The sequence below is a fragment of the Amphiura filiformis genome, chromosome 11 (assembly GCF_039555335.1).
Source record: "Amphiura filiformis chromosome 11, Afil_fr2py, whole genome shotgun sequence".
NCBI classification, from domain to species: domain Eukaryota; kingdom Metazoa; phylum Echinodermata; class Ophiuroidea; order Amphilepidida; family Amphiuridae; genus Amphiura; species Amphiura filiformis.
This window is the reverse complement of record NC_092638.1, coordinates 56,139,413-56,269,099: the sequence shown is the minus strand read 5'-3', so window position 1 is coordinate 56,269,099 and position 129,687 is coordinate 56,139,413. Positions and strand designations below refer to the sequence as shown.

Below are 129,687 nucleotides of genomic sequence, written 5' to 3'. Positions count from 1 at the left end.
TCAACTAGGTCCTTCTTTTTTTCTGTATTTTGTTGCTTCATTTGTGGTAGACTGCGGTAAATTGGGAAAACAAGTGTGCATGGGTTCGATTCCTTTATTTGTTTTTTGATCACGAGATGTTGTGATAACTTTTATTTTCTTCTATAGCTGTAATGTAACATTTTAATTGGTGGAAACAATAATTTTCCATTTTAAAACCCAAGTTTTTGACAGTTAAAGTGACGAATAGTGAACTTAGACAGGGCCAAAATATCGTTTTAAGACATTTTAAGTGACCAGTCCCTAAATTTCAAATGTAGCCATCCAAAATTTTTTTGGTAAAGCCACATGATAAGATCTCTAACTGCTCCAAATTTGGTGTCAATATCATATTTACTTTTTGAGTTATAAGCAAAAAACTGAAATTAGATGATTTTTTTTCAACTTTTCAAATACAACCATGGCCAAAATGTGTTGGGACACTTATGTAAAACGTACTCTATAGTATGACCTTATTTCCGTTATTATTAACGTGATAAAGTGGAGGTTTCTTTGGTGTCAAGCCTAAACACTTTCCTAACACCCAACCCTCCCCCCTACCCCACCAATCAATGTTGGGTGCCACAAGGCTCGTGTGACCAAAAAAGTCGAATTCAACATTGATCGGGGGAGTGGGGGGCTTATTTACATTACCCTATCAAACCGTCCCAACACTTATGGCCAGCATTGTCTCTAAGGTACAAAAATCTAATTTTAAAATGTGTGTTTTGGCCCATATCTCCTCAACCATAGCTTGGATTTTCATCAAATTTTACATGAAAACGGAGAAACTATTTATCTTTTCACTTATATAAACATTATTGCATTTTCCTCATGTGATTTAGGGATACGGTCACGTTCTATTCGCAATATCATGTATTTTACAGTGCGTTCTGAACATTATTAGCCTATGCCAACTAGGTATTTTGCGTCAAATGACGTTTTATTTTGAAAGAGTAGTGATTTAATCACCAGAAATACATGATATTTGTTGACAGGAATTGATTGAAGTCTTTTAAAAGAGTGATTTTGGGAAAAAATACTTAAAATTAAAAAAAGCTAATTTTTAGAAGAAAAAAACAAAACTTTAATCATTTTCATCGTTTGCATCAAAAACGTATGTGGTATTTGCAACGAGTATATCGTGTAAATATAATCATAGTCGGCAGGAATAGGCTTAAATTACATTTTATGACTGAAATTTATTAAAGCGCTTTCAAAGAAACTTATAGTAAGTATAGAAAGTAAAATATAGGTAGACATACAGAAAAAAAAAAAGAAGGACGGACATTGGCAAAAATTAATAGAACGCATTTAATATAATATGATGAAGGATATTGTAAAATAATAACAAAAAGAAAAAAAAGAAAAAGAAATGTAAATAAATTCAGGGGCTCGAACCCGTGTCCACTGCGCCTGTGGCAGATGCAGTATCCATTGCGCCACAGAGCTGTGTAACTTCAACAGGCTTAAACTATAATATAATGCTATTCAACATGCTTCATTTGTGGTAGACTGCGGTAAATTGGGAAAACAAGTGTGCATGGGTTCGATTCCTTTATTTGTTTTTTGATCACGAGATGTTGTGATAACTTTTATTTTCTTCTATAGCTGTAATGTAACATTTTAATTGGTGGAAACAATAATTTTCCATTTTAAAACCCAAGTTTTTGACAGTTAAAGTGACGAATAGTGAACTTAGACAGGGCCAAAATATCGTTTTAAGACATTTTAAGTGACCAGTCCCTAAATTTCAAATGTAGCCATCCAAAATTTTTTTGGTAAAGCCACATGATAAGATCTCTAACTGCTCCAAATTTGGTGTCAATATCATATTTACTTTTTGAGTTATAAGCAAATTAGATGATTTTTTTTCAACTTTTCAAATACAACCATGGCCAAAATGTGTTGGGACACTTATGGAAAAGCGTACACTATAGTATGACCTTATTTCCGTTATTATTAACGTGATAAAGTGGAGGTTTCTTTGGTGTCAAGCCTAAACACTTTCCTAACACCCAACCCTCCCCTTCCCCACCAATCAATGTTGGGTGCCACAAGGCTCGTGTGACCAAAAAAGTCGAATTCAACATTGATCGGGGGAGTGGGGGGCTTATTTACATTACCCTATCAAACCGTCCCAACACTTATGGCCAGCATTGTAGTTCCAGGGACACTCCAAAACTGAAACAAAAACTTAAAAAAATAAATAAATAAAAAACTATTCTCGAACATGGGACTATACTCGGACGAATACAGTAGTATAAAACTACAGTCACCTTTTCAGCGCAGTAAGCTTCTACATTTTCTGATATCTTTGGATCATCTGGGTTTAATTCTGACTCTCTGAGTACAACATCTTCTATGTAGAATGGTCTGACAGTCTCCAATTCAATTTCATCAAATTTCATCCTTTTTTCCTTGATCTGTAGTAGGCATACATGTCTGTAGCAACAAGAAAAAAGGGTCATATTCAATTATGAAGCAAACAAGACAGGATTCCGATGGTTTAGAAACTTCTAGATGGTGGACATAATGTTGAATACAAAAGACACTATTGACATATGATACTAGATTTCGCGGTTCTCAGGTTGGGTAGTTCTTGTGACTATCTCTAATTACCCAACACCCGTTACCCATATAGGCCTACTTGCCCTGGCCTTTTAAACTACTAATAGGCCTCTGCACGTGTGCCGTTTTGGAATCCGATAAGATACACCTGCACCATTATCCACACTGTAATGCTTTCCAATGCTCGCACTGCGCCCGTCGGTATACTTTGCGCACTATGTGATAGCGCGAACACGATCGCACCATGAGCACGCGATTAGCGAACCACGCGCACGCCGATAGCGCCATGGGACAGAGGGACAGACGGACGGACACGCCATGATTTATAGTATTATGATATTGCACAGTCTAATTTGTCATCAAATCAGGATTCATACTCTCTGTGCTATAATAGTTCTCAAGTATTTCATTTGTGACATTCATCTGCAGCCCTCGAATTAAGGATCTGAAGGGGCATGGCAACTTTTTAGGGCAAGTTGAAAATTGCCTTGGATTTTCACTGAAAAGTCAAGGCAGCACGGCAGTTTGTAATATTTCAAGAGGGCATAATGGCAACTGTTGAAAATTTGAGAAGGGCACCAAGGCAATTTCTCAAAAGTGAAAAAAAACACACACAAACATAGATAGATGATTTTATAGTGAAGGTGCAGGGCTGGGGCACAGACGGCAACTTCATTAGAGGGCACGTCAAATGACTGCCTTGGGTAAAGGACATATTTTGAGGGCATTTCGGCAGTGGGGATGGGCACCCACGGCAAAATGCCATGAGTGCCATGGGTTAATTCGAGGGCTGTTCATCTGTGATACTCACAAATAACATACAATTCAGTATAATCATTATTATTTAAAAAGCAACTTGATCCTGATTTATGGCCAAATTTCCGGAATTCCGGCAATTTCCGGAAGATTTACATCCCTGTCCAACCAACTTACTTTTTAACAGCTTCTCCTGGTGACAGTGATGTTGCTATACTGCTACCAGGTTGTGTGATATAGAAACTTCTTCTTTCATTCCAGACAGGCTTGACTAAGCATTCATGTTCATGCCCCCACACTACCACATCTATGAAATCAGGTAGAAACTCTTCTGGGATGTAATTGGTCTCTCCATGTTTCACTCTGTGTACAAAAAAGAAGAGAAAAAAAATGAAACTTTTTTTTTTTTCCAAACAAGAGTTTCAATAATTCAAAGACACTTGCTACAAGAAGATTGTCACCACATCACCATAATGCACTATGCTTTTGTTATGAGTTGCTGCAAACTCCTTCTAGTAGAACTCACTAAGAATATACTCTCTACTAGTGAAAGGCCTCAATAGCCTAATCAATGAACATGATATGAATTACCCTTATCAAATGTTACATATTATATCACTCATACATAAATTCTAGACAGTTCATTGGTTGATTACCATTTATCATTTTTACTATCACCCTCTCCGTGTGATAGTCTTTGACTCGCGGATTTAGTTATGGGGTGGACCCCAAAATGTGAAGTATATCACGGCAAAACATGGTGTTATGTTGATGAAAAAATGTATTTCCTACCTTAAATAGTATTTTAGTAATAGAATTTATGCATGAGTGATATAAAACAAATATTAACTGTCTTAAATTAGGTAATAATTGAAAAATAATCACTTTCGGTGAAAGATGTATTGTTCCATTCCACTACGCCGTTCCGGCTCGTGGAATGGAACAATCCATCTTTCACCTCGTGATTATATTTCACCATCACACTCATAGACAGTTAATATTTGTATACTAACCAATCATATCATTACCTTATAACTTGTTGCTACCCCAATTACTAATCAGAAGTCTATTGGAGACCCATTGAATACACTTTTTAAATAAACCATCATGTAGGCCTAACTATATTTGCCATGTCTACAACTTGTGTGTGATTCCATTGTATAACGCCTCATTTGGAATATTAGATCATAAAATAAGATTGTTATTGCTTTTGCAAAAGACCCTAAAACTTTTTATATACTTATCATCATTACGTTTAGAGATAATAAAACAAAAATTACTGCCTCAAGGAAAGCGTACAGCCAGAGATCAAAATACTGTCATATCCGACGCATACTACACATCATTGGTGATCAACACATACATGTATATCTTCCTTCAGTGTGATTGAGAGAGAGTCAGCATTGGCGAAATAAGCTAATAAGAGCGGACAAACCTAACCTGTTTTGATGTATGACAAATAAATTAAACCATGAGTCTTTCCCTTCTTTTGGTCTCAGTACTTTGAGTTTACTCTGCACGAACATCCGATGTAACCTCTCATCTCGTATTGAGCCTGAAACAGAACAAAATACACAAAATTCTTCAATTTCACTCAACCTAAATCTTCCACATAGGAGGGCGAGTTTAAAATAGAGTTGATTAAGGGATCTAGAATGAGCTTTTATGGCGTTTCGACAGTATTTTTTGTGGGACATGAGAACACCTCAGACGTATCGAATTGCATTCTGAATACGAAGCATGTCTTTCTGATATCAAATAATTTTCATTTTTTGAAATTCACGATATAATACAAATTTTATGACAAATTATTAAAATCTGATATTTTTCAAATTTTTGATATATAACAGTCCTCGAAATAAATTTTATAAATCTAATGATATATTCTTAAAGTGTATGTAGCTGGGAGGAAAAGCCAACGATCAATTGAAAATTTTGACCTTTCATATTGAAGATATGGATTTTTTTCCCAAAAAGACCTATTTTTTTTTTTGTTTTTTTTGGTAAAAAAATCCATATCTTCAATACAAAAAGTCAAAATTTTCAATTGATTGTCGGCTTTTCATCCCACCTAAATACACTTTAAGTATAAATCATCAGCATTATACAGTTTACTTAAAGTACTGGTAAATAACAAAAATATCAATTTTAAATCATTTACCATAAAATGTGTATTACATTGCCAATTTCAAAAAATCTAAATTATTTGATATCAGAAGGACATTCTTAGTATTCAGAATGCAATTCGATATGTCTGATGTGCTCTAAAGTCCCACAATAAATACTGTCCAAACATTCATACCCCTTCCCTTAAAATAGAGTTGATTAATGTGCTAATTCCAAGTAGTTCACAAGACCAGACACACAGCAGTGGTGAGATTTCAACTGCTTCCAATGTGTTTAACTTCCCAAAGTAGTTAACAAGACCAGACACACTAAACATGATGACTTACCTAAGCCATATAAAGCCAGTTTAGTTTTTCCTTTTTGCATCAGCAGTGGTGAGATTTCAACTGCTTCCAATGTGTTTGACTTCCCAGAGTAGTTAACAAGACCAGACACACTAAGCATGATGACTTACCTAAGCCATATAAAGCCAGTTTAGTTTTTCCTTTTTGCATCAGCAGTGGTGAGATTTCAACTACTTCCAATGAGTTTGACTTCCCAAAGTAGTTAACAAGACCAGACACACTAAACATGATGACTTACCTAAGCCATATAAAGCCAGTTTAGTTTTTCCTTTTTGCATCAGCAGTGGTGAGATTTCAACTACTTCCAATGAGTTTGACTTCCCAAAGTAGTTAACAAGACCAGACACACTAAACATGATGACTTACCTAAGCCATATAAAGCCAGTTTAGTTTTTCCTTTTTGCATCAGCAGTGGTGAGATTTCAACTACTTCCAATGAGTTTGACTTCCCAAAGTAGTTAACAAGACCAGACACACTAAACATGATGACTTACCTAAGCCATATAAAGCCAGTTAGTCCAGCCGAGCGGCGGCTGGACTTCTGTTTTTCAGCGGTTTCTTCTTCTTAGTCCAGCCGAGCAATGGCTGGACTCTTGCATCCCAGTGGTTTCTGCTTCTTTCTTTCTTTCTGTCAACATTTGACATGATTGGCTCTAGCTCCCTAATTATTTGACCGATTCTAACCATTATTATGCTTTGAGAATCTTCCATCCTATACTTTATACACATTTTTAAAAACCAATTATTCTGGATATTGGCGACCAATTTCACCTGAACACGGACGTCTCTGCATCAGCTTGCAGTCCACGATCACCATACATGTAGCGTATAGATATATCGTAACACCGTTTAGCGACCCCAATTTTAGGCGGTTACAAAATTTTGACCAAAAATCACATTTTTCACCAAAAATCACATTTTTCACCAAAAATCACATTTTTCACAAAAATCTTCATTTTTCACCAAAAATCACATTTTTCACCAAAAATCACATTTTTTACCAAAAATTTTTTACATTTTTTCACCAAAAATCACATTTTTCACCAAAAATCACATTTTTCACCAAAAATCACATTTTTCACCAAAAATCACATTTTTCACCAAAAATCACATTTTTCACCAAAAATCACATTTTCACCAAAAATCACATTTTTTACCAAAAAGCAAATTTTTTACCAAAAACAGATTCTCAAAGCATAATGATAAAATTGAATGGATCCTTTACATACGATACACAAAGATATTGGTCTCGCTGTGAGTTTAAAAGATATCGTGCTCGGCTATCGCCTCACACGATATCTTTTAAAACTCACAGCTCGACCAATATCTTTGTGTATCATGCTCAATCCATCCAATTTTATATCAAACTTGGGCAAAGGCTCCACTACCCCAGCCTTTACATTTGACATGACCCATTTGGGGTCAAATGTCACGCATGAGTAATTTTGGCTAAAAATGCGATTTTTACCAAAAATGCTTCTTCTTTTACAGATTACATGGTAGCCCAATGAGACTTGGTCATAGGCATGGACTATAGTTGGGGTCTATGGGGTAAACACAGATTTGGGGTCAAAGGTGATTAAGGGATTTTTCTGCACATAACCAAATACTTTCAAAATGCTTCCTTTCCTACAGATTACATAGTACAGAGATGAGATTGACACATATGCACTGACATTAGCTGGTGTCTAAAGGGTAAACACGGATTTTGAGTTCAAGGTCATGAAGGGGTAAAATAGGGTTGATTACTGAAAATCACCTTAAAGTTCACTTTTTCCTGCATATTAAGTGCTGTGATCATCAGAATAATGCCAAAATGACTATAGCATTGGGTGCATATAGGGTTATAATCAGATTTGGCTTAAACATGGGGAGGGTCTGTTTTGGGGTCAAAAGGGGTAAAATTTTGAAATTTGCCCAATTCAAATGATAATTAGTATATGTAATCAAGGTAGGATTCAAAATATGATGGAGGTCATTTCAAGGTCACCAGAGGTCAACCAAAGGTCAAAATGGGTCAAATTCTAAAATTCGTCCAATTTAAATCTAAATTAGAATATGTAATATTGATATGATTTAAAACAAAATGGAGGTCATTTCAAGGTCATCAGAGGTCAACAAAGGTCAAATTATTTTATTAGATAGATTGTTATCAAACGTAATGCCAACATTTTTTACGAAAATGCAATTGTGTTCCAAATCATTTCAAGGTCATAAGAGGTCACTTCAAGGTCACGGCTGGACTTCGCAGCCTTCTGAGGATGCAATATATCTAGTTTAGTTTTTCCTTTTTGCATCAGCAGTGGTGAGATTTCAACTGCTTCCAATGTGTTTAACTTCCCAAAGTAGTTAACAAGACCAGACACACTAAACATAGTGACTTACCTAAGCCATATAAAGCCAGCTTTGTTTGTCCTTTTTGCATCAGCAGTGGTGAGATTTCAACTGCTTCCAATGTGTTTGACTTCCCAAAGTAGTTAACAAGACCAGACACACTTAGGATGTCTAGAGCACAAAGATTGCCAAGCTGTTAAATTAAAAATAAAAACAAAAGTTTTATATAGTTATGCACAATGAATTATTCCAATTTTGTACACTATTCATGCTCTCCATCCAGTAATGATCTGTAGTAATTCTGTTGAACAAAGAGAAACATGGTTAAGTTATAGGCCCTTGCTGGAACACACTGGATCTTTTACAACTTTTTCACAAAATGGGGTCAAAATGAGTGACAGTTACAACAACTTTAAGGGCGTACTACACCCATATATTGGTTTGATTGGTCTAAATAAATATTTTTCATTTATAGCTAGGCGATATATGCACGGATCATGTGAAATAAAAAAAATACTGAAAAAAGAAGAAAAAAAGTGCTTTTAAACAATTGTAGTAAGTCATTTTAGCCCTATATATATTTTGTTTACTGTATCCTAGTTACTCAGATCGTGTTTCATAACAAACCATGATTTATTCTATTCAGCATGTTCAAGTAGGGTACATGAATAGAATACATTAAATCCTTTGTTATACTCTCTATAGAAAATCTAGTGGTGCATGCAAAATATATAAACACTTACACAATGGATGTATAGTCATTAGTCAATAATATTATAATGTGTTGTTAGGAGAAGAAAAGGCTATTAGGTCACCGTATGTCAGGTTATAGGTCAATTGGTTCAGGTCAAATTTAAGCATCAATTTTGAATACACATGTGAGAGTTTGTGATATCATAATGAGGAATAATTTTGATATTCTGTCTTTAACTGGATATATATCGAGAAGTGCAAGGTGGATATACTAATATACCTTGGGATGTAAATGGTGAGTACAATTTAGAATGCCTAGTTGCGATGGATTTCACAAATAAATATAAAATAGTTACCAAAATCACAAGCGTTAAGCTTACGGAAAACTACCCAATATGATGGTATAGGTGACAAGAAATACAATTTTTTTCAACATTGCTGTAGTATGGTTGTGGTAACCTGTTACCTGTGGCTTAATTAAGTTTCAGTGAAATAATGTCGCAAGTTAAAAATACAAAATATAGCTCAACATTGAAAATAGAAGCATTTTAACCAGTTCCTTTTTTAATAGTTGTGGAGCACCAAGTTCATGAAGTCATTAAAGAAATCAGGAACCACTTATTCCCATTTTACATATCAACTTTATTTCCCTAACGTGTTAGCAACACATATCAAAATTTTAACGAAATCCGTTGATAGTAAGCTTTCCAAAATGAAGTGAATTTAAATCATCAGTGATGTACCACCTTTTGGCTTCTACTTTTAAAAGCATGTAAGCTACGTTGATACCGATGCCACCAATAAAGCGAGAAGATTTGCCCCTTCATTTTGCATACCACTTTGTCCATTTTTTTTTGTAATTTCTTCACAAAATGCAAAAAAATGCAAAAAAAAAAATCAATGGGTGTAGTACCCCCTTAAGAATATTATGGATTCTGAATTTCACATCCCCCATTTTCTCAGTAACAGTTCTCTCGCCATGAAATGAAAATCCAACCTTGGCTTGGATACGAACCTGGAACCTCTCAGGGCTAATTTTATTGAAATTGTGTGAATCAATATTGGTGAGTATTTCACTATGGCCAAGCAAGCCAATATGCCATGCCTTGGCATTAAAAGTTTTTTTTTTTTATATTATGTGTATGGGCATGCTTGTGGCATCACAAGTATGTGTATGGGCCTGCTTGTGGCATCACAGCAGAAAACCAATACTCCTAATCCTATTTCTCCTTTTTCACCAGTATTGAGTATTTAGGGGCAAAAATCTGTTAAGGTGTTTTTTGTTTGTTTTTGTCTGTTAAGTTATTGTTCTCCCGCTCTGACAAAACCAGGAACAAGTCACATTTTTGACATTTCATGATTTGAATAAATATGTAAGCAAAATTATATAAATAGCATCAATACTTTTCAAGATATGGGTAATTTTGTAAATGATACCTTGATATTTTTGCCAACCTGCTATTCTGAGTAATGGGCCAAATAATTTCCTGCCTTACTCAGGATTGAATAGGGATAATCATAGTTCAACTGTTAATTATTGATTAAATAAACCTCTTTTTAATAAGTTCTTTCAAGGATTTGAAAGTCCACTTAGTCCTACAGTCAACTACCATTAAAATTATAAACAAAGAATTCAAAATGGGAATGTCATCTTTAAAGGCCTATAATAACTCAAAAACATGTCTGGCGACGACAACTTGTTCCAGGTTTTGTTGGAGCTGGTCACATGAATGCTAACACTGCTAGGTCATACAGCCCTCTGACCCACCTTAAATGAATTAAATCATTAGCAAATTAAGTCTAATCTTATTACATATTCCATACATTAACACCTAATGAAAACTTCCTATAGGATGGATCACTTTACAACACTTATAATACTACATGTGCCTTAACTGCTATAATACCCTATAATCAGAAAAGATATGTTACACTTCCAACAATGCATTTCTTTACTGTACCAATTTGCTATTAAAGGAGGATTTACGTGATCCTAGCATCCTCTTTTTATGACATTTTTCAGTAGATATCCACAAAAAAGCTTATTTCCAAAATTTCAGTTGATTCCGATTTTGCGTTTGCGAGTTATGCATGATTATGTGTATTACACTGCTCCATAGACAATGTGTTGTAATTTCGTTCTGGTGCACCAGAGCGAAATTCAAATTAGCGATATTTTTGCTAAACGAATTAATCTGCAAGAAATATTTGGTACATAAACATTATGTAGCCAGAGGTATCCAGTGGTGTAAAAATCTCAACTTTTTTTTGGGAAAAGTGGGGGATGAGGCTGTGGATCACGAAATGCCCTTTAAGTGTAACATATACTGGTCGATAGTGACATGGAATACCTCAACTGGTAAGATCTGGATGAGCTCAGTTAATTTAGGTATTTTTTGTCACTATCTACCCATGTTGCGCTAGATAGCAAATCAATACAGGGAAGAAATGCATTGTGGGAAGTGTAAGAAATCTTCTGCTATTATAGCTATTTCCTTTCAAATTTCAATATTAGGGTAATTAAAGCTATTGGATTGAAAATAGCCAAGTCCACAGTAATAACGATAATATGTAATTTGTATGCTTAATTTGATATCACAGTCACTTGATATCAGAATAATGCATTTCAATAATGATGATCATACTATGGCCTTTAATATCATTGTAAAGTTTTTTTAAAGTCAATTTGTTTGTAAATACCCTCATATTATGCAAATAAATAGTTTGCCTTCCCTCTATATCTTTGATGACTCAAGTTGAGGATACTTCCTTGTCACTGTCTCAGAAAGGAATAGAAAATAACTTTTGAGTTGCTTTACATGTTGCCAAAGGTTGTTGATATATAGCCCAATAGTTCTATAATGTAGTTTTGTTACCTCCAAGAAAGCTATGGTTTTGTAAAAGTTGTCTACTTTCTCAAACAGTATAATACTGTTGAGGTACTGGTAAGAAGTAAGATAATTGTAAGTAAGTATATATATCTGAAAGTATGAAATGTTCGTTTGTATTCATGAATAAGTCACAAATCGTTGTTGGGCAGGAAAAACCTCGTAAATGTACTTATGGCCCTTGAACATGTTTAAAACAAAACTGCCAAGAGGTTACATATAGGAGGTTTTGCTTTATACATGTTCAGGGGCCATAAATTTTACAAATGACATGGATTCATGAATTTGTCATACTCGCAAATATTTCCTCTTTTATGCCTTTTAAGAAAATCAATTTTGCAAAAATTCCATGCCGCAAAAATTTCAAATCATGAAAATTGTGCGCAATAAAAATATTGTGCCTTACAGTATTTTCAGAACAAGTATGTGTTTTGGGCTCTTCCTTTCTCACCCTTGTCCCCCTAATCTGGGTTGACATGTGATCGCAGGCAACACTGCACTTACTCACAAATCAACAACTCTTGCAGTAATCTATACAAACTTATCCACAGAAAAAAGTAAATAAATTGTGCGCTTCTGGATTAAGAGTTGTCCTATCTTTACTGCATATCATTGGCTACTTTTCTGCTATCTCTTAAGTTTATTATAACAGCAGCCGGATGGCCCTTACAAGTGCGTAAGAGGGTTAATTTGCAGTGAAGTTGTACAGGTATTGACAAAAGTTGCTCAAGTCTGCTGTATACAACTGTCACTTACATAGTCACCAAGTATGGCTACTACACTTAAGATACATCAACCACCGACTCTGGCAGAAGAAATTGACAAAACATTCCTTAACTGTGGAATATGTCTAGAACGTTTCACCGATCCCCGTGCTCTGCCATGCCTCCATGCATTCTGCTGTGGTTGTCTGGAAAAAATGAGCCGAGGAGCAGGCAAGAATCTGTTTTGTCCGACGTGTAGGAAGAGGACTAAGATACCGTTTGAAGGGGTCAAAGGATTTGCCCCGCATTTCTTGGTCAGCTATCTCAAGGATACTGTTGATAAACATGTAGGTATACACTTGTCTTATTCATTTATATACTTTACAAATTATGTATGCAGGGAATTATAATTGGAAGAACTTCATTATCATTGCTACAAACCCGAAACCACATAAACATGTAGGTATACACTTCAATGTGTCTTAAATTTGTAAATATGTACGCATGGAATTATCATTGGAGGAACTTCATTATCATTGCTGCAACTCAAAAACTTTTAAATCAAGGCTCCGCGACCTTTTTGATGACACCGACACTTCAAGTTTACTTCAGGTCACCTCCTTTGAAGTTGATGCGGGATCCCGCTTTATACTAACCAGAACCAGAACCACAATCCAAACCATAATCTCTTTCTGAAATATGCTCAAAATGGGCTGAAAATGAAAGAAAAAGCTAAAATTTTGCCTCAAAGAAATTTCCAAAAAAGAGAATTCAGTTTAAAAGAGGAGATTTCACACCCCTGTTAATAACAGACCCTATCCCAACCCAAACCTTACATTCCTAACCTTATTATACCCCTAACCTTATACTTATCCTAAACCCTATTCTCTTGATGCAGTAGCAGTGAGTGATAATTAACTTAGCCTTATAATGGTAGTACCCATCGAGAACTTCTTCGGGTGTTACTAGCTTTAAGGTTATATTTAATACTAAGTTTAGAGTGACAGTTACATGTACTCAAAGCATACTAACCAGTCGCAACAGATGCATCATATTTCTATGACATTCATTGTATCAACATCCATTGCTTGATGGGAAAGAAAATGTTGACTTATTGATCATAACTGACCAGCAGGCCCCGCGGGATATTCAACTTAAAATTTGGTAGGGGTCCCACCCAGTTGACTTCAAAGCATGGAACTGGCAGGTTTTGAAATAATATAGTTGACAGAGTGCAACACTATTGTACGTGTAAGTGCAGTAGAATGTAATAGCTGCCTTTTGTAAAACACCTTTTGTTTGCAGCACATTCCCCTCATCATGCTCATTGTAAAGTGTTGACGTTCTGTATTCTTTCCTGATAGCCACTAAGCTAACCCAAGATATCACCTTTACATGTAGTTGGGTGTTTTTTTCTAGTGTTATTGGTTAAAAGTAAGAACATTTATTGAAATGTTGCAAATGGCACCTATTGCATTCTACTGCACTTACGTGTTGCATTCTGCCGACGATATGAAGACCAAGCAAGAACAGCAAATGTGTTTACAAGCAGCATAGCAATTTCAGAATATATAATGGTCCTAATGATAATTTGTATCCTTATCTAAACACTAATCCTAACACCTGAGCCTAACCATAAGCATAATCCTAACTCTAAAACCTAACCCTAATCCAAGGTAAGTTTCTTGGGGTGTCTTGTCCTAGCCTCACTACCCCCTATGCAACTGATCATAATACTCAAACATGATCTTGTCTCTTCCAGATTATGCCTGTGCCCGATGATTCAATGCAACTGACAGTTCCATCCCAAGAATTCTGCAGCAGCCACGAAGGCGAATCCATCCGATATTTCTGCGAGACCTGCAAGATTACCATCTGCCCTGACTGCATCATACTAGACAACGGTCATCAAGACCACAAATACACCCGGCTGAAGGACATCGCCAACGAACAGGCAGACTCGTTACAAGAACTTGTTACTTATGGGAAAGATATCCAAGAACAATATCAGACATGTCTTGCTGAAACTAATCAAGTTGACAGCGACCTGGAGATATCCGCTCAGCTTACTTACAGCAGACTGAACAAGATAGAGTGGAACTACAAGAGCCATCTGGAGTTGATCTTAGGTGGATACAAAAGACGACTACACAAGCAAGAAGCAGGTAAAGCAGTCGTAATAAACCAAATCAAAGACGAGCTCAACACAAATTTATCGCAACTTCAAGGAGCTTGCGAGTTGGCTGAGAAAGTGGCCCAAGTCGGCACGGAATTTGAGATTTTTGCAAACTATGCTCACATATCCTCCCGCCTCCAAGATCTCATTTTGGTACATCCAAAAGCTGTAGACAAAGACTTTGGGGACATCATTATGGGAGGAGTAGAAGCAGATGCATCTGTTGCTATGGCAATTGTTGCTAAGGACTATGATGGTACATCACAAGATCATAAGACGATGACTGATTCATTTAAAGGAAATGTTCAGATTCAGATTAAGACACAAACTATTCTGAAGTACCTTCTAGTGGCTCTATTTTCAATTCTGATTTATAGATTGCTGTTCCCACACTAACAGATTCAAGCATAAGGTCTGTTCATACTACGCCGCAACTGCTTTGCGATGCGTTGCGTTGCCGCACTGCAGAATACTGCATGGCGGTATCGCAATAAAGTTAAATACATTTTAACTTGGAAATGAGTGGCGGCAAAAAGTAATCGATATATCGGTAACTAACGCACATACTTGGAAATTTTGACAAGTTGCATTGCTGCAAGAATACTGCATTGTGGTATCGCAATAAAGTTAAATACATTTTAACTTGGAAATGAGTTGCGGCAAAAAGTAATCGATATATCTACAACGCACATACTTGCATATGCGACAAGTTGCATTGAGTTGCGGCAAAAAGTAATCGATATATCAGCAACGCACCGCAAAGCAATTGCGGGGTAGTAACAGACCTTCAGATTGTGAATCATCTGCGGCAATTCACAATATTGAATTATAGTGTAAACAAACGTCACAGCCATTGCCCAGCAGCTTTTTTTTTCTGTGGTTTAACTATTTGTGTTTTAAAACCAAACTGGATGCTATAGTCCGTATACCTTCCTCGAGTCAGAAAAGTAATTTAAAATTGTTGAGATTTTACTCAAAAAATGTTAATTTTTGCAGTTATTCTAGTTGGTTACTTGCATCATTTTCTTTCTGGAAATGTATACTTTTATACTAGGCCTAATTTGCTTTATTACATTTAGAGATACAAGAAAAAACAATATCTAAATAAACATGATTACTGACTCGAGGAAGGTATACAGACTATTATTGTCTATACATCTACCTCAAGTCACCCGCACTAACTTTGAATTTCAGCGTGTTCTGCATTAGCATAGCATTACTTGGTGTGTGTACATACTTTTACGCACGCGATCACATATGTACATTCAAGAAAGCATGCTAAGCCAACGCAGCACACACCAAACTTCAAAGCTAGTGCCGGTGACTCGACGTAGATATATAGACTATATATAATAGTGCATAGCAATGTTCTGCTGAAACAGGTGACAGTTAAAATAGTCCATGTACAGGAGGTGCTAATTAGGGAAGAAGCAATAAATACATGTAGGTCCATTAGACGATAAAAAACACCTGTTCTACGCGTCGGACCGATCCAGGTGCTCTGTTTTTTTGTTTAGATTTGTGTTCTTCTTCTTTAAATTTGATGTATGTATGTAAAATCAGCCATTTTTGGCCAAAAGTGGGCTGAGTTTGATGGAAATTGTTGTATACATGTAAAGTTGGCTGTTGTGGGCAAAAAGTTGATATATTTTTACTGAACAAATATGTGTCAAAAACTGGGGGGTGCAGTAAAAAACATGGAAACATTCAAATCAATTAACAACAGTAAATTAATAGATATTTCATAATTAGGGATTGAAGAAATATCGACTGTCAAACCAACTTGGATATGGTAAATATGCAGGCCTGGAGAAAATGAGCAATTTGGCAATCTCCTTGATGGCAAATTTTGTCATTTGGAGGGAAATTTTGCTTTTCTGGATAAAGAACATAAGAAATGGTGGGAAATCCTGTTAGAGGGAAATTTAACTCTCTTGGTGGGAAATAAACATTTTTTCTACGCCTGTACATACGGAAGAGTAATTCTCATCAAGGACCAAAAAACACTATTTGTCAGATGCAAACCAAATCACTTCATTACTAGCAAGTATTGTATAAAGTCAGTTTAATTTGCAGTAGTTGACACAAACTTACCCCAGCTGGATCGTCATGGTTACCATGAATGGAGAAGACAGGGATTTGTACATTCAGGTTAGGATCTTCATAATTGACTACTGGGAATCTGCAAATGAAAAAATAAAGAGGAAAAATGAAAAACATTAAAAGTCATTATTCCTCATCTTGGTGATAATTGGGCTATTCCATTTAAAATCCACACTACCCCTGTGGAAAATTTAGATAAAGTTTTCCACAGAGGGAGTATGACTTTCAAATAGAATTGACAATTTGGGTAACTTCCATTTGAAATACTCACTCCAGTTGTGGAAGATATATATGATAGGTACCCATCAGTTTTCATTGCTAATGGATGAATCTGACACATTGAAATTCAACATAAGATCTAAATAATTTACAGAAATATTGTATAACAAGTCATGAACCAAACACTTCGGACACTTCATCAAGAGTATCTAATGCTCCATTTGGAAGAGGCAGGCTTTTCAATTAACATCAAAATTGATGGATACCAATCCAGGGTTGTTTGATTTAAATCATTGATTTAATTCATTTGATTTGTTTTTAAATCACTGATTTAAATCAACTTTTTCCATTTTTTACCATTTTTGATAAATGTAAGTTAATTTCTTGCTTAAATTGACTGTATTACTTCATTCTTAATGCTTATACAACTTTTGGATACAATTAAAATACCTCTATATGTCACTTTATCTATTGCTAAAAATTCATTTTCCACGTGCAGAATTCAACAGGTTTGTTCCCCATGATTTTACCAAATTTTTTCTTTGAAATTTTCAAATGTAAAAACATGTTTTGATTTTTTGTAAATACCTGGTAGGATTGTGCTTATGACTAGCATTACACTGGCACTCTCTTGACTTTATCATGGGGTATAGCAGTTCTTGGAATAAAAAAAAAAATGATTTAAATTTAAAAAAATCCGATTTAAATAAAAAAAAATTATTTTTAATTTTTTTTTTTTAATTTAAAAAAAATCCACAACCCTGTACCAATCATTTTGATATACATGTAGCTGTATATCTGCCTGATTAAAGGCTTACAGGTCTTTCCCCTGTGCAATACAACATGGTGATACTTACGGACTAGCAGCAAAATTGACTGCCTGATCACTAAGGAATTCAATCTGTACAGGTCTCTCCCCCATGCAATACTGTCTGATTAGAGCCATGCATCCGTGTAGAGACTTGCGGGATGGTTTATTCTCATGGAATAGATCACCTCCTAAGAGTACCATATCAACCTGTGAGGAGAGTCACAACAATGTCTTAGGAACATTATTAGGCCTACTTGCCCTTTATGTGCCAACACCTGGGTCGGTTGGTCAATTTAAGTTTTTTTTTTTTTTTTTTTCATAAAAATATGACATGATGTGTAATGCTGCAACTTGTTGTCCGTTTTCCTATACTAGCTGCACATGAACGTGACCTCATCAGTGCATGGCTCTGTGTTGTAGGTATAGGGCACTTGCTTTATAACATCGTGGTGGACTTATATTTTTCATTCAATGCCTTAGATATCCAGATCATCATTTGCAGAAATTTGTTGTTATAATATCTTTTCAAAAAATAAAATAGAGCATGTTTTCAACGTAGTCATATGGTTTATATGAAACACACACACAGAATTTGTTTATACCGCAGTTAAACATAAATAAAACAAATATTTTGACATTATAAACCAAAATATCAAAATCTGACATTCAAAAAAACAATAAAAAAAAGTGGCCCTGTTTTTTCAGATTTTTAGGTCGGTCGATAAGGGCAAGTCAACTTATTTTTTTTAAGCCTTATATGGACACAATCCTGCTTGTAGCTTATTTATAAGCTGTGTGGAGCAAAGAAATTCTATTTTTGTTTTTCCAAAATTGAGCTAAAAAGCTATATACTGTCAAGAGTTTTGCTTAAGGTTAGCCGAGAGTTTTTCATGCGCTGGATTTCAGAGGGGCGTAAGTTCATAACAGAAACAGCCATGCAGAAAATGAACAAGCGTACCGGGACGAAGGCCTACTTACAATAGAATATCGATCCAGACATGAAACTTGGCTTAGCTCGTGCCCGGAGCTCGTGAGTCGGGGGGCATGAGGGGCGGCATGCCGGGTCGGATGACGGGGGGCACAAGCGGTTTCGCAATTTTCATAAGGAATTTATAAATTTTAAAATTGATTGGGGGCACTTCGTCAAGCTACGCCCTGGAAAATGTGTTGATTTTGGATTTATAGCCTTGATATCTTTGATGAAATAAATCAATGCTGCTATTCCCTGGTTACAATGTAATAGGGTACAACAATAACATCAACAACAATATCAAAAAGCAATTAGGCCTATTTGCAAATCGAATTTGGGAAGAATATTCAACATGACAGACTTAGCAGGCCTACAAATTTCTGAATTATATAAAGTGAAAAACAATCAATCACGATTCACTGCAGTCAGCGAATCAATCAAATAAAACTAAAAAGAAAGGAGCAAGAAAGAATAAAGAAATAGTGAAAAGAGAAAGAAAGAGAGAGAAAGAAAGAAAGAAAGAAAATGAAAAAAGAAAAGGAGAAAGGAAAGAGGAAAGAAAGGAAGTAAAAATGAGAAAAAAGAATAAAAAGAAAATTCAGCCACACGGGGACTCGAACCCACAAAAATAGTTCATAACAGATTCCCAGTCCAACGCTCTATACACTCGGCCACACATCAGCTTACGCAATTGCTGATTCTCGAAGCGGATATATAACTATAATTGGATGCAATTACTTGATTACAATCGCGTCCGCACAATGGCTCTTAGAATAAACACGCATGTCGGCGCTGAAATTTTGAACGAACTGATGGAGGAAAACCTCGTTTTTTGCAATACCAGCTTCAATTTGGAGTGAAAATCAAATGGGATAGCAATTGGCAGAATGTTGAGAAATAATGTAGGTATTCAGATGTCTAAATTAACGTCCCGTAATCAGGATATCGATAATTTCACAAAACAGTTTTTTCTCGGGCAAGATTCTCGAAAATGTTCCCCAAAAACGGGCTTTTAAAATTTAATCGGTACTGTATTTGGTTCTTCCCCATGGCAACATTATTTCTTTAATCGATTTGTAGTACAATACAAAAAGAGGAAAACAATCACTTGGCGTGGTTTTATACGGGCGTATATTTGAAAAAAAGCGTCATGGAACGCGTTTTGATCTTGTGAACATGGTGCGTAAAAGCGGCTTTAAACGAAGGATTTTCAAAGTTATTATAAAAATTTGCATAAATCCACAAGAAAAATGTTAAGCTACATCCAATGCACCAACATTTCACTTGCTGCGATATTTGATTACTGAGAAAACTCTGTTTTAGAGAACAACTTTATACGTCTTTTATACGTCTTTTATACGTTTCTTCGTGTAACCTTAAGGTGAGACGACAGAACTCAGGCATGATCCCCAACTGTGGGTCTTTGGAACTGCTGAGGAGCCTGCAATAAGGGAACCTTGAGGGCTGCACAGACCCCTACCACCTTTACATGTGAGTGCTCCCTCAAGGTTGTATATATACCTTTTGTGTCTGTGCATGCTGTAAGATTTCCTCAAAGGTATTCAGTGAATCTTTACTCCTCACACCATCTTTCTCAGCATATCCAAGATGACAATCTGTAGCTGTAAGTGGCAATAATTGGATAAAATTAAACATAAAACTTAATAACAGATAGATTAAAATGAAATTTAGATGTGCAGGTTAAAGCTTTAACATTTGCTGAGGAGGATGCCCTCAATGCATTTTAAAATTCTGATTTTAACACAATTGTAATGTACTGTATAACCCTAACTCTGCCGAGGCTTTTTGGCAGAGGGGAAGGAAATGGAGATGATGAAGAGATTTTAATTTTGTCAGGTGCGGTTTTGAATCCCCAACCCTTCGGTGCTAGATATATGGACGGCTATATCTTGCCAAAGGGGATTACCTTGGGTGGCCAAGCTTTCTGTGCCCATATATGTGCCTTCGCATGATGATGCTAAAAAGAGCTCCTGTTCCCAAAGATGGCTCCTGGTCCTATAGTTTACAGTGTAAAATATTGGACAGACCAGGAGCCAAAACTGGGCAACCATGGGGTAAAAAAAGCCTGGGTGTCTGCTTAATATACATGTAAGCCTTGCAATGATGACAGGCCTCGAAATAAGATAGGCCCAAGAGCCCTCGACCCTGGAAATCAGTGAGGGCATGCAAAAGATGCATCCAGCAGGCCCAAATTTACCATTTTTCTCACTTTTTTGTGGGGTTCATAGGTTAAACCCAATGGCCCAGATTCGGCCCAAAATTTGTGAGGGCCCTCAAACATTTAAGATCGAGGGCCCAAATGGCCCTCAGAAATTCTAGCTAATTTTGAGGCCTGAATGATGATGATAGGAGGAGAAAGAAAAACATTAAAACAGAAGGAGTAAAGGAGTAGGATGATGATGATGATGATGATGACGATGATGCTGACGATGCTGTACATGCTATCAATCATATTGACTATCATATAACAACAATGACAATGAAAGGAGGAGAAGAAAGAGGAAGAGGAGGAGTAGGATCATCATCGTGATATTATTTCATCATCATTTTATGGGGACAAGTCTTGGATGGGGGAACATGGTGTATAACAATTAACAACCAGTGACTCACTTAGTCCACCCCCCCCCCCCCCAATAAAAACCACAAGGTCCCCCTGGCCAGATCGCAAAAAAAAAAACATGAAACATAATACTGTTGACTTACCTACAAGAATCCTGAGAGTATTTTCTGGATCACTGTCCTCTTTGTCTTTCTTTCCTGCCCTGCAAGCAGAACCAAGATATCATGAACAATTATACAAGATGGTTCCAACATGTACATCCCTGTTCCAATTGGGATGGTCCAATTTTTTAATGTTTCATGAATGCAATTTTATTGGGTCACCCTTAAGGTAGGACTGAGTCCCGGGAATTGAGTCCCGCCTGGTAGCAGTACCGGGCAGGAATTCCATGCCCGGATACCCAAATTCAAAAAAAAATATATATTTTTTTTTTTTTTTTTTTTTTTTTTTTTTTGTTTTGTAGTGTCCGGACATAGATCTAAATGCTAGGATCATTCATGGTTGACCTAAAAAAAAAAAAAAATTTCAAGATGTTTTGTATTTTTAATATGAAAATTGATATACAAGTATTCATGTCATACTCTATTAATGATTTCAAAATGCATTCAAATTCAATGCGTTTTGAAATCATTAATAGACTATGACATCAATTTTCACATTAAAATACAAAACATCTTGATTTTTTTTTTTTTTTTTTTTTTTAGGTCAACCATGAATGATCCTATAATCCAGGACACTACAAAACCAAAAAAAAAACTTAAAATTTTTTTTTTTTTTTTTTTTGAAAAATAAACGGGTACCGGGCACAAAATTACCCGAAAATCCCAACCCTAGTCACCCTCTATGCTTTCTTGTTACAACGCTTACAAGGTGTTGTAGTAGCCGGCGAGCACTTCCAGTGGGCGAAAGTCAGATCTGGGGTACCCCAGGGTACTGTGCTTGGCCTGCTGCTGTTTTTAGTCTAGATATAAATGACCTGCCGGAGAACATTACGTCCTCCGTCAGGTTATTTGCGACCGATTGTGTGTTATAGAACCATTAAAATACCAATGATGCTTTATCTCTTCAGGATGATCATGACAGGTTATCCGAATGGGAAAGCAAGTGGCTTAAATGAATTTTAATGCCCAGAAATATTTTCTCCTTAGAATTACTGGCTCTAGGTTACCCATCATGACAAAATATAGTTTGGGTAATTCCATTCTTGAAGAAACAACGTCTCACTCAATATCTTGAAGTGGAAATATCACAAGACCTCAAATGGGACACACACTGACACACATATCTAAAATCACTGCTTCTGGAAACAAAAAGCTTGGTTTCATAAAGAAAAACCTGAGCTCTTGTATAAGGAAACTAAAGCAACTGCATACACTGCTCTTGTCAGACCAACTGTGGAATATTGCGCTAGTGTGTCGGACCCCTTTACAAATGTACACAGTATACATGAGATTGGTAAAATCCAGAAAAGAGCGGCCCGCAAGGTTTGCAATGATTACCAGCAAACCATTAGTGCATCTGGTCTGATAAGATCTCTTGGCTGGGACATGTTAAGCACAAGGAGGAAGATCGCTAGGGTCAACATACTACATAAAGCCATAGGGGGTCACCTGGCCCTACCAGTGTCGGACTACCTGCGCCCGGCCAGCCGCTACACAAGACGCTCAACTACCAACACATGATACATACCGTACCACTCAAGAACCAACTGTTTCAAGAACTCATTTGTGCCTTGCACCATTGTTTGTTTTATTTCTTCTTTTGCCTGGGTTACTCATTCAGTGGATGTTTAAAGGTATCCTCTGTTCTTCCATAAGGCCTAACGTTGATCCTAGTTGTAGTAACTACAAATTTCGAACTTTTGAGGACTTGTTCTCAAGTTGTAGGTACTCCAGTGAGGTGCCTCCAGGGTTTTATTTTGGCAAGTTTGCATTAGTATATCTAGTAAAATACTCACTTTAGAAGCCTGTGTCACTGATGTATGTCATCTGTGATTGCTCAACTTATTCTATGAATCAGCTTTATTCCAAAAAAATATTCAAAAAGATGATTTTCAAGGGCCTCATGGAAGGTGACCCCCTATGGCTTTATGTAGTACGTTGACCCTAGCGATCTTCCTCCTTGTGCTTAACATGTCCCAGCCAACCATCAACCATCGTTGATTGGAATTCACTCCCACCCGATCTCCTAGTTGTAGTAACTACAAATTTCGAACTTTTGAGGACTTGTTCTCAAGTTGTAGGTACTCCAGTGAGGTGCCTCCAGGGTTTTATTTTGGCAAGTTTGCATTAGTATATCTAGTAAAATACTCACTTTAGAAGCCTGTGTCACTGATGTATGTCATCTGTGATTGCTCAACTTATTCTATGAATCAGCTTTATTCCAAAAAAATATTCAAAAGATGATTTTTGAGTGATTTTATGAGCAGCAAAAGTCCACTCCACGACTGTGTACATATGTGAATATGGTGATGAATGCACGCTAAATCACGGCAGCACATACACGTAGCTCCTTGGAACCCACGGTCGGAGCCGTGAGTTCCAATTATTGGAACTACCCGATCTCCACTCAATTGAAGGAATAACTCCAATTCAATACTAGCACATCAGAATTATTCAAGAACCAGGACACAATAAACAATATCAGAGACTAAATAGCAGCACAGCATTGCGCACTCACACATCCTCTTTGTGTGATTCCTTGTGGAATGTTGGAGAGTATCCCGAAAGAAGAACTTGTGGAAGTTGTGTGTTTTGTGATGTCGAGCCTAAAAAAGTTGCTTCCATGTGACGTAGCCCTAAAACTCTGGCCATAGTATCCGTTTTTACTTCCACTAGGGCCAGAGGCACTTACATTGAAAAATTTGTTGGACATACTTGAACGATCCAGTACAAAAAATGAAAGCATAATTTCAATGCTTGATCGAACCAATACAAATGTGTGTCAGGTCACTAATTAATATGATAAAACCCACTTGAGAACACACAATCGCCGGTCATTTCTAAAGATGCATAATTTATACTCGATCGCTTTTGCAGAAACCTGAATCGCACGCATGATCAGTGTACTAAATCGCCATCGTATTTGCCTGCTGAGCATCAGGCTTCCCGTTAGTGTGCGTCATTGCGTCCAGACGCGTATTTTACAAATTTGGACGCAAATTCACATGGCTAATCAAGTATTTTAAGCGTCCATGTCACATGCATTTGGACGCAGACAAAACTTCAAATTTTATCATTAATTGATGATAAAAATAAGAAATTTTATTCTTTTATATTTTTAAGATAATAAAAGCCCCAAAATTTTGACCCACCTGCTGAGAATTGAAGTAAATTCTGCAATATTTGTAAATGCAACGTCAGGAAATCGTGCACTTTTTGCATGCTTTCCGAATGATCGCTGTACAGCTGTTTTGTTTACAAGCAAGCACGTGCCGCTAACGTGCGGTGTTTATTTAATTATTTATCACAACCTGACAATATTCAATTTTTAATATTTTAGGTTTATTTTCTCATAAATAATCTAGGTTTCCTTTATTAGTATTATTGTTACGATGAATAAAAGCAATTTTAAAGACAAAATCCAAATGATAACCCTTTTTCGTATTATTTGTGGCAGCGCGTGTTTTAGTTTTTGTAGCATCAACAGCACGTTAATTTAAAAATAGAAACGCGAAGTGAAAGTACTGAACGAAAATTGCTCAAGATTGACAGACTTTGCTCATGTTTTTGCACCTGTTTTTGACCACGTTTGGACCAAAACTGACACAGAAATGAGAAAAATTATCATAGCGAATGGAGATGGAATATCACGCAGCGAAAATGCACTTTTATTTTTTTTTAACAATCAACATTTGATGAGGTGTAGACCGAGTGCGTGTGTATCGTCATAATCGTGAATTTCAGATGGGCGCACAAAATCTGTCTGGACGCAAGTTTTTGCAACCTCGTCAGCAAACTTGCGTCATTACGACGCACATTTTAAAACCTTAACGGAACCCTGCTGAGCATGCGCATAATTCACTGTTTTTCAAAAGCGACACGTAGGCCTATATTGACACCCTCTGTCGGTCAACGTTCTCTAGAATTGCACACATAACTTGTGCAGTTAACGACAATGATTCAGTCTGATGATGAGTAACTCATGGGTATAAACACAGCTTTACACAATGACTAATTTACATAGGCACAAAAGACCGTGTTCATGTACCGTTACTCAGCCAAACATGGCAGAGTAGGTCCCGGATGTTCGGTACATGTTCCTATCTCCTCAACGTTATACCTTTCCTACAAGGACAAGGTCATGAGGTCAAGGAAAGAGATATGAAAAGCGAACGTCTAATGTGACGTGACCCAGATCTGTATTACTTTTTTAATACTGACTATCACTATATCATTGTATAAGAGTTCTTGCCACGGCAAAAATCGACCCCTGGGTATAGGTCTTTGCCTTGGACATGATTCATTACATCGTTCAGTTGTCGAATTCTGCATAGTGTTCAGTGTTCACTAACTTAGTGTTTTAGTGCCAGAGCAAAAGTTAAATACGTGCCCCAAAATCACGGGAATAACGCAAAGACATCAAAAGCCACATGCATGATTAATAAGATTTTTATGTCTGTTTTACCGTTTCTTTGTATACAAATTCATATCTAGCTGTATAACACTTACATTTTCGTGATAATCCGGGACGAATTTCGCTCCAAATCAAGACGAAATTTTGATGTAACACGAGCTGTCTTTACGGGACAGCACGTATGCCTATATCCGGCGTCTGCTAAATTTTAAAACAGAATAACCCAGCAAACACTTAAAGACCTATTCAGTGATCCCAGCGCAAGTGTAGAAAAATTAAAATAGTTTATAAATTGCTTAAAAGTGAAGGATAAGTCATTCAAATTGTCATTTGGTATTTTTGAAATGACAAATTTGGCAAAACACGAAGAAAACAGCAGTAGGCCTACTGAAGAAGTTGAAGCCCCATTCAAATACACGTAGCTAATTTAGATACTGTCAGTATCTAAATTACAGATTCGTATAAAATGTCTTATTTTGTCTTAAATACACGGCTTTCGGCTGAACCACTAGCAGGCTATGTTAGCACATCTGTGACAATGACAAAGGTACCAATATCTGAATTTTGATGATTTTTACGATCGTCCGGATGAGCAAATCACTGAATGGGCCTTTAATGTCAGTACTACACCCCTGCCCAATTTTGTGGGTTTTTTTTTGCATTTTTCACAAAAATTATAGCATTGGTGACAAGTAACATATGTATATTATATAACTACCGCACTGAAAATTTTATTTCAGCACAGACAACAGTTGCGGAGTTACGGAGGGAAACCCAATATTTGATCAATAAATCAATAACTCATCCGGTACTTGTCTTGAGTCAGTAACTGGATTCCTTGACCTTATAATATAGGCCCTACATAACTTTTGTTAATAGTGTTTTATTAGTTTTTGAGAAAAATGCAAAAATAGTAACAAATTTATCAAGGGGTGTTGTACCACCTTAAAACGTTTATTCGAAACGTTCATGTAGGCCTATGCTTTTAAAACGTTATTGTAAAATATTTTGGGCAAACATTTTTACAAAATATTTTGTCAACACTGAAAAAAAAGTGTTAATGGAGGATTTCGTGATCCTAGCATCCTCTTTAAGTGACATTTTTGAGTAGATAGGCCTATGCCTATTATAGGAGCCTATAGGCATAGGCCTATCCATGAAAAAAGCTTATTCCCAACCTGAATCTCAGTTGATTCCGATTTTGCATTTGAGAGTTATGCATGATTTATATGTATACTTTTGAGGCTGCTCCATAGGCCAGTGTTGTAATTTCGTTGAAATTCAAATTTGACGATATTTTTGCTAAACGAATTAAGCCTAATCTGCAAGCAATTTTTGGTACATAAACATTATGTAGCCAGAGGTTTCCAGTGGTATAAAAATCCCAACTTTTGAGAACGGTTGGGGGATGAGGCTGTGGATCACGAAATGCCCTTTTAAGCACCAGACTCAGATTAGGTACAAAACCAGACGGTACGGGGACACCTTCTTTCCAGCAACCATACCTGAATGTACCAGCCTTGTTGAGGCACCAACACTTGCCAGTTTTAAGAAAGCGATTCAGCTCCAACTAAATTATTTTTTAGCCGCGTCCATCAATTTTTAAGTTGATGGACTTTAAAAAGCAGCATTAAGAAGTTCAGGGTGGTGTTGGTTTTATATGAGGTGCTCATACCGACATAAATATCCAGATCAGATCCAGAATCGGGGACCGATTAAAGTTTAATGCTTAGCATTTAAAGTGTTTTTTTTTTAACACTTTAATATTTAGATCCTAAACGTCCAAATAGATGATAATCACATGAAATGGAATGTGTTAATCTAAACATTAAAATGATAAATTCTAAACATTTTTAAAAGTTAAAACTTTCTAAACTACGGTAATCTATCCCCGATTTCTAACTGTTTTTTCAGTGTAGGCCTATAAATGTTATGTTGCTATAGGCCTAAATGTGACGTGTCATGTCGAAAGGAGACACTTTTGGGCAGGTTATCAATTTTGAGGTTTTTACATATCTTAAATATAGAGATACTTTGCTCCACAACGCCATTTTCCCCAATGAAATCGGACATTACTAAAGCGAAGATATTGAGTTCGTAAGTTATGGTATTATAAAATTGGAAATTGAGATATCGGTCTTTAAAAATATCTTTGACAATGTTGAGAATAGGAATTACCTTGAAAAATGTCTCAAAAAATACAAGATGCCAGTTATATTCCAGTCTGAAACTATCAGACAATATTTTAAACATTAATAACATTACAAATTCGCAACAAAACGAAATTGTGAAAAAAATCACCACCGGGCAGATTTTGGGCTTTTTCTCCATTTACGATCCTGCCCAAAAGTGTCTCCTTTTGACATGACACGTCACAAATGATCTTTCCCCGCAAAAATCCAAATTGATTTATTGATAGATTTATAGGATTGATTGATTTAGGATTGATTGATTAATTGATTGGTGGACGACTGATTGACAAACTGATTGATTGACTGACTTATTGATTGATTGATCGACCGGTTGATTGATCGATCGGTTGATTGATTAATTAATTAATAGATTGAGTGATTGGTTGATTGATTGATTGCTTAGTTGATTGATTGATTGATTGTTTGATTGATTGGCTGACCGATTGATTCATTGACATTGTTTATTTGATGTAGGCCTATAACCATTTGCTTCCTTGTTTATTTGTTTGATTGTTGTTTGATTTGTTTGTTTCTCTTTTAACCATAATTTATTTTGTGTAACTATTGGTGAAATCTGCAGGCCTATAAATAGAGCACATAAAAAGCATGAACATAGAAAACAATATCATTATTACGATTGTCATCAATTTAATTCATTATAAAACTTTATCTTATAATCTCATTATGATGCTATTACATTTATTATACTCAGCTCATCCTGCCGAGTTTAACCAAATACATTCATACAACACAATGCGATAGTTATCTTAATCTGTATGAAACATACTGCAGTTACTGTCCGTTTTCCTATACACAATACACAGTGCTCTCACCATTGACGCGTGACCCCTACAAATGATGTATGTTGGGAGAATGGACACTTGCCTAGTTAACATCACTGTGTGAAAAATAACCAGCCAATATTTTATTTATTCTCCAAAACTTCTAGCAAATATATTTCTCTAACATGACCTAAAATTACAGCTAGGTTAGATGTTCAGAAATGGTCGTACTTTTGTAAAATATGAGTGAGGGCAAGGCATAGCTAGCCAACTCCCCGTGTTATTTGAATGGAGATTTGACCGAAAATATTGGTATCGGACCGCTCACTTCTGAAGGATGCCACAAAAAACCGGTAAAAGCTACATTTAAATTATTCTAAATAGGTTCTAGAAAATAAAGTTTTGTAACATGTCCTAAATTTTTAGCTAATTTAGGTGTTTGGAGAGGGTCGTACTTTTGTGTTTTAGGAAGGACATGTAAACGACAGATAACACCAAAAATATGAAGAAATTATTTCTAAACCGTGTTAAGTCAAAAATCATTATGTTGCTCATTTTCAAGAATGCTGGTTTACAAAAAGCACGACATTGTCTGATTTCGTGAACAAAGCCACACATAACATTGTTTCCTTTCGTTTCCTTTGTAATCGGTTACCCAACTGAAGCTATGAATACCAGCTTTATTGCGATATCGCACATGAAAACAGTCACTTGTGCACAACCAGAGAAGATCCGATTTAATCAGTTGAGCTGTTTCAATGAGTGTTATCTTGGTTTAATAGCTTTTAATGGGGTTAAGTCCTGCAAAGGTCGAGATGAATTCTACTGTAGACATGACTGCATCATGAATAGTAAAATAATAATGACTAAATAAACCGTTACCATTTTCACAATTTCAGACACGTTACATATTATTGATTTATAACAATATTGCTATCTACCAAAGATAGCAATATTCACTAGATTCAGATAATAACGCGTATAGGCCTATACATGGTGTATATAATGATTGGTACTCAACAATACCCACACTGAGCATGGCCAAGACTGCCACATCAAAAATGCAGGATAACACCCACCCTACACTCTTAAAAATATTTTACTCAACTTGAGTAAAAAGGTCACAACTCAACAAATTATGAGTAAATAATAATAAATAATAGTACCCTCAATGTTGGGTACTATTTATCAATATGAGCTCAATGTTGGGTATAAAGTTCCACAATTTGAGTAATTTTTACTCATTTTGTTGAGTTGTGACCTTTTTACTCAATTTGAGTAAAATACGTTTAAAGTGTATAGATTTATATCATAAACGGTCATAAAACTATAGGCATTAAAGAGAACCACATGCAATCAACATTCGATTATAATATTGAATGTAAAATAATCAGACGTTTATAGACAACAGGGGCGATGGGTACCAATCATTTCGCTACACCCTGCAGTTCTTAATAATATAACACTCTAATTTCGTACTATTAATTTTTTGAATATAGAATCCCTATTCATTTATTTTCTTATCCCGTAACTATTCGTTTTGATGAGATATACTGTTCATTTTGATTAGGTATATTATTATCACTATGAACCGACAATCTTATATCAAAACGACCCGTTTCCGTTTTATTTTATCATTTTAAATTGACAAGACATTGGCTTAGGAAGATTTTCAACATGGGGGGGTGAAACTTGCACAATTTTGGTGGGCCACCGGGGGTGCCCGAGGGGTCGGAGTCAGAAAATTGTGCAAAATATAGGTCACAAACACCCATTTTCCCTCTATTTTATCACAATTTTTAACTTCATTAATGGGGGGGGGGGGGTGAAAGGTATTCCAGCCCACGCACCAAAATTATTGAGGGGTTGATGTAAGATCTCAAACTCATTATTTAACAAGATTTTCATTTTGACAAGATTCTGATCCTCGCAAGACAAACTACTCAAATTTGATGTTGGGTCATTTTTAACAACAATCGATCATCTTTTAAAATGACAAAGCAATCTTATCAAATTTGATGAGTTTCTTGTCATTTTGCTGAGAATATCTTATTCATTTTGAAGAGAAATCCGATTAATGTTGAACATGTTGAAGAGAAATCTGTTATGTCCCCATCTGAATAGTTTCCCTTGTCAAATTTGACAAGTTTCGTTTCCATTCAAAAAATGAGTAGATCGTTTTGAGAGTGTATCATCAGATCATAGAACGTCTTAATATTTACGTAATATATTTACGCATCTTACAAAACCTGTCGATTCTACATTGTAATAAAATTTAGATAAGAAGAGCAAAATTTCAAATTTTAAAATATATTATATAGTCCATCTGTTTTATAAACTCCATAATTCTTTTGCTGGTATAGATATTTTCTATCATTCTTCTTTAGTGTCTTTGATCTTGGTTCTCCTGCTGTTATTAGCACTCGATACCAGAGATATACGGCCAGACTCAGGGAGTGCAGGGAATCCGTTACTCTCGTTGTCTTGGTTACTGATGGCTGATTGCGGGTGCATGTTATTGGTGAGTTGCTTCTTGGCGAGTTTCTTCCACATTGAGGATCCTTTGTTACGTTTTTTACCTGAAAATGGTTCAAATTAAATACAAATAAAAAAGAGGTGTTAATTAATTTCAATAAAATATAAAGTGGTGATCAAGAAGTGAGGACATTTCTTTTTGTTAATACAAAATATTTTGAAAACGTTATTAAACATGTTTTGGTTTTGGTCGAAACGTTTTAATAACAATTAAATGACGGGTTAATATAAAGACCATGAAAATATTTCTAAAACATTTTATATGAATAACACTACATCAACATTTCAAAATTGCTGTTTATTGTAAAATACTTTTGGCAGACATTTTGGCAAAATATTTTGTCAACATTTTTAAGTGTAACATTATGTGAGAATGTGTTTCATCAAGTTTTCAAAAATTATTGGTTTGTGATTAAAAACGTTTGCACATTTTATAACCCAACATATTTATACGTTCTCTGTCAAATGTTTTGTGAAATTATCATGATTCTGAAAATCTAATAACGCGTATAATTTGTAAAAAAGTTTTGCAGCATGGCAACATTGTCAAAGCAAGGTTTTTTTTCTAAAATGAAATCATTAAATTTTCATTGACAGCTGTAATTGGTCTTTTCTATCGAGAATTAGTATTTATTTACGCTGTTTTGGACAAAAAAGGTCCAAATTTTAGGAAGAAAGTCATTTTTTCACAAAACTCCCCAGTTCTTGGAAAAACAAGTCCACTTTTTCAAAATCAGCACCCCCCCAATGAAATCCTGCGTACGGGCCTGAATGTAATACCTTTGTTCTGTGTCAAGAGGTTTTATGTCCAAAAGACCAGTTAGTCTATTTTTATCTTTTTTATCTATTTATCTTAACTTTGAAAAAGTATTTTTTCAAAATTATTTTCAACCAACATAATTTAGAGTGCCTTGGGTTACTCCAGTTGAAATTCATACATCCCTTGTGGAAGACATGTCCTTATAAAATCCTGCAGGGTGTATATTTCAAATGTAGTCACCCATTCAGGTAACCCCATTTGAAATTCACACTCCCTGGGTATAGGATAAATGTCACATCTTCCATAGAGGCATGGTTTTCAACCGGAATGGCCCATTGCATCTAAGTACAAAATGATATGGCTAACAGACTTATTAAGGTTAAACAAAGTGTTGAAGGGCTTTACCTCCAGAAAAAATATATTATTACCTTATACGTAAGAAAATATGTCTACTTATCATGTGAAATAAAAAAATCCGGAAAAAATTGTGTGAAAATGTGTTTTTAGCCTATTTTTTTAGCTGTTATCAAGCACTATTATTCGATTTGTTTACAAGCGCCAAGCAACTGTCGTCTGGGAGAGTGATTGACATCTTTATTATTAGAGAAGAATGGAATCTGTATAGTTCATGAATATTCATGTAGTATTTACACAACCTGTATCCCAGCCATTTTTGCCTAGTTATCGTAATCGTTCATATAAGACGCCCATATGATCCATGGTGTTAAACTGATATTCAACAACTTTATATCTCTCGATCTTTGCGATCCGAAATATTGAATTTCAACTTTAGGCACATCTCTAGCAAGGTAATAAATACCTGTCACAAATAGAGGTCTTGAAATGTTACTTGCAACGTTAAAAATGTGAATAGAGAACAAATCGGGTTCAAACATGCTTCAAAAATATGAAGGTAATTGTCAACGCCTACTACCAGAATAGCCGGAAGAGGGCAGACTTCATAAGGGAGTGTTCATATATTTTAGTGGGGGACAAAGAATTTGGAACTTATTTCGGGAAATTTCCTGGGTTTTTGGTTTTGTTTTTTTTTTTATCTTCCTGTTCGGGTGTTTCGGTTGGCACATTTTCGGGGCATTTTCATGCACTTTACAGGAGTTTTTTTTTTTTTTTTTTTAGCTGCCGTGTGTACTTTTCCCCACGTAGGCCTACAGGGTATAATCCCAGGGTATAAATAAATAAATGAATAATAAAATATAAAAAAAAGAATCTGGAACTTCAACGTCAAAAAACAAGACAAATTGTACCCTGCTAAAATATCAACCCATATCCTCTCTGAGAATAAAAATAATAAGACTCCAACCTCACCGGCAAAAAAATATTTTTTCGGGGGATAATTTATAAGGTGAAATGTGTCGTGGGGATGTGCAGCAGATTTGGGGTGCATTTTCAGCCATTTAGTTTAGACTCTGTTGTATTTTTAGCCATGATTTTATTGACCTCAGTGTCATGAAAATTAGGTTCAAGAAGGGTATTTTCAATAATTTTCTCGAAAAAGTAAATATTTGCGAAAACTTTCAGTCCAAAAGTTGATACAATTTTGGGTCTGTTTTCTTCAAATTTGGTTTAAAATCGTACCGTAGTTTTTCGGAGTCACAGCCTCACATCCTTACCCAAACCAGCTTGAGAAGGTTCCCCGGGTGTGTGCAAATTTGTAATTTATAGGCCTACACTCGTTATTTAAGCCTAAAATCAAAGTGTTAATACCATTAACACTGCCATGGCCCGTTTTGTCGTGATGACTGGCTTCCAAAATGTAGGCCTATTTTAAATTATAAATCTGGTCCCGCTAGAGGTGTGTTTTTACCCGCGGAGGTCTCTCCCTCGGGTTCGTGGATGTGCCACAGTTTTGGGGTAGGCCTACCTTTTCAACGACTATGATGGGTGGGTTTACAGCGAAGACCAACTTTTGGGCGCATTTTGGCAAAAGTGCCCTTAAAAAAAAGCGTCAAATTAGGCCAAATTTGGATGACTTTGATCCCCGCGGTACAAATGTTTTGAAGAGACCCGCCCGAGGTGTTTTTATTTTAAAAAATGGTCGGGCCTGCTAAAAAAACCCTCCCGGAATCAAGCATGGGTAGGCCTACCAAAATGCCTTGAGACCCCCCCCCCCCAACCCAGCGCCGGGACCTACATGACATGATATTCTCCGCGAGTCCACCAGAAAATATAAAAATACAACATTTTGATAGGCCTACTATATTTGTCTGTATAAAGAGCTAGGCGTACCGGGATTTGCCGACTCAATGTTCATTTTGAACCATTAATATTTGAGCCACGGCGCTCGGGAATGTGAAAAGCGGGGGGGTAGGAGCAACAAATTATTCAGGACGATGCGTGAGATTTTACTCATTTTCCAGCTTTTTGCGTGAGATTTATTACGTAGGCGTGAGATTATACTACCTTGGCGTGAGACCGTGAGAAAGTGACCCAATGCGTGAGACTCACGGCCAATGCGTGAGAGTTGACAGCCCTGCTTGTAGGCCTACCGTGATGACAGTAGCGTAGCTGTTGCCGGGGGGGGCAATTGCAAAAATTGCCTATGTGGGCCCCCGCCCCCTAGTGCAAGGAAAAAAGAGGGAAGGGGGGGGGAGAAAGAGGAAAAAGAGAGGAGAGGGTGAGAGGAGGGGCAGAGAGATGGGGAATCCAAACGATATGCAATACAGCTCAATAGGCCTACCATATAGGCCTACGATTATGATAAGCCTGGCAAAAATTGTCTATTTGGGCCCCCGCCCCCAGTGGGAAATTTGGTGGATATTTGGGCCCCTCCCCATAGGGCCTACAGTCTTGCCCTCCTGGAAAAAATCCCAGCTACGCCGCTGCGTGATGATGTTGCAAAGTTGCGGAAGTTCATTCATAAATTTCCCATTTCCACTCGACAACAACAGACCAGCACGCAGCGCGCAGTAGCTAATCCCCGAGCTAATCAGAGACATGTGCGTTTCTCTTTCAACAGAAAATAATGTGACCATGTGACTGACACGATGTACGCTTCAAATAATTATGCTCTCGGCGTCAAAAGTATGATAATGGAAAAAATTTATAATGAACACTCCCTTATTTAGCCACACCTTTCTCGTGTTGCCTGGTATATCAGCAAAATCCTACACTATCGCCTTCCCTTGGTAAAATCCTGATAAAAACTCGTGATATTGAAATTGAATTTCAGCGCCAGAACTTCCGTCATTCTAGCATCATGGATGGATAGGCTATGCAGTGGCGCCGCTAGGGGGGGGGGGCGGTATTCCCCCCAAATTTTTTTTTTCTTCTCCCAGTTTTTAGGCAAAATCCCCACAATTATGTAATTTTCCACTTTTTGCGGCAATTTCAAGTGCAATAAGTGCCCCGTCTCAAATTCACCTCCCCGGGCCCCATGCCCGGAAAAAAAATTCTGGTTCCGCCACTACGGGTATGGCCATAGCTAGGGGCGCCCCCCGTTGCCCTTGGTTATGCTGGACGTATGAGAAATTTAGAGCTTGTTCAATTCCGCCAATTTTAGAAATTTTAAAGGTAGGCCTATATACAGTGTAGGCATGTATATAGCCTATAGAAAAACGGATCACAGTCAAATAAAATATAAAAATCGTAGGCCCAATAATTTTACTAATGGCATTTATTGAGCTGCTCACTTCTTGAAAATCCTATGGTTTAATATTGATATTAGGGCCTATATAATTGAGCTCCTTGTCAAGCTCCTCAGTAGGCCTACACATAGGAGAGTGACTAACTGAGCTCCCGCTATTTTCAGAAATGAAGGCCTGGCCTATTAGTATTAAATGAATAATTAGGATTGAGGCAGCCTTTTGTTTCATTTTACAGAACTTTTTTAATCCCCCAAAATTAGTGGGTTTTTTTAATGGGGAGTAGGCTTTTAAAACGAAATTCAAATTTGGCAATATTTTCCATTGCTTAATGAATTGATCTGCGTGAAAATGCCTAAACATGTGGCCAGAGCGGGATGACTGGTATAAAAATCTTAACTTGTGAGAAAGGACGTAGGCCTATGGGGTTGTATGAGGCTGTGGATCACGAAATGCCCCTTTAATGTGTGCTAGGTAAAGTCATTCTTCCTTTCGACCTGCCAAAATCAGTAATTTTATTCCCTCCCCCGGCCCCGGCTTGCCAAAAAATTGCTTTCTCGAAAGGCTGTGCAATCAGTACCGGTATTAGCCTACTAATTATAAGCCAAAATTTCCAAGCGACTCGCTAAAATCGCTTGCCTCCCGTCTCGGCCAGCCGAAAATCGCTTGTCCGCACCCCCTGGACTGCCAAATTTTGTGGCCCCCTCCCCTTGGCCTGCCAAAATGCCCCATCCCTTTGCATATAGCCTATATATAGGCATATGCCAATTTTTTGGGATCCCCAATTTCCATACCCATACCCATACCTTAAATGGATTTCTAAATATCTACCTGTTGCAAGCGCAGCCAGAGGATGATTTAAGGAAGCCCCATCATGCACTGTAAAAGTTTTATCACTAGAGTTTCAACTGTCACTTTACTTTTCATATCCCATTGAACTCTGTGCAAAAGATGTTGTTTTAGAATTGCCCGTGTGTCATTATTACTTGGTCGATTTCAGATCTAAAGTGATGCATGCATGAAGGATAATTCACACCTCCTGTAGATAACATAACATGTGAAATCGACCAACCTTTTGAAGGTGTTTTTATTGTAAATATATCTGTCCAAATTCAAATTTAACCATGCAAGCTCATGCACGTGTGTATGCAGTGGGCGGGCAGTGGTGTCATGTTCACTCACACAGCTGTGCTAACCGCAAGACTTGCTGGGAAGTGCTTAAATCATCCTCTGAAGCGCAGCATTGGCGCTGGATTTTAAGCTAGAAAATACCTAAATATTTTAAAATCCAAACTCGGCAACACCACTTGCCCTCGGCAACACCACTTGGCAAATACAGCCCGTCGTAACAATGTCGTACGTAAACATGTGTTTTAAAAAGAAATGAGAGTGTCACTTCTGTCCAAAAAATTTCGAATTTTGGCCTTGAGCAGCGACAATCAGAGGTAAGAAAAACACAGTATGACGCAGCTTGAAATATAGAATCACTATATCAATTTTGAAGTGTGTACTTCAAAGCACAAGCCGAAACGAGGTGAAATGGTTCGAAAAAAATTGATTTCGCTGTATCTTTTATCGCGAAACTAGACAATTTGGCAGCAGCGAGTCGGAAAAATAGCAAATATCTCAATTTTCTGCTATCGAAATGAAAATTTAAATAGCACCTGCATGCAGAAGAGGGTTTATAGAAATAATGTAGGTCAGAATTTTGTCTATGAAATCTTGCACGGAATTATTATTACTGGTTACAAAACGACATACAAGTGGAGGCCATTTTACTTCAAATTCGGCCAACATTTTAAGCTTACATAAAAATCGAGACAACCAATATCAAGAATGAATATGCACATTCTTTTATTGACTTGTTTGTAATGTGCGTCGAAGTTCCCAACAAAATCGCCACTTCCAATGAGAAATTATGGCCGTGTTCCCAAAAATCTTGATGCTCCGGATATTGAAAAAAATTTGAAATGTTTGAAAAGTACATTTCATTTTGAGCCAAGTGGAAAATTCAAGCATAATAATGACCCTTACACTTTCAGCTTTTAGACGTAGTTTGCGTTTTCTCTCTCGATATTTATTTCCAGAAATAGATAAGTTTAAAGGGGCTACGTGCATCCCATTTTGCTTCTGAAAATGGCAAAATTGTGTATAACCTTAATCGGGGGGAGATATATGATTTAAAAAATGGGTTGGAAATTTCATTATTTTGTTAACATAATTCAACTTAATATTTGGAGACAAAAATAAGAAAATTCCAGTCTTACCTTGATTACTCTCTGCTGTGCTACTTCTTCTGTTAGTCGCTACCATACTTCTGATGCGTTCTTCAGGTACTCTTATTGCAGGCAAACTTCTGCATGAAGATGGAGCCGGTGATGGACTTGACTCATTACAGCACTCCAATGGGCAATCTTCATCGTGTTCATGTGGTTTGACCACCACTGACGACGTCAATCTTCGAGCTGGACCTGGTGCTGTGTAAGTTGCAGAAAGTTGAGCGGAGAGTATTGTGTAGAGTTCTGGAATGTCTCTCTTCTGTTGGATCTGTGATCTCTGTGGACATTTCTCTGGGATAGACTCCGCGCAGTCTTGAGAATAACAATCTGAAAAGTCCGCTTCGTCACCCAACTTGGGGTAGTCACCTAGTTTAGGACTATTGATGGGAGTACGTCCAAATACAACATTGGGGCTATGTGGTCTTATACTGTTAACGCCGGAAGAACTCGTGTCAGATTCGTCAAAATCCAACATGTCCAACCAGGTACTCTCTGAGCTGGAGTCACATGATGAATTCTCGTCGCTGATGCTACTGGACACACGACTGCGGATACAGTGTGATCGGTATTTACTTGAAATCGGTTTAGTGTTGGTCTTCTGTGTGATATGAGGCAGAAAAGTTGGTTGTATTGTCTTTGGTTTCTGATCTGATGCAACACCACGTACTCTTTCCGCCCAATCCAAAGCGCTTAAAAAGTTTGAATCTCTCACCGTCGTTGACGCATTACCCTGATGAATCAAGATACTTGCACAAACATCATGTCCTAGTCTCAAAGCCTGCATTAGTGGGGTGATTCCATTAAAGTTCGATACATCGACGCTTAAAGCGTATTTGCACAGGATATCTAGACAGTATTTGACGCACGCCGCATTACCAGATGTTGCTGCGTGGAAGAGTGGTGTGCAGCCATTGATATCACTCATGTTCAAGTCCAAATCGACATCTCTTTGTCGGATACACATATCGACGAGTTTATCTCGTCCATAATAACATGCCCAAGAAAGAGCATTTCTACCGGTGATATCACTTCTTGATACAGTCGCTCCGGAGCGCAATAAAATCTGCATGATTTTCAACCTGCTGCGTGGATTTTCAACGAAGATGGCTTTGATGAGAGCTGTTTGTCCACATTCGTCTGGCTGATCTACAGGTGCTCCTGCGTTTATCAGAAGTCGCACTTGGCGGGATCTACCAGCAGTAACAGCGCGGTGAAGAGCCGCGACAGAACCTACCACTCCCTCGGTTACAGATATTGTCGGAATCATGTTCCTGTTCGTCAAAGACAAAAAAGCTCAACCGTTTTCTCAATAGTCGTTTTTATTCTTTAATACCGTAAAGCGGATATTCACAAAATGGTGGTGTCGTGGAAGTAGAAGTATATTTGTCGTAGAATACATCAGCAGATGAAAATACAAAATTGTAAAACTTTTTCAAGAAGTTTTTTTTTCTTCAGGCAGAATAATAAATATGGTGTTGTCACGACTGATGATAATCATCTAAATGACATTCTTAGTACTATACTGGTACAACGTAACATTAATTTTGGTGACACGCACCTAGTGCTGCTTTCTTTACGTCATTCGTGCCCCTTGTCACTGATTGACAAGCGTAATCATTATTATCTTGCCAAGTTAAACAATAGAAGTGGACGAGCCTGACGTGTTGACTATTATTCACTTTCAATCGTTCATTGATGAGTCAAGGTATGGAACACTTAAGTTGAAAAGATTTCGCACTTAAACTATTATTACCATTTTCAAGCACTTGAATACTCGTAATTAAATTGATAGAACAGTGAGCAATACAATTGGAGGGAGGAGCGCAATTAGATGAATTACTAGTGGTTCCCTGCTTGCTGCTTGCCCACTAACCTCGTATTGCGAATATCGTGTTGATGAGCTTTGATGTGATGAAGAAATATGTGTATAATTCGTTATTTTAATATATATTTACAATAAACCCGTGTCCTTATATTGTGCATATTTCAATGACCTGAGCTTATTTGTAGCAAAATGTGTTTGTGTATGATTGCGTGATTTTGTCAACGGCAAAATGGGCTATTCCAGATAAAGTATGCCCACCCCCCCATAGAGGATATGGAAACTTGATGCTCTAAAAATCTGGAAATCCTCATACTAACAGCAAGAAAAGTCTGGAAATCCAGGTAGCAAGTGTGTTCAAGGGGGTTGAGGAATAAGATTTTGATCAGGAAAAAACTGGATTTCCATTAGCCATCCCAAAAAATTTCTGGAATTCCAGGAGTGAGGAGCAAAAAAACCCTGGAAATCCAGGTAACATTATTGTGTTCAAGGGGGTTGAGGAATTAGATTTTGATCGGAAAAAAATCTGGATTTCCATTAGCCATCCCCAAAAATTTCTGGAAATCCAGGAGTGAGGTTAAAAAAATCTGGAATTCCTAAATGAAAGACAAAAGGGCATACAGGAATAGTATGACCAAAAACTGTGGTTTCAAAATGCAAAATAAATGGAATTCCAATATAAGCCATAGAGGAATTATGTTTGAGATGACCAGAAAACTTGGAAAGCGTTATAAAATGGGGGTGGGGACATCTGTAATTCCATAGGGCATAGCTGAAAAACTGTTAAAAATAGTCCTGATTTCAGTGCGTATAAATGTGTATCTGATCTTCTAAGTGACCCAAAATAAAACAAATTAACGAAATAGCCACCAAAATATAATATCAATATCCTGGATTTTTAAGCAATTTTGGACTGAAATTTAGCTAATTTTGCATGAAAAAATGTTCCAAGTTTTTATTATAAAAATTGAGCCAATATTCCCAGTTTTGAGCAAAGTCTGAAATGGTACCCCTTTTGTATTAAAATGAAAGCAAGTTCATTGAAAGCAAACGACTAACTAGTACATCTGTACATGTAGGAGCAAAGAAGATCTCTGGTAGTATTTTACCACTGACCTTTTAACAAGTTCAACAAAGTCAATACTATTATGTAATTGTTCATGGTACATGGCACACACACAAAGGGAAAATCAATATTGTATTTCTTGGTCATAAACCTCATCTCCATGCAGTAGCCCTTTATGCTATACCTATCATCTGTTTTATTTCACTGCTTTTAGAATATTTTAGTTGAGATGCATGAAGCTGCATATGCATGAGAGTAACTTTCTTAATTCTGTGTATTAAAAACAAATCTACCCATCGCGGCTTGGGGTTTTAATAACAGGCTTGATTTCAAGTTTAGCATTAGTTTTTATTATTTAGTTAGGTATTATAAAGTGTGACAAAATAAAAAAGTAAAATAAATTTAATAATACTTAAAATTATTAATGGCTACGAAAAAACCCTTCTCTACGGGCCACACCGACACCGCCTGGCTAATAATTATTTGGTGGAGCAGAGACATTAAAATGAATAGGCCTACACGGGATCGATACACGTGAATTGCTATGCATGATTTTGATATCAGACGAAAATCTTCGGATAGTGGGTTAGAAATTGATGAATATCTCCCGCAAATGAATTTTTCTCAAGAAACCAGATGTGGTCTCATACACTTGAAAATACATGTTGAACAGATATGATAGTCGCTAGAATGCGCTTTGAAAATTGGCCGTGCGCTTTGAACTCAAAATCTGACAATTTTATATTGCGTTGGTCCTGTATTACAGCGTGTAGTACAGCTGCACTCACTGTAGGCAGTATAAAAGTCGATGACCATTGACCTCAATGGGGTATACAAGCTTATTCACGCACAACCAAGATCAATTACACGGCTATTGTGTATAGCCTTAGTTATGTCCCTCGACTAATTATTGGTTTTAAAGAGCTTTAAAGGTTTGAACCAAATGGCTAATCGTGGCTGTGGATTCAACCTACCATGGCGATTCCTGCCATGAAGATATAGGGTCGAGGACACTGTGCGGGCCCAACCGACCCAGAATTTAAAGCTTATTTTGCTTAAATCATAAAAAATATACCATGTTTTGGCTGAAATTTTTAGAAAATATGTCAATATTCTTCAGATTTTGGTGATATTTTAGGGCAATTTAGCTTCCCTCTAGAAAAAAGCACAAAAAACACCCGACCGTACTTGAAGTTGAAAGGTCTATCTGCCCGTATAAGGGTGGGTTTTTTCGTCGCCTAAAATACTTTTAGATTAATAAATAACATGACAGAAAAAAACCCAAAAATTTTGACAATGGTTTTTTTCTGATCATTTTAATGCAAATTTTGAACAAATTGTATCAGCAAATTCATATAGCGATAAAATGCCAAGATTACACATAAATATGAAATTTCAAAGAGGGAGGCTCTAAATATACATTTAAAAATCCAAAAGCAAAAATCAAGAAGTACATATTAAAATAATGCTCCTCGCCTAAAAAAATCCGGACCGTGTTTTGTATGTCAGACGAATTCGTCTTAGGATTGTCTGAAATTGATAACATTTGAAAGAGGGACTATGAATAGTTTTTTTTAATAAAAAAAAAATTCAATTTATTTGATTTAAATCAGAATTTTTTAAATTTAAATCAATATTTTTGATTCCAAGAACTGCAATACCCCATGATAAAGTCAAGAGACCAGTGGAATGCTAGACATATGCACAGTCCTATCAGGTATTTACAAAAAATCAAATCACGTTTTCAGATGTGAAAATTTCAAAGGAATATTTAGTAAAATCATGGGAAAAAAACCCTGTTGAATTCTGCACCTTGAAAATGATTTTTAGCAATAGAATGATATCATAGAGGTATCTAATTGTATCCAAAAGATGTAGAAGCATTACAAATGAAGTAAAACAGTCAATTCAAGAAAGAAATTAACTTAAATTTATCAAAAATGGTAAAAACTGAAAAAGTTGATTTAAATCAGCGATTTCTTTTAAATCATTTGATTTAAATCATGTGATGTAAATCGTGATTTAAATCATGATTTAAATCAATTAAATTGACCAAAATCAGGTTTTTAATCAAAAATCACATTTTAAACCAAAATATCACAATGTGAACCAAAAATCACATTGTAAACCAAAAATCACATGAATTGAGTAAAATTTACCCCAAGCAAAAAGGGAAAAGATTTTGCTCTGCTGTTTAGTAAAATTTTGCATAATACCAGAGTAAACGTGTTACTCAATCAAGTTGAGTAAACTTTACCCAGTTAGAAGGGACGTTCCTTTTTACCATCCAAAAGAGTATGATTTTATCCAAGGTTGAGTAATATTTTTTAAGAGTGCACAATTGTGCTAATTCATTTCATCTTTTTAATGGCAATCAACATGATGAGTGTGGAGAGATTTTTACTTTCAAGTGATGCAAATAAGACTACTCAACTGGGTTTTTTTTTAATTGGTCAATAAACAAGCCTCTGAAGACAGACACTGCTAGTTTAAGACTTTTGGGCATTATTTTTTTATATATATAATGTCACTAATGATAATTGATATAGGTTCTAAATTATTTTAGTTAATTAACACTAAAAGTTTGCATTGTACACATGCTTACTATGCCACAATGCACATATTTATACAATTCACTGAATTCAGTCACATTAATTTGCTGTTTTGGGGGAAATTGGTGATTTTTGCTGACAAGGCTGCTGAATTATACACTCTTGGTATTTGACGATAAATTACGGGATATTTTATATACTGGTACTTGTGAAAAATGTTATGCAGACTGGAACATATACACAAAATAATATTTATATAAATTATTGATCAAGTTTTAGCTTGTATGGATTTAAGAGATTTTGTCCTAAAAATTTCAGAATTCTGCACCCATGACTGCAGAAAAAAATTCCCAAATTTTTTCAGTTCATTTATTATTAGATGCATATTAAACCCATACTTTTAAACTTTTTTGTGAAAAAAAATCACCTGGACTGTTGATCATGTGCCATGTCGGCCATGAATTTTGGCAAATTCTAAAAGCAAGATTTCAGTGCCTCGATTTGAAAAAATAATTGATATGTTATTGACCTATAAAGTGCCATTTCATAAGAAACCCCTTTGACACTTTTACAACTATGCGTATATGAAAAGGTAAATAAATCCTAGTAAGGTAAATCATCCACAGTAAAGTGCTCAACCAATAAGGGAGCTGGAATATATTTAAAATATAGACTTGGTGGTTTAAATATTAAAGCATGAAAAACATGCATATTATGAAAACATGCATATTATGAAAAAGCATGTGTATGAAAAGGCAAATATATACTTGTGTTAATTTTGCTCCTAAATGGTATTTTTGGACTGTGTTATTTTATTCAGTTCATGACCGGTCAGAATGGGACACTTTGAAAATTCATAATTCGAAAAGTTTTTGTCCGATTTTGACCATTTAACTACCAAAATACTTCTGTTGATTAGTTATATCCAGACAACAATCGTTTGCAACAACAAGGGCAATATGAAATTTTGATGGTCGGCCTAGTAGCCTGCGGGTTGCATTGTAGGCCTACTATGTATGAGCGCGGTCAAAAGTTCGTAGAACAAGGTATGCTACTTTGTCGCAGGGTAATGAATTTGGTCTCATTTGAAAGCTAGCTTGTTCCTTCAAAACATTACTGCAAAAGTATTTGATTTTTGCATCACTGTATATGGGCAGGACACTCTGCTGAGCAAGCCTACCTCCTTGAATTCACAGGTACTACCAGAAGTGAACACAAGGTCATCCTGGAAATTTGTTCAGACGGTGGTGAAAACTCACATAAAATTTAACAATGTACAGTTGCTGTAAATGATATCAATGAAGTCCTTGATATTCAACAGCAACGAAATGGTCATAGAGTCCAAGGATGGAATGAGTGTCCTTGAAGATCATCCAAGGTCCAAAAGACTTGCTGACGTCACCACTAATGATATACGTGCTGGTACAGTAGCATTGATAATGAATAAAGAACCAAACAAGAACGACGAGATAGCCACAAAAATGACAACTCTGATGAAAGTGTTTTCAACATAAATTTAGTAATATTTGGGTATTACAGGATGTCTTCTAGATGGAGTCCCAGTATCTTTATACACAAAATTGATACCAGTTGACATAATCAGGTCAACGCCTTCTATACACTTAGAATGAGGACCGAGACAAGTGTCGTCTATATGAGATTAAAGGTGATAAGACGTATCACTGGAATTATGAGTCTACTCTATTCAGTGCTGGTGAGCCTTCACTGAAGAGTGGTTCATGGAGCAATCGGAAAACTTCCGTTTTGTTGATATAGAAGGTTTCAAGAAATATTGCGACAGGTGCATTTAGGTATGCAATGACCACGTTTAAGATTGACATAGAAAGAATTTGGCTAATAGGACTACTCTTTCAAGTACCTTGTTCTACAAACTTTTTGACCACCCCTCGTATGTGTACTAGAAGTCAGTCTCACATCTTCTATTTCAGATATATGTATTACAATACATGTACTCTCCCAAAAGCAAGCTTGAGAACTAGTTTGAAAAACGTAAATCCAGTTTTAAAACAACAAAATATTCAGTGGAAAACTCATCATGGCTTTCCGAGTCGGTCTACGGTATCAAGTCATATCGCGCCGGGGTCCGGGTATTGGGCTTACCCCACTAACACATTAATTTTCTAAGAGTAAGACAAACTCAGTCTCATCCAAACTTGTTCAAATTTTAATCAACGTAATTTGTCAGTCAAGTAGGCCTATACATGTATTTGTTCACTTTAGACCGAATGGTTATTTGTTGTTGTTTTTTCTTCGAAAACATGAGCACATGACACAGACAAGGTATTTTTAATATATTGCACCATTCCATGCAACATGTATTTATTTTTGGTAACAATAAAGAATCATTTCCTACATCTTCCAAATCTGGGTGTTTGCATTTGGAAGACGTGTGTGGACTTTATTATTACTCTTATCATGTGTCGTATTTTATTCATACGTCACCAAAGAATTTATATCATAGTAATAATAAGCTCTTTGACCGTCCCCATCAGGGAATTCCCTTTTAACCAAGGAGCACCTGCGTAGTACAAGGTACGGTACATGTACTGCAGCAATTAGCATAAGCACCATCGGCCCGAAATGATCGGACTCGTTCTACTTGCTGTAGCTTCATGTATTTCTCATGTAGCCTATATATTATGTAATATATTTATTTCATTCAAATACAGTTTTATATTTAATATAAAAACAACGTTTGAGGCTTTAGGTATTTTAGTCTCAGCGCAAACCCAAGTACGAAAGTTTGAATTCTTATGCATATCCATTGACAATACAACAATATTCGAGATGAAAGGTAGAAAAAAAAGATCTTGGCTCAAGAAAGAAAGAACAGTATTAAATAGAAAATAGTTAAGGACATAATTAAGCAATTTTGCCCTAATGATTTTTTTGAAAGAACTGAAGCAAGAAACTGAGTTTTACAACCCAATCCTTTTATAGTTCGAAACATTACAATTCATGGACCTAAAGACCCGGTTTAACAAAATATTGCTATGTAGGCCTATATTGAGAAAGCAACATGATTACCTCGTTCCTCCATGTAAGTAACTAACTATATTTGCAAAATGGGGCCGTAAAATTGGTCAGTCAATTGAAAAATTCCAACTTTTTTTTGAGTATTTTTAAAAACCCTCTATACCCCTCCATGAAATTCCAGATTTTTCATGCACAAAACAGGGTCGGAAATCCAGGTTTCTTCCTCAAGTATATGCTTTGGAATTCTAGACATTTTAGAATAAATTTTATTTGCCCACTATAATAATAATAATAATAAATTTCGGATTTATAAAGCGCCTTTCTCCAGATCTTAGAGGACTCAAAGCGCTGTAATTTCGCTGCAATGGTGAATCATCACAATCAGGTCGCATCAACTAGGCCAGTTGCTGCCGAACGGCGCACACCTATCCGCATTTAGATTGTAACATCCACCAATTATCTGTGCAGCTCCCCAAATTCCATTGGGTGAAGGAAGTTTTGATAACCAAACAACTAATCACCGATTTTTGCGATACAGGAGGAAACCGGAGACCCCGGAGAAAACCTGCGAGAGCGAGCATGGAATCGGGATAAACCAAGTGCACATGAGTCCATGGGCCGCGCCGGGCTTGAACCCGGGACCTCAGTGGTGCAAAGCGAGGGAACTACCGCTGCGCTAACTCGCCCTCCCTGGGGGGGGGGGGGGTACATATGTTTTATCTGGAATAGCCAATTTCCACCCCAGCTTGCCAATAATCTTAGCCCCAATCGCAGGTCAAATCATCAAAAAGTCACTTAATATTTCCCTTAGCCATTTGTTTCTGTAGGATACTAACTTACGGAAGATCGCGTGCACCAATGTCGAAAAGTCATCCTTTTCCCCTTCTATGGAACAGGAAAATGTGGAATTGACAGATGTCGCGATGAAAATATCCAAATGTCGCCCAATTGGGCAACCATAATTTGTATCGCGGGTTTAGCAACCTCCTTTGAACCAAACGATAAAATTCGGTAGGCCTACTCTTTTCTACAACAATTCTTGGCATATGGCCTACGATGAATGTACATATAGGCCGTGCTATAAATAATGATAGACTTTTTTAAACATGCTCAGCCAGTGGTGGCTCGGGAACTGGAAGAACTGGAAGGCCCCAAGCCGAAACGAATTCGTCTCAGTCCCAAAGTAGCCTACCATTAGGGCCCCAATTTAAAGTAAATTAATTTTAAGGTAAAATTTGAAATTTTAAGGTAAAATTCAAAATTTTAAGGTAAAAGGTCTCCTATTGCCCCCCCCCCCATGAGCCAGCTGCTAGTAATCCAAAGTACATACAAGTATATCATTTTGAAAATTAAATGTGTCAAAGAATCTTATATTGTACGGTGTACCATCTCCGCCAATTTCCTTTTTAATTCCCCTTTTTTTTTTAATTTCCCCTTTTTTTTTTCCCCCTTTTTTTTTTTCCCCTTTTTTTTTAATTTCCCCTTTTTTTTTAATTTCCCCTTTTTTTTTTTAATTTCCCCTTTTTTTTTAATTTCCACTTTTTTTTAATTTCCCTTTTTTTTAATTTCCTCTTTTTTTAATTTCCCCTTTTTTTTATTTCCCTTTTTTTTAATTTCTCTTTTTTATTTTTTATTTTCCCTCTTTTTTTTTAATTCCCCCTTTTATTTTCTCACAAAGCAGAATCTTGGCCGAGACACATACTCAATAGTTGTCCAAGAATTTGCTCGCACTGTAGTCTTTACGTGTGACAGACCATGGATATAGTATATGGACAGACCCACTGTGTAGAGCAGTGGTCAGACCATGTGTGTGTATTATTTACACCACTGCTATAGCCTGTGCCGGAGCCTGTGTGCTAGGGCCGTAGACTTATTTCAAGTCACGGGAAAACCATAAGAATACTAGTATATAAATCGCAGTGGTTTTATCCCGGCCCGTGAGGGGGGGGTGTAATTTTCCCAAGGCGTGCCAAAACAATTGCTTGCTTTCCTTCTCGGCCTGCCAAAAAAATCTTCGCCCCCCTCCTTTGCACATGCCAAATGTTTTAAAATTGCCATTAAAATTGCCATGTAAAGGGACGGCATATTCGTACTATTTAATAGAGCTATTTTATGACTATTAGGCCTATGTGACTATTTTTGCATTTTTCTCACAAACTAATAAGACACTGGTAAGGAACTGCATTGGCTTCCTGTGTTCCAATGAATTGTTGTTTAACTTATGTTGATTGTATATAAATGTAATAATGATAGGCCTATTGCTCCGTCATATTTATCTGAACTTCTTTCAAATTATGTTCCCACTCGTAGGCCTACTCTTCGATCTGGAAACATGCAACTTCTTCAAGAAACAAAATAAGAGCACATGAGTCATTTGAAATTGCAGCTCCACGTCATGGAATGAATTGCCTATATATTTTAGAACTGCTAAAAATGTAACTATGTTTAAAAAGATGTTAAAAACTCATCTTATGTCGGGGTTTGCTCAGGGAAATTTGAAAATGCCACCAAATAGTGAAAAACTGTATGAAATGTCTAACTTTTGTGTTGATTTGTAAAATAAAACAAAGAAAAGTGATTATTTAGCAGTAATCAACCATTAAACAATCAATTCTAGCATTAATTTTAGGCCTACGATCCAAGATTCTGGCCATAGGCCTAGTGCTTTACAGTGGACACGGAAAATCACGGAATCGTCCAATTTGCAAGACGGATTTTAGATTTTGGAACACCATGAACACGGAGAAATTGTGGCTTTAGCTATAGGCCGAATAAAGACTTATAGGCCTACAGTGGAAGGGTCTAAATATTTAATACTAGCGGGATACCCGCGCTTCGCGCGGGTCCCCGCTAGATGAGTAAATGGGAGCGATCACTAAAACAGGAGGAATTACTGAAAAGGTAGAATCATTGAAAGGTACATTTTATTTTTCTAAACCTGTCCCTTCTTGCATTTCCATTTTCTTTTCAGTTTATTCTGCACGGGCCTAGTCTGTTTCCATTAAAACAAAATGCTATTTAGCTTGTGATTTTCCGTTTCCATGTTATTTATCTATCTAGGCCTAACCCCATTCCCATTATTTTCTAAATCTATCCTTTCTTATACGTTTCCCTTTATAGCTTCATTTTTATCAGCTGCTTAGCTTGTGATTTCCCGTTTCTTTCAGTTGTTATTTATTTTTCTTATTTTTCGTGATTAGTTTCTAATTTTAACTTCTTTTTTCCCTTAATTTTCCTGATTAGTTTCTTTCTTTCCCTCTTTAGTTTGCTCCCGTTTCATTTAGTTACTGTAATCATAACCTGTATAATAGGCCTACCTTTTTTGTCTTCTTCTTTTTTTCTATTCATTTAGCTCCTTTCTTTCTCTTCAGTTTCTTTTGCATAGGTCTATTTTGTTCCCATGCTGCTTAGCTCGTGATTTCCGTTTCCATGTTATTCATTTATTGAGCCCCGTTTCCATGCATTATTTTATAAATCTACCATTTCTTACATTTCTCCTTTTAGTTTTGGCTTTTTTCTGCATTTTGTTCCCATTTTTCATATTTCCTGCTTAGCTTGTGATTTCCCGTTTGAATTTTATCTATTTAATTCTGTTCTCATTATTTTAGTTTTTTTTACGTTATTTATTTATTTATTTATTTATTTATTTATTTATTTATTTATTCTTTCATTTTTAGCTTCCTTCTCTCGTATCCTCACGATTTTTATCATCTTGGCGGGTAATCTCTTAACCGAATCCAGTACCATGCATCCATGCATATAATCCACAACCCGACCCATCCATAGGCCTACCTTTTCAGTTTTGTCTTCCTTTCTTTTCTTTTCTATTTCTCTGGCACTGAAAGTTGGTCTGTGCATATTATGCACCCCGTACGTGCGCGTCACATTGCTCAGTACGCCGACGTACTAACGCCAACCCCCTGCTGCCAGTTAGTTACGGTACGCGCTACCACTGAGTTTTGACAACAAAAAATCCCGGGAAAAACCATAATTATTTTCACTGATTTTGAGGCCAATTCTTGGTCTTGACCGTTTTCAACCAAATAAAGTGCAATGCGTTCCCCGTATATTCCTCAATCTCCCGTATGAATGTGGCTGTAAAACTAAACGACGATTCATTATAGGCCCAGAATAAATAATAAAATTCACGCGACGTAGCCTTAATCTCTTGGCTGCCAACTTCGGTGCAGTGGCGGAAAATGGGGTGCGTAGCTCTGCGTAGGGGCGAAAAGCTCGTAAGATCATTCTTAAAGTACGCGATGTTGTGCATCTAGATAGCCTGAATCATTTCTTGGCCACCTCGCAAAACAGGGCAATGTTGCTCTGCGTATGGTTTTTTAATGGAAATATTATTACGCAGTTCACACTGTCCTTATTACCCACAATGCCACTGCATGCGATTTTGCATAGCAACACGACAGTTTTTTATGTTATTCTCTTAGTTACCATCAATTTTTGCAAAAATGAACCTCAGATGGTTTAATGGCAATATGTACCCGATCAATGTACGAATAAATCAGAGCTGAAAGTGAAATCATCTCTGAGTCTATTCGCGCACGATCTCTGAGTCTATTCGCGCACGAGATTTAGCGACTTCCTTTTATTTATATAGATATTATTAACAATTATTATTCTAATCTAATTCAAATTAGGCCTCTTTTAATATAAGCCTCGTGATCACTCTATTGGATTCGGATTGTTTTACTAGGTTTGGATTTAATTTTTGTCTTCACTATAGGCCAAGATATAAAAAAAAATAGAACGCTATGCGAGCGCTATCCATGTTGGACAGCTGTGTTCAAATATAAAGTACGGACGAAGCCTTGACTAAGGCTAATTCTCCCGCGGTATACTAACATGAATTCACTAGCTGCAACATTACACGCACATCAAAAAAATATCGGGGAAATTAAAAAAAAGAAGGGGAAATTAAAAAAAAAGGGAAATTATTTCGCAAAAAAAAAATGCATATTCATCAAAAAATTAAACTTTGTCCGATCGGGCCCAAATTTGGTGGGTGGCATCCTTGATACGAGGGAATATATTCCCGAAATAAAATTGAGGTCAAGCGAGGTCAAAGGTCATTATGGAGGGGTCAAATTTCAAACTTTGTCCGATCGGGCTCAAACTTGGTGGGTGGAATCCTTGATATGAGGGGAACACGTAAAACTTAAAATCGAGGTCATCCGAGGTCAAAGGTCATCCAGGAGCTACATTTTGAACTTAATCCCTAAGCTTCCCTGGGTGGGCGCTTTATATTGGGGCATGGGCGCTTATTGGAATGAATACGGTTGTTATCAATTAATTTATTAAATGAAAACGATTAAGGTTATACAGGATTTTGAACTCTTGTGTAGGCAAATTGGCTGCACGTAGCCACCTAAAATATTTTGTTTTTCAAAAAATAAACATGGCAGGCCTAAAAATCATACTTCATCTTAAAGTTGACACTCTAATGATTATTATTGTAATACTTTTAACGTCATAGCTCATACACAAATGTACTTTGTAAGTGTTTCAATTTGTGTTCAATTTCATGAGCATGAGGTTTTTTTTGGAAAAGAGGCCAGGAAAATATGGGGAGAGGGTCCGATTTCATTGCGATTTCGCATATGTGTTACAAACAAACCAATGAAATAATGTACCTATTTATTCTTTCGATAGGTCCTCCTGATTTAAAACAGTAAGCTTACATGTTCACAGAATGTCAATGAAAATGATGGGGTAAATGTCGTCTTTTTTGCAACAACAATATTAATTTAGTGTGCCAATATATTGACACAATTATTCCCTACATTATTTCTTTGAAGTATCAGCTAACACTTGCATATCAAAATTTTATGAATCAGCTACGGGAAACATTAAAAATAATTTATTTCATCTCAGCATATCAGGCCAAATGGTCCAAAATGGAGTTCTGAGATATCCACACATTTAGTTTCAAGTACTCACATTTTCTGCTATTTCACAGTATCAATTCACAATCCCATAATATTCCAGGTGCAGTGCTCCTGTATTACTACTGATAATCCTTACTGCATGGGAAGTATCAATTGATTTTCACAAAACTTGCAGAAATTGACAAATTTCTGCCAAAACTTCCACTATCTATTATCATGTTCAAACCATGTGCTAACTTGTTTACAATGCTAGTTAGTGTTGCCAGGGCCAAGGTGATAGTACTTATTTTATTGATTTTGTCTAGTATAGTGCTGGTTGAATACTCATGCTCCACTGTGCATATGCTTCAGTGATTTTAGCAATCAAATGAAAATGATAGGGTTGCCAGTTCATGCACTGGAATAATAATCACTATAAGGGGCACATCACTAAATAAATGTCCCATTGAAATACATGTGAAAATACAATAAAGTAACTAGGTGCATAATAATTATGAGTCCTGGGGGAGTGTAGAATGGGGGAGGGGGAGCAGCTTTTGGCAAACATTTACAGTGCATCTTTATAAGGCTTAGGAAACACTACAGAAACATTCAAATCTGCATCATAATATCTAGGCCATTTAAAGTTTCCACATTGGCAAAGTTAGGCTGGCCGAGAGCAGGGCCAGGGGAGGATGACAGGAAATATTGGCATACCTTTTAAAATCTAACCCACGGGCCCCCCCATGTATATTTGGGATTCCCCTTCCAAAGAAAATGATAGCCCTCACACCTTCTCTTTCTTCCATGAGTTACACCAAATGCGGAAGGATTTAGTGTAGTGTCCCCTTAAAACAAGAACTGTCTTTAAAAAAAGAATTAGTGCTGTGGGATATCTAGAGCAAATATTGATACACAAAAATAATTTAAAAAATACTTTGTTGATACAATTTTTTCAATCTACATCTCTGAGATGTTTAATATATACATATACTTCATAAATAAAAATTATAAAACAAAAGACAAGTTGAGTGGAATTTTCACCCTCCGTAACCTTAAATAAAGAAATAAATATAAATAAAATAAATCATTAATTGATCAATAAATTAATAGCCTAAATAAAAGAATTCATTGATTGATAAATAAACACATAAATAAGCAAATAATCAATTACCGGTAATTGTTAAATAAATACATAAACAAACAAATAAATCAAGGCAGAGAATTTTATTTCAATTTTATAATTATATACGCCAAAATATTTTCTGAATTTAGTCAAAATTAACACTCTATTGATGGTAAAAATTTTATGAAAATTTTACGTAGGTCCTAGACTATGCCATAGTCGATTTTTGATAAATAAAACATGTTATTAATCATGATGAAAGCATTCAGTTGAACTCGAAATTATACTGATATTTATTACATCAAAATACTAGTATAAAATGGTTATGAAAAAGTTTATATAATTATAATCATAGTGACAGTAAAGGTAAAGTAAAGTATACGTAGGCTTATATTATTGAATGCAACATCATGTCATTATATAAGCACTTCAATAACTGGAAGAAACTTTGGGGGACCTACGTGTCCTATAAATTGCGAAAATCCAGACCGTGTATGCACGAAAAATGGCAGGTTCTATAATGTGAACCACATGTATATACCCGGTATCCCGGGCCCGGTATATAGGAGTATTATAGCACGTGCAGCCGGTGCGGCCATACGGCCTAGCGAGTTCAAATCGATAATGCATGTATAATAATTGCCCATTTATCATGTTTATTATTGTCGGATTTCTCAACAATTGAGCGCTATTAATACACATTAATGTTTTTAACAAATAAAATTCCAAAATATGGTACATTTTCTCCCGCATTTTCTGCCTTTGCTTGTCACGTGGTAGGCCTATGTTGAAGTTGCGACCATATGTTCAAATAATTTTCAAAAGCATAATAATATGACAAGTGGCCGACTGGTCTAAGGCGCTAAGCCCAAAGAGTATCTAAAGCCCTGCGCCGTGAGTTCGAACCCCGCCTCTGCCAAACTTTATTTTACTTGGGTAAATTAAAAAAAAAGGTGAAATTCAAAAAAAAAAAAAGGTGAAATTCAAAAAAAAAAAGGTGAAATTCAAAAAAAAAAGGTGAAATTCAAAAAAAAAAAAAAAAAGGAAATTCAAAAAAAAAAAAGGAAATTCAAAAAAAAGGAGAAATTCAAAAAAAAAAAGGAAATTAAAAAAAAAAAAGGGGAAATAAAAAAAAAAAAGGGGAAATTCAAAAAAAAAAAAAAAAAAGGGGAAATTAAAAAAAAAAAAAGGGGAAATTAAAAAAAAGGGGAATTTAAAAAAAGGGGAAATTAAAAGGAAATTGGCGGAGATGGTACACCGTAATATTGGTAACATCAGGGTTATTTTTAAAGTTCGGTTTTTGAAAGAATAAAAAATGCCGTAATATTTTGGGTGACAACATTAGCCTACAAAAAAAAGGTTATTTCGGAGTGAACTCTAATAAACTTGATGTTTTAGTACTGAAAAAGGTGTGTAAAAATCTAGATTTCATGACGTCAAAGCTGGAAAGTCCTGGGGGGGGGGGGCTGGATTTGCTACTCCTCTATGGCCTCATGTTTGGTATTAAAAGTATAGGGGGAAATCTGGATTTCCCACTATTTCCTCTATATATGGGTTGAATATGGGTTCCACAGTTGGTAAGTTGTACAATGACTTTAAATTACTAGTACCTAGAAATCCTGGTACAGTATTAGGGAAAAGACTGGAATTCCTGTCTACAATTTTGTAACTTTGAAGAAAAAAAAACATCTGGATTTCGCTTAATCATGTTGTACAGTAGGGGAAAAAACTGGAATTCCAGTCCATAATCATGTGAAAAAAACCTGGATTTCTGATATCCTCCATGGGTCCCACGTTTGGTAAATTGTGTAATGACTGAAATTAGCTGGAAATCCTGCTTCAGTAGGGGAAAAGACTGGAATTCCTGTCCATAATTTTGTAAAAAAAACCTGGAAATCCGATATCCTCTATGGGTCCCACGGTTGGTAAATTGTGTAATGACTTAAAATTACCTAGAAATCCTGTGTACAGTAGGGAAAAAAACTGGAATTCCAGTCCATAATCATGTAAAAAAAACTTGGAAATCCGAGTTCCTCTATGGGGGGTGGGCAGGATTTATCTGGAATAGCCCAATGCAGCAACAGCCAAAACCAAGCACCCTTTGATGAAGAGTCTGGGATCGAAAGCACAGGACCGCGAGAACTGTATCTGCTTTTGGTCTTAACCCAGGAATTTATATGGAAACTTTTGGGCCTACTTTATAAAAGCCCGTGGTTTAAAGTATACATAAATAGCCTATGTATTTCATTTCATAATTTTTGGCAAAATATAACAACTTAAAAATGGACCGAAATCATAAATTGTGGTAATCCTGCACAGTGCACAGCACAAGAAAAAATAAACACAATGGGAGCTAATGGGGAACGATGGTTCGCTACAAGAGGAAACTGAATATAATTAATAAGAAAGAAAGCACAGTTTACCAACCCAAAGTGTTATAATTAAACAAGACATCAAATAAACACAAATCCCGACCGGCACAGTACCCAACTTTAAAAAAAGCAAGGGAACGTGCCGGCATGGAATTCGAACCCACGACTTTCCGAACGTCCGTCTGGAGATCGGAAGGTCGTAGGTTCGAATCCCATGCCGGCACATTCCCATGCGCTTTTTTTTTTCAAGATGGGATGTACCGGTCGGAATTTGTGTTTATTTGTTATCTTGTTTAATTGTTAACACTTTGGGTTGGTAAACTGTTCTTTCTTTCTCATTATTGTGGCTTAAAATGATGTAGATATTCCCAAAACGTTTTCGACATCATTCGCAAAAGGTTATCAGGCATGAGAATTTTCAGTTTAAAAACTGAATTCAGTTTTTTATAGTCAAAATTTCCGCAACTTTATTTAATTTCAGCCTGTTTTTGGTACTTTTTGCCCAATTTCACGCGCATTTTCAGTTTTTTCAGTTTTTTTTAGGAAAGTGCAGTCTCATGCCTGGGTTATAAAAGGTGGTCAGAAAACGTTTAAATGTCGGGTTATATAAAGGGTATATTAAGAGTATAAAACGTTTTCATAAACTTAAAAAACATTTTTTGATAATACTGCTCAGCAAACAAAAAATGTTTTACAGAAAATGTTTAAATGTCGGGTTATATAAAGGGTATAAAAACGTTTTAATAACATTCCAAAAACATTCTTGAAAACTTGATACAAAACATTCTAAAACAGAATGTTATTTTGGGGTTGAAAAAATATTTTGCGAAAAACGTTTGCCCAAAATATTTTCAATAACGTTTTAAAAACGTTTTCATGACCTTTATTTATATAACCCGACATTTAAATGTCATTAAAAGGTTTAAAAAAAAACATTTTAAGAACATTTCTGTGTTTGCTGGGTTCAAATATTTTAACATAATGTTATTTATGTATTGACACAATATTTGGCAAAAATGTTTGCAAAAATAGTTTACAATAACATTTTTTGAAAACATTTAAAAATATTGTTGTAGTGTGTTTTTCATACAAAACGTTTTGAAACGTTATCATGACCTTTATATAACCCGACATTTTAATGTTATTAAAACGTTTTTACCTAAACCAAAAGCCAAAATATACCTTATTTAAAACGTTTTTAAAACGTTTTTGTGTTTGCTGGGTATTAAAGTTAAATGAATGTTTTAAACAGTTTTCTCTTTTTTCCGATATTTTTGTTACACCTGGGAAAAGGTTAATCTGTCATGCAATTCATAAATCTAGCTAGAGCCACACGAATTCAAGAAGCAAATTTATAACAATAATGATTTAAAAAAAATCAAATTCGTGAAATGCATTATGCAATCAATAATCATACAATTAAATGACAAACATCCCATTTCAAGTGACATAAAAACACCCTGAAGTTCAGTGTTTTTGTTTTACCACCTGGGGTATCTCAAGGAAGAGGCAGAATGTCACTTTTGACTTGTTGAATATGTCATAATATTTCAATCATAATTAATTTCACACTCGAGTACAAAAGTTTTCGCACTTGAACCATTTTGAAGCACTCGATCACTCATAATTAAATTGAATAGAACACAAGCATGACAACAGAAAGGAGGAGGGGCAGAATAATAACTTGGCTCTCTATTTTGCTAGCTGCCTCTTGCTTAACAAGTTAACCCCATCTTGCGAACATCCGATTACTTGTCATACATGCATGGCAAGCCCAATGGGGTGACGGGAAAGCAATATTCGTGGCGGGTCGAAAGGGGACGTTTTTTGGCACACATTTATGAGGAACTTTTTTTAAAAAAACACTCTAAAAGGTTTGAAGGAGCATTCTGTGATTCATCCTCTTTTATGACATTTTCAGCAGATGTCTACGATCATAGGCGTAGATCCCGGGGGGGTGGGGATTTATCCCCCCAATATTTGCCAGGGGGGGATGGTCCATACAAATCATCCCCCAATGTTGACGCCTGATAATGGGTTTCTGACCAAATTAACCTCATATTTGCCCATTTTAGCCCCAAAAGTGAAAATTTTCGCGCGCTTCGCGCGCATTTAATCTACTTTAACACCATATTTCATCAGTTTAGCTTCGAAATAGCAAAAATCGCGCGCATTTATATCATAAACTAATTCTGTCGCCAAAGGGTGCTGGATTGACTATATACTTCAAGATTTTTTTCCAACTTCATCCCCCCCAATGTCAAAAAGAAATCTACGCCACTGTCTACGATAAAAGCTTATGTCATGCAGTTGATTTCGATTTTGCGAGTTATGCATGATGATTATGTGTATATTGTTTCACATGCCACCGTGTGTTGTAATTTCGTGCGCCCGGGTTCGTGTGTTAACCAGAAGGAAATTCAAATGACCATATTGTTGCTAAACGATTTAAGGGATCTAAAACGAGCGTTTATTGCGTTTCGACAGTATTTTTTGTTGCACATGAGAGCACCTCAGACCTATCGAATTGCATTCTGAATACGAAGCATGTCTTTCTGATATCAAATAATTTTCATTTTTTAAAATCACAATATAATACAAATTTTATGACAAATTATAAAAATTTGATATTTTCAAATTTTGATATAGGCCTATAACAGTCCTCGAAGTAAATTATATAAATCTAATGATATATTCTTAAAGTGTATGTAGCAGGGACGAAAAGCCGACGGTCAATTGAACATTTTGACCTTTCATATTGAAGATATGGATTTTTGTCCCAAAAAGACCTAATTTTTTTTTGGTGTTTTGGGGAAAAAATCCATATCTTCAATACGAAAGGTCAAAATTTTCAATTGATCGTCGGCTTTTCATCCCACCTACATACACTTTAAGTATAAATCATCAGATTTATAAAGTTTACTTCAAGTACTTTAAAATATCAATTTTTAATTATTTGCCATAAAATGTGTATTACATTGCGAATTTCAAAAAATTAAAATTATTTGATATCAGAAGGCCATTCTTCGTATTCAGAATGCAATTCGATATGTCTGATGTGCTCTAATGTCCCACAATAAATACTGTCCAAACGTTCATACCCCAGCCCTTAAGCTGCAAGAAATTTTCGTACATAAATATTATGTAGCCATTGGTTTTCAGCGGGAGAAAAATCTCAACTTTTTAAGAAAAGTGAGGGGATGAGGCTGGTTCACGAAATGCCCCTTTAAGAAAATTGTACGGAAATGTTCAATGCACACTTTCCTGATTAGGGGACGAAAAACACTATTCCACGGTCGGACCGAAGTTTCCCATGGCAAATCTTGTTGAATTTGTCATCACATTTCAATCAAAATATTAGTGTTACGTTTATCGATAAGATATTGATAATAACAAACTTAATGATCAATTTCATTATTTATATTAGTAGTACTAGTAGACCCTTTCACATACTGGACGTACGTCAAGCACTATTAATGATTTTATGCTGAAATGAACTTTCAAATATCAAATTCTTCGTTTCTTAATTCACCACGAGCGTCCGTCTAGAGATCGGAATGTCGTGGGTTCGAATCCCATGCCGGCATATTCCCTTGCTTTTTTCAAGATGGGTTGAGTCGGAATTTGTGTTTATGTGTTATCTTGTTTAATTGTTAACACTTTGGGTTGGTAAGCTGTTCTTTCTTTCTCATTATGGTGGCTTTAAATGATGCATGTAGATATTAAAGTAAAATGAATGTTTTAAACAGTTCTCTCAGATATTATGAATGTTAAAATTTCTTATCCTCTTTTGAGAAGTTTCACTTACAACTTTTTTCCGATATTTTTATTACACCTTGGAAAAGGTTAATCTGTCATGCAATTCATTTATCTAATGGTTAACCATAGCCACACGAATTCAAGAAGCAAATTTATAACAATAATGATTTTAAAAAATCAGATTTTTAGATCAGTGTTTTTGTTTTACCACCTGGGGTATCTCAAGGCAGAGGCAGAAATGTCACTTCTTGAATATGTCATAATATTTCAATCATAATTAATGTCACACTCGAGTACAAAAGTTTTCACACTTGAACCATTTTGAAGCACTCGATCACTCAAGAATAAATACAACACAAGTATGACAATAGGAAGGAGGAGGGGCAGAATAATAACGTGTCTCTCTAATTGTGCTGCATCTTGCGGATATCCGATTTAGCTTGCCATACGTTAAAGGGGCTGTACAATAATTATGCGTGCTGATGGATAGAAAAATTTGGGCGGAGTGCGCGTAAGAAATTTTCCCGGGGAAATTTTACGAGAAGATAAGAAAGATACTGTTCCACAGGCCACCGTCTGACCAGAACGAAATTCAAATGACGATAATATTGCTAAACGAATTAATCTGCAAGAATTTTTTGTACATAAATATTATGTAGCCATTGGTTTCCCGCGGTATAAAAATCTCAACTTTTTTGAGAAAAGTAAGGGAATGAGGCTGGTTCACGAAATGTCCCTTATGAAAACTGTACGGAAAAAATAAAAATGCACACTTTCCTGATTAGGCCTATAGGGGACGAAAACCACTATTCCACAGGCGGACCGAAGTTTCCTATGGCAAATCTGGTTGAATTTGTCATAACATTTCATAAGAAAGAGTAACATTTCAATCAAAATATTAATGTTACGTTTATCGATAAGATATTGATAATAATTTCATTATTTATATTAGTACTATTAGACCCTGTCACATACTGGACGTACGTCATCATGCACTATTAATGATTTTATGCTGAAATGAACTTTCAAATATCAAATTCTTCGTTTAGTTAATTCACCACTGGCCGCCTCCTCCTCCTCCCCCTCATCATCATCATCATCATCATCATCATCATCATCATCATCATCATCATCATCACCATCATCATCATCATCATCATCACCATCATCACCATCATCATCATCATCATCATCATCATCATCATCATCATCATCATCATCATCATCATCATCATCATCATCATCATCCTCATCACCACCATCATCACCATCATCATCATCATCATCATCATCATCATCATCATCATCATCATCATCGTCATCACCATATCATCACCATCGTCATCATCATCAACAACAACAACAACCAGTGGCGTAGATTTCTTTTGACATTGAGGGATGGAGCTGGAAAAAATATCTTGGAAGTATAGTGAATCCAGCACCTTTTGGCGACAAAATAAGTTTATATTACAAATGCGCGCGAAAATGTTTGCCATATTGAAGCTAAACTGATGAAATATGGTGCAAAAGTGGAATAATTTCGGGCGTAGCGCGAAAAAATTGGCACTTTTGGGGATAAAATGGCCAAATATGAGGTTAATTTGGTCAGAAACCCACATACAGGCATTGGGGGAGGGGTGAATGTATGGACCACCCCCTGGCAAAATATTGGGGGGATCGGGATTTATCCCCCCATCCCCCGGGATCTATAACAACAACTATTATATACAACTAAAAATCCCGCTTTGAACGACATATTTTGACAGATTGATTCACAGATGCAGTTTCATCCGCAGCAGTACCGGTAGGCCTATTATATTACTAACCATGCTAACCAGTCTAGTCCGCACCTAAAATACAGGGCATGCTAGAGCCATAAGTCATTTTTCTAGAGCCATAAGTCATTTTTCTAGAGCCATAAAAGTAAATTTTCTACTTTTGAAATTCCCCTCCTCTGCCCCTCCTCCTTTCTATTGCCATGCCATACTTGTGTTCTATTCAATTTAATTATGACTGATCAAGTGCTTCAAAGTGGTTCAAGTGTGAAAACTTTTGTACTCGAGTGTGACATTAATTATGATTGAAATATTATGACATATTTAACAAGTGACATTTCTGCCTCTGCCTTGAGATACCCCAGGTGGTAAAACAAAAACACTGATCTTCAGAGTATTTTTATATCACTTGAAATCGGATGTTTGTCATTTAATAGAGGATATGAAGTGCATTGTGCAAAATATGATTTTTGGATGTCAAATTTCAAGATGGCCCACCGCTCTACCAAGATGCCCCCATCAAAAGAGATGTATTCCACAAGTTAATGAAAAACGCGGCTGGAAATTTGATGAATTATGGGTTTATTACTCAGAAAATCTAAATTGCAAATGAGAAACATGTAAGAATGACTTAGCAGGCTGGCGATATACCGTATGCGACCTTTTGAGCGCTTGATGATTGGGAAAACGAGGAAACAAATAAATAAAAATGAGCATGAAAAACATGCTTTGCCCCGTGTGAGGCTCGAACTCACGACCTTCACGACTGCGCCAACGAGGCTACAACGTGGAAACTTAGTATATACCTAATATAAAATTGCTTATGTATAGTCTTTGTCCTCTTCATAAATGACACAAAATCAAAACAGCTCATAGTTTAGAGAAGTAAAAGGTCACCGTTTTCAATTCTATTTTTTTGTCAATTTCTGATGTAAAATATGTATATCCTGGGAAAGGGGTGTTTATATATAAAATAAATTTAACGATCGTGCTTTAAACATTTAATGATTGATTGTGATTGGTGCATTTGTAAACGTCAGAGATTACTTAGTATCACTCACTCAAAAACTGGCGGGAAAGCCTGAAATAGCGTGTGAATTGCGGGTAAAAGTCCCAAAATGGGCTGAAAATAATTTGAGTTTTGGAAACAGTCCTAATTCAACCTAAAAGCTTGAAGGGGAAAAGCGTCATCTCTGAAACGGCTATCTTCAGTAGATAGCATATTGGTCAATGTTGTTGTTATCTTCAGTAGATAGCATATTGGTCAATGTTGTTGTTATCTTCAGTATATCAGGGATATACATGCAAGTTGCCACAATAATTATATAGGCTTGTATTTATGTTGATATCTTCAGTATACATTCGGTCTATGTTACGATACACCACGTCATACAGTATATTAATATTACCTTTTCTATTTTCAGTAGATAGCAATATACGCACCATTTGCTGTAATACTATCTCCAGTATATAGCGCGTTACTATATTACTATCTGCAGTAGATCTAGATAGCAAGTTGGAATAAACGTACGATTTACGGAATTATATTGCTATCTGCAGTAGATACCAAGTTGGTATAAATGTACGATTTACGGAATTATATTGCTATCTACAGTAGATAGCAAGTTGGTATAAATGTACGATTTACGGAGTATCTTAAGTAGATAGCAAGTTGGTATAAATGTACGATTTACGGAATTTGCTATCTGCAGTAGATAGCAAGTTGGAATAAACGCGCTATTTACGGAATTATATTGCTATCTTCAGTAGATAGCAAGTTGGTATAAATGTACGATTTACGAAATTATATTGTTATGTTCAGTAGATAGCAAGTTGGAATAAACGTACGATTTACGGAATTATATTGCTATCTTCAGTAGATAGCAAGTTGGTATAATGTACGATTTACGAAATTATATTGCTATTTGCAGTAGATAGCAAGTTGATATAAATGTACGATTTACGGAATTATATTGCTCTCTTAAGTAGATAGCAAGTTGGTATAAATGTACGATTTACGGAATTATATTGCTATCTGCAGTAGATAGCAAGTTGGAATAAACGTACGATTTACGGAATTATATTGCTATCTGCAGTAGATAGCAAGTTGGTATAAATGTACGATTTACGGAATTATATTGCTATCTTCAATAGATAGCAAGTTGGTATAAATGTACGATTTACGGAATAATATTGCTATCTTCAGTAGATAGCAAGTTGGTATAATGTACGATTTACGAAATTATATTGCTATTTGCAGTAGATAGCAAGTTGATATAAATGTACGATTTACGGAATTATATTGCTATCTTAAGTAGATAGCAAGTTGGTATAAATGTACGATTTACGGAATTATATTGCTATCTGCAGTAGATAGCAAGTTGGAATAAACGTACGATTTACGGAATTATATTGCTATCTTCAGTAGATAGCAAGTTGGTATAATGTACGATTTACGAAATTATATTGCTATTTGCAGTAGATAGCAAGTTGATATAAATGTACGATTTACGGAATTATATTGCTATCTTAAGTAGATAGCAAGTTGGTATAAATGTACGATTTACGGAATTATATTGCTATCTGCAGTAGATAGCAAGTTGGAATAAACGTACGATTTACGGAATTATATTGCTATCTGCAGTAGATAGCAAGTTGGTATAAATGTACGATTTACGGAATTATATTGCTATCTTCAGTAGATAGCAAGTTGGTATAAATGTACGATTTACGGAATAATATTGCTATCTTCAGTAGATAGCAAGTTGGTATAATGTACGATTTACGAAATTATATTGCTATTTGCAGTAGATAGCAAGTTGATATAAATGTACGATTTACGGAATTATATTGCTATCTTAAGTAGATAGCAAGTTGGTATAAATGTACGATTTACGGAATTATATTGCTATCTGCAGTAGATAGCAAGTTGGAATAAACGTACGATTTACGGAATTATATTGCTATCTGCAGTAGATAGCAAGTTGGTATAAATGTACGATTTACGGAATTATATTGCTATCTTCAGTAGATAGCAAGTTGGTATAAATGTACGATTTACGGAATAATATTGCTATCTTCAGTAGATAGCAAGTTGGTATAATGTACGATTTACGAAATTATATTGCTATTTGCAGTAGATAGCAAGTTGATATAAATGTACGATTTACGGAATTATACTGCTATCTGCAGTAGATAGAAAGTTGGTATAAATGTACGATTTACGAACATTATATTGCTATCTTCAGTAGATAGCAAGTTGGAATAAACGTGCGACTTACGGAATTATATTGCTATCTTCAGTAGATAGCAAGTTGGTATAAATGTACGATTTACGGAATTATATTGCTATCTTCAGTAGATAGCAAGTTGGTATAAATGTACGATTTACGGAATTATATTGCTATCTTCAGTAGATAGCAAGTTGGTATAAATGTACGATTTACAGAATTATATTGCTATCTGCAGTAGATAGCAAGTTGGTATAAATGTACGATTTACGAAAATTATATTGCTATCTTCAGTAGATAGCAAGTTGGTGTAAATGTACGATTTACGGAATTATATTGCTATCTTCAGTATATAGCATGTTGGTATAAATGTACGATTTACGGAATAATATTGCTATCTTCAGTAGATAGCAAGTTGGTATAAATGTACGATTTACAGAATTATATTGCTATCTGCAGTAGATAGCAAGTTGGTATAAATGTACGATTTACGAAAATTATATTGCTATCTTCAGTAGATAGCAAGTTGGTATAAATGTACGATTTACGGAATTATATTGCTATCTTCAGTAGATAGCAAGTTGGTATAAATGTACTATATATTTATGGAATTATATTGCTATCTGCAGTAGATAGCAAATTGGTATAAACGTACACGATTTACTGAATTATGCAGTAGAAAGCAAGTTGGTCCAAGCGACAAATTTAAGTATCGATGAACAACTTGCCTTAACCCAGCAACTTAACTTTCCAAACATTATACACAATGTTATAAACGCCTTTAAGGTTTGGTTAAAACGTTTTAATAACATTTAAAATATTTTATATGAAAAAATACTGCAGACATTTTGGAAAATATTTTGTCAACACAAATAACATGTTAAAATATTGTACATAAAGTTTTCAAAAATGTTTTCTGAATGTTATACGCTTTGTATAACCCGACATTTACACATTTTCTGTAAAACGTTTTGTGTTTGCTGGGAACTTATTTCAATAACCAGAATATTTGTTTAAATATAAATATTCAATAATATATTATAGGCCTAATATTTGATATCAGGAGGACATTCCTCATATTCAGAATTCAATTTGATGTGTCTGATGTGCTCTTAGGCCCATATAAATATTGTGCAAAGGTGGGTGCCCGACCCCTTAAAACGTTAAATAAATAATTAAAAAGTAAAAAAAAAAAAAACTGGCAGAAAAACTGTAATCTGCCCCGTGTGAGGCTCGAACTCACGACCTTCAGATTATGAGACTGACGCGCTGCCGACTGCGCCAACAAGGCAGTTGCTTTACTTTGTCACAACTAAACGGTATCGTCCCCAAGTAAAAATCAAGTAATTCACCTACTGATTATTTTAGCTAGCTTATAATTTTAAATGACATATTATAGCATAATATTAAACGAAACCCAAACTAAAAGTTGTAAGTCCCATTTATATTTCGCTTAGTACCTACAGTTTTTAAAGTTGAAAATCACTTTCGGCGTGTGGCAAGGACTGTAACTTATACTTAGGTTCCTTTTAAAGCCTAAAAATGTTTGATTGATGCCGTAACATAAAAAATAAAAAAAATATTAGGGTAGGTAGGTAGGGATTTTTAAAATTTTTTTTACTTAAGCTGTAAAGTGCGTTTGATAAAGGCTCAGGACTTTTTTTTAAATTCTTTTTTAATTTTTATTTTTGGCAAAAAACAAAGTCTAGAGAGGGGCCTACTTTTAGAGTCGGTCGTCGGGTTACGTCAATCAAACAAATATTCGTCGCCCTCAAGACATAGTGGCGTATCAGCCATTTTTGACAAAATGAGTTAAGATCAGTTTCATAATCTATGTATAAAGCTCTACATTCTGACAAACTTTCAAGACATGCATGTCATTAATTAATAAAGTATTATCACTAATTAGGTTTGGAGTATCTCACTCAATGGAATTATTGTGTACAACATTCCCCTGGTTTTGGGCGACATAGTGGCGTATCAGTGACATACGCCACTATGTCGCAAATATGTGACATACACCACTATTTTGGTATATCGCGGCTGTGTGGCCAATATGAATATGAATTCAACTATTATTAGACATACTGGCGTATAACGTGTCGTATGTCAATTTTGAATGGAGAATAATTTTTCAAAAAATTTGACATACTGGCGTATAAGTTTAATGACTAATTACAATTAATTGGTGAATGACAATAATGCATTTTATATATCAAATGTAACTTAAATATTTATATTTTCATATCTATTCAAGAAAATGGAACATTTTAATCGAGGCAATGTATGACAAACAGTTAAAAGTTGCAAAAACTTCAGATGCACCCACAAAAAAAAGTGAGTCATTTGACTCATTTTTGTACAATTTTCGTGAGTCAGGTGAAAATTGACTCATTAGCAACAACCAATGAGTCTCTATTGACTCATTTTTATTTCACCAGTGTGTCAATAATGAGCTGACGCATTTGCAAATGTTTTAACTGACTCACTTGGTCGTAAAAAATGAGTCAAGATCGTATTTTGAGCCTTTTTAGAAAAAATGTGAGTCAACTTGACTTGAAAGCGAGGCTGCGTGACGTCATCCAAAATTGCAAATTCTTTTTGCCGACGTCACCATATTGCTCTGCAGCCAGTGAGAGATCTGTGAATAAAATCGTTTCAATCGTGCAGTTTTACGAATGATTTCATCAGTGACACCCAAAAGCAGCGGAGAAGTTGATTTACTGAAGAGAACGAGAGCAAAATTGGTACGCAAAGGTAATTATTTATATTGTTTTAGACGATTTTTATGACTGGATTCGCCGGCTGAATCTTGTCTATTGTATTACATTGAACCATCCCCTCATCTAGTATTAGCATAGGCAGAGGCCTAATAAAAGCTCTATCGGACTGAAAACTTATGTAAGCTTAAATTATATCAGCTCTATTGAATATTTACAGACTCTGAAAAAAAAGACGAATAAAGTTCCTATAAAAGGGAAAGTCCCATTTTCGATTTCTCGAATTTGGACAAAATGAAGGGAAGGCCTAATGAGTTATCTTTTTCAATTTCTCAGAAAAAGAGGGGGGATAGGTGTGGAGGTTAATTATGGTATTTTCACACCTTTATATGAACCTTTTGGAAAAATACAAACGGAAAAAAAGTTTTTGGGGAAAATGAAAAAACAAAATCCCTATAAAAGGGAAAGGGCCTTTTTTCAATTTCTCGAAGTTGGACTAGATAAATCACATGCCAATACTAGAGATGTCTTTTTCAGTTTCTCAGAAAAGAAGGGGTAGGCGTGGAGGTCAATTATGATATTTATATATCTTTGTATTCAAATCACCTTTTGGAAAGGTAAGAATATAAAATTAACCTTTTGAAAAAATTAAAAAAATCCCTGTAAAAGGGAAGGTCCCTTTTCGATTTCTCGAATTTGGGCAACAAATGCCTATTAAATTGTCGTTTTCAATTTCTCAGAAAAAGAGGGAGGATAGGCGTGGAGGTTAATTATGGTAGTTACACATCTTTGTATTCACCTTTTGAGAAGGTATAATATAAAATTAACCTTTTGAAGAAATAAAAAATCGCTATAAAAGGGAAGGTTCGTTTTCGATTTTTCGAATAAATGGACAAAATAAATGGAAGGCCTACTAAGTTGTCTTTTTCAATTTCTCAGAAAAAGAGGAGGGATAGGCGTAGAGGTTAATTGTGGTAATTGCATGTATGTATCTTCCTTTTGGAAAGGTGAAAAAAAATAAACCTTTTGGAAAAATAAAAAAATCCCTATAAAAGGGAAAGTCCATTTTAGATTTCACGAATTTGGACTAAATTATAGGATATGTAAAAAACGGTTTCCTCTAATTTCTTAGAATAAAACCGTTAACATGATCTTGATGTTCAGCAGGGCCGGAGACTCCCATATTACAACTAAACACCCAGAGTGTGTTCCAATATAGAAGAGCCCCGCAGGGCAAGAAACCAATTTTGTTATAAAAAATAGCAAAAATCACGTGATTTTTTTCTCATGTATGAAATAGGTTAATAAATGCGTATCACTTGTACACAATAATGCACTTACACTGAGATGCATTAGACGCATCAACATCTCAATACACATGCATTATGTTGTACAATTTCACTCCCAACAAGTGATACGCATTTATTAACCTATAGGTTATTAATGAATAATATAATATTTAATGAATCCAGTCTTGATTTCTTTTTAATTTGCAGTGATCATAATCATCTGGGGCACTTATTTTAATTCCTACACTGATGGGAGCGAAGGCACTACTTTGTCAGCAGAGCAAGGTAAGTTTAAAACAGAACATTAGGTTCAAGCTGGTGTAAACTTATGTGCAGAATTTTGAGTTAGTGAGTGAATTGGTAAGTTGTGTTTTTTTTATTTGTACAATTTTGGCAAAAAATCAATTTTAAAGGTGCATGGTCCAATTTTTCACAATGGAGTTTTCTACTTTGAATGATGGGTCACTCATCGCACCAGTTAAATCGGTCAAACTTAATTTATTCATGTGAAAATCACTAAGTTACAGGACAGCTAGCACACCAGCCTTGAAAAGGGGAAATATTTACCAGTATGCAATGTGAGGTGATGTCCAAACCTGATATGCAATGGAATTTTAGGGAGTTTGGTGACCATGACCATTCCATCTCACCTGATTGTGTCTTGTGTACATTACCAGAAATAAAATTATTTCACATTTATGTTTTCCTTTCCAGGCAACGGATGGACCAATGGCAAGAATTCTCAACGAGAGTAAAGCCAACGGTGAAAGCACTGACAAATTTCAGGAAATTCTGAATGCATCGTTCACCATCTTGGCAGAGAACGAAGTAATTTGCACCACCAACGACTTGATATCAGCAGTCTATTTACTTATGCTGGTCCATTACAATTTCAATTTGGCATACAACAAGAAAATGGGAAACACACTCACGTTCATTCAGAAGGTGCATTGACATAGTTTCGCCAGCCCCATCTAAGAAAGTGAGGTGCACAACTTGAATACAGTCATTAATGATGAGGCTAATGATGAGGTTAATAGTGCTGAAGCTTAAGAGACAAGAACTGAAATAATTTTTTGTTAAACAACTGTTATGCTTTAGACTGAATTTTAGAAGACAAGAACTAAAACTGGAATTTTGGTATCTCCCTTCTATATCTGTGGTTTGTATTAATTAATCGTAAATAATTGGAAGTTAACGTATACATAATAATACTTGGAAGTACTGCAATCATTACTCCACAGTCATCTATTAATCTTTTGGTTGTACAGCAGTGGCTTTCATTGAGTTGAACATTTATTAGTGATGTCTCTAATGGATGTCACTGTTGTATGAAAGCCACTTTGATGTTTTATTAATAAGTACATCAGTGTTATCCTGAATGTTTCTTTTTGAGAGAAAATAAATAAGATGACACGTATTTATCAATGCTAATTATTTTACTTAAACTGATTGTGATGTGTGTGTTATAATTATTATAGATTGTTCTGTTAAAATTGTAAGTATATAGGTCCATAATAGGCATATCTAAGAGACTTGCAAATCCATTTAATTTTGCCAATGATCTATATGCATGTAAAGTAAGAATACTTGCTAGTTTCTGTTTCATCGTGACTTGCATTTGGGCACTTTTTCCCTATTTTACCAGAATTAGGTGTGCTGAAAATTGCACTCCTTAAGACCATTTTAGGTGTGTGATGGTGTGTTATTGCACTCAAATACCTCAAAATTCAAGGCCTGCATTTCTTATAACTCATCACATCATCATGTAATGGACTCATTTCATATATCCATTCTGAGTCTCTTGACTCACTTCATGTATGAAATGAGTCGCTTGACTCACTTCATGTATGAAGTGTTTCATTATACGGACAAAATTAATGACTCATTCAAGTGACATAAACTGAGTCCTATGACTCATCTGTAAAATTCTAGCAAGTCATGAAGACTCGCTGTAAGTGAGTCTTAGAATAATCAGACTCATTTGTAATGAGTCATGGTGACTCACATGATCCTTCAAGTGTTTCGTTATACGGACAAACCAATGACGCATTAATTTGAGTCAGGGCGACTCACTTTTTTTTGTGGGTGTGCAATTATCTCAAAATGACCATTTTCGTGATACGCCACTATGTCTTGCGGGCGACGAATTTGTAGGCCTAATAATGTGACTCAATCTGATCCATTCAGACCAAATTCTGAAATTCTGAAATTTGAGTTGTTACAATTATTTAATTGTTCAGTACATAAGCAATAAATCTCAGGAATGGTTGCAAAATTCTGAACTTTTTTGACGACGATTTCCTGTGTTGTTGGCGACTTTAGTCTGGATCAGATGAATAAACCAATGAATAAACAGACAAAACTACAAATTGCCGGGCAAAACATGAAACTCACATAATTTTTCCCAAAAGCAGTTTCTCTAATTTGCCATTTAAAACTCTTAAATCTAAGGATTTGGATTCCGTGTTCCAAAACTGTGACCAATTATAGTTATAATTAGAAAATGCTGCCAAAAACGAGGAACATTTGCCGGGGCTTACCGGGACCACCAAGCCGGGAAAATATGGTTTGCCGACTAGAATGGCAAATTGTTGACTCAAATTTTCTCCAATGTAATGCAAAAAACGTCCAATACCACCAGTCGCGAAAATTGAACTGTAAATAATTTTAATATTAAAATGGGCCAAAAATAGAACAACAATAATGTGGCCATCACAACTTTTCGGCATTTCTGTCCCGGTGTTATCTTGTCTCGGTATTTAGAGCCTTTTTTTCCCAGTATTTCGAGCCAGGGGTCAACTTGCCCCCACCCCACATCCCGCCCCACATATACCTTGGTCGGTACGCCTCTGGTATGATTTAGTAGATAACATGCTGGTCTATACGGTTTACCACATGCGCCATTTTTGACAGGGTAGACAATATTATTGTACTCTCAGCGTCAAAGGTAGACAACTGACTGATCATGACCTTTTTATAGGTGAAACAAGATCATTGATTTAGATTTTAATGTGTTTTATATCAATATTGCTATCTTCAGTAGATAGCAAGTTGGTCTATTTGGTATGATGTTGATATCTTCCGTAGGCTGGTCCTAGATACCAGATATCATGTCGGTCAATCCGATTGACCACACCAAGCATAATTGCTATCTTCAGTAGATAGCATGTATAGTATGTACACGTATTATCTTCGCTGTAGCATATGCAATAATAATAAAATATTTTGCGTCCGTGCACCTCTGTAGCTTGACATTATAAGTTATAACCAATATATCATATAGTTTAGGCGCGTGAAAGTCGATTCCGAGTTTACCGTCCCCCGCCCGCGTCACTTTTTGGAAACCAAAAATACCCGCGTCAAATTTTTTTTAAATGCCAAAATAATTCATTATTTTTAAAGTCTCAGTGTTTTCACCAGTTTTAGCAATTGGAAACATATATTTTTGTTTGTAAAACATATAAATTCATAACTTGGAAGCAGCACCAGGCTCTTTTCTAACTTTTCTAGTCCCTACCTTTCGTGAAAATTTCTTCGTCGCATTTATTTCCATTTTGCTTTAAATCAACACGCATTAGGTCAATAATAAAATCTGATGAAATAATGAAAAATGAAAAAGTCACCTCACCAACCTGGAAAAGAAAGGTGACGATAAACTCGGAATTGACTTTCATGGGCCTTATCATCATCAATACATTGTATGTCTTAACCATAATAATTTATGACATTCATTTTGATTGAAATATTATGACATATTGAACAAGATCATTGTGAAGTACATGTATTTGCAATCGGAAGCTCTCCGAGGTGGTAAACCAAAACACAGAACTTCAGATTTGTGTATCATGTCACTTGAAATGGTAGAGTAATGATCATTATAGGCTATAAAGTGCATTGCCATTGTACGATTATTGATTGGACAATGTAACTCACGAACTTGTGATTTGGTTCTTATATGCTGCTTCAGTACGTGTGGTACGGTGGTACGGTGTCCCATCGACGCCAAAATTGACGCCAAAAAAAAAAAAAAAAAAAAAAAAAAAATAAATAAATAAATAAATAAATAAATAAATAAATAAATAAATAAATAAATAAATAAATAAATAAATAAATAAATAAATAAATAAATAAATAAATAAATAAATAAATAAATAAATAAATAAATAAATAAATAAATAAATAAATAAAAATTACTAAAAAAGAAGATTTTTTGGGCATCGATGGGACACCGTAGTGTGGCCATGGTTGTGACCCCAAAAAAACAAGAAAATGACAGTTTTGAATAACCCTTTCCATGTGTAACCAAAGTGTCAAAAAATTGAAACATTTCAAACTGAGTAAGGAATTTAAGCTTCCATGGTTATCATAATAATCTGAATATTATTCTCTCCAAGAAAATATTGAGTGCTATTATAAAAGTGGTGCTCCTTCTTCTGGTTTATAACATTAACAAACCACAAAATTAAACTAAGAATTACAGCTGTGAATTAAACAAACAAATAAATGAACTCTAATTATGTATTAACTCGACAGAAGAAATTTTATTTAAATATTTATTTAGTCATCTTTCCCCAAGTATTTATTTATTTATTTATTTATTTATTTATTTATTTATTTATTGATTGATTGATTGATTGATTGATTGATTGATTGATTGATTTATTTATTTATTTATTTATTTATTTATTTATTTATTTCAACTTTCTTTGGATAGATCGTTCAACTTTATACAGGTATAGCTCCTTTATACGGGTAGCTCCTTCAGACCTCTGAGTATTTTTGAGGTTTTGTGACATGCAGGGTGTAATTTACTTAAATATTACACAAATATTACAAAAAAATATACAAAAGCATTATGAAGAAAAGTACAAGAATCATCTTTAGGGTTCCTGTGAGATTTTATATTTTGCTTTTTTGTTATCAGTGGCTTGATTTTTTAATCATAGGAGACGGAAACCCTATGAGTAAGCTTTGACACTACATTTTGCCATGAAAAACATTCTGCTAAATTCATGATTTGAATCAGATGATGTCCGCAAGACGAGGTTAATGAGAGCATCTTTTCTGAGATGGGAGCAAACAGCTAGGCAGGGAACCAACTCATCTAATTGCGCTCCTCCCTTCTATTGTCATGCTTCTGTGTTATCAATTTAATTACGAGTGCTCAAATGCTTGAAAATGGTACCAACAATGGTTAAAGTGCGAAAACCATTTTATATAAAGTGTATCATAACTTGAAACATCAATGGACAATTGAACGTGAACAATACATCAATATGTCAGGCTCATCCTTTTCTATTGTTTAACTTGTCGAGAAAATAATGATTGACTATTGTCAATCAATCAAGATAGGAGGTGATGGATGAAGCAATCACGGCTCAATATAGTATGAAATGTGACGTTGAACTAGAGGGAGAAACGTCATTTATATTATTTCATCAGTCGCGACAACACCTTATTTTATTATTCTGCATGAAGAGAAAAACTTCGAAAGTTTTACATTTTTTTTTCATCTGCTGTTGTGTTCTACAACAACTACATACGGTTTTTTTGACGACACCACATTTTTGGGAACATCCCGCTTATGGTATAATAAAACCCAGCAATTGAGGAGTAAGTTTGGGTTGTTTTGTCACCAACAGGAACATGATTCCGACAATATCTGTAACCGAGGAAGTGGTGGGTTCTGCCGCGGCTCTTCACCGCGCTGTTGCTGCTGGTAGACCTCGCCAAGTGCGACTTCTGATAGACGCAGGAGCACCTGTAGATCAACCAGACGAATGTGGACAAACAGCTCTCATCAAAGCAGTCTTCGTTGAGAATCCACGCAGCAGGTTGAAAATCATGCAGATCTTATTGCGCTCCGGAGCGACTGTATCAAGAAGTGATATCACCGGTAGAAATGCTTTTTCTTGGGCATGTTATTATGGACGAGATAAACTCGTCGATATGTGTATCCGACATAGAGATGTTGATTTGGACTTGAACATGAGTGATATCAATGGCTGCACACCACTCTTCCACGCAGCAACATCTGGCAATGCGGCGTGCGTCAAATACTGTCTAGATATCCTGTGCAAATACGCTTTAAGCGTCGATGTATCGAACTTTAATGGAATCACCCCACTAATGCAGGCTTTGAGACTGGGACACGACGTTTGTGCAAGTATCTTGATTCATCAGGGTAATGCGTCAACGACGGTGAGAGATTCAAACTTTTTAAGCGCATTGGATTGGGCGGAAAGAGTACGCGGTGTTGCATCAGATCAGAAATCAAAGACAATACAACCAGCTTTTCTACCTCAAATCTCACAGAAGACCAACACTAAACCGATTTCAAGTAAATGCCGAGCACATTTTATCCGCAATCGTGTGTCCAGTAGCATTAGCGACGAGGATTCATCATATGACTCTAGCTCAGAAAGCACTTGGTTGGACATGTTGGATTTTGCTGAATCAAATACGAAGACCTCTGGCGTTAACACTGCAAGACCATACAGCCCCAATATTGTATTTGGACGTACCCCTATCAATAGTCCTAAACCGGGTAACTATCCAAAGTTGGGTGACGAAGCAGACTTTTCAGATTATTATTCTGAAGACTGCACGGACTCAATCCCGGAGAAAAATCCCCAGAGATTACGAATCCAAAAGAACAGCAGCATTCCACAATTCCATACGATGCTTTCCAAGCAACTTTCTGCAACTTACACAGTACCAAGTCCAGGTCGAAGATTGAGGTCGTCAGTGGTCAGACCAGACTCACCTGAACATGACGATGAAGACTGTCCATTGGAGTGCTGTAATGCGTCAAGTCCATCGCCCCCATCTTCATGTAGAAGTTTGCCTGCAATAAGAGTACCTGAAGAACGCATCCGAGGTATGGTAGCGACTAACAGAAGAAGTCACACAACAGAAAGTAATCAAGGTAAGTTCCGGCCTTTTCTTTAATTGTCTCCGAATTTCTTGAAGTATAATGAATACAGCACCCTTTGGCGACAGAACAAGTTTAGGATATAAATGCGCGCGAAAAATGTCGCCATATTGAAGCTAAACTGGTGAAAAGTGGGATTCGCGCGAAGCTCGAAAAAAAGGGCACTTTTTAAGCTAAATGGCCAAACATGAGGTTAATTTAGTCAGAAACCCACATACATGGGATGATTGTGTGGACCATCTCTTATCAAAATATTGGGGGGGGGGGGGTTATCCCCATCCCTCGGGATCTACGCCTATGTTTTAAAGAAATACAGACATTTTCACCAGTAATTGATGATACACCTCTGATAAAATTGGACCTATTGCAAACCAGATCATTTGGTAAATTTATTATGCAATATAATTTATATTTTGTGGGTTGAAATGCATAATGCTTCTCTTGGATATGTTTAAACTTAAATAATTTTATGTCAAAAGATCTTCAGTTGGAAATATGGAAGTGGACGGTTCCATCATGTGTGACTGACATAATTTAAAATGTCAATCGTTTTTGCAATTGCCATGATTGTTGGCGTTGTCATTTCGAAAACAATTTTATAGTATTTGATTGAATTCAAAAATTAAATAAATTATGTCTCTTTTGGGCACACAACTGAAAATGTTACTTTACATGCTCTGAAATATTATGGAAATAGTCATCTTCTGAAAATGCCAAATTGGCGCGTAAGCTTTTGAAATGCATACACAGTTTTATATTTTGAAATATGAATTTTACCTCAGATTATTAGGGAGGTGGGCTAGGGTACTCGAGTCCCTCACTAAAATGATTGGGGCAGCCCCCCGGTTCCGGAGCCACTGTAATATTATTTCAGCATTTTGAGTAGAGAATAACAAAATTTAAATTTGAAATTTAAATTTACAAAGTATACAAGTTATGAATCAATTTACCCTAACCTTATTTTTTGTATTTAATTTGATCCATTTCCAGGTAAAAAACGTAACAAAGGATCCTCAATGTTGAAGAAACTCGCCAAAAAGCAACTCATCAATAACCTGCACCCACAATCAGCCGTCAGTAACCAAGACGAAGAGAGTAACGGATTCCCTTCTCTCCCTGAGTCTGGCCGTATATCTCTGGTATCGAGTGCTAATAACGCAAGGAGAACCAAGATCAAAGACACTAAAGAAGAATGATTGTAAATCTCTATACTAGCAAAATATTCTATAGCTTATAAAACAGATGGACTATGATTATTATAACAATATCATGAAATAGGGTTCGCCTTATATACAGGGAACACACCAAAATATCGATTAAGTTCTAGAAATGGAACCGTCAAATTAACATGTAGGCCTACATGTATGTTTGTTTGTTTTTTATACGTGAAACGTAATCGACATTGACTTCTATACAAACTATACAGTTTCGTTCAAAGGGGCTTCATCCAATTTTTGGCTGAAAAAAAAAATGAACACTGAAATTTTGGCTGAATTATGAACACGCAATTGCATGCCAAATCGGGCTTTGATTGAAATCCACCCCTTAAGACATGACCTTAATCTTCTACACATGGAGTGTCGATTTCAAATGGGGGTTACCTGAATGGCGACTCCATTTGAAATATACACCCCTGGAGCCGGAGATTAAGGTCATGACCTCTATAGGGGGTGTATGGATTTCAACTGGAACAGCTCATTGTAACTCTGCCCTTAGGCCCCAAAAAAGTTGTTTGTTTATCCTCCACCGCCCGCTTTAAAAAAAAATAAAAATAAGTAAAATTCAATTTTTTTTCAGATTTGGAGTATCTCTGGACCTATAGCTAGAGCTAAATGCTAAGATCTTTCATGGTTGAAAATATAAAAAGCTCCCCCCAATTTTTTTTTTTGTCTTCAATATGCAAAGTTGTGTTCATGTCATAGTCTATTATTTTTAGTGACTTCAAAATACATTGGATTTGAAATCATTAAAATACTATGACATGAACACAAATTATAACTTTAACTGCATATTAAAGAAACAAAATGTTGGGTTTTTTTAAGTCACCATGAATGATTGTAGCAATAGCTCTAGCAAGGTCCAGGAATACGCCAAATCCGAAAAAAAATTTTTTTTTTAAAAATCCGCCCGCCCTCTTTCAAAGCTGTAGAGGACAAACAAACAATTATTTTTTTTGGTCTTATTATGTTCAGAGTATTCAAAATGAAATCATATTATGATATAATTGCAATCGAATCGAAAGTGTTTGTAATATTAAAATGTTAAGATATAAGATTGGATTTGTTCCTCATCGCCATCGAATATATATATAGATTAACTTTTCAATCTTAGGAATTTAGAGAATGTCTTCTGTAGATAGCAATAATTATTAATTCGCTATACGCTACATTTGTTTGAAATTATGAACATTAGAAAGCTTAAAATTATTGTCATTATTATTATATACTATTTTCTTATACATTTTTGCTTTGTGTTTTTGAATGTACTTGTATTAGATACAAGACCGTTTTGTAATCGTGAAATTTGCCAAAGGCTGATATTATAAACCAGACTGTGTATATTATACAATTATTATGACTTTATGAAATACATTAAAATGAATTTGATCACGATCATAACTTTTATTTCACTTGTTTTTTGTGTTTGCTGGGTTATCATGTACATTGGTATATTTTGTATTGTATTATTTTGTTGATGTAAAATAAATTTTTGTGGCCAAAATTTAAGAAAATCACCAAAATTATGCATTTCCCCCAAATATTGCATCAAGGAAAAACAAAGATGCATTTTTTTTATTAACATATATTTAATACACACGTAACATAATCCATAGGATTATGAAGTAATTGAAGTTCATACTTCATTTAATGTCAAAGTTATGGTTATTTTAAAATTGACATTGACAAAATTAAAATAAAGGTAATTTCTGTCACCTTTCAGAAATAACTGACGGGTAAAATGAAAAGATCAGAGTGTGCAGATAAATGTCGCCTCTCAACTATAATGCCCAAGGCGATAAATTTGACAGTGGTAAGCTATCTATTTAAATCTATGAGAGGTAAGGAGGCAAGTTTCATTTGAAACAGTCAGTCCATGGAGGTAGTCACCAACACACAGAACAAAATAATGCTGATTTATTTTAGACGGTTTGATATTAAACACATCTCTCGATTGCAGAAATCGATTTATTAAACCTCGCCACCATGACGCGGGTTTCGATTGCAGACGACAAGTTTCACATTTTCATTTAAAATTCAAAAATTTCGAGATTGTACATTTTTATGACCATATTTGGAATCAACATGTTAAATGCATTAAAATGAGTACAAACAAGCCTAGTATTGGTTCATTCGTTCTTAAGATAGCTCTTGATAATTTGAGAAACTTTAAGTTTTAAAACTTAAAGTCTATGCATAGCACAGAACATTAAAATGCAGAGATGCATACATTATGCGTATAAAGAACCGGAAATGGTTAAGACAATATTATAACTATCGTGAAGTAACAGGATCATGGAATTGCACTGATAAACAGTTTTATTAAATTAAAAGTATAATCATAATGTATTATAGATTGTATTGCCCCTCGTCTCTATTGGTGACAATGCCCTGCTTCCAGAGTTTTCCAGTCACAATGCCCTGATTCCAGAGTTTTCCAGTCCTTAAGGTGGTACTACACCCCTCGATAAATTTTGTCAAAAAAATAACTATACACTGGTAACAAAAGTTATGTATATTACAGGGGCAAGGAATGCAATTACTTCACTGAAATTTCAGTGATTCAAGACAAGTGGTTCATTATAATGTGTTGAGAAATGAGGTACATTCTAGCGGTACCTCTTTTCTTATCATAAATAACGTACCACTTGTCTTGAGTCACTGAAATTCCAGTGTAGTAACTGGATTCCTTGCCCCTATAATATACATAACTTTTGATACCAGTGTGTTATTATTTTTTGAGAAAAATGCAAAAATAGTCACAAATTCATCAAGGGGTGTAGTACCACCTTAACATGATGTCTCTCCTGATGCTTCTTCCAAGAAGGTTATCACTTGGAAATCTATTAATAATAGTCTTTTTTACGTAAATCAACTTGCAACTTCGTCACCGTGATGGAGCCAACAGCATACTTAGCAGACTAAAATACATGTATCACATCTTGATTTCTAAAACATTAAATTGATTGATAACTGATCAAAATTCCATTCTCACAAGTTTTTGTAAGTAGTATCGTCGTCAAGATCTGAAAGAATGAAAGAAGTTGAAAATAAGTAAACATTTAACATTTTAATATGTCAACGTTTTTTATGATTTTTTCATACTCCATCGAATTACTTGGTATGATGGCACCAGGTCTTAGCGGTGATTCATACTCCATCGAACAACTTGGTATGATGGTACCAGGTCTTAAGGGTGATTCATACTCCATCAAATAACTTGGTATGATGGTACCAGGTGTTAGGGGCGATTCATACTGACCATCGAATTACTTGGTATGATGGTACCAGGTCTTAGGGGCGATTCATACTCCATGGAATTACTTGGTATGATGGTACCAGGTCTTAAGGGTGGGTATGATGGTACCGGGTCTTAAGGGTGATTCATACTCCATCGAATTACTTGGTATGATGGTACCAGGTCTTAAGGGTGATTCATACTCCATCGAATTACTTGGTATGATGGCACCAGGTCTTAGGGTGATTCATACTGACCATCGAATTACTTGGTATGATGGTACCAGGTCTTAGGGGCGATTCATACTCCATGGAATTACTTGGTATGATGGCACCAGGTCTTAGGGGCGATTCATACTGACCATCGAACAACTTGGTATGATGGTACCAGGTCTTAGGGGCGATTCATACTGACCATCGAACAACTTGGTATGATGGTACCAGGTCTTAGGGGCGATTCATACTCCATGGAATTACTTGGTATGATGGTACCAGGTCTTAAGGGTGATTCATACTCCATCGAATTACTTGGTATGATGGCACCAGGTCTTAGGGGTGATTCATACTGACCATCGAATTACTTGGTATGATGGTACCAGGTCTTAGGGGCGATTCATACTCCATGGAATTACTTGGTATGATGGTACCAGGTCTTAGGGGCGATTCATACTGACCATCGAACAACTTGGTATGATGGTACCAGGTCTTAGGGGTGATTCATACTCCATCGAACAACTTGGTATGATGGTACCAGGTCTTAGGGGCGATTCATACTGACCATCGAACAACTTGGTATGATGCCACCAGGTCTTAGGGGTGATTCATACTCCATCGAACAACTTGGTATGATGGTACCAGGTCTTAAGGGTGATTCATACTCCATCAAATTACTTGGTATGATGGTACCAGGTCTTAGGGGCGATTCATACTGACCATCGAATTACTTGGTATGATGGTACCAGGTCTTAGGGGCGATTCATACTGACCATCGAATTACTTGGTATGATGGTACCAGGTCTTAGGGGCGATTCATACTTCATCGAATAATTTGGTATAATTGTACCAGGTCTTAGGGGCGATTCAATCAAAAAGATTGAATTTTCAATCTCGCCATCCCGAATTAGGGACAACTCGTTTTCGACTGTATATTCAGTCGGGTGATTTGAATTTTTCACACTTTTTTCAATCAAAAGGAGTGATTCTCATTCTTTTACAATCTTATAGCGATTAAAGTCAGGGGTAAATCTTATGAAGATTGATATTATTATTTGATGCCGATTATGCCTAACTTTATATGGCGCCAAAAGAATTTCTTGATACGCTGCTATAGATCTGACATTTTCACTTTCTGGCACTTTGATAATGGTATGACCCCAAAGCAACAACACCAGAAACAAACAAACAAATTAAAAACAATTAATTATTTAATTGATTAACCCACTTTATTTTAGAATAGAATAGAATAGAATAGAATAGAATAGAATAGAATAGAATAGAATAGAATAGGATAGGATAGAATAGGATAGAATAGGATAGAATAGAATAGGATAGGATAGAATAGGATAGAATAGGATAGAATAGAATAGGATAGAATAGGATAGAAGAGAAGAGAAGAGAAGAGAAGAGAAGAGAAGAGAAGAGAAGAGAGAAGAGAAGAGAAGAGAAGAGAAGAGAAGAGAAGAGAAGAGAAGAGAAGAGAAGAGAAGAGAAGAGAAGAGAAGAGAAGAGAAGAGAAGAGAAGAAGAGAAGAGAAGAGTTTAAGAGAAGAGAAGAGAAGAGAAGAGAAGAGAACCCACTTTATGCAGCTCTGATATCTTGTGTCCGTCATGCTCTCAAAGGCTAATAACCATAAACGTAAACGAATTCTGGTAAATGCCAAATAGGACCTATATACTTTATAAAGAAAATGTACAGGACACGTTTTAGGTGTGTTTTTTCACTCGTCATATATATAAGGACCAGTTAACACAGGAAAGTTAAACAACATTAAGAAAGAAACAAACAAATAGGCACTTACTGTCGAAGTTACGTAGTCTTTTAGTAAATGGATCTGGTAGATCTTAAGCAACGTATAGAAGCAGATTAGGACTGTCTGGTCCAGGATCATCTATCGCATTAGCCGTGGCATCTGATGTAAGTCTATTCGTTACGTCAGCTGGTGATACTCCCTCTTGAAGGTAAATAGCTGCAGCACCTGTTAATTCAAACCAACCAAGATCAAATCAAAGCAGATCAAATTAAATTAAATCAAATCAATTCAAATCAGCATAGCAACGTGTGACTTTTAGTGTCTCGGTTAACGAAGTATTACATTTCAGGATTTGGATAACTTAAGGGGGTACTACACCCATGTGGTTAATTTGTGACTATTTTTGCATTTTTCTCAAAAATAATTACACACTGGTAACAAAAGTTATGTATATTATTGGGGCAAGGAATCCAATTACTACACTGAAATTTCAGTGACTCAAGACAAGCGGTTCAGTATATATGATAGGAAACGAGGTACATCCTAGCGGTACCTTATTTCTGATCATAAATAACAAACCGCTTGTCTTGTGTCACTCAAATTCTAGTGTAGTAATTGGATTCCTTGCCCCTATAATATACCGGTACATAACTTTTGTTACCACTGTGTTATTAGTTTTTGAGAAAAATGCAAAAATAGACACAAATTTATTGAGGGGTGTAGTACCCCCTTAATCATGGTAGTACTCCATCCTTCGGAGGAAACGCTAAGCCGTCGGTCCCCGTGTACGGAGAGTCATACCTGTAGATATAGTTTACAGTCTGTTTCGAAAAGAGTAGTTTGTTAATCACTGATTGACCCAATATTTTTAGTCATTTAACTAAAAAATACAGGTAGGCCTACTTCTTAATATTAATACATTGGTCTTATAGGAAACGAGTCAAAGAATTTAATGATCGCAAATATATTCCATATGTTTCTCATGCTTGAGTTAAGGCCAATACTGTAATAAAGCTACTTTTGGCCCTTTATGTTAAATGTATTTAAATTATCGTAGGCGTATTATATTTCTATATAATGTGTGGTATAAATGTGCTGGTTAACTAAATAATTCTTTAATATAAAGTAGGCCGTAAATTTCAGCATCATCAACTACAATGATGTCCGCGCTGCCCTGGCATGATCATACGCCCTCTATATTATTGTGGGCGGAGTCAACCTGGCTAGAAGTTGCCGCGCTAAACCAATCAGCTAATTCTGAGGAGTTGCGCATGAGCAATGAGACAGACTTTTGGCGTCGCTTTTTTAAAACAAGTAGCGTCATTCCGACAGCAGACTTGATTCGTGAGAGACATAGTTTTTATTTAGCTCAATTATTTAGATTTACAGTTGATTTCTATTTCAACAGACAGAAGATCTGCAGGTGAGATGTAAAAGGGTTAGAAAAGCCACTGCCATGCCGGCAGTGGCCCATTCCAAATCCGGTATTTGGTACTAAATTTTAGGCCTAATTAATGACTAAATCAAATCTGGACATGTACCTTTTTATGTATTGTAAGCCGGCTCGCTGATGATATGGAGGCTGATAGGCCTCCTGCAGGTTCCTGATGGAGATGTGGTTACTACAATGGCTGTGCAAAAGGTTGAATCTTTGCTGTATAATATCTGGTATCTTCAGCCGTGCGACCCATTTATGAGAGCTTCTTTGCTCCAAGGTGTCAATGCACATTTAAGATGACTGATACTGCCGGATGAAGCAAAGGTTAACCAGGGTTTTTAATATTTGGTTTAAGCTTAGCATAGACTGTTTGGCCTATGCAGTGTGCGTGCATCGCTTAAGCTTTTACCTCAGCCATTGTAGTGAACCATATCTCTGTCATAGAACCGAGCCATGTACTTTTAAGCTAAATAACATCCCCCTCATTATTATAAATCAAAATCTTCCTGTGTCAACATTTGAACATCTAAAATAATAAACAACCCGCCTGAACGCAAATGGAGTCTTGCCAAATTTATCATTAATTCAATATTGTATGCACGCATGTTTAAGGTATAAGCCGCGTGAGGATTAATGCGTGTTTTCGTATAGGTATTTAATGCTTGAGGTCGGCTGGATGGCCTGGTGCTCGTAATCTGGTGTTAAATATAACACTTTCTCTTTTAAAGACTCCCTTTCTGTGTCTTGCTAGGTTGCGTTAAACTTTAGGCCTAAATAACAGGTAGGCATTTGTTCTTTGTAAGCTTATGTATAAATGCCTTGTCATTTTATCCCTCATTACAGCACGTAAATCCACACAAAAACATTGTATTAACTTACGGCATTGACTACGACTTTGTGTAGACAGCTATTGCTGTTGATGGAATCCATTGATGGAAAGAAATAATAATATGAGAACTGTGAACATTCTACATCTTGTGTTTCGTCTGCTTACTATTTAGGCCGTTCATTTTCATGTTGTCGACCCCAGCACGGGTCCGGCCCGTCCGTAAACATGGTCTAACGCCCTCATAATATTCTCATAATCCCCTCCCGGTTTTCCTGTTACACTGGCGTAGTCGGCAGGATAAATTTTCTTTTCTATCAGGAAAATTGACCTCAAATTTATTTTATAAATCAGGAAAATGGAGAGTTTTATGAGAACGTACCGAAACAGGATAGTAACTTTCCAATCTGGTGAAAATGGTTACAAAAGGGTAAAAAAAAAATGTAATGCCCTGTCAAAGCTTACGTGCAGATCCGATTTTGGATAAAAGAAATCAGGATGTTCCGTTAAAAATGGATTTATAATAGACATGGGGCATCAGTCTTCATATTTAGTAAGCCTAATCATGTTTTTGAGCAAATCACTGTAGAAACGGGTCGTATTAGAGCCTATTGATTAATTGAAAAGGTTTTGATCCAAATGTGTTATGAAATTATATGAAGGCAGTAGGCTAGGCTATCTATGAACAAGAAATGTGAGTAGCAAACACTCCTATAATAGGCCTAGGTGGTATAGTTAGGACAAAATTTCCTGCATGATCACAACTGTTAAGTAAATGTTCAAAATTGGTTTTAACGGAAAGTATACATCAGAGTCTGGTGAGGTATTAAAACAAAGATATTGTGGTGCGGTGCATGTCTTGTTATAAATATATAAATAAACAAACACTTCCTGCCCCTAAGAAGCGTGATCATATAGATGAAATTTGTTTAAATTAGAGAAAATTTACCGGTAAATTGACTGACGTTGAAACTGAAATTAAGCAAATATAATTAAGGAGGGTCTATTTTATATCACAGGAAAGTCAACTGATTTGGAAAGATGGAAACCCAAGAAAGTAACGTGATTTTACGATCGGGGAAGCAAATAGGATCAGCGAGTAATCAGCCCTCAAATGAGCAATTTTCAGTGCAAGAAGGTGCGAGCGCTAGCTCTGCAAATGGAACGACAAATCAACCCCAGTCCCTGTCAGAGAGGCCCTGGTCCTTCTAATAACCAAGAAAATAGAGATGGTCTATCTGATGGTTCTATACGGAGAAAGAACACAGAGACTGTGAGCCATTCCATTCCTCAGGTTCAAGAGGAGGAAGAGGAAGTTCCTTTTGAAGATGCGAGTGCCCTTCATGAATGGGCTGGTGGTGATCAAGGCAACGATCTTGCTGGTATGGTTAAACAGATTAGCGAGAATATTATATCTCAGTTAGAGCTCGTCTCCAAAAGAGATCAAAATACCCAGCAGATCTCTAGTAACCCAACTCCACTCAGGCCTTCTGAATCTAGACCAAATCGCAGAAAAACTGAAAGTAAGCCACGAACTTACGATGGTACTTCTTCCTGGCCTGATTACCTGATACAGTTCAGAATGATTGCGAAATTAAATGGGTGGGCTGAGGAGGAAAAATTGTTGCACTTAGGAGGATCTTTGGACGGTGTTGCTCGTGAGATTTTGGGGATATAGATGTTAGTAAGCGAGATACCTTTGAAGGCCTAGTCCAATGTATGGAAGATCGTTTTGGGCCTAGTAGGAAAGAGGAGATCTTTAAGACACTCTTGTGGAATAAGGTGCAGAAACCAAATGAAGATTTCCCAGATTTGGCTTATGGTATTCGTCGCATGGTGCGAAATGCTTACCCCAATGCTTCATTTGACATGTTGGAGCTAATGTCCAAAGATCACTTCATGAAAGCAATTAGAGATCCTCATATTCAGTATATGGTACAGTTCAAAGAACCTGACACCCTTGATGAAGCCATTCGCACTGCAATTAAACTAGCTGCTCGCGAAGAAAACGGAAATTCAAAAACTGGGGGTACAAAGGCAGTATCGTTTTGCCGATCTATCCGATCAGAAAACCCGGATGAAACTGTTGCCCGTAGCCTAGTTAGCCTTGATAAGAGGGTGAGCAACCTTCAGGGTCAACTTGAGCAACTGTTAAACATGATGAAAAATATGAAATTTTCTGAGCAAACCCGTCATGTCAGAGAACCATTCCCAAGCTCCAACACCATTAGGCCTACATGTTACTTCTGCAATAAGAAGGGTCATGTCCAAAGAGACTGCCCACGTAGAAATCAGAGAGCAAGTTATCACTAAAAATTAGATCAAGTTGATCTCGAGGGTCGGAGTTAAACACCGGAAAGACCCTTTGCAGCGAATGAAAACAAACTGAGAAAGGATGGTGCGTATATTTCAAAAAGGTTCAAGATGTAGATTTATCTTGATATTGATTCTGGATCATTTGTCACTGAATTCTAATATTTATGAATAAACTCCTGTCACATTTAAACCTCCGTTTCTTTGACATTTCATCATGTTCATGATGACCGCTAGCGGTGTAAATTGAAGTTAAAAGGAAAAGGCATTTTCAAATTAGATATACGGTAGATAATAAAACAATTGAGCATGGGTAGCCGTAATAGATGATATCTTGGGCTACGATTTCTGTGCGCATCATTATGGTTGTTTAGATCTATAGTCAGTGGTGAGTTACCATTTGGGGAGTTACCCAAGTCACCATGCTATTGACGAGTTCATTGAATCGCAATATTGTAGTATATTATAGCTAGCAATCAAGATGTGATATTGCCGCCTGATGTGAGTGAATTAATGCTTATTCCTGCATTCTTCATAGATATTCCCTATTTTTATGCGGAGTTGCTGAACCTATACCTTTGAGATTACTGAGAAATGTGATTAAGTGTAACCAAAGGAGTTGTATAAATTCGGGATTCGAAAACGTGGTAATATTAGGATGTGTAATCCAAGTGATGAAATTCAGAAAATTGATAAAGAGACCGTTTTGCTACTTGAGCCGATTTTAAAGTCAGAAATAGTGATTCAGTTATTCAGAGTTTAATAAAGAAGAACTTAAACAATGTCAATAAGACCCCGAAATTGGGTAGGTTATAGATGTTACACCGATAGTACTCAGAAACCAAAATGGGAAGAAGTGAGTACTCGTGTCTCGTAATCTAACATTCTGTAGAAATTGGGAATGTTGGCGATGACTTGGTATAGCAGAAGGTGTGTTGTACCTTGTACGGTTGATTAGGGATTCCTTGAAATATGCCAGGGTAGTGTTTCCTGAAAGATTGCGTAAAAGCGCGCTTACGACAATTGCACGATGCGAGATGTTCTGGGCATTTGGGTCAAGACAAAATTTTCGAACGTGTTAAGGAACACTACTTGTGGGTGGGGCAGCATCGGGAGGTCGTTGAATGGGTACAAAAATGTCCCAGATGCATACAAAAGCTGAAACCCACGACTACGTAAAACCCTCCATAAAAAGCCACAATGTTGATGCCCACGATGGAGCGATTATAGATGGATGTATACTGCCCTTGCCAGTAACAGACCAGTAATGCGTTTCATGTTGTGTATTGGAGAAAAGTTCTCCAAATGTGTAACTTCTATACCCTTGCCAAATCAAGATGCTGGTAAACCATTGCTTAAGTTCTGATTTACCATATTATAAATATTTTTGGAGTTCCAAAAAAAAAAAAATATATATACATTCAGATCTATAGGTAAATGTTGAAAGTAAACTTTTTAGTCAATGATGGTATTCATGCTCATAGTAGACGTGTTAGGAGTACGTAAGAGTAGAACCACTAGAAAATAAAAACAGGACCTTATAACAGGTGCTCAAATTAAATACTCAACAAAATCAGAAAGACTGGGATTTTATCTCCCGTATGTAAATATGGCCTACAGATCGTCTGTGCAGAGTATAGCACTGGGTTTACACCCTGAGGTATTTCCAGGTAGAAATGTGAAGTTGCCCGTAGAATCTGGTATTTTAGGCCTGCTAAGAAAAAGGGAGCGTGCCAAAAATTAAAATCTTTCTGGGACGGTCATATAGGCCTACAACAGCGTTGAACAAATAAATCGTAGGCCTATTTTAGACCGTATGGATGGTGGTAACGTATAAGAAAACTAGAGCTGGACAAATCTGAATCTATATAAGCGAAGAAATCGATGATTTTTATGAGTCATAAGTCATTAGGCCTATGACTGCTGATATCCCAGAAACCCGGTCAAAAGGGGACGAATACTAAATAAACCCCAGTGGTATGGGATCAGTAGATAAATAGCAGATAACAAGGCCTACTAAAATAATACATCGTAGGAAATATTATATGCATGACGTCTATCAGTCTGAACAGGAAGTGGCAAAAATAAAACTTTTGTGATTAAAAACGTTCGAGAAATACGTTTGTTTTGTTTTATCAGATTTCAAAATAAGTCCCTTGGTAAATAAATAATAAAAGAAAATTTATAAAAATAGAAATATGAGGTTTATCCTCATCTAAATAGAAATATGAGGGTTTATCCTCATCTAAATAGAAATATGAGGTTTTATCCTCATCTATGAGGGTTATCCTCATGACGTCAACTCTGGAAGCAGTGTTTTCGGAACAAGAATTCACCTCCAACTTTAACGGACGGTAAAACGCGTACGTACAGATACGGCCAATCGGAAACGTGGCTAATCTTTATAGTTGTCAAGCAAACCATAGATGTTAAATGAGCAAACGGAGCTGCGACATGTTGTCTCAACCAAGCAGGAAGCTAAATGGCAGAGTTTATTGGATTTCGAATTCGGAGATACAAAAAAAGACCAAAAAAATCCGGACAAGGGAAATAAATTTTATTATTAAATGCTAACAGTAAAGGTTGTGAGGAAAGCCTATGGTAATCCGAATACGTGCTGCTCTGGCATGTTCGACCACCACTGTTTGGGGCATTTAAATACTGGTTTAATAGCTTTTAATCATTTTTTTTTGTGCTGAGAAAGGTCCTGGTGTTTTAACACCAGGTGACTTTCGAATACTTGCTACTTGGGCAGGTGCACTTGAAGTTGACCAGTTCTTGTTCATAAAAAAAAATTTATGGCTGAGAGGCATGATGACTCCAAATTGTTTAAATTACTGCATTGTTTTAACTTTAAATCTGATGTCAGAGTTGCGCGAATTTTCAAGCAAGAATTTAACATGCTTTAGCATGGTTTAGGAATGTTTTTTTTAAAGGTACGAGACCTGTTTGAGCTCCCCGTATGGGCTGGTAGTTGTTTTCAAAACTCGCGGGTATCAACCAAAACTTTTTGATAAAAGTTTCTGCGCACGCGTATTGTCATCAAATGTTTTCTTTGACACTCGCGAAATTCCAGTGCAGATTGTTTCTCTAAAATTGTTTGATCATGATTCCTCAGCCATAATTTGTGACATTGTTATATGTTTGAATTCTTCTGAGAACTCTTGGAATAATTCAAGAGTATTGTTCAATTGTTGGTTTCAGAAGCAATAATAAAATTTAGAATGTGCGTTTAAATATAGAATGTTTCTTTTTTAAATCCTGCAAATTTCGAATGACCTTTGACCGTATTTCCAGCTGCAGGATGTAAACAAAGGTACCAACAGGTATGAAGGAGAAAAGCCGTGTAAAAGGTCGATCACAAAGGTCGAAATTAGAGACATTTTGGTAAGTTGGGATATGGTCAGAGTAATCAAAATGTATGGGTACGTCAGTTGACATTTATGGTGGATCTGTGAGGTCTTTCTACTGTGTTGTTTTGAAGAAAATAGAATGCACGAAGGTTAAGCTTCTGGTACTAAAACGTACTTGCAGTGGTAAATAAGCTGTGCGTGAGTTTAATACCTGTGTAGTAGAAGTAACCTCATAGATTACCGTGGTGTGCAGATGATGTACTTGTTTATAAGGATTTCATGTGAGTCTTATTGGTTCAGAAAGTCGCTTCATTATTTTTATTGTTGGTAGTACGGTATGTCAGATTATTTCCCCCTGAAATAATCTTCCGCCCGGTTGGGAGGAGTGTAATAAAGCTACTTTTGGCCCTTTATGTTAAATGTATTTAAATTATCGTAGGCGTATTATATTTCTATATAATGTGTGGTATAAATGTGCTGGTTAACTAAATAATTCTTTAATATAAAGTAGGCCGTAAATTTCAGCATCATCAACTACAATGATGTCCGCGCTGCCCTGGCATGATCATACGCCCTCTATATTATTGTGGGCGGAGTCAACCTGGCTAGAAGTTGCCGCGCTAAACCAATCAGCTAATTCTGAGGAGTTGCGCATGAGCAATGAGACAGACTTTTGGCGTCGCTTTTTAAAACAAGTAGCGTCATTCCGACAGCAGACTTGATTCGTGAGAGACATAGTTTTATTTAGCTCAATTATTTAGATTTACAGTTGATTTCTATTTCAACAGACAGAAGATCTGCAGGTGAGATGTAAAAAGGGTTAGAAAAGCCACTGCCATGCCGGCAGTGGCCCATTCCAAATCCGGTATTTGGTACTAAATTTTAGGCCTAATTAATGACTAAATCAAATCTGGACATGTAACTTTTTATGTATTGTAAGCCGGCTCGCTGATGATATGGAGGCTGATAGGCCTCCTGCAGGTTCCTGATGGAGATGTGGTTACTACAATGGCTGTGCAAAAGGTTGAATCTTTGCTGTATAATATCTGGTATCTTCAGCCGTGCGACCCATTTATGAGAGCTTCTTTGCTCCAAGGTGTCAATGCACATTTAAGATGACTGATACTGCCGGATGAAGCAAAGGTTAACCAGGGGTTTTAATATTTGGTTTAAGCTTAGCATAGACTGTTTGGCCTATGCAGTGTGCGTGCATCGCTTAAGCTTTTACCTCAGCCATTGTAGTGAACCATATCTCTGTCATAGAACCGAGCCATGTACTTTTAAGCTAAATAACATCCCCCTCATTATTATAAATCAAAATCTTCCTGTGTCAACATTTGAACATCTAAAATAATAAACAACCCGCCTGAACGCAAATGGAGTCTTGCCAAATTTATCATTAATTCAATATTGTATGCACGCATGTTTAAGGTATAAGCCGCGTGAGGATTAATGCGTGTTTTCGTATAGGTATTTAATGCTTGAGGTCGGCTGGATGGCCTGGTGCTCGTAATCTGGTGTTAAATATAACACTTTCTCTTTTAAAGACTCCCTTTCTGTGTCTTGCTAGGTTGCGTTAAACTTTAGGCCTAAATAACAGGTAGGCATTTGTTCTTTGTAAGCTTATGTATAAATGCCTTGTCATTTTTATCCCTCATTACAGCACGTAAATCCACACAAAAACATTGTATTAACTTACGGCATTGACTACGACTTTGTGTAGACAGCTATTGCTGTTGATGGAATCCATTGATGGAAAGAAATAATAATATGAGAACTGTGAACATTCTACATCTTGTGTTTCGTCTGCTTACTATTTAGGCCGTTCATTTTCATGTTGTCGACCCCAGCACGGGTCCGGCCCGTCCGTAAACATGGTCTAACGCCCTCATAATATTCTCATAATCCCCTCCCGGTTTTCCTGTTACAATACTAAACTGAGCTCAAAAAGAAACTTATAATTTTTCACAAGGTCATATCTTGAAATCCTGTCTATCAAATTCTACCAAAATTACACACAGGTTTACTTCAATACTCTACTCTTAACACATGTCAGTAACCACGCAGTTATCCACCTGACACAACAGCAAAATGCACTGACATGGAACAGCTTCCTGGAACACATTCACAGCCCAGCCCTGTTTCATGAAAAAAGTGTATGAAAAGCAGAAAGCAGCACCATTTTATCATCTGTGCAAGGATCTTGTGTGCATTCTCACAGATTTTTTGTGCTGGGTGCCAAATGTTGGGCTGTGAAAGTGGAGGAAGTCCAGGAAGCTGTCCCATGACAGTGCATTTTGCTGTTGTGTCAGTTGGACAACTGCTTGGTTACTGACATGTGTTTTGAGTAGAGTATTAAAGTAATCCTGTGTGTAATTTTGGTTCATTTTGATTGACAGTATTTTACGATATGACCTTGTGATTCACGCGTTGTAAAAAATTATAAGTTTCTTTTTGAGCTCAGTTTATATCAAAACGAAAGTTTAGAGTGTTTTCTCACTCCCGAGAATAACCATGCACATGGGGCGGAAATGATAATCACTTAGGCCTATGGGATCTGCTTTATCCTTTTGTGTGTCAGCTTTTCTGTCTTGATATTTGAGGGCAAACACTTCTGGGCCATGCTCCCCTCCGTCCCGCCTTGACGGCGATATTATGCCGCCACGGGGAATAATATGCCGCAGCACTTCGTTTGCGAATTCGCCAGCGAAGTGGTTACATAACTCCTTGATAACTGGATCACACACCTTTTGGAACTGGTAGTGAATGCCATAGACTTTGTGTTGCGATCATTTCGATCCATTAGGAAATGAATTTGAATGAAAACCTTCTGTTAATAAAATACTATGCTGAGCCACCAGCATGGGTGGCTCACGCTCCAGTAATTTCATATGATTGAGCTCAGTAATACATCAAAGAATGTCTTCCAATTCATGAAAACAAATAGATAATCAGCTTATCGGATTAAAAGCTTAGAGGGAAGGTCTTGCTGCTCAGTGAGTGTTTGTAATTATCAGGTTTTCTCCAAATTCATTCTCTAATGCGTGGTGCAGAACTCAAAAGCGTGATCCAGTTGACATAGTGATAATCGGATTACACGTAACACTTCGCTGGCGGGGAATCGCGCTCTAAATTCGCTGTCGTAGTGCATGTTAGTAACCATTGGTTACTGCTCCAAGCCTGGGCTCATACACCTGTTCCGAATTTTGATATGCCATGGGCTTTGTGTTGTGATCATTTCGATCAGTGGTTCGTAACAAAGAAAGCGTGATCCAGTTGACCTAGCAACGGTCATATTCTAACGTGCACTACGACAGCGAATGTGCAACACATAACGTACCAGCCACGTGAGGCGTTGCCATAGATGTTCCACTAAGGCTAGCCGTTGCGTCATCAGCCGTGTACCAAGTACTGTCGATCCATTGACCAGGAGCGAAGATATCCAAACACGTGCCATAGTTAGAGATGTCGGATCTGGTATCACCAGTCTTATCACCAGTGATAGAGTCCCATGTGTAAACAGTAGCACCGACAGTAATGGCCTGAAAACAAACGTGTAAAACAAACCATTATCATAGTCTGTTGTCAATACCCGGGGGGTACTCAAGTTTGGTTTTGGTAGGGACGTGCCGCTGAGAATTTGAAAGTGGACCCATAAATATACCAATTTTTCAAGAAATTTGGACCCATTGATATACCAAAAGTCAAAATTTTCGGCCGAATTTAACCCAAATTGTCTTAGTTTTTACAAATTTTCCCAAAATTTTGGGAAAAATTTGACAATTTTGGCTAGATTAAGGAAAAATTGGGCTATTTTCCGAAAATATTGAGAAAATTTTGAAAAAAGGACCCAATCATATACCAAAATAAGGCTTTGAAAAAGGGGTCATTGATAGACCAAAAGGCTGAAAATGCTACCCATATTTGCGGCACGTCCCCGTATGGTCATTTGTACTGAGTACCCCCCCCGGGGTCAATACCATCGCCTGAGATGTTACACTTAAAATTTGTTGTGGGCGGCGATTCGTCTTTGCATAATTGAATGTAATATAGTGCCACAAGCCATGATACACGTGAATCGAGTGCACGCCGTATTATCCGTGCATTAATATTGCACACCGCACAGTGTCATCGCCCCGATATCTTCATGGCAGAAAATGCCATGGTAGGTTGAATCCACAGCCACGCATGGCCATTGTGTTCCCACCTGTTTAATAGTTTTTAAATGCATAGTGGGCTAAAGGACATCCGACGAGGGCTAATGACATTAGCCTGTGACTGACCTCTGTACGGTCAGCGAGCATACATTCGCCATTGTCATCTGCTTATAGACTGCCTCTACGATAGTCTCCTACACAGCCAGTTTGTGTCAGTCGGTCTGACACTCGTCGATCCTGTATGTTCGTGATAGCCACATACAGTCTGGCCCGAGACTACCTCCACGAGGGTCTACGCTGCGCTATTTAAAATCTTGAATTTTGGTCACATTTTCAGCTCAAGACGCAAGCTACTCTCTCAAGACGCAAACTAACGACTATCATATCTGTTCAAAATATATATTCAAGTGCAAGGAACCACATCTGGTTTCTTTATACGAAATCATTTATGGGAGATATTCATCATTTTCCACCCCGGTATCCAAAGATTTATCGTCTGAATATCAATCGTGCATAGCACATTTACGTGTATCGATCCCGTGTATTCATTTCAGTGTCTCTGGTTGTATGTAATTATTAACCGGGCGATGTCGGTGTGCACCGTGGGGAGATGTCTCGCCCATGATAATCGAATCACTTCTTGTTGACTCTCCAAACCGTGCGGACTCAACTATCCTGTCTCTTGATATCAATGATATGTTTTGCTTAAGCCTTTTGTTCATGATGGCGAATTTATTGTTTGTCGTCTCTTGCACGTGAATTATATCAAATTCAATCATACCGCAATGTAACTCGGGTAAGATTTATTTCTACAAATATTTATTATTTTGATCCGTGTGTTCTGACGATGCAAAATCACGATAAATTTCAACAGCGTAATTCTGTATCGTCTTGTTCATTTCGTGTTTATAGCCCTTTCCTTTCCCGCTCATTATTGATTATTCCCCTTTTTGGAACTCCAAATCCGGTATCAGTGTTGTAGTCGAGACCGGCCTATCCGAGATCAAGACCGAGACCGAGACCAGACAGTCCGAGACCGAGACCAAGACCGAGACCAGCTGGTCCGAGACCGAGACCAAGACCGAGACCGGCATGTCCGAGACCAAGACCGAGACCGAGACCGGGCTTGAAAGTAATATTAATGAACAGTGGTGCCTCAAGCATTAGAATTGGGGGAGGGGGTCAGTTGGGACCAATTAGGCCTATTTTGGTCGGTTTTCAGTATTGAGACTGTAAAAAATCAATATCAGACTATTTTAGCCGTTAATGATAAAAAGGAAGATACACAGGGCAAATCCTGCTTTATTTTTTCTTATATTTTGATTTTTAGGGGGGGGGGCGGGGGTTGTAACCGTTGCAAATATTTAGGGGCGTGTCCCTTATCCCCGCTTCTGACTCCTATGTTAATAATGAATGATAAATTGATAATTATCTCAGTGACTGGTACAAGATGGGCCATGAAATCCACATCTTTTCAAGCAAGGTACCAAAAAGCACTTGGGCAAATGAAATATGAGGTCTCGCTGAAAATAGATTTTACTGTAAATATAATGTAGGATTCTGGAGATCGAGATAGAGTTTGTTATTTATAGAATATTTAATTAATAATTGGGCCTAATTATAAACAATTGAGTAGATCTGGAGGAAAAAATGAGAATGGTATAATTGGATATTATGATTCAATTTATGAAAACTGTTTGAGCAGAATTAACTGCTGCCAAATGACCAGAATGGTGCTATTTTACTGGTCTCGAAGCCGGTCTCGGACCGAGACCTCGAGACCAGGAGGGCCGAGACCGAGACCAAGACCGAGACCAGCAGGTCCGAGACCGAGACCGAGACCAAGACCAGGCTTAGCTGGTCTCGAGACCGGTACACTGTCCGGTATCTGTCTCTAACTTTCCCTTGAGTCATTCCCTTATTAAAGTTATCATTATAACAAATTTAACTATAACATAAATATGAAATTTGAATAGGAGACGATTTGGAGTTTATCGATATGGATTTTTGAATACGGTTCTAAGCCTGCTAAAATTGCTCGCCTAACTACGCGAAGGCAGTGAGTGGCGTCCATATCCACTATACAGGTGAAAATGACCCTTCTAGTTGAGTCTATAAAGGAAGTTAAGGAACGTCATTTATTCCGAATTGCAAGAAATCATATTACTACGACAACGATATATCCACGATATGTTAAGCTGTTGCTTAAACGCTGGGCATTACGGTACTTACATTTGGTGCTCTAGCTGGTGTATACCAGCATGCGTCGTTATAAGCGTTGCCGGCTGCAACTGCTATTACAGCCCCGGCTGCTATACACCTCTCAACCGCTTCATCTACGATATCATATTTGCCACCACCCAGAGATAGAGATACGACACGCTTTCCGCTTTCCAAGGCGATCAAATCAAGTACTGCACGGATGGAATAAATGCGACGAGAATAGAGTCAATGGACTCAAGAACATTTTTCAATGACTTATCATGGGCGCAGCAAGCAGGTGGACAGGGCTGAGTGAGCGAAAGAGAGAGGGGGAGAGAGAGGAGAGAAGGAGCTAGAAGGGGAGAGGGGGAGAGAGAGAGGGAGAGAGATAGAGAGAGATAGAGAAGGAGATAGAGAGAGCGCGCGATTGAAAGAGAGAGAGGGAGTCTGAGAGAGCAAGAGATGAAGAAAGAGAAAGGGACAGCGACATACAGACAGATCGACCAATCGACACGCAGAGACGGGCAGAAAGAGAAAGACACAATTATTTACCTTCTATAAGGTCATCCCAAATACCAGATCCAAAGCAGTTGAGTACTCGTGCACTCCAAAGGGTTGCTCCCCTAGCAACCCCGAATGTAGCGCCTCCTGCCGTCCCCGTACAGTGAGTACCGTGGCCATTGCAATCATTTCCACCATTCTGCGATTTTGGAAACATTTTTAAGGAGTTTTAACGTTTGCTTACTTTTTCATATGATTTTTATATAACAAAACAAAACAATTTGTTCCAAAAAGAGCTTTTCAGAATTTATATAGGTTCTCATGGCCCCCACTTCCGTGGTGTCGTGTCACTCCCCAACCAAAGAGTGACTATTAAGCCAAATAAAAAAAAAAGAGGTTTGTCTCAGGAGCAATGGAAAAAGGCAAAGTGGTTTGCACCTTTTTTGCGTGGTATTCTGAGTCTTTTTTCCTTGGGCCTATATGCCCTACTAGAATTTTTTAATTATTAAAAACAAAGATTGATTTTACTTACACCGGGTTCAAAGTCGTAATAGAATCTAGCTCTACCCCCAAAATCATTGTGAGTATAACGAATTCCCGTGTCACACACGTAGATGTTGCTACCTGATCCCGTCGCTGATGGAAATAAAACAAAGTCATTGTTATAACGTACTCATGTGTCTCAAACAAAGATATTGATACCTCTTGCCGACCCTGATGGAAATAAAACAAAGTCATTGTGAGTATGGCGTATGCATGTGTCAGACACGTAGATATTGATACCTCCTACCGACCCTGATGGAAATAAAACAAAGTCATTGTGGGTATAACGTATTCATGTGTCTCACACGTAGATATTGATACCTCTTGCCGACCCTGATGGAAATAAAACAAAGTCATTGTGAGTATAACGTATTCATGTGTCACACACGTAGATATTGATATCTCGTGCTGACCCTGATGGAAATAAAACAAAGTCATTGTGAGTATAACGTATTCATGTGTCACACACGTAGATATTGATATCTCGTGCTGACCCTGATGGAAATAAAACAAAGTCATTGTGAGTATAACGTATTCATGTGTCACACACGTAGATATTGATATCTCGTGCTGACCCTGATGGAAATAAAACAAAGTCATTGTGAGTATAACGTATTCATGTGTCACACACGTAGATATTGATATCTCGTGCTGACCCTGATGGAAATAAAACAATGTCATTGTGAGCATGACGTGTTCATGTGTCACACACGTAGATATTGATGCCTCCTGCAGACCCTGATGGAAATAAAACAAAGTCATTGTGAGTATAACGTATTCATGTGTCACACACGTAGATATTGATACCTCCTGCCGACCCTGATGGAAATAAAACAAAGTCATTGTGAGTATAACGTATTCATGTATCACACACGTAGATATTGATACCTCCTGCCGACCCTGATGGAAATTAAAAAAAGTCATTGTTATAACGTACTCATGTGTCTCAAACGAAGATATTGATACCTCTTGCCGACCCTGATGGAAATAAAACAAAGTCATTGTGAGTATAACGTATTCATGTGTCACACACGTAGATATTGACACCTTCTCCCGTGTCTGATGGAAATAAAATAAAGTCATTAAGTACAACGTACCCATGTGTCACACACGAAGATATTGATACCTCGTGCCGACCCTGATGGAAATAAAACAAAGTCATTGTGAGTATAACGTATTCATGTGTCACACACGTAGATATTGATACCCCCTGCCGACCCTGATGGAAATAAAACAAAGTCATTGTGAGTATAACGTACTCATGTGTCACACACGTAGATATTGATATCTCGTGCCGACCCTGATGGAAATAAAACAAAGTCATTGTGAGTATAACGTATTCATGTGTCACACACGTAAATATTGATGCCTCGTGCCGACCCTGATGGAAATAAAACAAAGTCATTGTGAGTATGGCGTATTCATGTGTCACACACGTAGATATTGACACCTCCTGCCGACCCTGATGGAAATAAAACAAGGTCATTGTGGGTATAACGTATTCATGTGTCACATACGTAGATATTGATACCTCCTGCCGACCCTGATGGAAATAAAACAAAGTCATTGTGAGTATAACATATTCATGTATCACACACGTAGATATTGATATCTCCTGCCGACCCTGATGGAAATAAAACAAAGTCATTGTGAGTATAACGTATTCACGTGTCACACACGTAGATATTGATACCTCCTGCCGACCCTGATGGAAATAAAACAAAGTCATTGTGAGTATAACGTATTCATGTGTCTGATGGAAATAACATAAAGTCATTAAGTACAACGTATTCATGTGTCACACACGTAGATATTGATACCTCCTGCCGACCCTGATGGAAATAAAACAAAGTCAATGTGAGTATAACGTATTCATGTGTCACACACGTAAATATTGATGCCTCGTGCCGACCCTGATTGAAATAAAACAAAGTCATTGTGAGTATAACGTATTCATGTGTCACACACGTAGATATTGATACCTCCTGCCGACCCTGATGGAAATAAAACAAAGGCATTGTGAGTACAACGTATTCATGTGTCACACACGTAGATATTGATACCTCCTGCCGACCCTGATGGAAATAAAGTCATTGTTAGTATAACGTATTCATGTATCACACACGTAGATATTGATACCTCCTGCCGACCCTGATGGAAATAAAACAAAGTCATTGTGAGTATAACGTATTCATGTGTCACACACGTAGATATTGATATCTCCTGCCGACCCTGATGGAAATAAAACAAAGTCATTGTGAGTATGACGTATTCATGTGTCACACACGTAGATATTGATACCTCGTGCCGACCCTGATGGAAATAAAACAAGGTCATTGTGAGTATAACGTATTCATGTGTCACACACGTAGATATTGATACCTCCTGCCGACCCTGATGGAAATAAAACAAAGTCATTGTGAGTATAACGTATTCATGTGTCACACACGTAGATATTGATACCTCCTGCCGACCCTGATGGAAATAAAACAAAGTCATTGTGAGTATAACGTATTCATGTGTCACACACGTAAATATTGATACCTCCTGCCGACCCTGATGGAAATAAAACAAAGTCATTGTGAGTATGACGTATTCATGTGTCACACACGTAGATATTGATACATCCTGCCGACCCTGATGGAAATAAAACAAAGTCATTGTGAGTATAACGTATTCATGTGTCACACACGTAAATATTGATACCTCCTGCCGACCATGATGGAAATAAAACAAAGTCATTGTGAGTATAACGTATTCATGTGTCACACACGTAGATATTGATACCTCGTGCCGACCCTGATGGAAAAAAAACAAAGTCATTGTGAGTATGACGTATTCATGTATCACACACGTAGATATTGATACCTCCTGCCGACCCTGATGGAAATAAAACAAAGTCATTGTGAGTATAACGTATTCATGTGTCACACACGTAGATATTGATACCTCCTGCCGACCCTGATGGAAATAAAACAAAGTCATTGTGAGTATAACGTATTCATGTATCACACACGTAGATATTGATACCTCCTGCCGACCCTGATGGAAATTAAAAAAAGTCATTGTTATAACGTACTCATGTGTCTCAAACGAAGATATTGATACCTCTTGCCGACCCTGATGGAAATAAAACAAAGTCATTGTGAGTATAACGTATTCATGTGTCACACACGTAGATATTGACACCTTCTCCCGTGTCTGATGGAAATAAAATAAAGTCATTAAGTACAACGTACCCATGTGTCACACACGAAGATATTGATACCTCGTGCCGACCCTGATGGAAATAAAACAAAGTCATTGTGAGTATAACGTATTCATGTGTCACACACGTAGATATTGATACCCCTGCCGACCCTGATGGAAATAAAACAAAGTCATTGTGAGTATAACGTACTCATGTGTCACACACGTAGATATTGATATCTCGTGCCGACCCTGATGGAAATAAAACAAAGTCATTGTGAGTATAACGTATTCATGTGTCACACACGTAAATATTGATGCCTCGTGCCGACCCTGATGGAAATAAAACAAAGTCATTGTGAGTATGGCGTATTCATGTGTCACACACGTAGATATTGACACCTCCTGCCGACCCTGATGGAAATAAAACAAGGTCATTGTGGGTATAACGTATTCATGTGTCACATACGTAGATATTGATACCTCCTGCCGACCCTGATGGAAATAAAACAAAGTCATTGTGAGTATAACATATTCATGTATCACACACGTAGATATTGATATCTCCTGCCGACCCTGATGGAAATAAAACAAAGTCATTGTGAGTATAACGTATTCACGTGTCACACACGTAGATATTGATACCTCCTGCCGACCCTGATGGAAATAAAACAAAGTCATTGTGAGTATAACGTATTCATGTGTCTGATGGAAATAACATAAAGTCATTAAGTACAACGTATTCATGTGTCACACACGTAGATATTGATACCCCCTGCCGACCCTGATGGAAATAAAACAAAGTCAATGTGAGTATAACGTATTCATGTGTCACACACGTAAATATTGATGCCTCGTGCCGACCCTGATTGAAATAAAACAAAGTCATTGTGAGTATAACGTATTCATGTGTCACACACGTAGATATTGATACCTCCTGCCGACCCTGATGGAAATAAAACAAAGGCATTGTGAGTACAACGTATTCATGTGTCACACACGTAGATATTGATACCTCCTGCCGACCCTGATGGAAATAAAGTCATTGTTAGTATAACGTATTCATGTATCACACACGTAGATATTGATACCTCCTGCCGACCCTGATGGAAATAAAACAAAGTCATTGTGAGTATAACGTATTCATGTGTCACACACGTAGATATTGATATCTCCTGCCGACCCTGATGGAAATAAAACAAAGTCATTGTGAGTATGACGTATTCATGTGTCACACACGTAGATATTGATACCTCGTGCCGACCCTGATGGAAATAAAACAAGGTCATTGTGAGTATAACGTATTCATGTGTCACACACGTAGATATTGATACCTCCTGCCGACCCTGATGGAAATAAAACAAAGTCATTGTGAGTATAACGTATTCATGTGTCACACACGTAGATATTGATACCTCCTGCCGACCCTGATGGAAATAAAACAAAGTCATTGTGAGTATAACGTATTCATGTGTCACACACGTAAATATTGATACCTCCTGCCGACCCTGATGGAAATAAAACAAAGTCATTGTGAGTATGACGTATTCATGTGTCACACACGTAGATATTGATACCTCCTGCCGACCCTGATGGAAATAAAACAAAGTCATTGTGAGTATAACGTATTCATGTGTCACACACGTAAATATTGATACCTCCTGCCGACCATGATGGAAATAAAACAAAGTCATTGTGAGTATAACGTATTCATGTGTCACACACGTAGATATTGATACCTCGTGCCGACCCTGATGGAAAAAAAACAAAGTCATTGTGAGTATGACGTATTCATGTATCACACACGTAGATATTGATACCTCCTGCCGACCCTGATGGAAATAAAACAAAGTCATTGTGAGTATAACGTATTCATGTGTCACACACGTAGATATTGATACCTCCTGCCGACCCTGATGGAAATAAAACAAAGTCATTGTGAGTATAACGTATTCCTGTATCACACACGTAGATATTGATATCTCCTGCCGACCCTGATGGAAATAAAACAAAGTCATTGTGAGTATAACGTATTCCTGTGTCACACACGTACTATTGATACCTCCTGCCGACCCTGATGGAAATAAAACAAAGTCATTGTGAGTATAACGTATGCATGTGTCACACACGTAGATATTGATACCTTCTGTCGACCCTGATGGAAATAAAACAAAGTCATTGTGAGTATAACGTATTCATGTGTCACACACGTAGATATTGATATCTCCTGCCGACCCTGATGGAAATAAAACAAAGTCATTGTGAGTATAACGTATTCACGTGTCACACACGTAGATATTGATACCTCCTGCCGACCCTGATGGAAATAAAACAAAGTCATTGTGAGTATAACGTATTCATGTATGTCATGAAGCTGTATTATTAATGTGTGTATGTGAGATTGTGAAATTAGTGTATAAGTTGCGAAATTACAAAATTGCTGACCAGTGTGGAAATGTTTCAATGTCGTTTGCATGTGACTAGCATGAGAGACAGGTGGGCAACAGGAAGAAAGTGTGGGAGCTTGTGATTGGTTGGAAGTTAGCTTGACCATGAGTAGAGGATTAGGATGAGTGAGAGGAACAGGTGTGAGGAGTGGTGTGATGTTTGGATGTGGCCAGAGGAGGAGAATGAGAGGAGAGGGAGATCAATTGGAGTTTGGGTGTTAGAAGGCAAACATGCATTAATGTTATTGTAGACTAGACATTGTATCAATTGTGGATTAACTGAGAAAAGAACTGATGGATATTTTACATGATTATAATACAGTGCGTCTATGTGTCTGCTGAATCCCTACTAACTACACTATAGCTATACACCCTCCAACTTCATAACATGGTGGCAGCGGAAACTTTTTTTAAATGGAAAATGGAACGCCATAGGTGTGTGTTTTGAACTGCAGATATGAATCAATAACTGTGTAAACATGATTCGGATGAATTAACTATTGTGAGCAGCCAGCAGTGCTAACAACATTAACTTTTGTGAGCAGCCAGCAGTGCTAACAACTTGAACATACATTTGTTTGTCTGGATGTTTTAAGAAGGATGACACTGAACCAATGTTTTCTTCATGGATTTGAATTTGCAAAGAACTTAATCAACAATCAGCATGTATCAGGTTTGTGTGTTGGCTTGCATATATCATGGAAATTATTATCTTAAATTTTAATGTCTGAGATACAGTTTAGTATTTTATAAAATGTTTGTGCATGGTAATTAAGGCATCAATCTCTATTCAATTTTTCATTTGTAAGGTCCAAAAGTATAGTATTTTATCAAATCTTTGGGCAGGTTGATTCAGATAAATTCTATCAATTTGTTAATGTTTGAGATCCAAAGTTTGGACATAAAGAGTATAGAGCTTTCTTGAAAATTTGGCCTGCATACCAATATCATTATTAATGGAGTTGGACATCTTGTTTTTATTTAGTTCAATTTCCCCAATTGTTTGTGTATGTGGGTGTATCAGTGTGTACAGTGATTATATTCTGATGTAAGTGTGATGCAAAATGTTTGCAGTCAAATGGTTGCGAGTGACTGACTGATGATGGGATAGTGAGTTTGCCTTTTTTTTAACGTGTCCCTGTACTTTTTGTTGGTTTTTCTTTTAAATATCATGCCTAACAAAAGTAAAAATAAGGGTCAGCCCGATTCCAGTATGGCTTCCCAAAATAGTGCCGATACAAATACAGATAGTGCTTCTGACACTGGGGCTAGCAAGGACAATCACTCTGACATTACATATCCCCCTGGAATACCCCCGGGTCTCCCCAAAGACATGTGGGTGTCATACTTAATTGATTTAAAAAAGGTTGAATCTCACAAGGAAATTGAGCTTGCGCGTTTGCAATGGGAAAAAGATGTTGCGCTTCAAAAGCTGCAAACCCCTGCCCCTGTATCAGCGGACAAAGTATTGCCTGATAAAATCCGTGTACCTCGTTTAAAAGACAACGAGGACATTGATGTGTATTTACGTGCGTATGAGTTATTGGCCGAGGCTAATGGGTGGGACAAAAGTAAGTGGGCCACTTTTCTGGTGCCTGCTCTTTCAGGTAAGGCCAAAGAAGCCTATGCAAATATGTCAATCACCGAATCACGCAACTATGATGCGCTTAAGGCAGCTATTCTTGCTAAATATCAAATCAGTGCGGAAACGTACAGAGTCAAATTCCGTAGCGCAGAACGTAAGCCAAATCAGACAATCACTGAATATATGAATGATGCTAAATATTTCTTGGAAAAATGGCTCCAATATTCGGACATTTCGATGAAAGGTGAGGGTGATGCAAGCGCCAGAGATATTCAAGACTTATTACTTATGGAGCAAGTGCTCGGCAACTTGCCACGCGATATGGCTATTTACTTGCGCGACCGCAATTTGAAAGAAAGCGCTGATTTAGCCCGCGATGCAGATGCGTATGTGCTCCACCGTGGGGGCACAGAATATTGGAAACGGAAAAGTAACCGTAAGGGATGGGTTCAGCACGGTGAATCGTCAGGGCAAGAGGTGTCTAGTGCGAGTGACAAGGTGTGCTTTAAGTGCCATGAACCTGGGCATATCAGTCGGGAATGCAAACAAAATGAATCCGCAAATAGTGAAACAAAAACATGTTTTGCATGTGGACAGGCAGGCCACATAGCATCATATTGTCCAAAAAGGAGGGACATGTGGATGGCTATAGCTCTAGTAGTAAAGGCAAGGGTGGGCCAAACATAAAGAAAGTGTTTTAGTTTTAGCATTGGATGCTTAAAAATGGAAATTTTGTTCCTCTTTTACAGTAATTGTGTTATATTGAGGATATTGAATAGGTGGCGGCAGTGCATAATTTTTGTGAGCACTCCATAGGTCATTGTAGTGCCTGTGTTTATTTACAAATTTTTTTAAAAATTTTATCATGTAAGCACTGTCAAGTTGTTAATGATACCCTTGTGGATTATTGGTCAGCCCTGGGCTAGTGCATGTTGTTAAAAGTTATAAATAGTGTGATCTATGCTGTGTGCAGAGGAGTGTAATCATAGACTGGTGTGATCAGTAATGTATTTCTGATGAAAGTGAAGTGTGATGTTTACATTTTTTGTAAAATTTTAAATCGTGCTTACAGCTTTGCTTAAAATTGCTGTAAAGTTTCAATTTGGACTTGACAAAACTAGAGTCATTGTGTAGACGTTTCGATTGACGTGATAATCCGAGTTGCGATTAGTCTGATAATCCAGCTATTTTTTTTGTGTATTCGTTTCGATTGACGTGATAATCCGTGCTGCGATTGGTAATCCGGCAATGTTTCAGTTCGCTACGATTGGCGTGATAATCCGTTTTTTTTGGTGCATTGCAATGCGCTTCAGTTCGCTACGATTTGCGTGATAATCCGTTTTTTTGGTACATTGTGATTTGTGATGTGCTTTAGTTCGCTACGATTGGCGTGATAATCAGTTGTTCTGGGTGCATTATGATGCGTTTCAGTTCGCTACGATTGGCGTGATAATCTGCATGAGTTAATATAAATATCCTCATGGAAAAGTAAAGATGTGGAAATCATCTGGCGTAAGTTTACTTCAAATTTTGGTTTCATGAAGTAAATATTGGTTTCAGAGCTCTTGTACATAATATTGCGCAAGGTAGATATAGTGTAATGTTTAAGGTAAATTTTAAGGTTTGTAGCGTAAGTGGTAAGATTATGTAGATGTAAGATAAAGCGAGCCAACACAACCTGAGTAAAATAGGAAAATTTTACATGAAATCGATACACTGTTATGCACTCATCGCGGTTTTATACAAGTTGTGTGAATTTGCAAGCTGGAAACTGTTTATACATTCTATGAACATGGATATATTTCTACGCTACTGAGGTCCTATCTTCAACGGTTAATGCTTCAGATGAACTTGAACTGCTAGACGTTATTAAAGTGGAACATAACGGTTGCACATGGTTTGCACCATAGTTTCCTTGTTTGTTTGGAACAGTGTGAAAGACTATAATGTCATTTGTACATGTTATCTACAAAGGACATGCTGTTTTACCTTTGATGGTATGAAATTTTATAATGTGCAGACCTGGTGGATGAAACCACAACAATGAAGCTGTGACTTCATAAAGTTAATATCCAAATGGATATCGCAAAATGGCCTGAATAATATGACTTGTTTGGGACAGCATTTTGAACTTCAGCTGCTATATGATATTATGGATATGTGACATTGATGATTGAACTTCTACATGTCGCGAGTTTAACATATTGAATACAATGAGTGCTTAATATATGCGTGAACATTAGCTCAGTTTTTATGAAAAACTAAAGGAACTTCTTTGCTTATGATTTTTTTAATGGACATTTGCTGAACAACTATGAACTTTTAAATAATTTTGTTTGAGACTGACACAGTCTCTTTTAAAAGAAGGGGCATGTCATGAAGCTGTATTATTAATGTGTGTATGTGAGATTGTGAAATTAGTGTATAAGTTGCGAAATTACAAAATTGCTGACCAGTGTGGAAATGTTTCAATGTCGTTTGCATGTGACTAGCATGAGAGACAGGTGGGCAACAGGAAGAAAGTGTGGGAGCTTGTGATTGGTTGGAAGTTAGCTTGACCATGAGTAGAGGATTAGGATGAGTGAGAGGAACAGGTGTGAGGAGTGGTGTGATGTTTGGATGTGGCCAGAGGAGGAGAATGAGAGGAGAGGGAGATCAATTGGAGTTTGGGTGTTAGAAGGCAAACATGCATTAATGTTATTGTAGACTAGACATTGTATCAATTGTGGATTAACTGAGAAAAGAACTGATGGATATTTTACATGATTATAATACAGTGCGTCTATGTGTCTGCTGAATCCCTACTAACTACACTATAGCTATACACCCTCCAACTTCATAACAATGTATCACACACGTAAATATTGATATCTCCTGCCGACCCTGATGGAAATAAAACAAAGTCATTGTGAGTATAACGTATTCATGTGTCTCACACGAAGATATTGATACCTCCTGCCGACCCTGAGGGAAATAAAACAAAGTCATTGTGAGTATAACGTATTCATGTGTCACACACGTAGATATTGATATCTCCTGCCGACCCTGATGGAAATAAAACAAAGTCATTGTGAGTATAACGTATTCATGTGTCACACACGTAGATATTGACACATCCTGCCGACCCTGATGGAAATAAAACAAAGTCATTGTGAGTATAACGTATTCATGTGTCACACACGTAGATATTGACACCTTCTCCCGTGTCTGATGGAAATAAAACAAAGTCATTGTTATAACGTACTCATGTGTCACACACGTAGATATTGATACCTCCTGCCGACCCTGATGGAAATAAAACAAAGTCATTGTGAGTATAACGTATTCATGTGTCACACACGTAGATATTGACACCTTCTCCCGTGTCTGATGGAAATAAAATAAAGTCATTGTTATAACGTACTCATGTGTCTCAAACGAAGATATTGATACCTCTTGCCGACCCTGATGGAAATAAAACAAAGTCATTGTGAGTATAACGTATTCATGTGTCACACACGTAGATATTGATACCCCCTGACGACCCTGATGGAAATAAAACAAAGTCAATGTGAGTATAACGTATTCATGTGTCACACACGTAGATATCAATGCATCCTGCCGACTGTGATGGAAATAAAACAAAGTCAATGTGAGTATTACGTATTCATGTGTCACACACGTAGATATTGATACCCCCTGCCGACCCTGATGGAAATAAAACAAAGTCATTGTGAGTACAACGTATTCATGTGTCACACACGTAGATATTGATACCTCCTGCCGACCCTGATGGAAATAAAGTCATTGTTAGTATAACGTATTCATGTATCACACACGTAGATATTGATACCTCCTGCCGACCCTGATGGAAATAAAACAAAGTCATTGTGTGTATAACGTATTCATGTGTCACACACGTAAATATTGATACCTCCTGCCGACCCTGATGGAAATAAAACAAAGTCATTGTGAGTATAACGTATTCATGTGTCACACACGTAAATATTGATACCTCCTGCCGACCCTGATGGAAATAAAACAAAGTCATTGTGAGTATAACGTATTCATGTGTCACACACGTAGATATTGATACCTCCTGCCGACCCTGATGGAAATAAAACAAAGTCATTGTGAGTATGACGTATTCATGTGTCACACACGTAGATATTGATATCTCCTGCCGACCCTGATGGAAATAAAACAAAGTCATTGTGAGTATAACGTATTCACGTGTCACACACGTAGATATTGATACCTCCTGCCGACCCTGATGGAAATAAAACAAAGTCATTGTGAGTATAACGTATTCACGTGTCACACACGTAGATATTGATACCTCCTGCCGACCCTGATGGAAATAAAACAAAGTCATTGTGAGTATAACGTATTCATGTGTCTCACACGAAGATATTGATACCTCCTGCCGACCCTGATGGAAATAAAACAAAGTCATTGTGAGTATAACGTATTCATGTGTCACACACGTAGATATTGACACCTCCTGCCGACCCTGATGGAAATAAAACAAAGTCATTGTGAGTATAACGTATTCATGTGTCACACACGTAGATATTGATACCTCGTGCCGACCCTGATGGAAATAAAACAAAGTCATTGTGAGTATAACGTATTCACGTGTCACACACGTAGATATTGATACCTCCTGCCGACCATGATGGAAATAAAACAAAGTCATTGTGAGTATGACGTATCCATGTATCACACACGTAGATATTGATACCTCCTGCCGACCCTGATGGAAATAAAACAAAGTCATTGTGGGTATAACGTATTCATGTGTCACACACGTAGATATTGATACCTCCTGCCGACCCTGATGGAAATAAAACAAAGTCATTGTGAGTATAACGTATTCATGTGTCACACACGTAGATATTGGTACCTCCTGCCGACCCTGATGGAAATAAAACAAAGTCATTGTGAGTATAACGTATTCATGTGTCACACACGTAGATATTGACACATCCTGCCGACCCTGATGGAAATAAAACAAAGTCATTGTGAGTATGACGTATTCATGTATCACACACGTAGATATTGATACCTCCTGCCGACCCTGATGGAAATAAAACAAAGTCATTGTGAGTATAACGTATTCATGTGTCACACACGTAGATATTGCTACCTCCTGCCGACCCTGATGGAAATAAAACAAGGTCATTGTGAGTATAACGTATTCATGTGTCACACACGTAGATATTGATACCTCGTGCCGACCCTGATGGAAATAAAACAAAGTCATTGTGAGTATGACGTATTCATGTATCACACACGTAGATATTGATACCTCGTGCCGACCCTGATGGAAATAAAACAAAGTCATTGTGAGTATAACGTATTCACGTGTCACACACGTAGATATTGATACATCGTGCCGACCCTGATGGAAATAAAACAAAGTCATTGTGAGTATAACGTATTCATGTATCACACACGTAAATATTGCTACCTCCTGCCGACCCTGATGGAAATAAAACAAAGTCATTGTGAGTATAACGTATTCATGTATCACACACATAAATATTGATACCTTCTGTCGACCCTGATGGAAATAAAACAAAGTCATTGTGAGTATGACGTATTCATGTGTCACACACGTAAATATTGATACCTTCTGTCGACCCTGATGGAAATAAAACAAAGTCATTGTGAGTATAACGTATTCATGTATCACACACGTAAATATTGATACCTTCTGTCGACCCTGATGGAAATAAAACAAAGTCATTGTGAGTATAACGTATTCATGTGTCACACACGTAGATATTGATACCTCCTGCCGACCCTGATGGAAATAAAACAAAGTCATTGTGAGTATGACGTATTCATGTGTCACACACGTAGATATTGATATCTCCTGCCGACCCTGATGGAAATAAAACAAAGTCATTGTGAGTATAACGTATTCAGGTGTCACACACGTAGATATTGATACCTCCTGCCGACCCTGAGGGAAATAAAACAAAGTCATTGTGAGTATAACGTATTCATGTGTCACACACGTAGATATTGATATCTCCTGCCGACCCTAATGGAAATAAAACAAAGTCATTGTGAGTATAACGTATTCATGTATCACACACGTAGATATTGATACCTCCTGCCGACCCTGATGGAAATAAAACAAAGTCATTGTGAGTATAACGTATTCATGTGTCACACACGTAGATATTGATATCTCCTGCCGACCCTGATGGAAATAAAACAAAGTCATTGTGAGTATGACGTATTCATGTATCACACACGTAGATATTGATACCTCGTGCCGACCCTGAGGGAAATAAAACAAAGTCATTGTGAGTATAACGTATTCATGTGTCACACACGTAGATATTGATATCTCCTGCCGACCCTAATGGAAATAAAACAAAGTCATTGTGAGTATAACGTATTCATGTATCACACACGTAGATATTGATACCTCCTGCCGACCCTGATGGAAATAAAACAAAGTCATTGTGAGTATAACGTATTCATGTGTCACACACGTAGATATTGATATCTCCTGCCGACCCTGATGGAAATAAAACAAAGTCATTGTGAGTATGACGTATTCATGTGTCACACACGTAGATATTGATATCTCCTGCCGACCCTGATGGAAATAAAACAAAGTCATTGTGAGTATAACGTATTCATGTGTCACACACGTAGATATTGATATCTCCTGCCGACCCTAATGGAAATAAAACAAAGTCATTGTGAGTATAACGTATTCATGTATCACACACGTAGATATTGATACCTCCTGCCGACCCTGATGGAAATAAAACAAAGTCATTGTGAGTATAACGTATTCATGTGTCACACACGTAGATATTGATACCTCCTGCCGACCCTGATGGAAATAAAATAAAGTCATTGTGAGTATAACGTATTCATGTGTCACACACGTAGATATTGATACCTCCTGCCGACCCTGATGGAAATAAAACAAAGTCATTGTGAGTATAACGTATTCATGTATCACACACGTAAATATTGATATCTCCTGCCGACCCTGATGGAAATAAAACAAAGTCATTGTGAGTATGACGTATTCATGTGTCACACACGTATATATTGATATCTCCTGCCGACCCTGATGGAAATAAAACAAAGTCATTGTGAGTATAACGTATTCATGTGTCACACACGTCGATATTGATACCTCCTGCCGACCCTGATGGAAATAAAACAAAGTCAATGTGAGTATGACGTATTCATGTGTCACACACGTAGATATTGATACCTCCTGCCGACCCTGATGGAAATAAAACAAAGTCATTGTGAGTATGACGTATTCATGTGTCACACACGTCGATATTGATACCTCCTGCCGACCCTGATGGAAATAAAACAAAGTCAATGTGAGTATGACGTATTCATGTGTCACACACGTATATATTGATATCTCCTGCCGACCCTGATGGATATAAAACAAAGTCATTGTGAGTATGACGTATTCATGTGTCACACACGTAGATATTGATGCCTCCTGCCGACCCTGATGGAAATAAAAAAAGTCATTGTAAGTACAACGTACTCATGTGTCACACACGAAGATATTGATATCTCCTGCCGACCCTGATGGAAATAAAACAAAGTCATTGTGAGTATAACGTATTCATGTATCACACACGTAGATATTGATACCTCCTGCCGACCCTGATGGAAATAAAACAAAGTCATTGTGAGTATAACGTATTCATGTGTCACACACGTAGATATTGATATCTCCTGCCGACCCTAATGGAAATAAAACAAAGTCATTGTGAGTATAACGTATTCATGTATCACACACGTAGATATTGATACCTCCTGCCGACCCTGATGGAAATAAAACAAAGTCATTGTGAGTATAACGTATTCATGTGTCACACACGTAGATATTGATACCTCCTGCCGACCCTGATGGAAATAAAACAAAGTCATTGTGAGTATGACGTATCCATGTATCACACACGTAGATATTGATACCTCCTGCCGACCATGATGGAAATAAAACAAAGTCAATGTGAGTATAACGTATTCATGTGTCACACACGTAGATATCAATGCATCCTGCCGACTGTGATGGAAATAAAACAAAGTCAATGTGAGTATTACGTATTCATGTGTCACACACGTAGATATTGATACCCCCTGCAGACCCTGATGGAAATAAAACAATGTCATTGTGAGCATAACGTATTCATGTGTCACACACGTAGATATTGATACCTCGTGCCGACCCTGATGGATATAAAACAAAGTCATTGTGAGTATAACGTATTCATGTATCACACACGTAGATATTGATACCTCCTGCCGACCCTGATGGAAATAAAACAAAGTCATTGTAAGTATAACGTATTCATGTGTCACACACGTCGATATTGATATATCCTGCCGACCCTGATGGAAATAAAACAAAGTCATTGTGAGTATAACGTATTCATGTGTCACACACGTAGATATTGATACCTCCTGCCGACCCTGATGGAAATAAAACAAAGTCATTGTGAGTATAACGTATTCATGTGTCACACACGTAGATATTGATACCTCCTGCCGACCCTGATGGAAATAAAACAAAGTCATTGTGGGTATAACGTATTCATGTGTCACACACGTAGATATTGATACCTCCTGCCGACCCTGATGGAAATAAAATAAAGTCATTGTGAGTATAACGTATTCATGTGTCACACACGTAGATATTGACACCTTCTCCCGTGTCTGATGGAAATAAAATAAAGTCATTAAGTACAACGTACTCATGTGTCACACACGTAGATATTGATACCCCCTGCCGACCCTGATGGAAATAAAACAAAGTCAATGTGAGTATAACGTATGCATGTGTCACACACGTAGATATCAATGCATCCTGCCGACTGTGATGGAAATAAAACAAAGTCAATGTGAGTATTACGTATTCATGTGTCACACACGTAGATATTGATACCTCCTGCCGACCCTGATGGAAATAAAACAAAGTCATTGTGAGTACAACGTATTCAGGTGTCACACACGTAGATATTGATGCCTCGTGCCGACCCTGATGGAAATAAAACAAAGTCATTGTGAGTATAACGTATTCATGTATCACACACGTAGATATTGATACCTCCTGCCGACCCTGATGGAAATAAAACAAAGTCATTGTGGGTATAACGTATTCATGTGTCACACACGTAGATATTGATACCTCCTGCCGACCCTGATGGAAATAAAACAAAGTCATTGTGAGTATAACGTATTCATGTGTCACACACGTAGATATTGATATCTCCTGCCGACCCTGATGGAAATAAAACAAAGTCATTGTGAGTATAACGTATTCATGTGTCACATACGTAGATATTGATATCTCCTGCCGACCCTGATGGAAATAAAACAAAGTCATTGTGAGTATAACGTATTCATGTGTCACATACGTAGATATTGACACCTCCTGCCGACCCTGATGGAAATAAAACAAAGTCATTGTGAGTATACGTATTCATGTGTCACACACGTAGATATTGATACCTCCTGCCGACCCTGATGGAAATAAAACAAAGTCATTGTGAGTATAACGTATTCATGTGTCACACACGTAGATATTGATACCTCCTGCCGACCCTGATGGAAATAAAACAAAGTCATTGTGAGTATAACGTATTCATGTGTCACACACGTAGATATTGATACCTCCTGCCGACCCTGATGGAAATAAAACAAAGTCATTGTGGGTATAACGTATTCATGTGTCACACACGTAGATATTGATACCTCCTGCCGACCCTGATGGAAATAAAATAAAGTCATTGTGAGTATAACGTATTCATGTGTCACACACGTAGATATTGACACCTTCTCCCGTGTCTGATGGAAATAAAATAAAGTCATTAAGTACAACGTACTCATGTGTCACACACGTAGATATTGATACCCCCTGCCGACCCTGATGGAAATAAAACAAAGTCAATGTGAGTGTAACGTATGCATGTGTCACACACGTAGATATCAATGCATCCTGCCGACTGTGATGGAAATAAAACAAAGTCAATGTGAGTATTACGTATTCATGTGTCACACACGTAGATATTGATACCTCCTGCCGACCCTGATGGAAATAAAACAAAGTCATTGTGAGTACAACGTATTCAGGTGTCACACACGTAGATATTGATGCCTCGTGCCGACCCTGATGGAAATAAAACAAAGTCATTGTGAGTATAACGTATTCATGTATCACACACGTAGATATTGATACCTCCTGCCGACCCTGATGGAAATAAAACAAAGTCATTGTGGGTATAACGTATTCATGTGTCACACACGTAGATATTGATACCTCCTGCCGACCCTGATGGAAATAAAACAAAGTCATTGTGAGTATAACGTATTCATGTGTCACATACGTAGATATTGATATCTCCTGCCGACCCTGATGGAAATAAAACAAAGTCATTGTGAGTATAACGTATTCATGTGTCACATACGTAGATATTGATATCTCCTGCCGACCCTGATGGAAATAAAACAAAGTCATTGTGAGTATAACGTATTCATGTGTCACATACGTAGATATTGATATCTCCTGCCGACCCTGATGGAAATAAAACAAAGTCATTGTGAGTATAACGTATTCATGTGTCACACACGTAGATATTGACACCTCCTGCCGACCCTGATGGAAATAAAACAAAGTCATTGTGAGTATACGTATTCATGTGTCACACACGTAGATATTGATACCTCCTGCCGACCCTGATGGAAATAAAACAAAGTCATTGTGAGTATACGTATTCATGTGTCACACACGTAGATATTGATATCGCCTGCCGACCCTGATGGAAATAAAACAAAGTCATTGTGAGTATAACGTATTTATGTATCACACACGTAGATTTTCTTGGTGAAATTGTGCCGACAAACTATTCAATCCCCCCCCCCCCCGACAAAATGTCTGGACACGCCTTTGAATTGAACTCTTTACTATTCAATTGCCACTCATCAAAACGTAAGTCCAGTAGATCAGATTATAATCTCAGTTCATAGTTGTTATTACCTGGATGAATGATAATCTTCACAATCGTCTTTACTATTGGGTTCCCGGGCTATTTTGCTGATATTTTTCCTAATATTTTGTAAAAATGTGTTCCAATTTTTTCTGTCAACTTACCTCTGGCGAAGAATTTTTCATCCAGTGGATAACCCCTCTGATCTACGCGGTCGATACCCCATGACAAAGCATCATTTTGCATCGCCTTCATTACGCCACCTTCATACACGTCATAAATACCAGGTAAACTACGCAACTGTGGGTAAAAATACCAAGGTTGGAAGAGATTGATATTTTTGGACCCTACGGTTAAAATCTTTCTTGTATAGACCTGTATTCAGAGTAGTATCGGGATGGGGGAAGGATGATGAGTGGAGCATCATGCAGTTATTGTGAACTGCATGTATGCACACAACACAGGGGCACTCACATAGGTAATTGACCCGTACTAGTAGCGCTGTGCTGTGGGTATAGGAGATGAACTAGTTAGCGTCATACCGTAAAATTCCGTCTACAAGCATATATATGCCTCTAAACGAGGTTTTTTTTGACACAAGAGACAAGAGGCAGACACTCTCAACGAAAACGTTATTTGGAGTTTGAACAACTATATTACTGATAAAGGCTGTACAAACATGTATATTTGTAAGACCAATCTATTGCAATCTTTTTGAGAAGGGTATTGGCCTTTCATATTTTTCGTTAAAAAAACCTCGTTTAGAGGCATATGCTTCTAGACGGAATTCTACGGTATATCAAAAAGTATAAAAGCTCTGATTTTAGTACTTGCTCTATGTTTCAATTATTTTCTTTTCAAAATATCTGAAGTTTTAATCCGGTACAAGCTTTAATAACGGGGGAGAATGCATTTGTATGAGAAAGGAAATCTACCATCTTATCCGCTGGCAAACTCCCGTGTTAATCCAATGCACATTTTGCTTCACCGGGCCGTCTTGACTTGGTCGCGTTTGGAAGAGGAGTGCCACCAAACCGTAATAGGTACAAATTTAGTACTTTCTGTCAATCAAGTATGGTTTATTTTCTACATGTCAATCTGTAAATTATTAGCATAGTCCTTATAATAACGGTGGAGCGCCTTGATGAGTAAATGATAGCAAACCAGTCAGTGGAGCTCCACCCGTACATGTCAATAGCGTGATTAGTCGACCGTAGCGGACAATTCGATCGCTCATTGGATTAATATTATCACGTGGTAAGAAATGTGCATTGGACAATCGATTACTATAATGGTTTAGTACTGCATATTTTGGTTTAATCTTCACTAAGCGGGTTAAGGTTGAAAAGGTCACGGTGAATTTGCCGTGGACAAAACTGCACTATGGAGTGGAAACGGTCACATACGAATAGGCCTACATGATCATGATATAACGAAGTCGTGCCTACCGAAAAAAATTAACCCATACGGTATTATGTTGGTGTGCAAAACGGGAGATTCGCAGGAAAACGGAGTGCGATAAACTGCACTCTGCGAAGTTTGATCAAAATGTGACAATTGGGTTGCCATTATTATAAAACAAGAAACCCGTCATAGTGTGGTAGAAGAATGATTGACAACGATTAATTGGACAAAGAAAAAGTTTTAAAAAATGGCCACGGTGTATGAAAATGTCCCCAAAATTAAGCTCAAATAAAACAAAAAAATGGACTTTAATTTTGAAATGTCGCAAGAGGAACGCGAAATTTTAGCCACAAACTGACCAGCTGCTTACCCTTTGATTTACACTCCCACAACGCTGGCCGTACGCGTTCATATCATGACATCACAGTCATGACAGTAGTTTCATGGACAAATCGGTCTCGTTCGAAGAAACTCACTTGCCCACAGTTGGTTTTTGCGGAATATCAATGTTAACCAACCTATTTTTTTTTTTTTAAAGAAAGCAGTAATTTTCATTGTCCTCATAATGATTTATTAGTTTTCCAATGACATGATTTTGTCCGAGCAATATTTAGTGCCCATAAAATATTAAAACTACTCCTCTTCCCCAGTAGCATTTGAGACACCTTCCGCCCTGGGGGTCTCACTTTCCAGTGTCATGCTTCTTCTCGCAACCGAACTTATCATGGATTTCAAATGGAGTCACCCAATGAGGTAACCCCATTTGAAATTCACACTCCCTGTTTATGTGTGGAAAATGATGGATGTATAGGGTGTGTGCATTTCAACTGGAATGACCCAATTTATTCTTACCCTGTCAACATACTGTGGCGGCAAGTCTACAGCTAGACCATTGATGACTTTCTTATAGGTGTGACGAACACGAGCATTAAGGTTGTTGAATTCGGCAGTATTCATGAATCCATCTAGGCTGATTCCATCCTGTATAATTATTGTTGTTGCCATGACAACGAAGAATGAAAAGGATACAAAAAGTAGGTCATTATGCTACAGAGTCCTTAACCCTCTCCCCCTAGGTGTTGACTGCAGACAATTTTGTAAAATTTAAATTCAAACGTTTCAAAATTTTACCATTTTGGGAAAAGAATAACAAAATTACGGAAATCGTAAATTATGCCTTTTACGAATAAATAAATAATCGTTAATCATAGAACACTTAAAATCTTACCTTAAGCCTGATGATATACCGCCCTGGAACCCGTTCATGTTTCTCAGCAGCCTGCTTAAACGGTGCTAAAGTCCCGAATGTTACGCCCAATAAGGCACCCAAAATCAGTAGCGATTTCATCTTTTCAACTATAAAAAAGAAGCATTTTTTTGTCATAATATTATTTGCTCATTTTATTGCACTTGATAATAATGATATGTTTGAGGATTCGACATCGTTGGGTTTAACATTTCTGAATTGTATAGCGTCGATCATTGTTGATTTCGATTAGAATCACTAAATAATAATTTTATATCAGATTCTAGTATTTTACATAATTGTTAAACTATAAGAAATATATGTAACATAGGCCTACTAAAATAAAACTCTAAAATTGTGTTAATTTAATTATATACAATTATACTTACTGTTCTTGTCGGTGAGCACTGCGTCTCAGAAATGCTTGTTAGTAGGGCCTATGATAGTTGGTCTACTCTTATCCGGGGGGTGGGAGTTTGGATTTGTTGTGGGAACAATACAATAGACTAAGGGCTCACAATTTCATTCGCCACAGTGAATTTATTTAAGCACGTGATAACTACCTGCTGATTGGAGAACTGTTATGATTTATTGAACCAATCAGAGGCATTGTAAGCACGGTGGTAGAACTGAAAAGTGGACAAGCTGTATTTTAATTGGTCACTCAAATGAATATATCGCATGTTTAGCCAATCAGAAACGCTTTATGAAATGCAGTAGTTTTCAGGGGGTTAAGAGACAGCTTTTCGGGAACTGTGACGTATTTGCTTTTGGTTGTTTAACCAGTCGGTCCTCGCGGATACACGCTTGGATCCTGATGGGACCAGGCTCAAGCAAAATGCTCAACATATGTTAAGACGCACATAGATGAGCAATAGCTCGCTATACATGAAGAGAGATTTATAATTCAGATGGAATTCATTTTGGAAAACACAAGTTAGTTAATCCTGTATCTATAGAGAGCGACGACGTTAGGGGTGTGATTCAAAGCTTAAAATATCCTGAAAGTATTAGAAAATCCTGAAAAACAGCGCGAAATTGATAAAATTGCGGAAATTTTGGCCCAAAAATCCAGGAAATCAGGAAAAATCCTAAAGAATCACACCCCTGCGACGTGTATTATAGCTCGCCATATATGATTAAATCTGCATGTCCAGAGTACCCACCAAATCTTCATGGTCCCCACCCCGCGATATTTCATTTATCTTCATTTGTTCATATTTCACAATAACTTCGTGTTACCAATCTTTAGTATGATCATTATATTAAATAAATTTTATCTCCCCATCCCTAGTCGGTGTGTCTATATAGAGTATGGATAGCCTACTGAATGTTTTTCACGATAAACACATGTTTTAATTCTCAATTCGATTGATTACAACTTTATATAAAAGATAGAAAAAGTTCAATAACTTCACAAAGTTCGCTCACATTGAAACGGGCTATGAGAAGTAGAGTCCAATTTCTAAAAGAGGGGCTTAAGGTTGGCCTACTATGAGGCCGGGGCTTCAAATGACTAGTGTAAAGGTCTACGCACTATATGCATTTTTACTAAAACGGTAAAGATTGTTAATTTGCATTTGGTGTGTAGTTATATGTTTTCTGACAAGGAAAATTAAGGGCTCGGGTAGCGACGTTTTCACATATTTTTTGTTGGGCCTGATCGATACATACATACATACATACATACATACATGAGAGCTTTTGTTACACGCCATTTCAAAAGATCACAGCGTGAAAAACCAAAACATGTGCAAAATATATACAAGAAACAATTGAAAAACAAAAGAAAAATGAAGCAAGCAAAATTACATCAGACATATCGAATTGCATTTATGTCCTTCTGATATCAAAATCATATTTGTTTTTTTGACATAATGCACATTTTATGGCAAATTATTAAAAATTGATATTTTAGAAATGTTCAACAGTCTTCGAAGTGAATTGTATAAATCTAATTATAGGCCTATGTACTTAAAGTGTATGCAGCTGGTATGAAAAGCCGTCCATCATGAACATTTTGACCTTTCGTATTGAAGATATAGATTTTTCCCAAAAGCACTAACAAAAAAAGGTCTTTTGGGGGAAAATGTAGCCTATATATCTGCAAGATGAAAGGTCCAAAATTTCAACTGATAGTCGGCTTTTCATATAATAGGCAGACGCGCTGTTCCGCAAAGACAGCTCGTATTACATCAAAAATTTTCGTGTCTTTTTGATTTCATAGAGCTCTCTTTTAAGGTATATCAAGATAAACCTTAACATAGTACCGGTAGTTACCCAGCAAACACAAAAACGTTTTAAAAACGTTTTAAAGAAGTTATATTTTGGCTTTTGGTTTAGGTAAAACGTTTTAATAACATTAAAATGTCGGGTTATATAAAGGTCATGATAACGTTTTAAAACGCTTTTTTTTATGAAAACACACTACAACAATATTTTTAAATGTTTTCAAAAAATGTTATTGTAAACTATTTTTGCAAACATTTTTGCCAAATATTGTGTCAATACTTAAATAACATTATGTTAAAATGTTTGAACCCAGCAAACACAGAAATGTTTTTAAAATGTTTTTTTTTCAAAACCTTTTAATAACATTTAAATGTCGGGTTATATAAAGGTTATGAAAAACGTTTTTAAAACGTTATTGAATATATTTTGGGTAAACATTTTTCGCAAAATATTTTTTCAACCCCAAAATAACATTTTGTTTAGAATGTTTTGTATCAAGTTTTCAAGAATCGTTTTTATATCCTTTATATAACCCGACATTTAAATGTTTTCTGTAAAACATTTTTGTTTGCTGAGCAGTAGATTATCAAAAATGTTTGTTAAGGTTATTAAAACGTTTTATACTCTTAATATACCCTTTAGATAACCCGACATTTAAACGTTTTCTGATAACCTTTTATAACCTTTTGCGAATGATGTCGAAAACGTTTTGGGCGAGTTTCCCGACAGGAGTCTTATTAAGCCGTAGTCTTAAGGTGGCCTTGAGGCTACTAAGCCTAGCCCGCTCTCGAAGCCCGAGTCTTAACTCTAGCCGGATTTCTTCAACGCAAATTCAACCTAGTCTTAGTGGCCTTCCAGGCTTAACGCTTGACAACCTCGTCCCTTTCAACCAGCGACTTAATTGTATAAGGCTGTTGGAGGTAGATGTACATATAGGTCTGTCACACTACGACGGACTGGATTAACGTACATCACCGAATACAAAAATATTTTATTCGGTGGAAAAATCACCAGTCCGGCAGAAGATTTGGTGGGATTTTGGGTCCGATTCCCGTTCGTCTCTCTATGCGTTGTGGCCGCTAATAACCCTGCAGGCGTCTTATATCCGATCGTTCAACGTCCGACAAATGACCGGATTTGGGGGTCCGATTCCCGTTCGTTTCTCTATGCGTTGTGGCCGCTAATAATCCTGCAGGCGCCTTATATTCGATCGTTCAACGTCCGACAAATGACCGGATTTGGGGGTCAACGTCCGACAAATGTCCGGATTTTGGGACCCGATTCCCGTTCGTCTCGCTATGCGTTGTGGCCGCTAATAATCCTGCAGGCGTTTTATATTCAATCGTTCAACGTCCGACAAATAACCGGCGAATCCGTGGCATATGGCACCAACAGGGACGTCTACACTATCAGAAAAGTGAGGGAGGAGAGGGTGTTTGAGAGGGTTTTTGACCCCTTAGAGGCAATGACGTAGCAAGCACTTTTTCAGAGGGTGAACAAAGTGGGGAAAGACAACTTTTAAGGGGGAAAACTTTGACGAAAATGGTCAAATATTGGCTAATAAGTACAAAAGGGCTACAAATCTGATATATCAGGGCAACCAGCGTCCGGGGGCAATAGAGGTGAGAAATCTTTGGACAATGAAGGCCCAATTGAAGCCATTTGTCATTTTTTGGATCAATTTTAGCACTATTATTGGGTACTATTTTAGTTTGAAACAGCCGCAAATTGGTGAAACGAAAGCCTATGATTGAAGCCATTGAAAAGTTTTCACAATTATTGTATAATATAAACAATTGTTTTAAAAATAACACGTGGATGTCCATAGCAGAAGCAAAAAGGAAGACTTGTCCATTTTTCAAAATGAAGGTCCAATTGAAGCCATTTGCATGGGGACTGTAGGGCCTATTACGCCTGGGCCTATTGTGTAAAAATTTAGTTTTAAAAATGGAAAATTTGTTTTTGGTGCATCATTTTTACACTATTATTGCCTTAAACAAAAAACAAAGAAGGCCCGAACTGAATTTGCAAAATTTAAAATGTTACACTGATCCACTGACACTTTAAGATATAAGACTTCAGACTCGTAATTTCAGGTAAAGCATGCATGGACTGTAGGGCCTATTACGCCTGGGCCTATTGTGTAAAAATTTAGTTTTAAAAATGGAAAATTTGTTTTTGGTGCATCATAAGTCCGTCTTAAATACTGATTTTGGTGACAAAATGTCACGGGCCCTTCATATCGACGGGCCGGCAGTAATTTTCACAGGCTTTGGGCCAAGGAACGACATTTAAAGCACTGCCTATAATAATCACAGGCCTATACTTAGGCTTACTATATACTATCCTGGGCCTACTCAATAACATACAATTTAACCTTTTCCATGTTTTCTCTTCTTTTTCTTTCTGGTCAATCACTAAAACAGGTAGAATTTGATATTGCGTCCTCTACCCTTCAGAAAGTGCCCCTCCCTCAACATGCTCAATACTACTTACACATGCATAGGCCTACTAAATTACGTGCAATTTAACTTTTTCGCTTCTCTTCTCTCTTCAATTTTTCTCACTTTCTTTTCTTTTTTCTCTCCTTTCCCCCTTTTTTCTACTTGTCAGTCACTAACCCAGCAAACACAAAACGTTTTCGACATCATTCGCAAAAGGGTATAAAAGGTTGTCAGAAAACGTTTAAATGTAGGGTATATTAAGAGTATAAAACGTTTTCATAACCTTAAAAAACATTTTTTGATAATCTTCTGCTCAGCAAACAAAAATGTTTTACAGAAAGTTATATAAAGGGTATAAAAACGTTTTAATAACATTCCAAAAACGTTCTTGAAAACTTGATACAAAACATTCTAAACAAAATGTTAGTTTGGGGTTGAAAAAATATTTTGCGAAAAATGTTTGCTCAAAATATTTTCAAAAACGTTTTAAAAACGTTTTCATGACCTTTATATAACCCGACATTTAAATGTTATTAAAATGTTTTGAAAAAAACATTTTAAGAACATTTCTGTGTTTGCTGGTTTAAAATGTTTTAACATAATGTTGTTTTAACATAATGTTAAAGTATCGACACAATATTTGGCAAAAATGTTTGCAAAATAACATTTTTTGAACACATTTAAAAATATTGTTGTAGTTTGTTTTCGTACAAAACGTTTTAAAACGTTTTCATGACCTTTATATAACCCGACATTTTAATGTTATTAAAACGTTTTACCTAAACCAAAAGCCAAAATATAACTTATTTAAAACGTTTTTAAAACGTTTTTGTGTTTGCTGGGAAAGTACTGGGGAAATATGATATTGCGTCACACACCCTTCAGAAAATCCCCCCATGATTGATGCACATGTTCGCCATAGGCCTACATCCGGCACAAGCGCATGCGAAACCTTGCAAACACCTGCGGTATATAAACGAAAGAATAACGAACAAACCCAGGGTATATATACAGAACTGTACGAACACACATCGGACAACTTCCGAACATGTGTATTCGAGCACACTTCGTTTCAAGTTTTGTGCATGCACAAAACTTGAAACGTATTGTCGACGGACTAAACAAACATCACCTAACACGAAACGCATTTGGCGGATAATAGCATGACATATGAAGAACATAAAACGAACATTGACGAACACTAACGGATTTGCTAAAATACCATCCGTTTCTTATACGGAAGACCGATCCGGTGTAGTGTGACACTAACACGGTCTGGGTCAACGTACATCACCGAATGCAAAAATATGCTATCCGGTGGTGAAGGCCTCACAGGAACGTATTTGCAACGAACACGGGCCGAGTGCAAGGAACAAAGAACGAACATGAACGAAAGGAGAGCGAACAAACTCCGGCAATATTCAGCACCATACGAACACACATCGGATAAATACCGAACATGTGTATTCGGTGCCCCGGTTCGGTGCACTCCGTTTCAAGTTTTGTGCATGCCGACGGACTTAACGAACATCACCTAACACGAAACGCATTTGGCGGATGATAGCAGGACATAAAAAGAACATAAAACGATAATTGACGAACAACAACGGATTTACTAAAATACCATCCGTTTCTTGTACGGAAGACCTATTCGGTGTAGTGTGACAGAAGCATGCGGTACTCACGGTTTACCGTACTAACAAGGAGGCCGTCTCATTATCGCGATGTTCCCGGCACAAAGACTAGCCTGGACCCGCGGTCTTGTGCTTATACCGTACACAACTTGATGCAAGAATATTGTGTCTGTTTTTGTGTCTTTTATGTATTATTTTATTTCCACTTGGCTTTTTATGAGTCCAACTTGTATGAATGATACGTCTATGCTTTATACTCGTGATTTTTTCTTTGCATCCCAAAAAGGGTAAAACTGTAAGCCTAATGGAAAGGAATCCGTGATTCCCCTAAAAAGGAAAGCAACCAACGTGCTATCTACTGCTGATATCAGTAGTCTTCTCAGATCTCACATGAAGTTATCTGTTGGTACAATATTTATAATTATTTAAGTAGAAGATATAGCAATATTATATGCATCTTATCCGTAAATTCAGTTTTAATACTGCATGCATTATTGTTTCGTGTCAAATATTTACTATATCTTTACCAATTTTGTCCTTCTTCTATTGTATTAAATTGATGTCCAACCTGGTATAATATAGGCACTCCAAAATAATATTGTAATAGGCCTACTTATTAAGGCTTGGATAGGGACAGGTGGTATCATATAGGTCTTTATGATGATGATGATGATGATGATGATGATGATCATGATGATGATGATGATGATGATGATGATGATGATGATGATCATGATCATGATGATGATGAACGAATTTAAAAAAAATTATATTCGTTGTTAAAAAATCATTCAAAATGTGTAGGTCTTATGATAATAGCAACAGCTAAAAAAAAAAATTCTCAAATGAACACTAAAATAAAATGCTGAAATGTTCAACTAAATCGAACAATTACTTACCCACAGTGGGGTAACTAGACATTTTCATTTGGGGGTGGGGTGGGGGAAAGCGGGGGCAAACATAATAAATGAGGGGCAGGCATCGTTCATGCTGTTTGGGTTTGTAAGGGGTGGAGTGGGTCTGAGGAGTTATGGGATCTGCTTGGAATGTGTCGCCGGAACATTGGCGTAGATTTCTTTTTGACATGGGGGGGGTGGAGGTGGAATTGAAAAATAATTATGGTACAAATGCCATATTTAAGCTATTAAAGTTGGTGACATATAGGCCAATGGTACAAAAGTGGGATAAATGCAATTTATTTAACCTTAAAAATTGAGTTTTTAAGGTTAAAATGGCCAAATATGAGGTTAATTAATAACTCTCAGAAGTAGGCCTATATAATTGACCTTTTTCATGGGGGGAGGGGTGGCAAGAGCTCCCCCGCTCCCCCCCAGTTACGCGACTGCTTACTCATGAAAATACTCAAAAATATGAAAGATAAACTTTCCGTTACAATTTAAATAATTTGTAAATTGAAATAGACCAAGGCTTACGACCTAAGACCTGCTCTGAGGCAGGGCCAAGAAAAGCCGCTGTAAGCCTGGTCTAACAGGCTTGCGTAGACTACGGCTACAGAAGACTGATTTCGAGAAATGCAAATTTTACTGAAGCCTGGGGCTAATCCTACAAGCCTGACCCACGGGCTAACGAAGCCTCGAGGCTATGGTAGCCGTGCTTCGGGAAATATGTTTTCAGTTAAGCCTGGTCTTACGACCTCTTAAGCCTTGAGGCTAGACAAGCCAATTGCTAAGCCACCCGTCGAGAAATTCGCCCTTTGTGTTTACTGGGATATTTGTAATCAATTAGTCTTTTTTTGGGCACCATCAAACATGACAAAATTAACATGAGTGTTCAATAAACAATGTTTGTTGTATGAAGTTTGGAATTAAATCAAAATACTGGGCTTACTATTTTTAGCAAAGCTACGTTGCGTGTGATACCATCACACTTCATCAGGCAACTGACCCGCTGGACTGGTCATGTTCGTTGTATCTGATCCAGAAATGCACTTACATGTATACGTTTCAGCAAACACTGTTACCTTTATCAACACTTGATGAGGAGTAATTATATCTACTGGTCAACCGACACTAGAGGTATTTCCAGCATTTTTTGAGTTGCTAGTCGGTTTTCCTTCTGGGATTTTATTTTTTATCCCTGTTGCAGAAACTCATCGAAAATGTGAGATAGTTCCTTCGTCTCATTCATAGTTGTAGGCCTATGCCCTCTTTCTTGAAGCATTTTTGAGTTGCTAGTCGGTTTTCCTTCTGGGATTTTATTTTGTATCCGTGTTGCAGAAACTCCTCGAAAATGTGAGATAGTTGATACTGTCCTTCGTCTCTATTCATAGTTGTACGCCCTCTTTCTTATTTCTACTGCAGCGTCTGTACCGATCTTGCTCTGTACTAATGACCTTAGCCTCTCTGAGGTCATTGGCACAAATTTGTTCAATCTAAAAAATGAGTGTTTTTAGCATGTCCTCTGCTCGTAGCACGAGTTTTTATATACGGGTGTTCACAGCTGTCCCATACCACAGTTGATATCTTCATTCAGCAATACTATGAAGAACTGGCATTGAATGTTTGATATTAAAAAAAAAAAAAAAAAAAAAAGATTCCGCTCAAATGAGTTAAAAGCTGAAGCATAAGAGTGTACGTAAAAAGATACCCAAATTAAAGTTTAACGATGTGCAACAAGTTAAACTCAATTTGCCCTTGCCGTGAAAGTGGCGATTCCATTTGTTTACCGGGTCAGAGGTCATGTTGTCATGCCAGCGTTGTGGTGATTGACCCGGGAACCAATGAGAGTCGTCGCATGTCGCGGGTTTGGGACATGATCCTGGTGATCAAATCATTGTTGGTTTGAAATCATACAAGACAACATCTAAAAATTTTTCTCTCCGATCATCAACCGCCAGTGTGTTTGACTTATCAATTATCTCAGAGAAATCATCATTGCCGGTAAGCTTATATTGCTACTATTCTGTGCTTCAAGATACATCATACCCGTACAACAACACTGAGTTTCGTGGTATAAAAACATTGGACTGAACTGAAAAATCTGAAGCAGAGAAACGTCAAAAAAAAATACCGGGACATAGGAAGTCAACACAAAGATTTCGGAGACCAAGCTCGAATTTACGCACTTTGAATCGGGCGGTGCCGGCTGATATGGATAGAAATGAGAGACAGACAAGATCGCAAGCACAAGCTGTAAGACGCTTGATTAATATCAACAACGAAGATGGAACTGTACCAAGTCAAAACCGTGGTCGAGGTCGTGGTGGTAGGGGTCGGGGTCGAGGTCGAGGGCGTGGCCGAGGCCGTGGAACACACTCAAATGCACCAGCTGCGCTGGGGGCCCCCCCACCAGAAGGTCAAGATGAACAAGAACATGTACCGATACCGGCGGCCGACGTGGGTCATGAACCAATACCAGGTGCGCAGGGTGGATTTATACAACAACAAGTACCAGTCATGCAACATGAATATGATCAGGGGCAGCAACCAATACCAATACCAATACCAGAACGTGATTATGTACAAGGAGATCGTGTAGTGAGAATGGCGAGACAAGAAGAAGTGCCTGGACCAAGATCCATAGCTGACCAGCTTTTACAAGGTACATATGCAAACAATAGTATGTTGAATGTAAATAGATCAATGCCCGTGTTGTCATCGAGTGTAAATAACACGATGAATGTAAATGATGCAAGCACAGTACCATTGAGTATGTCATCAAATAATGCCACAAATAGTAACACAGTGAATACGGCAGGTAGATTGAATGATCGGGTCATTGATATAAATACTTTGAATGGTACGGGTGCGACTACTGTGAGCAATAATGCATCAAATATGCTTAGGTTGAATACTACATGTAATGCAGTACATTCAAATGTCATGGATGTGGGTTCAGGGACTAATCAGGTCATTAATTCGAGTGGTGTAAATCCAATCAATACAGCCTTGACAGGAGTGCATATTCCTAACAATAGCATGTCGAGGGGCGTTAGCTCATCTCAAGCGGGTATAAGTATGGTTGGCCAAAATAGCAATGCTGGTACGGGTATAGTCGGCCAAAATGTCAATATGGGTACAAGTATGGTTGGCCAAAATGTCAATGCTGGTGTAAATATGGTCGGCCAAAATGTCAATGCTGGTACAAATATGGTTGGCCAAAATGTCAATGCTGGTACAAGTATGGTCGGCCAAAATATCAATGCTAATAATTTCACAGGTACATTGAACAGTATTCCTCGTGCACCAGTATTATCACCATATGTGACCATGGATGATATTAGCCAGCATCAGTTAGGTTTTTCACCATTGGTATCAGTGTGCAGCCCTTTGGGGGTGTCGGTACCGCAAAATATAAAAACAAAAATAATCAATGGGGATTATGTTGACTTAGCTATGCTATTGGAAAAAATTAGCGACCCAAGCAAACAATTTGATGATGAGCGTGGCATGGCGCTTTCTGTAAATCAAACCGGTCAAATTGTTTGGAAAAGCAATAAGATAAAACGGGTAATCACAAGCATACACTCATGGACATCAGTTTTTCTGGTATTTAGTGCAGTGTATTTAGAAGCACACCCAGGGCGGGTCCAAGAGATGCTTAAGTACATGGATACAGTCAGGACTGCAGCCTCAAGGTTTGCCGGGTGGGGCTGGCGTACGTACGACCAGCAATTTCGCATGCGGCAGCAATTGCAACCCACACGCTCATGGGCTATAATTGATGGGGAGCTTTGGGCATTATATGTCACTGCACCTAGCATTTCTAACTCCAGTTTGGATAACAGGGGTTTCACTGCCAGCGGGTGCTTGGGGAGGCAAAAAGGCTCATTTAGTGGGCGGTTTCGTCAGCCCTTTCGTGCCAGAGAACCATCACGATTCGGTGTGTCAGGTGGGGTCCCAGGCAAACAGAAAATGTCGGGTGAACTCATGTGCTATGACTTCAACAGGCATTCGTGCGCACGCCTCAATTGCAAATTCAGCCACAAGTGCTTCAGCTGCAAAGACCCTGGTCACGGGCTTATAAAAAAAAAAAAAGCAGCAAAGTAATCAAATGGTGAAAAGTTTGAGCAAACCCTGTAGTAATGTATGCTTATGCTGTAAATATCCATCGCCCATTAATTTGGAAACTTTAATACCATTGTTGGAACTATATCCAGATAGAAAATCTGCCACGGTATTGGGGGAAGGATTTCGGTTTGGGTTTAAATTGGGGTTTCAAAGGGAGAGGTATTGGAAGCATGCACCTAATTTAAAGTCAATTGACCTAGATC

At 37.0% G+C, this 129,687-nt stretch overlaps 5 protein-coding genes and 1 non-coding gene across 6 annotated transcripts in view; 2 read left to right on the top strand and 4 right to left on the bottom strand.

The window, feature by feature from the left end:
- Positions 1 to 26,054, bottom strand: part of LOC140165037 (double-strand break repair protein MRE11-like) — a 76,493-nt gene extending 50,439 nt beyond the window's left edge. The window contains exons 1-9 of the mRNA XM_072188450.1: positions 25,966 to 26,054; positions 21,439 to 21,497; positions 20,236 to 20,336; positions 17,791 to 17,951; positions 16,706 to 16,793; positions 8,202 to 8,343; positions 4,786 to 4,900; positions 3,523 to 3,708; positions 2,298 to 2,463 (exon numbers count right to left, since the gene is read on the bottom strand). Coding sequence (XP_072044551.1) covers positions 2,298 to 2,463; positions 3,523 to 3,708; positions 4,786 to 4,900; positions 8,202 to 8,343; positions 16,706 to 16,793; positions 17,791 to 17,951; positions 20,236 to 20,336; positions 21,439 to 21,497; positions 25,966 to 25,967 — 1,020 coding nt within the window. The 5' untranslated portion in view covers positions 25,968 to 26,054. The remainder of the gene's footprint in view (positions 1 to 2,297; positions 2,464 to 3,522; positions 3,709 to 4,785; positions 4,901 to 8,201; positions 8,344 to 16,705; positions 16,794 to 17,790; positions 17,952 to 20,235; positions 20,337 to 21,438; positions 21,498 to 25,965) is intronic.
- On the top strand, positions 12,245 to 15,132 carry LOC140164055 (tripartite motif-containing protein 3-like). Its single transcript, XM_072187317.1, has 2 exons — positions 12,245 to 12,782; positions 14,198 to 15,132. Exons 1-2 carry the CDS (start codon positions 12,501 to 12,503, stop codon positions 15,005 to 15,007), a joined length of 1,092 nt encoding a protein of 363 aa, XP_072043418.1. The 5' UTR covers positions 12,245 to 12,500; the 3' UTR covers positions 15,008 to 15,132.
- A 3,643-nt stretch (positions 26,055 to 29,697) lies between the features above and the next one.
- Positions 29,698 to 39,533, bottom strand: LOC140165036 (uncharacterized). Its single transcript, XM_072188448.1, has 2 exons — positions 38,009 to 39,533; positions 29,698 to 31,423 (listed from the first exon to the last, which is right to left on the bottom strand). Exons 1-2 carry the CDS (start codon positions 39,285 to 39,287, stop codon positions 31,218 to 31,220), a joined length of 1,485 nt encoding a protein of 494 aa, XP_072044549.1. The 5' UTR covers positions 39,288 to 39,533; the 3' UTR covers positions 29,698 to 31,217.
- Positions 39,534 to 65,816: 26,283 nt separating this feature from the next.
- Positions 65,817 to 65,889, bottom strand: Trnam-cau (transfer RNA methionine (anticodon CAU)). The gene has a single exon. It is a non-coding gene; the product is annotated as a tRNA-Met (tRNA).
- Positions 65,890 to 74,068: 8,179 nt separating this feature from the next.
- Positions 74,069 to 77,316, top strand: LOC140164054 (uncharacterized). The gene is made up of 2 exons (XM_072187316.1): positions 74,069 to 75,538; positions 76,535 to 77,316. The coding sequence occupies exons 1-2, from the start codon at positions 74,257 to 74,259 to the stop codon at positions 76,738 to 76,740; spliced, it is 1,488 nt and encodes a 495-aa protein (XP_072043417.1). The 5' UTR covers positions 74,069 to 74,256; the 3' UTR covers positions 76,741 to 77,316.
- Positions 77,317 to 79,673: 2,357 nt separating this feature from the next.
- Positions 79,674 to 118,246, bottom strand: LOC140163786 (aqualysin-1-like). The gene is made up of 9 exons (XM_072187102.1): positions 118,127 to 118,246; positions 117,751 to 117,879; positions 115,659 to 115,794; positions 97,290 to 97,393; positions 96,809 to 96,956; positions 96,287 to 96,468; positions 93,238 to 93,439; positions 82,016 to 82,192; positions 79,674 to 79,787 (listed from the first exon to the last, which is right to left on the bottom strand). The coding sequence occupies exons 1-8, from the start codon at positions 118,244 to 118,246 to the stop codon at positions 82,059 to 82,061; spliced, it is 1,155 nt and encodes a 384-aa protein (XP_072043203.1). The 3' UTR covers positions 79,674 to 79,787; positions 82,016 to 82,058.
- Positions 118,247 to 129,687: the final 11,441 nt, after the last annotated feature.

Excerpts from the sequence above, each read along its gene's own strand:
- LOC140164055 (XM_072187317.1), top strand. The coding sequence starts at position 12,501 with ATGGCTACTACACTTAAGATACATCAACCACCGACTCTGGCAGAAGAA. Across the intron at positions 12,783-14,197 it reads AGGATACTGTTGATAAACAT|ATTATGCCTGTGCCCGATGA; the intron begins GTAGGTATACAC and ends TGTCTCTTCCAG.
- LOC140165036 (XM_072188448.1), bottom strand. The coding sequence starts at position 39,287 with ATGATTCCGACAATATCTGTAACCGAGGGAGTGGTAGGTTCTGTCGCG. Across the intron at positions 31,424-38,008 it reads CACAGCAGAGAGTAATCAAG|GTAAAAAACGTAACAAAGGA; the intron begins GTAAGACTGGAA and ends AACCATTTTCAG.
- LOC140164054 (XM_072187316.1), top strand. The coding sequence starts at position 74,257 with ATGATTCCGACAATATCTGTAACCGAGGAAGTGGTGGGTTCTGCCGCG. Across the intron at positions 75,539-76,534 it reads CACAACAGAAAGTAATCAAG|GTAAAAAACGTAACAAAGGA; the intron begins GTAAGTTCCGGC and ends ATCCATTTCCAG.
- LOC140163786 (XM_072187102.1), bottom strand. The coding sequence starts at position 118,246 with ATGAAATCGCTACTGATTTTGGGTGCCTTATTGGGCGTAACATTCGGG. Across the intron at positions 96,957-97,289 it reads ATTACGACTTTGAACCCGGT|AATGGTGGAAATGATTGCAA; the intron begins GTAAGTAAAATC and ends CCAAAATCGCAG. Across the intron at positions 96,469-96,808 it reads TTGGGATGACCTTATAGAAG|TACTTGATTTGATCGCCTTG; the intron begins GTAAATAATTGT and ends CCATCCGTGCAG.